This window comes from Staurois parvus, unplaced genomic scaffold, assembly GCF_062004578.1.
Source record: "Staurois parvus isolate SC_StPar_1 unplaced genomic scaffold, SC_StPar_1.0 ptg000432l, whole genome shotgun sequence".
Classification (NCBI taxonomy): domain Eukaryota; kingdom Metazoa; phylum Chordata; class Amphibia; order Anura; family Ranidae; genus Staurois; species Staurois parvus.
In genome coordinates this window covers 14,803,209-14,947,387 of record NW_028318228.1, presented here as the reverse complement: position 1 = coordinate 14,947,387, position 144,179 = coordinate 14,803,209, and the positions used below count along the sequence as shown (strand labels likewise).

At 43.1% G+C, this 144,179-nt stretch overlaps 1 protein-coding gene across 1 annotated transcript; it reads left to right on the top strand.

Moving 5' to 3' along the window:
- The first annotated feature begins 28,011 nt into the window (after positions 1–28,011).
- Positions 28,012–119,804, top strand: RLBP1 (retinaldehyde binding protein 1). Its single transcript, XM_089687675.1, has 8 exons — positions 28,012–28,160; positions 42,611–42,650; positions 47,210–47,338; positions 55,848–56,052; positions 96,543–96,721; positions 103,593–103,751; positions 108,504–108,614; positions 113,389–119,804. Exons 2-8 carry the CDS (start codon positions 42,639–42,641, stop codon positions 113,545–113,547), a joined length of 954 nt encoding a protein of 317 aa, XP_089543801.1. The 5' UTR covers positions 28,012–28,160; positions 42,611–42,638; the 3' UTR covers positions 113,548–119,804.
- The last annotated feature ends 24,375 nt before the right edge of the window (positions 119,805–144,179 follow it).

Sequence of the window (144,179 nt, the reverse complement as noted above, 5' to 3'; positions counted from 1 at the left end):
AATAAGCGGAGATTTCGCTTTTGAGTGGATCTCTGCTTTAAGTAACTCTGCTACGGTTTATGCTGACCTGGACACCAGACTTGTACCCAGTCCTTATTACTAATCACCCTGTATGCTTGATTGTGTTATTACCATTGTTAATCCATTTCCATTCTTACTTTGTTACCAATCATACCAGGTGACAGAAGTAGACCATATGTAGGGGTGCTGGGAATGTCCCTGACCCATGTTTTATGCTAGAGTGTAGATTTTTCCTTCTAATTTGTGTGAGTACACTACATTAGGATCTGCAGTGCTCCCTTTACATCAGGGTCCACAGAGTTCCCCCTTACACTGTAAGGGGGGACCCTGCAGGCTCTAATGTAAAGGGGTCTCTGGACTCTGATGTAGGGGAGAACTTTGTGGACTGGGATGTAAATGAGAACTCTGGAATCTGATGTAAGGGGGAAATCTCTGGACTGTGATGTAAAGTGGAGCTCTGTGGATTCTTGTGTAAGGGGGTACTCTGGTGCTCAGAGACCCCTTTACATCAGAGTTTCCCTTTATATCAGAGTCCACAGAACTCCCCCTTACATCAGACTGTACAGATTTCTTCTTTACATCACAGTCAGGTTCTGCAGAGTTCTCCTTTACATCAGAATCCTCAGTGTTCCCTTTAACATCAGGGTCCACAGAGTTCCCCCTTTCACTGTAAAGGTGAACCCTGCAGACTCTGATGAAAGGGGGATCTTTGTGCTGGGTTATAATAATCAGACCTTTATATAAAAGGAAATTTAAAAATGTTTTTTGCCCTTTGTTATACCTTAATCACACTAGATATGTCTGTAGCTTAAATTGTGATATTTCCACCAAAAACGGCCATTTTGGCTAACTTTTTGCACTGTCAGTAAAATAATTGGCTTGGTCAGTACATGTTTTGTGTTGTGTCAGTAAATGTTTTGTGTCATGTCAGTACATTTCACTTTGAGAGATTGGCAACCCTGAGCAAAGCATTCTCTGATTAGATGAGGTGGAGATTGTGATGTCACCTCTCCACCTCATTGCAAATTACTCACAATGAAGTGGGGCAACTGCTTGGCATGGGACATGGGAGCTAGTGGAGATCCCAGTAGTAGCGGTGGCTACTACAGTGGTTTTCAGCTTCCAGGGAGATTGGCTAGATATGGTATGTGTATATGGTATGGTATGTGTATAAAAATATCTATACCTGGAGTTCATCTTTGAATATGTATATAGTATGTAATACATATATATATATACTGTATGCTGCTTTATCTGGCTAGGAATATAAAAGCTTCTGGTAGTGTTGTAGGCCATTGGATCCTGGTTGGCGGCTTGGGCACATCTTTCTTTACGTGTGAACAATGGTATTTCCTTCCAACAGAAGTCTAAATGAGCCGTAAAGTTCTCTTTATCAGCTCGACCTTTGTTACTTCTCCCTAATATAGCGGTTTCACTGTTGACTCGATATCAACTCCCAAGTGTTAGACAAACTTGTGTGGTTTCTACAATCTCCTCCAGATTCGGGCTGCATCCTGCCTCTGATATCCTCTGTTCCATTTGGAGCTGTTGATCTGTGTCACACCTTAGATGCTAAGCCCATATCCAAGTGGAGTCTGTACAAAAGCAGACAGATCCCAGGAGAACACAGAGAAGAAACAAAGCCACACTGTGCTACTGAATAGTCCATTCTCTTCTAAAATCTCTGTGAAATTATGGAACAGGATTCTTACTCCTGCCCTTTAATTACGAGAGGCTGTCAACTGCTGCTGGAGAATAAGTGGGCCGTTTGTAGGGGTGCTGGAGATGTGCCTGGCCCATGTTTTATGCTAGAGTGAAGCTTTTGCCTTCTAATTTGTGTGAGTACACTAAAACTGTGAGTACTCTCAGACACGGTCAGAGACTTGATTCTCACTGCTGTACATTGCACAGTTATAGGATTGGGTTTCTGAAAGATGGTCAAGCTATAATAATACCACTAACCATAAAAATAACTTTTTTTCCCCTTGTATCATCATGCCTGAATGACCCTTAATTCCTGTTTGCGCATTCAAATCTGTCTTGCATGATGAAGAGAATAAATCTTAACCAAAAACAATTAACGTACCCAGGGTTATTTAGCAGAGAGATTTCAACCGATCGCTACAGCAGCAGCACTGTCTTAAAGTATCCTTCAAGCTCTTCTGCTTTCTTCTACAGCAACTCTCTAAAACTAACATAGTTACATAGTTAGTCTGGCTGAAAAAAGACAAAAGTCCATCCAGTTCAACCATAAAAAAAAAAAAGTTATAATCCTACACCCACAGTTGATCCAGAGGAAGGCAAAAAAACCAGCAAAGCATGATCCAATTTGCTTCCTTCCTGATCTCCGAGAGGCAATTGGATATTTCCTGGATCAACTTTACCTATAAATGTTATATCCAGTTATATTCTGTGTATCTAGGAAAGAATCCAGGACTTTTTTTTAAAGCAATCCACTGAGCTGGCCAGAACCAACTCTTGAGGGAGTCTATTCCACATTTTCACAGATCTCACTGTGAATAAACCTTTCCGTATTTGTAGATTAAATCTCTTTTCCTCCAGACATAAAGAGTGCCCCCTTGTCCTCTGTGATGACCTCAGGGGGAATAGCTCTACACCAAGTTCATTATATGAACCACTGATGTATTTATACATGGAGATCATATCCCCCCTTATGTATTATACATGGAGATCATATCCCCCCTTATGTATTATACATGGAGATCATATCCCCCCTTATGTATTATACATGGAGATCATATCCCCCCTTATGTATTATACATGGAGATCATATCCCCCTTATGTATTATACATGGAGATCATATCCCCCTTATGTATTATACATGGAGATCATACCCCCCCTTATGTATTATACATGGTGATCATATCCCCCCTTATGTATTATACATGGAGATCATATCCCCCCTTATGTATTATACATGGTGATCATATCCCCCTTATGTATTATACATGGAGATCATATCCCCCCCCTTATGTATTATACATGGAGATCATATCCCCCTTATGTATTATACAAGAGATCATATCCCCCCTTATGTATTATACATGGAGATCATATCCCCCCTTATGTATTATACATGGAGATCATATCCCCCCTTATGTATTTATACATGGAGATCATATCCCCCCTTATGTATTATACATGGAGATCATATCCCCCCTTATGTATTTATACATGGAGATCATATCCCCCCTTATGTATTATACATGGAGATCATATCCCCCTTATGTATTATACATGGAGATCATATCCCCCCTTATGTATTATACATGGAGATCATATCCCCCTTATGTATTATACAAGAGATCATATCCCCCCTTATATATTATACATGGAGATCATATCCCCCTTATGTATTATACATGGAGATCATATCCCCCCTTATGTATTATACATGGAGATCATACCCCCCCTTATGTATTATACATGGAGATCATATCCCCCCTTATGTATTATACATGGAGATCATATCCCCCTTATGTATTATACATGGTGATCATATCCCCCCTTATGTATTATACATGGAGATCATATCCCCCTTATGTATTTATACATGGAGATCATATCCCCCCTTATGTATTTATACATGGAGATCATATCCCCCTTATGTATTATACATGGAGATCATATCCCCCTTATGTATTATACATGGAGATCATATCCCCCCTTATGTATTTATACATGGAGATCATATCCCCCTTATGTATTATACATGATGATCATATCCCCCCTTATGTATTATACATGGTGATCATATCCCCCCATATGTATTATACATGGAGATCATATCCCCCCCCTTATGTATTATACATGGAGATCATACCCCCCTTATGTATTATACATGGAGATCATATCCCCCTTATGTATTATACATGGAGATCATATCCCCCCCTTATGTATTATACATGGAGATCATATCCCCCCTTATGTATTATACATGGTGATCATATCCCCCCTTATGTATTATACATGGAGATCATATCCCCCCTTATGTATTATACATGGTGATCGTATCCCCCCTTATGTATTATACATGGAGATCGTATCCCCCTTATGTATTATACATGGAGATCGTATCCCCCCTTATGTATTATACATGGAGATCAAATCCCCCCTTTTGTATTATACATGGAGATCATATCCCCCCCTTATGTATTATACATGGAGATCATATCCCCCCTTATGTATTATACATGGAGATCATATCCCCCCTTAATCTCCTCTTCTCAAGAGAGAATAAATTCAGTTCCTCTAATCTTTCCTCATAGCTGATCTCCTCCATGACTCTTATCAGTTTGGTTCCCCTTCTCTGCACTTTCTCCAGTTCCCCAATGTTCTTTTTGTGAATTGTTAACCAAAACTGAACTGCATTTTCCAGATGAGGTGTTACTAATGATTTGTACCGGGGAAATGATATCTCTCTCTCTGGAGTCTATACCTCTTTTAATACAAGAGAGGATTTTGCTCGCTTTAGCCCACAGCTTGGCATGTGGATGTTGGCTTGAGGATTTTCTTTGCATGGCTTTAATAAAAACCTGGAGCAAAGGTGCAGCAGACAAAGGGCACTGCAAATACCAGTACCGCACTAGAGTGGGAAGTGACGTGAGACTGGGTGTTACAGGCAACAAGAAATTATCTTGTTGGCACACTTTTCATATATATACCATAAAATTAATTTTCTCGAATCCATGTACAGGCAGAGCGGCTCTGTCCTAACTATTTCACATGGTAGGCATGTGAAGAGACACGGAAAAATAGACTATTGGTGATACTGGAGCAGGGCTGCCATTAGAAGTCATGAGGCCCCACACAGCCTACTTAAGAAGCCCCCTTCCCCTTGGGCACCTGTCGGCAAGTGCAGTTTTCTTTTTCTACTGTAGGTGGCGCTCAATTACAGCAGCATTGCAGGAAGAGAGGAAGTCAGGAGGAGCCTGTGTCTCTATGGTTTCCTGGGTCAGCGGGGAAGTGATCTGGTTGGATTCTCCTACTCCATGTGACTCTGGTGGCCATCTTGGGTCAGGCAGAGTCTATTGAAGACCTTGGACTTGGCACACATTTTGTGAGTGGGCATTGCAAGGACAGGTCACCCATCTACCATGGCAAGGGAATAGTGGTAAGGAAAGGTTTCTGACGAGTAGAGACAGGAGAGGGACACACTATCCTCTCAAGGAATCCTCATAATTAGGCACAGACCAGCCAGGCTGCATTCCACCCTCACTGACAGATGCTGTCAGCACATCAGGACCTGCTCCGCTCAGCATTACTGTTCTGAATTGTGCATGTCAAGTGTTTACTGCTGCTGCACCATGCTGCACCACCCACACACCCAGAGGGAAAGAAACTGGCAGCTTGTACTGCACACCACAGCAAACTGCAGATGTGGCAAAAAGTGGAAGGGGCTTAAAGAGTAACTCTACTTTTGTTGAGAAAAAAAACATTCCCATCTAGGTGATCTATGTACATTACAATGATTTTAACAAACTTTGTTACATATTCCTACCTTTTGTTATTCTGAAGAAATAGCTGTAAGTTTGCCTATGTCCATATGCGGAGTGAATCTGTATAGGGGTGACTTTATAATAGTCAATCATCTGCTTTACCTGCAGGGCTCTAATGAGGAAAGTGGCAGGGTCTGCATCCCTTTAGACTTAATTTCCCTTTCAGAGTATCTCACTAAAAATGTATTTTTTTTTTCCAGAGGATGCTCAAAATCTTACTTGTATCTTAGTGCAGACGTCTGGGAAAATCAATGAAGCAATCACACAAGCAGGAAATGACATTTTTTGGTGGGCGTTCAGTACACCTTCTGTGTACAGTCACCTCCAGGTAGCCACATTGCATGGTACAGAAGATTACAGCGGCTGCAGATTGAAAAGAAACGGTCATTTTTAATAACATTCAATTAAAATATGACTTTTATAACAATTGTATACACTATGCTATTTTTTTTCTTTTTTTACTATTTTTTCCTCACGAACATGGAGTTACCCTTTAAAACTTGGGCCTATGTACAAAGTGGTTAATTCACGGAGTGCAGGGGTTGGGTATATGTAATGTACACTGTGCAGAGGTCAGGACTATGTAACATACAGAGAACGCAGATTCAGGTGTGTGTATAATACACAGCAAAATACAGGTGCAGCAAAAATTGGGCCGTGGCAGGGGCTTAAAACTTGAGCACACGCAGGGCACAGGGTTCAGGTGTATGTACAGTACAGAGTGCAGAAACTAGGTGTATGTAATGTACACAGTGCATGGGTCAGGATTATGTAACATATAGAGTGCAGGGGTCAGGAGTATGTAACATGCAGAGTGCAGGTGTCCCGGGTACAGAGAGGGGGCGCCTTAATAACCTTTTGGAAGGTGGAGCAATCCCGCAGATCCCAACAATTATTGAAAAGTTCCCAGGCTCCATCAGTTCAGCAGGTGGTGAAGAAACAGACAGAGAAGGAATTATTTCATGATTTTAGGGCAAAGATGGAGTAATCCTCCGTGCTGCAACTCCCAACAATCAAATTAAGGTTCCTGCCTGCCGTGGCAGATTGATATAGAAGAGGGCGGAATTTTAATTTATTGTCAGCAGCCAGGGCACAAAGAATTACTCTGCCTGCACCCAAAAATAATTAAAGTGTTAGTAAGGACCCTGCATCCACTATATCTGGTCTCCCAGGACTCTGCATTCTCTATATCTGGTCTCCCCTGACCCTGCATCCACTATATCTGGTCTCCCCAGACCCTGCATCCACTATATCTGGTCTCCCCGGACCCTGCATTCACTATATCTGGTCTCCCCAGACCCTGCATTCACTATATCTGGCCTCCCTGGACCCTGCATTCACTATATCTGGTCTCCCCGGACCCTGCATTCACTATATCTGGTCTCCCCGTACCCTGCATTCACTATATCTGGTCTCCCCGGACCCTGCAGTCACTATATCTGGTCTCCCTGGACCCTGCATTCACTATATCCGGTCTCCCAGGACCCTGCATTCACTATATCTGGTCTCCCAGGACCCTGCATTCACTATATCTGGTCTCCCGGGACCCTGCATTCACTATATCTGGTCTCCCCGGACCCTACATTCACTATACCTGCTCTCCCCGGACCCTGCATTCACTATATCTGGTCTCCCCAGACCCTGCATTCACTATATCTGGTCTTCCAGGACCCTGCATTCACTATATCTGCTCTCCCTGGACCCTGCATCCACTATATCTGGTCTCCCCAGACCCTGCATTCACTATATCTGGTCTTCCAGGACCCTGCATTCACTATACCTGCTCTCCCCGGACCCTGCATCCACTATATCTGGTCTCCCCAGACCCTGCATTCACTATATCTGGTCTTCCAGGACCCTGCATTCACTATATCTGGTCTCCCCGGACCCTGCATTCACTATATCTGGTCTCCCAGGACCCTGCATTCACTATATCTGGTCTCCTCGGACCCTGCATTCACTATATCTGCTCTCCCAGGACCCTGCATTCACTATATCTGGTCTCCTCGGACCCTGCATTCACTATATCTGCTCTCCCTGGACCCTGCATTCACTATATCTGCTCTCCCAGGACCCTGCATCCACTATATCTGGTCTCCCCGGACCCTGCATTCACTATATCTGGTCTCCCCGGACCCTGCATTCACTATATCTGGTCTCCCACAGTACACAGAACATGGAAATGCAATTATTTTAGTAAATATAAACTGCTAAATACATTTTCTCATCAGCAATTAGAGCAGTCTTGTGACTTCTAACAGTGTCCAGCAGAGCACTGGTTAAAGCTTGTAGGAGTTTTCTTTCTGCTCTAGGAGGATGCAGAACCCCTGACCTCTGTCTGGACAGTGCTGATTGGCCCTGTGCTGATCACATGCACTCTCCCAAGAAAAAAAAAACCTCTCTAGCAATACACACCAAATTGAGCATGCACAGAGTTACTCCACACTACATGTCTTATCAGGAGATCAGAGGGGGGCACTGGAAGAAGGAGAGAGTCAGAGAAATCAGGATCAAACAGAATGTTTACACAAATGCAGAGGTTCCATTGTGAGCATAGCACACATGCATTATTGCATATACAGACTGATTTTACTGTTGTGGGTTTAGTAATACTTAATCCGCCTTTCCACCACCCTATAGTAGAAGTACTGCCACAGGGCAGCAGGATTGCGCAAAATCACGTATATATGCATTATTATCATTTGCAGGTAGGGGGCGACATGGAGCCGAATACATTTTGGCCTAAATCTATGAAGAAATTAGATTTTTTAAATTTTTTTACTGGACATGTTTTATAGCATGGAAGATGGGTGATGAAATGCAGAAAGTACTACAGGGACAATTTACAAATCTGTGTGATATCGAATCAGGGAATTATGGTGCAAGAATTATATCCAAATTTAAAAATTAATTTTTTGCCTTCCTCTGGATCAACTGTGGGTGTAGGATTATAACTTTTTTTTTGATGGTTGAACTGGATGGACTTTTGTCTTTTTTCAGCCAGACTAACTATGTAACTATGTAACATTAAAATCTACATTTACATTACTTACAGAAGTTCTTACAGAAGTTACACTGTATGTGCTTATTTAAATTATACAGAAAGCACAGTTGCCCTGTCATTGTTTATATAGCCTCGTGGCCAATTGCATTTGTTGAGACTTCATTCTGAAGATTCATCATTCTTCAGTCCCTTTCAGGGGTTAACCATTAGCCGCCCGGCCTATAGCCGTTTGGCGGCCGCAAAAATGGTTTAGCTTTCCGGGGTGTACGCCATTTGGCATCCTCCCGCACATGCGCAGTTTGCGCGGTTGCAGAGCCGCGCAGCGGCGCGATCTGTCACCGGCCGTGTACCTCGGACATGGCCGATGACAGATCTGAGTACCGGCCCCCGTTGCCGGTACCATGTGACCTGCTGTGACCAATCACAGCAGGTCACATGACAGTTGTATAGAATGGATGGCTTCATTCATGCCATCCATTGTATACTAGTACCTAGCTGTGAATGGTCACAGCAGGTCACATGCACATGTCATGTGATTAGCTGTGGCCAAATCACAGCTAAGCACAAAAAAAAAACCCCCAAAAAAACCCCTGAATGAATCGATGTCATTCAGGTAAATGCTTGCTTATAGCAAAGTAATTCTTTGCTATAAGCAAATAGTGTAAAAAAAAAAAAAAAAATACTGATCACTTCCCCAAAGTAGTACAATGTTACTATGGTAACATTGTACTACTTTAGTCATAGTATGAAAAAAAAAAAAAAAACTTAAAAAAAATTAAAAAAAATGTAATAAATTAAAAATAATAAAAAAATAAAAAAAATATAAAAAAAATATATATTTTTTTTCATACCGTCACCAGTCAGTGTCCCTGTTCCTTGCCATGCCAGTTATATGATGACGCTGTACTGCACTGGTGACAGTATGTAAAAAAAAAAAAATAGTGAAAATAATTTTTTAATTTTCCGAAAAATGAAAAAAAAAATAAAAATACAACTTCAAAAAACGTGCTATTCCTCTTATGAAGTACGTCCGACTGTCTACTCTGCAAAAAGGGGTCACTATGGTAACATTGTACTACTTTGGTCATAGTAAAATATGAAAAAAAAATCTTAAAAAAAATAAAAGAAATGTAATAAAAAATTAAAAATAATAAAAAAATTAAAAAAATTTAAAAATTTTTTTTTTTTTTTTTCACACTGTCACCAGTCAGTGCCCCTGTTCACCGCCATGCCAGTTATATGATGATGCTGTACTGCACTGGTGACAGTATGTAAAAAAAAAAAGTGAAAATAATTTTTTTAATTTTACGAAAAATTATGACAAACAAAATACAACTTCAAAAAACTCGCCATTCCTCTTATGAAGTACATTGGACTGTCTACTCTGCAAAAAGGGGTCTTTTGGGGATATCTGTACTATTCTGACATTCTTGGACCTCAAGAAATTAGATTGGCTGTCAGTACTTCAGGATTGATCAATTTTCAGATCTATACCATAGTTTGTGAACTCTATAACTTTCCTACAAACTAAATAATACATCCTAATTTGGGTTATTTTCACCAAAGACATGTAGCAGAATACATCTTGGCCTAAATTTATGAAGAACAATTATTTATTTGCAAACTTTTATAACAGAAACAAAGAAAAACGTGTGTTTTTTAAAAACATTTTTAGTCTTTTTTTGTTAATTTAGCAAAAAATAAAAACCCCAGCAGTGATTAAATACCACCAAAAGAAAGCTCTAGTTGTGTGAAGAAATTATAAAATTTTAGTTTGGGTACAGTGTTGTATGACCGCGCAATTGTCATTCACAGTGTGAGAGCGCTGAAACGTGAAAAATGGCCTGGGCAGGAAGGTGTAAAATTGCCCGGTATTGAAATGGTTAAAGCATGGCGTCCTGGCCAGCCTCTCTGCGCTCTGCCTTCCCTGGTTTTAAAGCTCACATGTTTCTTGGGTAACAGTTTTGCATAAACTTCTTATTCATAAACAAAGGTTAATTCTCATGAACAAGGGGAACCTTTTATTAATAGAGCTGCTTTATGACGAGTGTTTAAGGAGCTTGCATCTGGTGTTAAATATCTCAATGGAAGTGTACAAGCAGCAGCAAGGGTTCGGTGTTAAAATCAGTCTACCTTCTACCATCAGGACAGATTAAACATTTCGGATTGAGAGACTATTATATATCCAGATTCAGATTGTGTGTATGTAAACGCTGCATCATTCCTTATCATTCACAAACGACAGTTTGCTAAAGAAATGAGGTCAAGCAAGATAATCCGCAGATGCAAGATACATTATTGAGCATTCCAGCACCCTTAGTGAGAATTATTGTATAATTAATTTTTTTAAAGACCCCAATACCTAAAATAAACTGATTAAACATTACATTTTGCATACAGTAGTCAACAATAAACAGTTGTAAAGCAACGCAGTTCTCTCTAGTTGTTAATTGATACATCGTTATCCTTAGTAAGGCAGGCCATAGACGGGCCGTTTATCGGCTGAATTTTCAGCCGATAAACGAAAAATCGGTCGGCCCCGTTGCCAATGCTGCCCCCCATGTCCACAAAAAACGGGCATTTTTCGCGGATTTTCCAGCATGACTGATAAAAATAAATGAGGAGATCCGCGAAAAATGGCCGGCGGGCTGGCCCCACTAACGGCATGATTATTGGCCGATTTTTCGTGCGGATGAAAATTCAGCCGATAAACGACCCGTCTATGGCCTGCATATGGCTCAGTTCACACTACAGTGATGTTATTTTGATGCGATTTGCAGTGCGACTATAACTGCATTGTGGATATGGTTTGCACTTCCAAAATCACATTGTAAATAGCACCACAGGACCCTTTTCCAAAATTGCACTGTACAAAAGCACATTGATGTCAGCAGGCGCCATTGAAATTAATGTGATTTCTCTTGTTATGTGGTTCTCTGTGACTCAGGCCACATTTGAATTTGTACTAGTTGAAAAAAAAACCCTAACCAAAAAAAGCTAATGGGGCTTTAAAGGTACCACACCATACCAATAATAGTGAAATTGAAACGTGAGAACAATAGATAAAATGGAACACCTTCCTAGATTGTAAGCTCCAAGGAGCAGGGCCGTCAAACCCCTTGTGTATCGTATTGTTACTGTACTGTCTCGTGTACTGTCTCTCATTATAATGTACAGCGCTGAGCAAACTGTTGGCGCTATATAAATACTGTATAATAATAATAATAATTAGGTTAAAAAAACCACCTATGGGTGGAAAAAATTGATCAAGTATAAACGCAGAAAAACATAAAAATACAATCAATGAAAAACGGCCACAGTAAGTTGTAGCTGATGTCCTAGACGCAGATGGTGTCACGAGTATCAGCTGCAATGAACAGCAGCCATTACCTTGGAGCAAAAGAGGCTAAACTGTACAAGTAGTATATGAAAGTACATGGCTAGCAGTAGAGACAGATAAGTGTGTTAAAAAAGAACACCTAACCAGATAGCGTCATAGCTGTTGATGAACAAACGATTATATAGTATCCATTTGAAACCGTGAAAGGTGCTTTGCTTTTGGATTCCAACGCGTTTCGTGGGATGCAGCCCACTTCTTCAGGGGACAAAACAAAACATAAATCCCAGTTCACATTCTCAGATAGCTCCTGCTAGATATAAATCAATAGTATCTGGATGAACAAGGAGGGGCCTCCAGCAACCATAAGAAATGATCATCGATCAAGAAAGAGTCCAAATACATTTGAAGACTTGTGGAAGAAACAGTCATCATTCATTCAAACAAGAATGCAATGGCCAGGTACTACAAGTCATCAAGTATAGTCAGGCACAGATTGATTTTCAAAAGTGGGTAAAAAATATCTTGTCGAAGAAGGGGGAGGAATAAACCTCAGATGCTTTTCCCCTCTGTGTAGTCCTTGAATTTGTACTAGTGTGACCCAGGTCTAATGCAGGCCATAGATGGGTCGAAAATCGGCCGATTTTTCGGCCGAAAATAAAATCGCTAGTGGGCTAATTGTTTGGCCATTTTTCGGTATTTTGGCAGATTTTTTTTATCGGTAAAGTTGGAAATAAATCGTCCGATTTTGCCGATCGGCCGATTTTTCGCTGCAATTATGGGCAAATCGGCCGATCTTTTTACCGATAAAAAAATCTGCGCATGAGCAGTGACCTGCAAGAGGAAGACAAAAAGAAGAAGAAAAAAGAAGAAGAGGATGAAGAAGAAGAAGAACAAGAAGAAGAGGAAGAAGAAGAGGATGAAGAAGAAGAGGATGAAGAAGAAGAAGAGGATGATGAAGAAGAAGAGGATGATGAAGAAGAAGAGGATGAAGAAGAAGAGGATGAAGAAGAAGAGGAAGAAGAAGAAGAGGATGAAGAAGAAGAGGATGAAGAAGAAGAAGAGGAAGAAGAAGAGGATGAAGAAGAAGATGAAGAGGAAGATGAAGAAGAAGAGAATGAAGAAGAAGAAGAGGATGAAGAAGAAGAGGATGAATAAGAAGAAGAGGAAGTAGAAGAAGAGGATGAAGAAGAAGAGGAATTCCAGTCCGGCAAAAAGTGTCCCTGCAGAGAGCTCCGCTATTTCTTTGACAGTTCCTTGACATTTATAGCGGTTGCAACAATGTATCTATTTGTTTCCGAATAAAAACATCTGTATCCTAAATGGATACAAATAGATACATTGTTGCAACCGCTATAAATGTCAAGGAACTGTCAAAGAAATAGCGGAGCTCTCTGCAGGGACACTTTTTGCCGGCTGTAGACGGGATGAAAATCGGCCGATTTTTTTTTACCTTTGCTGGTAATGTCGGCCACTTGAACGACCGGTTTTTCATTTTTTAAAGAAAAATCGGCCGATTTTCGACCCATCTATGGCCTGCATAAGACACAATGATTAGAACTTAGTGCTGAATACACTGTAACTGGTAAAGAACACAAGGGGTTCACAAGAGGAGTATGAAAAGCCTTCAGCCTTCATGACTCAATAACAATATGAGTAGAGTGAAGCCAAAGATCACACTTTTTTTTCTGAGTTCGAATGTCAGTGTTTATAATTCTGACAGAGGTGGGGAGGTTTGTCACTTCCATGTAAAGAGTATCTTCGTTTTAGCACAAAGGTACAGTATGTGCAAGAAGTACGAGAGTATTTGACATGGGTTGGGGTTTGTAAGTCACCTCAGATGTCAAGGAGACAATTTATCAGGTTGATGGTATTAGGGAGACCTATGAATACTTTAATAATGCTGTTTTTTTACCACAATTGTTGGTTGTATCTACAGTTTCATGAAGCATGTATGAAATCAGCCTCCTCTTCACAGCCCCTAAACACATGGAGGAGGGTTGAAGTCCTAGTTTATGTAGTTAACTGGGGTATAATAGACTTGGTGAAAGATTTTCGGCTGAATCACCCGGTCTTTAGAGGATATTATTGAAGTCATGTGAGCAGATTCACATTCTGCCCACTCGAGGTCAGAGAGGAGAGTCACCTGACTCTTCCATTTCTCTCCGGGTCTGTCTTGTCTAGACATGTTCCATTAAGAATTTGAAAAGAATTTAGAGACTAGAGTTTAGTTTGGTCTGAGAATTTGCTCAAAGAGTAGATGCTTCAAGACTACATTGTGTAAACCAAGTTGTGTGAGAACTGCATGTCTCAGCTTGTGGTATTGAAAACAGGAGAATCAGGGAAGGCCAAAATCCTCTTGGAAGTGTTGGGTTGACCTAAATAACCTGAAGTGAACAGTTGTTAGAGGTATTTACAACAAAGGAAGTCCAATGGGTAATATGTGGTAGACATGTGCATGCTGGAAATTTTCATTTAGCTTCATTGAATGTTGAGCCATTTCATTTTTTGGGAATTGTTACATATCTTTGGCATTTGTTTTGTATATTCGTTGGGCCAGGTGGATTTGGAAAATTTTGTAGTTTTTTCGAAAGATTGCTATGTATTAGATTTTGCTTTCGATATCCATGGCTTGGACCTGCTGATCAGCTGTGTCCAATCACAACCCAGAGCCCTGTGTTGACAAACAACACAGACTCTGTACAGAGGGAACATTCTGTTTCTTCTCCCTGCAAAGCAGATATTTAGTAAAAAGCAGTACGCATTACACATTGTTAGGCACACACTTATCCCCTTGATTACTCTAAGATGTTAACCCCTTCCAAGCCAGTGTAGTTACTACAGTGACGGTGTGACAGGACAGGACTTCTCCAGGGTGTCACCCATCCTCTAGAACTTCCTGCCCCAACCCATCAGATTACTCTCCTCTCCTTTAGGCGCACCCTGAAAACCCATCTCTTCAGGGAAGCCTACCCCACCCCCTGCTAACCTGCCGACCTCCTCCACTCTTCCTACCACTCCATCCCCCAGAGCTATCTCCTCCTGTACCACCATCCCCTCCCTCCTAGATTGTAAGCTCGAAAGAGCAGGGCCCTCGATCCCCTCATGTTTTGCATTGTATTGGTATTGTTCTGTCACATGTTCTGTCCCCCTTTGTAATGTACAGCGCTGAGCGAACCATTGGTGCTTTATAAATACTGTATAATAATAATAAAAATAATAATTAGTGTCACTGGTGATGTCAGTGTCAGTTAGTCAGTTAGTGTAACTCCCAGCCAGCATCAGTTAGTCTGCTGTGCAATCACAGTCCCACTATAAGTCGCTGATCACCGCCATTAGTAGTATAAAAAAAACAGTAAATATACCAGTTTGTAGACACTATAACTGTCATGTAAACCAATCAATATACACTTATTTATTTATTACAGATTTTTTGTACCAAAGACATGCAGTAAAATACATTTTGGCCTTTTTAAAAAAAATTTTGTTGGATATGCTTTAAAGCAGAAAGTAAAACATATTGTTTTTTATCAACTTTTTCGGTAATTTTTCATTTATATAATAAAAAAACCCAATGGTGATCAAATATCACCAAAAAAGCTCTATTTGTGTGAAAAAATTATATGAATTATGTTTGAGTGCAGAGTTGCATTACCGTGCAATTACCAGTTAAAGTAGTGCAGTGCTAAATAGCAAAAAATGGCCTGGTCAGGAAGGGGGTAAAAGCTTCAGGAGCTCACGTGGATCATGTTGGAATCACAACACACAGGATAAGTCTTTGATCTGGTGCCGTTAGTTAATTTGTAGAGTTTCGCTTATGGTTCTAAACATGTAACGGTAATAACACAAAAACACCAGCCATTCCAAAGGCTGCTTCTATTCCGGGGGGCCTGTGGAGAAATGATGCCCCAATTACCTTTTTTTTAGGTGAGATGTGAACTTGTCAATAAGTTTCCATAATTGTGCTGACAAATGAGTAAGAACAATGGATTTCTGATTTCTTGTTTCTAATTGATTCACCCTCTTGATGTCAAAAACAAAAGATCTGGTTAGATCATGTCTAGCCTACTTTTCAGACGTGGCATGAAGTGGGCACAATGCAAGCTTTGTCCGCCACAAGAAGAGTGAAAACAAGGCATGGAATGATGATCAGAGGGGCCATAGTAGACTGAGAAATACAGTGACGGTATTACTAATTGCCAGGTGTATGCAATGCATACCATAAATATATGTAGCTGGAAAGGAAGTGACTGAGGAATACTCTTTTTGCGCTAACCTCAGATCAGGGGCGGACTGACAACTCATGGGGCCCCCGGGCAATAGGGGATCATGGGGCCCCTTTGTCCTTGCCCAAACTCAAAAAAGCCTATGAAAAAGGTACCAGGGGCATCTCATGGGACCCCTTACTGACCCCGGGCCCTCGGGCAGTGCCCGAGTTTCCAAATGGTCAGTCTGCCCCTGCCTCAGATTTATTCATGCAAGCATAGCGCTCGCCCCTGAAGGGGCGTCTGTAAATTTGGTCAGGTTTTAATCCCCAATAGTTGCACTGCAGCCAAACACACAGTTCCAGTCCGTCTTCAGGCTCATTAACCAGTCTAGCGATATGCTTTTTGATGCTTCAATAAAATCTTGAACTTGGATAGGTAAAAGGTGACTGTAGGATACTCCAGTAACTCCTAGCCACAAACTTGAGGACACTAATCTTCCTCTTAGAAATGAGAGCATGAGTCCTTGCTTGTTGCCAGGGGCAGACTGACCATTTGGAAACTTGGGCACTGCCCGAGGGCCCGGGGCCAGTAGGGGGCCCCATGAGATGCCCCTGGTATCTTTTTCATAGGCTTTTTTGAGTTTGGGCAAGGACACAGGGGCCCCATGATCCCCTATTGCCTAGGGGCCCCATGAGTTGTCAGTCCGCCCCTGCTTGCGGCAAATACTGGACTGAGCTTTTTAGGAACAGTGCAATAGTGCATTCCCTAGGTAGGGGTGACACAGACTGACTTTATTGCAAGAGGTAAAGCAGCAACACACAGTCTCAGGGATCTCTCACACATGTCTGCACTCAGTGAAAGTCCTTGGATAAATAGCTGCGTCCTTCTAATATCTTCCAGACTCCTTTTCCAGTGATACCAGACCAGATCCCCAAGGAGAACATTCCTCTTGGTCTGCTTCAGCAAAGTAAATATAGGATGGGTCCCCAGGCCAGCAGGGCTAAGACCATGATGAGCAGCAGAAAGCAGAAGCACATGCTGAATACCCAGGAAGGCAGCATGCCCTCTAGGCTGGACTTCCCCTCTCCAGGACAAAACAAGGCTGCTCCAGGTCTCAGGCTATTTATACCCTTTCATAGCAGACGCCTGTGCAGTGCTTCACCTAGATTGGCTGGGAGGGTATAAATATTCATGCTGCCCATTACCATTACTCCACACCTACTGTATGTACCAGAATTAACCAGAGAGTTCTGACAAGACAGGGAGAGAGCAATCAAACCAGCAGCCTGTCAGACACAGAACACACCTCACCAATCACATACAGGTGCACTGATTACAGTGAGCTAGAACTAAATTTACCTAACCCAGAAGTTGCAGCCACACTGATTACAGTGAGACATACTAAATTTACCTAAAAACACAGCTCCACTGAACACAATGAGCCAGAACTAAATCTACCTAATCCTAGCACCTATCTAGGGGGGCGCTACATCAGTTTTCAGAACACATTAGATTTTATCATATGGATCCAAACAACACAAATACTGTTTATACTGAGCAAAGTGATATGACAAAAAACCAGATGAATAATTCTTTGTTGTTGATGACAGTGATAGATACCTATGCAATGGACACAGCACAAACATGGGTGGATTGGAGAGAGTGATGTGGCTGCCTATCTAAGAATGCCTACTTGTTTCTTTTTTAATTTAATTAGTGGTAGGTTACCTGGTAACTTATGTATATGGCTCTGGGGAAAACTCAACCATCTATCTCTGTTATCTCTGTCAAATTACCATGGACAGCTACATAAGGCTTAGTGTCCCTAGGAAAGCATTTCCATGCATAACCATGATATACTATGGCTGTCATAGTGGGAGACTGGACTTTGGATCTCCTGTTAAATGCTGTGCCTATAGTAAAGAACTCTGGCATCATTCTGATCATTTGAGAAATATTGTAGATGTTATGCAATGGTTTGGAACAGGAGATAACCTAGCAAAGCCCCAATAAAAGGAAAGAAAGGTTATGCCGAAGAATTTCACTATAAAATGCAAACGTATCCTCCTTTTTCAGGGACATTCACTTTGAATCAATTTTTCATTCAGCTTGAGATCTGAGCTGCAGCACCCAGGTCAGGGGCTGGCAGCTGACATGATGGGGAACAGATCTACCTGTCATGTTGTGAGTTGCTCAGGCAGTTGCAGGGCTTTCAAATATACCAGTGTAACATTTACATTAAAACAGTGGCCCTATGCTAAGTGCCTTCCTAAAGAAGCACTTCAAATTGCACTCTACCATCCCTGTCATAAAACCACAGGTGTAGAGGAAGATGAAAGAAAGAGCGCACAAACCTTGCGCATTACCTCAATAAATAGTGACTAATTTTATTAATAAGGAAATATACTCACAAAATGATTGTATAATAGGCATCAGTAACCATAATCCAAACAGGGTTACAGGTAAATCAAAAAGGGGGGGGTATGAAGGCTAACGCGTTTCGAAGGGTGCTCCCTTCTTCATCAGACCTGGGTTTGGCAGATAGAAACTTCAGTATGGCAGAATTCCCATGGCAAGGAGATATTCAGCCACTGAGTGTCAGTATTACAGCAGTTCAGCCTCCTCACTTTTTTGCTTTTGACTGTTTTAGCTAATTTATACCCTTAGTAAGTAATTTATGCATACAGATTCTACTAATGTAGCGCCACCCTATTGAGAGCCGCTGGTTTTGGGTCCCCTTTACTTCCTGCACAGCCAGGCAATTCGCATTTTTACTTGCATCCAGAAACAATAAAGTCCATGGGCATTTTTTTATTATTAGGGAATTTAACTTGGATAGGGCAAAGGGGTTACGGGATGCCAAATTTGATTGCAGAATAACAATTTGAGGACAACTTTGTTCTCTAATAAATGCTACAACAGTGGTCCAGCCGGAACCCTGAAAGTCTCTTTAGCAGATACAGCAACTTGTAGGAGCTCTGAGTCCCCTAAGTGTTCAAAATACCAGCCCACTAAGCTAGGGTATCTGATCCCAGGACAAAAGGAATTGGGTAAGCTGTGAACTGTCGCCTGAAGACTTGCCAGAACATGCATCCAGCAGACTTCTCCCTTCTAGGACCTGGGGGTATAGAGGTACTCACACTGTCTTTGTCCTGTAGCTATGGATAGAACTGCTTTCAGGCCTTTATAGCTGGGCTGATTCCTCTCCAAGCTTGGCAGGTTCCTAGTGGACTGCAGGGCAGTGGAGCTCCCTCTTTCAGTTTCCTCCTCCAGCTGCCACCCTCCAGCCTAGAAGACCACCCTGCTTCAGGGCCCTTCCCAGGCTATACAGCAGCATCTCTAAGCATTCCATTTTCCACCTGACTTCCCAGCTGGCCAGGCTCTGCCATATTTATGGGCTGCACTGCCACATTGCCAGCCCTCCTGCTTGGGACTGGCCAGACTCCCATAAATATGCAGACCAGCTCCTCCTCACCACCGCCTACTGACTTCTAGCAGCTTCTCCAAGTTTCTAGAGCATGGGGGGGGGACCAGAGGACTGACCTGTAGAGCCCTCCAGCCCTGACCTGAAGTAGCCCACTAATTAAAACCCATGTTCCTAGCAAGCCTCTAACTACCCTGTCTAACTACCCTCAACAAATATGTACACCAGAGGACGCTACACTAAAATATGTAAAGTATGTATAAAATGCTTGTTTTTTTAGCTCCCCTGTAATCATTGGAGTGGCGTGTTATTATATTTGACTGTTCTGGGTCTCACTGACTGCAGACTCAGCTGCTTCCCCCTATCTTCTAGTGGATTCTAGAATGTAGTGGGTTGGAAGAGGTGGACCCTGGGCTTGAATATTCATGTGGTTTCAGCCAATCACTGGGGAGAAGATATCCAGTAGGTGACTGAAGAGTGCATAAATAGTCTGGGGTCTGGATCAGTAGGGTTCTTGGACAGGAAAAGATGACCTTGCAGCTCCCGCCTTTTGTCCAGTCTTGCTGTGCCTCCCACACTCAGCCCTGTCTGTGTAAGGTAGGACAGTAAAGGAGGGGTGGATGTGAAGGGGGGCTGAGGACAGTAATTGGGGGGAGACTGGGGACAGTAATGGGGGGGTAAGCTGAGGACAATAATGGGGAAAGAGGGGCTGAGGATAGTAATGGTGGAGCCGAGGACAGTAATGAGGGGCTGAGAACAGTAATGTGAAGGGGAGGGAACTGTGATGTGAAGGAGGAACTGAGGATGCTGATGTAAGTACAGGATTGTGATATTAGGCCCAGTTCAGATCTGTACATGCACATTTGCATGCGCATGTCGTGGGCGGAGCACCCCATTTATTTTAATGGGCAGCCCTACCCAAAACAAACACAGGGAGGGAAGTTCTCTTATTTTTATCATGCTGCACCAAGCTGCATGGTGCTGCAGAACCACGTGGTTTGGCGCATGCAAAAATGTGCCGTAGGTGCTGATGTGTGGGGGTGCCATTAACAATTATTCATACCTCTGCGCATCTAATAAAATGCAGTGCATTTCTCTGCAGGTTGGGAACGCATGTGATTTCATGCATTTTCCTCAGGCAGATATGTGAACCTAGCCTAAGAGGAGAGGGGAGATGTGATGAGAATGATCGGAGTCATAGCACAAACATGTAATTTGGACCTCTGCTAGAAGAATATTTTACTGACCGGATCTCTGTGAATTTTATTTCAACTCCCCTGCGCTATATTATTTGATGGACTAAGAATGGCTGCCAAGATCTCCCAGACCTGTTATCTATTTTTAGATCCTAAATACTGTACACGTTTGAAGCAGTAATTGAATCCAGACTATAAAAATGTTGGGTCTACTATTACTTATAATATAGCAAAAAGATTGAGTGCTGTTTTTTTGTTTTTAATGATTGTATTTTTTTATATCACTTATTGGCTAATGAAGTTATGAATAATGGCAGATGCCAAAATATTCTTCAGTTTAGGTCTGCAAGCAATTAGTTACGTCCTCCCAATCCTGACCATTACCAAGATTGAGTTATCTCAATGAAAGGAATCCTTTGTCTCTTCTGAAAAGACCTAGTAATGCAAACTTATGTATCAAGCGTGAATAAAGAGGTAAAGAAGTCAGCACTGTAAGTAAACAAGAGGAGACAACTTGTCTCAAACCTCATTTTTGGACTGAAAGGAGTTCTTACTGGATCATTGAGTATAACGACTGGTGACATCCCAGCATTTATTTACTGCATTGTTTACGGAACTACCTACACAATGGAATCAGCAAGCATGCAAGAGACCATTATGGGGAGCATCCAACTTTACAATAGCTCATTGCACTGTGATTTCTATGGGAATCAGACTGCTGACACTGTCTATGGGGCATATCCTCTTATTTGTACTAGGTGTCCTGCTCTTCAAGAACATAAAATAAAGTTAATTTTTTCATTGTCTTAAGTTTCTTAATGCATCCATTTGTGGTTGGTCATTCTCTTTCTTTAGCTAAAACCCCATATTGCTTGGTACGTCATATTTTATCATTATTTTTGCATTCTTTTACCATAATTATTTTGGCATTATTTTTTCTTTTTTTTTTACCATCATTATTTTTTGCATTCTTTTGCCATAATTATTTTTGCATAAAAGGAAAAGAAAACTTTCCCACAAAGTTTGCTGTTTGCCCCACCCCCTACAAGCCCTATAGAAGTATATGGGGGCGAACTATGCATGCGCCCTTGTTGGACCAATAATCTGTCCAAAGGAATGTAAACAATGCCATTGGCTTCAAAGCGAGGTCTAGGTAATTATAGCATTTTGGGTGGGTGGTGGGAGTAAACTAGACCTACTTAGGGGGAGGATTCAAATACAGTTTTCTTAGCCTTTAAATTCTGTGAAAACATTTTTTTTTTACTTTGGATAGAAGATAGAATTAGAACCTCTTTCAGGTTTATATTGGAGGACAGAACATCGAATGAGGGGAAATCTTGCAATGGGATCACCTGTGTCCAGTGACAACTGTCCAATAGATTATTTCCCCTTACTTTTGAAAGATTTTCTCTCCTTTCCCATTCTGTTTCTAGGACACACACAGTAAAAAAAAAAATCAGTTGACATAGCTGACATGAAGTTTATAATTTCACTAATCCATCTATTCTCAACCAAGGTTCTGTGGAATCCTAGGGTTCCTCCAGAAGAGACTAGGGGTTCCTTGAGCTGAGGGGCCTTCATTTTTCCAGGTCCAACACCACTTGGCAGAGCTGCATTTTTACCACCACTGTAATCAGGGGGAGAGGCATTCTTCCCATTGACCACCACTAATGCAAGGGGCATTTTTCCAATGCTCCCCCCTCCCAATGGACTAATCCTAGCAGGGGTTCTTTGAAACCTGAAAATTAGTTCAAGGGTTCCTTTGGGATTAAAAGTTTAGAAAGGCTGCTCTACCCATAAAAACTCATAAACAATACATAAAAATACATTTAAAAACTGTTTTTAGGTATACTTAGACTTTGACAAATATCCACAAGAAAAAACTTGTTTTTTAACTTGAAATTAATATTTTAATATATTAATATTTTTGTCCTTTAGTTGACATATGTCTTTTTTAATCTGATTGCCCATGTAACTGTGTTAAGGTTACCATGTAACTATGTGTTAGTCTGCGTTCAGGACATTACATCTGTTCACATGCACCACTTTAAGCAAGTATTCATGCCTTGGGGCACCTGTTCACCTATTCATGTCTGGGGGTGACTGTTCACCTCTTCATGTCTAGGGGCGACTGTTCACCTATTCATGTCTAGGGACGACTGTTCACCTCCTCATGTCTAGGGACGACTGTTCACCTCTTCATGTCTAGGGGCGACTGTTCACCTATTCATGTCTAGGGGCGACTGTTCACCTCTTCATGTCTAGGGGTGACTGTTCACCTCTTCATGTCTAGGGGCGACTGTTCACCTCTTCATGTCTAGGGGCGACTGTTTACCTCTTCATGTCTAGGGGCGACTGTTCACCTCTTCATGTCTAGGGGCGACTGTTCACCTCTTCATGTCTAGGGGCGACTGTTCACCTCTTCATGTCTAGGGGCGACTGTTCACCTCTTCATGTCTAGGGGGACTGTTCACCTCTTCATGTCTAGGGGCGACTGTTCACCTATTCATGCCTTGGGGCACCTGTTCACCTATTCATGTCTAGGGGTGACTGTTCACCTCTTTATGTCTAGGGGCGACTGTTCACCTCTTCATGTCTAGGGGCGACTGTTCACCTCTTCATGTCTAGGGGCGACTGTTCACCTCTTCATGTCTAGGGGCGACTGTTCACCTCTTCATGTCTAGGGGCGACTGTTCACCTCTTCATGTCTAGGGGCGACTGTTCACCTCTTCATGTCCAGGGGCGACTGTTCACCTCTTCATGTCTAGGGACATCTGTACGCTGCAACACCAGTTCCCAGGCACTAAAATACACCAGTTTGTTTACACTGTAAGCCAGTGTGCATAAGCCATTTTTTTGGTTAGGCACAGACCGTCAGGTTTTTGTATTTACAGCGTTGCAAGTGAATTATAGTATGTATGTCTAATGTTGTTAGAGAAAAATAGAAAAAACTTAAAAGAATGCAAAGAAAAGAACATACTCTCAGCCTACTACTGATTAGGCAACAAAGGAACTGCAGCACACTAAGTCATCATTCTTCTCAACCCATTACAATATAACATTGAGTAAACTGTTCCTGAGTTTTCCAGGAAAAAATGGGTGGGAGACAGTACATGCCAGTCAATATAAAACATGAAGTTTTCAATGCATACATGGAACACAGTCTACCCTCTGAAGGCTTTGGTTTTTCACCTAGGCATTGCTGTAGTGCACCCTTCCACCTACACCGTTCTTTTGAGTATCTGTTTATTCAGGGACCCCTTTTGCTTACCTTGCAATGCAGTAGAGGTATTCCTAAACACACCCTTTCTAAGTTCCATGCTGATGTATCAAAAGTGTCACTACTTTTATCTCTCACTTTCACCAATCAGATTCAACCCTGCTTTGTGTTGTTTATTTTGATTGGCCATATGACCAGCAGAGAAAAAGAAAGGAATGCAGCAAACACGTCTGCAAGAGTATTCACCAATTCACATGTGGGGAGCTCCCCGGAATCTGGCCTTTTCTCTGATACCTCTTCTTGTTACATTAAGATTTCACAGGTTAATTTCACGTGTTTCAAGACATTGCTCTTTAACCATTTCAAGTCCAGACACTTTAACCCCCTTACAGTCCATGTCAGCTTTCAGCGCTATTACAATCTGAGTGTCAATTACTCAGTCATGCAACACTGTACCCTTTTGAAAATATAGTTTATGTAAAAGCTAGTCTATAAACTATGGGATATATATTTGAAAATCAGTTGAGACCCTAAAATGCCGGATGCTGGTATGACATATGGCAGTGATCAGAACGCTGGTACGGTGATGATCAGGACAATGGTATGAGGAATGGCGGTGATGAGAACGCTGGAATGGTGATAATAAGGACACTTATATGGGGTATGGTGGTGATAAGGACGCTGGTATGGGGTATGGCGGTGATAAGGATGCTGGTATGGGGTATGGCGGTGATAAGGATGCTGGTATGGGGTATGGCTGTGATCAGGACGTTCGTTTGAGGTATGGCAGTGATCAGGACGCTGGTATGGTGGTGATAAGGACACTAGTATGGGGTATGGTGGTGATCAGGATGCTGGTATGGGGTATGATGGTGATCAGGATGCTGGTATAGGGTATGGCAGTGATCAGAATGATGGTATAAAGTATGGTGGTGATAAAGATGCTGATATGGGGTATGATGGTGATAAAGATGCTGATATGGGGTATGGTGGTGATCAGGACGCTGGTATTGCATATGGGGTGATCTGGATGCTGGTATGGGGCATGGAGGTGGTCTGGATGCTAGTATTGCATACGGGGTGATCAGGATACTGGTATGGGGTATGATGGTGATCAGGATGCTGGTATAAAGTATGGTGGTGATAAAGATGCTGATATGGGGTATGGTGGTGATAAAGACGCTGATATGGGGCATGGAGGTGATCTGGATGCTGGTTTTGCATATGGGGTGATCAGAATGCTGGTACAGTATGGGGCATGAGGATGATCTGGATGCTGGTATGTTGTATGGTGGTAGTCAGGGTATGGTTGTGATCAAGGCATTGGATTGGGGTATGGCAGTGATCAGGATGCTGGTATGGGGGGGATCAGGACATTGGTATGGTGTAGGGGGGTGTTTTTGTGTGCACTTGGACAGGTGACAGGGCTGGCTGCATTATTTATTATGAATATAATGGGGCAGTGATCAGGGACACTGGGTTGGCTGGCACAACAATCTGTGAGTGTAAACGCAGCCTGACAGACTGCTGTACACTCACAGACTTCAGGAGATCGCTTCTCTCTGCCCTCACACTGAGGACAGAGAGAAGAAATTTTACTTTCCAGTGTCTGCTTTGTGATTGCTGTGATTGGACACAGCAATCACATGAGTTTTGTGATCCGCTGTGTCCGGGTGATATACTGATCGCTGGGCTCCTGTGTGTGCACTCTGCGAGCCACCAATGTGGGCTGATGTACATTTACAATAGCCCGCATCAGCAAAGCATCCCGTCCGTTGTCTCTAAACAATAGGTGGACGGGAAGAAGTTAAAAAAGAATTCCATGTAATGTATATTTTTACATAGTTACATTTTTCCAGCTTGGACCAAAATACCTACTTGTATACCATACCGGGCTGACACCCCTGAAAGCTGGAAATCACTGAAGTAGACACCACAACTCTAGTGATCTCTATTGCTTCTGGGTCCTGAGCTGAACAGCCGGCCTGATACATATTTAACACAGGAGGTTGGCAGCTCAGCACAAGAAATTCTGAAGGACCCTCTGCACTCTGGTATATACCCTTTCAAGCAGACTATGCAATAAATAGGGATATTTAGTTCACACATATTGCAATACATGCTTAAGCTGGCCAACTGCAGCTCAGCACAGACACCATTCAGAGAATGCTTTGCATTTTCCTAAATAATGCAAAGCATTCTATTATTGGATGAGGTGGAGAGGTAGGGCAGTGATATCACACTCTCCACCTTATCCAAAGCAGAGAAGGCTTTGCATTCATTCAGAAAATGTAACGCATTCTTGGAATGGCACCGGCTGAGCAGCCGACCTCCTGAAGCAAGTGGAGATTACCGGAGTATTGGTATCTACTATAGTGCTTTCCAGCTTTCAGTGGCATGGGCCAAGTATGGTATATGTATAGATACATTGGTTCAAGCTGGACCAATGGTACTATGTAAAAGTATGCCATACCTGGTGTGACAGATCCAACTGGACCGGGGCTTTTGGAGGGGACTAGGGGCTAGCCTTCTACCCCCATTATAGCCCATGCAGAGAGCTTCTCCAACCCAGTCCACAGGTGGGCCACCATATTTTCTCTGACCATTAAAATGTAGAAGATTAATATTACTCCCTTCCATTCACTCCAGAAGGGAAGCTGTATCGTCTTTACTCAGAGAATTAATTCAAGCCTTGCTGTCAGCGTTCATCATGTTGTTGTCTATCATTAGAGAATGATCTTCTCTCTCCATAGGCCATAATCAGTGGGTAGAAGGCTAGCCCCTAGACCAGCAATGAGCAAACTACGGCCCGCGGGCCGTACACGGCCCAGCGGACCTTTTAATCCGGCCCACGGAGCTAGGCTCCCGCTAGGCTCCTCTCACAGTCCGCCCTGAAGACCGGTGTAGTGTGAAAATCTGTCTCCTATGAGGATCTGTCCCCCTCGACGTATCTGCGCATGTGCCGGAGATCGCCGATCGGCTGCTAATGCCTGAAACTGGCACATGCGCAGATACGTCGAGGGGGACAGATCCTCATAGGAGACAGATTTTCATGCTACACCGGAACGGCGCGGGAACACGGCGAGAGGAACGCGCGGAGCAAAGGTAAGTGAATTGACACAGGGGGGACTTGGGGACTTAATATGGGGGATGAATTAATATGGGGGATGAATTACTATAGGGGGGGTGAATTACTATATGGGGGATGAATTACTATATGGGGGATGAATTACTATGTGGGATGAATTACTATGGGGGATGAATTACTATGGGGGATGAATTACTATGTGGGATGAATTACTATATGGGGGATGAATTACTATGGGGGATGAATTACTATATGGGGGATGAATTACTATATGGGGGATGAATTACTATGGGGGATGAATTACTATATGGGGGATTAATTACTATGCTTACTATGGGGGAATATTACTATACTTACTATGGATGACACATACACATCATTCATCTACTCTTGGTCCGGCCCCCGGGTCCAATATATGAACCCATTGCGGCCCTCAAGTCAAAAAGTTTGCCCACCCCTGCCCTAGACCCTTCCCAAAGCTCCTGTCCTGGTTGGGTCTATCACACCTGGAATAATTCTTTAACCAAACATTTTCCAGATCATATTTGCCACTTGTTACTGGTAAAGTGTAAAAGTTCCTAAAGCTATCAAATAGGAGAAGACTAAACGAGGGAAAAACTTGGTTGACGTGGCTAATTCCCACATAAAGAAATGTTCCCTATTACCTCTAGTAAATATAAACAAACTAAAATATACTAATGACCCCAACTTGATTTTCAAATGAACGTAAGAAAAAGAGGCCTCATAGGATTACCTCTTACTCTTCTCTCTCTGTAGCAGACATAATGGAAAAGCTTCATTTCTTTAATGGGATATAAAAGTATTTCAGGAATCAGGGGCCAGCTAAAGAGTTATTGTTCCAAGCCCCACTCAACCGGCCACTTCTCTCCTCCTTTTCTGTAGCATCTAATGGCATCTCCTGAATGTTTTGTGCTGATTTAATTAATAAGCCTGACTGAGTAATGCCTTGTGACGCCTAATCCGAACCCGATGACTATAGAAGCTTTGGGCTGGCATCCCGTGGACACATCTAGGCTACAGCTCATCCATCTCTGCTAAATTCTCCTATTTATCTGCTTTTTTCAAGTTTAACCTAACCTAACACTGACTATCTTTGACGATTTCATCGGCATTGTTCAACGGTAAGTTAGTCTGATCTATCTTCATTGCTTCAGAAAGTCAGCCTGTGAGACTTCGCTAAGTCTGGTGTGTGCGGTTGTGGTTTGCCATGTGGTTATCATGTTCCTATGTCCTTGTGATCTAATACTGATATATGGCAGCACAGGAAACAGATGCTTTTCTGTTTAAACATACAGTATTTTTATCTACTCGAGCTATACACTGTACCATATGTTCCTTTAAATCTGGTAGACAATTTCTGTTCTGCTTGGGTCTGACAATACTGCTTTTATATTATGTATCAATATTCCTTGTTAAATTGTAATACATAATGGCACAAAGCTGCTTTTTTAATAATAATTATTTTAAAAAATTATTATTTTCTTCCTCTATCACCCTTTGCACCCTCTGTCTTTCACCCTACAGTTCTCTATCCTGAAAAATAGGAAGTGGAATTCTTCTATTGCTCAAATTACTTCTTCCCTAATTATCATTCTAAAGCCTGTATAGCAGTTTTTCTCAAACTTTTTTAACACAGAGGAACCCTTGAAATAATTTTCATGTCTAAGAGAACCCCTACCAATTGTTATTTTATCTGCAGCTCAGAATACATTAGCTTGGTGGTCAGTAGGAAGAATGGTTCTTACATTGATGGTTATTGGGAAGAATGGTCCCTGCATTGGTGGTCAGTGGGGAAAATGGTTCTTAGTTTGGTGGACAATGGAAGATTGGTTCTTGCATTGGTGGTCAGCAGGATGAATGCTGCCCTTACAGATAACTAGAAAAATCATTGGTGTCCGTCGTTACTTATCTAAGAGAAAGAAGCTGTGCATTGATCAAGGTCATTGGGAAGAATGATTCTTACACAGGTATTCATTGGGAAGAATGTCCTTTACATTGGTGGTTAGTGGGAAGAATGGTTCTTACAGTGGTGTTCAGTGGGAAGAATATCCCTTACACTGGTGGTCAGGGTTAAAAATGCACTTTGCATCAGTTGCCAGAGGAAAAGAATGGTTCTTACATGTGTGGTCATTGGGAAAGATGGTTCTTATGTTGGTGGTCAGTGGGAAAATGCTGCCTTTACAGATAGCTAAAAAAAATAATTGGTGTCCGTAATGCATTGATCAAGGTCATTGGGAAGAATGATTCTTACACTGTTATTCATTGGGAAGAATGTCCTTTATATTGGTGGTCAGTGGGAAGAAAGCTCCTTACATAGGTGGCCAGTGGGAAGAATGTCCCTTACATTGGTGTTCCCTGGGAAGAATGTTCCTCACATGGGTGATCAGTTGGAATAATGGTTTTTACATTGCTGTTCAGTGGGAAGAATGTCCCTTTTACTGGTGGTCAGTGGAAAAAATGCTGTTTACATTGGTGGCCAATGGCAAAAAGGGTTCTTATTTGGGTGGTCATTGAAAAGAATAGTTTGTACATTGGTGGTCAGTGGGAAAATGGTTCTTACATTGGTGGTCAGTGGGAAGAATGCTGCCCTTGCAAATAACTAAAAAGGCCATTGGTGTAAGTAGTTACCTATCTAAGTGAAAGAAACTGCCTATCTCTTCAGGGAAGCCTATCCCGCCCTCTGCTAATACTGGAATCCTCTACTCTTCCAACCACTCCATCCCTCACAGTTTTACCTATTGTACCACTCACTCCTCCCTCCTAGATTGTAAGCTCCAAGGAGCAGGGCCCTCAATTCCCTATTGTATTGAACTGTATTGTTACTGTATTGTCTCCCACTATCATGTAAAGCGCTGAGCAAACCGTTGGCGCTATATAAATCCTGTATAATAGTAATAATAATAATCAAGGAACCCTTAGCAACCTCCAGAGGAACCCTAGTTAAGAAAGGCAACTATATAGATTCAAAGTTCTATTTATGAGGATTTTAAATGTACTCAAGAGGCAGATTATAACCCAAATGACAGTGTAGCCCCTATTTTAATTTGTCACTAAAAAGCAATAGTACATTCCATAACATCTACAAATTGAAAGATGACATGTTTATCAAACGAATTTCCCAGTTGATTGCTGCTTCCTTAGGAATGGGTCATATAATACTACTTATTTACAAGTTCTGTTGGTTGATCTGTAATACATACATATGATAAGACATATAGGGGGTGATTTTTAAAAGGCACTTTGACAGGTCATTTTCACCAGAGCTTAGTGAATGAAGTGAAATTCTGCAGTCTTTCATCATCCAATCATTTGCAAGCAAGAATACCATTTTTTTTTGTATTTCGGTACACGGGATTGGGTATTCTTTGCAAAGTGAAATTTCACTAGATTCAAGCTGCCTTGAAAACTGAACAGCCAACCCAAAAACAAGACTGTGATCTATTGTGGGTCACTGTTGGAGAGCAGCATTGTTAGCCTGGGGAGAGGGGAGTGTTAAGTAGCCCAAAGATGAGTCTTTTTTTTTTTTTTTCATTCAACCAGCACGTTGAACGAAAAAAAAAAATGGACCTAATTTCCTTGTCCACACATTCAAGGTGGATGGGGGAATCCTCTCTGCTGAGATATTGTGTTATGATAGCGGGGAGACTTCCCTGCCACCAGAATACATTGATCAGCATTGCAGGCTATAGCCTGCTGCCTGTGGTAGATTGACTTCTGTACAACCACAATGGCCATACATGGGTCAAAAATCACCCGGTCCCTACTTAACCGGACAAATTTTAATTCATGTATGGCCAGGTTTAGATCCACTAGCTAGATTTAGATGGACTTGAATAACCAAATGCAGCCAATGTCCAGCTAACACTTTTGAAGCCATTACAGCAACAGTCTTTTTTCTTTTTGTTATAACATTTTTATATAAATAAATGCTGGTCATCATAAGCACCCCTGTCAAGGGTAAATGGTTTGTCTCAACACTCTAAATGCCACTTTTGTTGGCCTGTTTGGTCTACTAAAAGAAGTTGAAAAATAAAATACTGGCAAGGCCACCAGTTGAAAATAACTAAAAAAAAACTACTGCAGCCACCACCTTTAAATAGGTATTTAATCCAAAAGCAAACATTTATTATATTGCAGTTTACCAATTCTTATGTGTGATGGCTGAATTAGTTTTTTTTAGGTCTTTCTTACCTTTATTTTCACTTGGTGATGCTGCCAGGAAGTCTGTTGTTTTTCAACAGAACAAGCTCTCCAATACATATAGCAATTAGGGTGCTGAGACAAACCATTTACCACTAACCAGGGGGCTTACAATGATCAGCATTTAGTTATATTCATCTATTGTTACAGGTATTTATATACCACCATCAATTTATGCAGTGCTTTACATATATATTGTACATTCACATCAGTCCCTAACCCTCAAGGGGTGTACAATCTAAGGTCCCTAACTTACATTCATACACATACTAGGGACAATTTAGACAGGAGCAAATTAACCTCCCAGCATGTCTTTGGAGTGTGGCAGGAAACCGGATACCCGGAGGAAACCCATGCTGGCACAGGGAAAACATGCAAACTCCAGGCAGGTGGTGCCATGATTGCGATTTGAACCAAAGACCCTTTTACTGCCAGGAAGAAGTGCTAACCATTTAGCCACTGTGCTGCCCTGATCTAAAACCTTAATCCAAAAGAAATAAAAAAACTATTGATGTAACTGCTTGCTTAATGGCAGTGTGAGCTGAAGTTTGGTTTCAGTTTGTTAGTGTATATAAATCTGCTAGTACATCTAACACTCCCATCCCCCCCCCCCAGACTGGCAATGCTGCTGTCCCAAATGTGCCCCCTGTGTTCCTTCATCCAGAGCTCAAGCACTCTAATACAGGAGGTGTGTTACTGGTCAGTCACCAGGTGAAAACAGAGGAGGAAAGCATAAAAAAAGAAAACTAATGCAGCCACCACATCTGATAATTGGTAAGCTGAAATATATTACATTTTTGGTTTAGGGTTCAATACCACTACAGTCACCAAATAAATATAACTTATAGACTCCATCCAAATATAGTTTTCTCTTTACATGGAATGTAAATTCCATATCTCATTATGGGTTTTGTCTACCAAAGTGCAATTCTGATGCATCTGTTTTGGGGTTTAAAGATAGTCTGTTATAAAGGTGAAACTGTGAGGCAGCACAGTGACTAAATGGCTAGCACTTCCGCCTGACAGTACTAGGGTTGTTAGTCCAAATCCTAACCACAGCACCACCTGCCTGGAGTTTGCATGTTCTCCCTGTGCCTGCATGGGTTTCCTCCGGGTACTCTGGTTTCCTCCCACACTCAAAAGACATGCTGGTAAGTTAATTGGCTCCTGTCTAAATTGTCCCTAGTATGTGTATGTATGAATGTGAGTTAGGGACCTTAGATTGTACACCCCTTGAGGGTTAGGGACTGATGTGAATGTACCAGGGGTGGACTGACCATTTGGAAACTCAGGCACTGCCCGAGGGCCCGGGGTCAGTAGGGGGCCCCATGAGATGCCCCTGGTACCTTTTTCATAGGCTTTTTTGAGTTTGGGCAAGGACACAGGGGCCCCATGATCCCCTATTGCCCGGGGGCCCCATGAGTTGTCAGTCCGCCCCTGGAATGTACAATATATATGTAAAGTGCTGCATACCTGTATGAAATAAAACAATAGATTTTAGCAGATTTATAATGATCAGCAATCCCAGTAACACATATTCTAGAAAAATTTGAATGACATTATTTAATATGTATTTATTAAATGTATTATTCTCTGGCTTCACTGGGTGTTAAATTCACTGCTAAACACAATACAGTACATTGAAAAAAAAATTATTAAAAAAGATCTGATTTAAAAAAAAAGATTTTTTCCACAATGTCATTTTTTTATTTTTACAATATATTTGTTTTCCTTCCATTATTCCTCTTAACAGAATGTGTATTATTTATTTTACAAGGTTCTTTGAACATTGCGTACTCTACTTAATTTTAACAAGTGGGCACGTACAGTTAAAAAGTAACCTTGGTGCCAAAATGTCCTTTTTATTCATGTGTTGAACAATGCTTGGTACATTCTGCAGAATACATTGGCATTTCCTAAATAACATGGGATTATACAAAACAGTAAAGAACATTTTTGGGGCTTAACCTATAACCTGTTAAAACCTACAAACAGCCTTCATCAGAAAACATCAGAAACTCCCCACCGGTTGAGTAGGAAGATGGCAAACTACGAAGGACACAGGGGTTGGTTATGGAAACTTTTTCAAGGAGCAGCAAAACTTACAAATGCTGCCAGTCATAGCAAGCAATACATTTCATTTTCCCAGTGCAGTCAGACTGCTATTGCTCCAGTTTCCATAAATTATTATTATTATTATACAGGATTTATATATTATTATTATTATTATTATTATACAGGATTTATATATTATTATTATTATTATACAGGATTTATATATTATTATTATTATTATACAGGATTTATATATTATTATTATTATACAGGATTTATATATTATTATTATACAGTATTTATATATTATTATTATTATACAGGATTTATATATTATTATTATACAGGATTTATATATTATTATTATTATACAGGATTTATATATTATTATTATTATACAGGATTTATGTAGCGCCAACAGTTTGCTCAGCGCTTTACAATATAACGGGAGACAATACAGCAACAATACAGTTCAATACAAGAGGGTTAGGAGGGCCCTGATCCTGGGAGCTTACAATCTAGGAGGGAGGGGCTGGTGGTACAAAAGGTAGTAACTGTGGGGGATGGACTGGTTGGAAGAGTAGAAGATTCCATTATTAGCTGAGGGCAGGATAGGCTTCCCTGATGAGAGAGGTTTTCAGAGATCGTCTGATAAATTGGGGTAGAGAGTTCCAGAGGATGGGGGAAGCTCTGGAGACGTCCTGGAGACGAGCATAAATCAGCACCAAACTAAGAAGTCAAGGATTGTAACAACCCTACAACTTTTTAGATTGGGGAGTTATTAAAAAATGGCCCAATCAGTCATGTTTAAAAAAAAAAAAATCTCCAATTTTCTCTTTTGTCATTTTATTTATTGTAGGAGCTTATGTACCGCAGTCAATCAATGCAACATTTTACATACAGTATAAATCGTACATTCACATCAGTCCCTGCCCCCAAGGAGCTTACAATCTAAGGTCCATAAGTTAAATTCATACATACACATACTAGGGCCAGCTTAGACAGGAGCCAATTAACCACCTCAAGTCCGGACACTTTTACTCCCTTCCTGTCCAGGCCAAGTAATTTTCATCTTTCAGAGTTGTCACACTTTGAATGACAATTGCGCAATGATGCAACACTGTACCCATATGAATTTTTTAGCACTTTTTTGGGACATATAACACTTTATTTTGGTGGTATTTATTCACCACTGGGATTTTTTTTTGTTTGCTATATAAATGAAAAAGTGCAAAAATGTTGAAAAAAACGTGTTTTTCTTAATGCAATTTTGCAAATAAATAATCTTTCTTTATAAATCTTGGCCAAAATGTATTCAGTTATCTTTTTAGTACAAAAAAATAACCCAAATTAGGTTATAACCAACAATTATAATTTTTCAAAAATTTTTTTTAAATTGGTTTTTTTTTTATATTATTATTTGTTTTTTTTTTTGTTTTTTTTAACATACTGTCACCTTAGCAGTACAGTGTCACCATAGTGACAGTGTACTACTTGTGGGGGGTAATGAATATTTATTTTTTTTACACTGATTGCTTTTACACCCATAAAGGCTGTAAAAGCAATAATTTCTCCTTCTCTCTGGCTGCATTCTTGCAGCCATTGAGAAATAGTGTGTGATGTGATTGGTCACAGCTTGTCACATGGTACAAGGCTGTTGTGAATAGCCTTGTACCATGTGATCTCTGTGATCATTCACAGATTTCACTAGTAGTAAGCAATGATGTCAGAAGTGACATCTTGCTTACTCCTATTCATGTGATCACTGATTGGCCAATCAGTGATCACATGATCAGGACCTCACACAGAGGTCTTGTACAGTGACCGGCTTTCTGCTGTGTCCGGAGGACACAGCGGGCACCAGATCGCAGTGTCGCACGCTCCCAGGGAGCGCGCACAGTCCAACATGGCGGGCGCCGTTTATGAACGGGAACCCGCCCCTGCACTGCCACTGGGAAGTGGTTAACCTACCAGCATGTCTTTGGAGTGTGAGAGGAAACCAGAGTACCCGGAGGAAACCCACACAGGCACAGGGAGAACATGCACACTCAAGGCAGGTTGTTCCATGTTTGGGATTTAAACCAGGGACCCTAGTACTGCCAGGCAGAAGAGCAAACCACTTAACGACTGTGCTGCCATTCAATTCTGCCCCTTTATTAGTTGCTATGTTGTAACAGCACAACATACAGTCACAGAAATTACAAAAATTAGACATGTGAGTTTTGTAACTAATTGATTTTCGTCCAAAAATTTGATTTTCAGAGATCCAGATGTATACGAATCTCTGAGTGGACATACTAACAAATCCGGAAAAACGTTATAATTAAATGAATGAATACACTTGTTTAACTAATTTTATTTGAATGACGTCACATGATGCAATAGTAGTTCGGGCCCATGGGGAAACTAATAACATTTTTCAAATTTGTTGAATAATTGAGATTTGAGGAAATTTGTGGTGTAACCACTTGCCTACCCCTAGCCCCTTCCTGCCCAGGCCAATTTTCAGCTTTCAGCGCTGTCGCCCTTTGAATGACAATTGCGCGGTCCTGCAACATTGTACTCCTAAGGAATTGTTATAATTTTTTTCACACAAACAGAGCTTTCTTTTGGTGGTATTTAATCACCACTGGGGGTTTTATTTTTTGCGCTAAAAACAAAAAATAGCAAAAAATCTGAAAAAAAAAGGTTTTCTATGTATCTATTATAAAATTTTGCAAACACATGATTTACATTTACTGATGTGAATTGATGAGGCAGCACTGATAGGCACTGATGAAGTGGCATGGATAGGCAGCACTGATGGGCACTGATGAGGTGGCACGGATAGGCAGCACTGATGGGCACTGATAGACAGCACTGATAGACAGCACTGATGATGCAGCACTGATGGGCACTGATAGGTGGCACTGATGGGCGGCACTGACTGAAGGCACTGACTGGCAGCACTGCTGGGCACTGATGGGCAGCACTGCTGGACAGCACTGATGGGGTGCACTGCAGGGCACTGGTGGGTGGCACTACTAGGCAGTGATGGGCATAGGTGGGTAGCACTGCTGGGCACAACTGGGTGGCACTGCTGGGCACTGGTGGGTGGCACTGCTGGGTGGTATGGCGGGCACTGGTGGGTGGCACAGTTGGGTGGCACTGCTGGGCACTGGTGGGTGGTACTGCTGGGCGGTATGGTGGGCACTGGTGGGTGGCACTACTAGGCACTGCTGGGCACTGGTGGGTGGCACAGCTGAGTGGCACTGCAGGGCACTGGTGGGTGGCACTGCTGGGCGGCACTGCTGGGCACTGAACATCAGGGCACTGATCATCAGTGCCGATCTGTTCTCTGACAATTGCCGGTTATCGGCAGTACTTTCCTCACACTGTGACAGCAGGAGGAAAGTGCAGCAGAAAACCAGCAACTGTATTTACCCGGTGATCTGCTGTGTCATTGGACAACAACTAATCATGTGGTAAAAGGCCACTGTGATTGGCCTTTTACCACATCACGTGATCAGCTGTGTCTGTAGGACACAGTGATTACGGAGATCCCCGGGTGTGCTCTGCTGGGGGCGTGCAGGAGGGCGTGTTCTGGGAAGACGTCATATGATGCCCTCCCAGTACTGGACAACCACACTGTAGCCGTCATTTGGCTATAGCGCGGTTGCCAAGTGGTTAAATTGAATTTGTAATTGTCACAGAGGGGTTAATTTACTAAAACTGGAGAGTGCAAAATCTGGTGAAACCAATCATCTTCCAGGTTTTATTGTCAAAGCTTAATTGGACAAGCTAAAATTAGAAGCTGATTGGCTACCATGCAGAGCTGCATCAGATTGCTGTGCTCTTGAATGCTCCAGTTTTAGTAAATCAACCCCAGTCAGTCAGTTCAGTGCCACAGTCTAGTGCAATTCATAGGTTTGAAAAATTTGGGGCTGCCGAATTTTGCATTATTTATTTTGTAGCGTCTGAAAATATCAAATAATTGAAAAAGTTTCAATTTATGAATAATGAATCCACCCGAAATGGCAAATTTGAAAACTGATATATAGCAATCTTCAAAAAAACTGCAATTTTTTTAATCTACTTGGCCCAACATATATGTGAATCGAATGCCGAATATAACAAAACAAATCCCCCCCCAGAAAATTGGTTTAACATAACGAATATAACTAAACGCAATTCTCCAATGCACGAATGCATCTGAAACAAAAATGTCCATTGTACACATGTCTATCAAAAATAGATCTGCAGTCTGCACATTAGGACCACCCACCATATCCCATTCAGGCATGGACTCCACTAGACCTCTTTAGGTATGCTGTGGTATTGGGCACCAAGCCATCAGTAGCAGGTCCTTTTAAGTCCTGTGAGATGAGAGGTGGGGCCTCCATGGATTGGACTTGTATTTCCAGCACATCCCACAGATTCTTAATTGGATTGAGATCTGGAGAATCTGAAGGCCAAGTCAACACAAGACCTCAAACTCGTTGTGTTCTTCAAACCATTCATGAATTCGTCAGACCAGGCCAACTTATTCCATTGCGCCATGGTTCAAATCTGATGCTCTTGTGCTCATTGTAGGCATTGTTGGCTGTGGACCTGGTCAGCATGGGCAACCCGACTGGTCTGCAGCTATGCAGCTCCATAAGCAATAAAGTGAGATGCAGTATGTGTTCATCAGACCAGGTCACTTTTCTCAGACCAAGCCACCTATTTTTTAGTCCAAGCCACCTCCATCAGACCAACAAACTGCGATGCACAGTGTGTTCCGACACCTTTCTATCAGAACCAGCATTAACTTTTTCAGCAATTTGAGATACAGTACCGGTTCTAGTAGATCAGACTACACAGGCCAGTCTTTGCTTCCCACAATCATCAATGAGCCTTGGCCACCCATAATTCTGTTGCCAGTTTGCTTTCCTTGGACCATTTGTTAGATCCTGACCACTGCAGACCAGGAACATCCCACAAGAGCTGCAGTTTTGGAGATGCTCTGAACCAGTCATCTACCCTCTACAATTTAGACCGAAGTCACTCAAATCCTTACACTTGCCCATTTTTTCTGCCTTCAACACATCAACTTCAGATATAACAAGATAATCAATATTTAGAGCAGTCAAATTGACTTTCATTTTTGTCTGTAGTAAGAAGAAAATTTTGAAGGCTCAGGATGTAAAATACTTCTTGATTAAACTAAACTCTAATTCTGAATGTGGTTATCATTGGGGAACATTGTACATATTGTAGTAAAACCTGTTTAATACATCTGGCATTCCATTCAAATAGCACGTCTGGCTAAAATGTAAGTGTTTTTGACTCAGTGATGGTAAGAAAGAATATTCTGACAAACAATTTTTCTACAAATGTTCAAATAAAAATCTAACCTTGTATGTTGAGAATCTTCAGAATCTAACACTTCCGAGTGTGTCCAATGCCAGCAGGTGATTCTTTCCTCCCTTTCCTATGTTTCCCTGACAGTTCCTTACCTGGACTCTAAATTCTCCCCAGTCCTATTGCTATATTGAATATTCCTTTACTGTTCCTAAAAATAGAAAATATTCCTTGCACTGAATCTTTTATTTCACATAGATATGTCCGGTTAGTATGTGGTCCCAGTCTCGGATAGCACAATGACCTAGACCGGGGTGGGCAACTGTTGTGGAACTACAAGTCCCATGAGGCATTGCAAAACTGACAGTTACAAGCATGACTCCCAAAGGCAGAGGCATGATGGGACATGTAGTTCACCAACAGCTGGAGGGCTGCAGTTGCCCACCCCTGACCTAGGTAGTAATTCCGGTTAGGAAGGTGCCCAAGTGCACAGCTGTGGAAATTGGTCACTTTGCCATTAAATAACAATAAAAAAGTGAATTGAAGGTCTGCATCCATTGGTTCTAATGGCACGCTGCCCGCACTGGAAAACGCGACCTACTGGGAACCGAGGTTCCCATGTGGGCTGCGTTTTCAGAAGAAGTGCAGGGACTTCTTCTTTGCATGTCATGGGGCATGGGAGTCCATGCAAATGAATGGGCTCTTGTGCCCATGCAAAAAGCATCCTGCACAGCCGCATATATGTGAACCGGGGCTAAAACTATACAGGTGGATAAACCGCTCATAATCATAATGTGAATAAATGGCCAAGAACATAGACCATAAATATAAATTAATGAATAATGTGAATAAAGATACTAAAGTGCTTTCAATAAATACTTCATATGATTTCAAATATCACATGATCCGACACCGTAACTACAAATCCATGGTGAATGTGAATTTTCATGCTAATAACAGTGCCACTCCATGCTCACAGGACTCTCACCTCCAATGCATGTAAAAACTACGTGTTAATAATATGACATCTCCACACATCCAGACCTCACGATATCTCCTTTATCCGTTCCTCCTCCCATATAATGGATACTTTTAATATGGTATTATAAATCCTCCGTCTCAGCGGATATCAGTCAGCTCCAACGCATGTAACACTTGCATGTATTTAATCAATTCAATACCGGGCAATTTTACACCTTCCTGCCCAGGCCATTTTTCAGGTTTCAGCGCTCTCACACTTTGAATGACAATTGCGCGGTCATACAACATTGTACCCAAACTAAAATTTTTATCATTTTCTTCACACAACTAGAGCTTTCTTTTGGTGGTATTTAATCATCGCTGGGGTTTTTATTTTTTGCTAAATTAACAAAAAAGTCCCAAAATTTTGAAAAAAAAACACGTTTTTCTTTGTTGCTGTTATAAAAGTTTGCAAATAAATAATTGTTCTTCATAAATTTAGGCCGAGATGTATTCTGCTACATGTCTTTGGTGAAAATAAACCAAATTAGGATGTATTTTTTAGTTTGTAGGAAGGTTATAGAGTTCACAAACTATGGTATATATCTGAATATTGATCAATCCTGAAGTACTGACAGCCAATCTAATTTCTTGAGGTCCAAGAAAAAAACAATATTTATTAAAATCACACTTACATCACAAGACATGATATCTGATCCCTACTAGCCCCTGATGAAGTCACGTGACAGTGATGTAACACGCAGGGCGTGGGCTGAGGCAGTCTTTTCATTTGGGTGAGGTACTGGCATCTGGTGGAACAGAGGATTTTCATTTATTTTATTTTATTATTTATTCTATTATGTAGAATGTCAACTTCTTAACCTGTTGTTGCTGTACCGTGTTATTGACTGACTTGTTTGTATTGGTGGAATTATTAAAGTTATAGTTGCTCAAAAAAATACTTATATAGTATATGAAATTGCCGCACAAGTAATTTTGTAATTTAAAATGATTTTAAAATTTATTTTAAAAAAATGACAAACATGTTATACTTATCTGCTCTGTGCAATGATTTTCCATAGAGCATCCCCGATCCTCCTCTTCTGGGGTCCTCCGCCAGCACTCCTGACTTCTCCCCTGATGAGTACCCCCCTAGCAAGCCACTTGCTAAGGGGAGTACTTGAGCAAGCTAGAGCCCGAGCCCCATTGTCTGCGCCCATAGACACAGAAAGCCAGGACTTTGCCATGCCCCTGCTTCCTCATCATAGGATTTGATTGACAGCAGCAGGAGCCAATGGGATCCACTGCTATCAATCTGCCCTGTGAGAAGGGGGGCTTGGGGGGGTTTCATTTAAATGCAATATGGCAACCACACCCCCCAGAAATGCCATTTCCTGCTTGAGCGATTGGGTCACTGATTTTCTCAGATGCCTTTGCTAAGATAGTTAGATAGATAAAAAGAAGATACGAAGAAGATTAGTTATAAATATTTATCGTGCCTCAGTCAATCCCTTGGAAGGGGTGCCCAGAAGGCGGATGGGGAGAAAATAAATGCTTGGGAGGGCTGTTCAGCAGTATATTTCCCCTGAGGCTACTGCCCCTGGGAGGCAGCCAATGTATATTACTGAGAAGAGTTTCTTTTGGCCCTCAGTATGTGCTTGATTGAAGTGTACACAGGTACAGTCTATGTAGTCATTATGGATGGTGCTCGGCCGAGTCAGTACTGCAACTGGAGAGGAAGTAAAAAAAAAATAGCTTCTCTATGGTTTCCTGAGTTGCCTTGGCAGTGTTCCAGTTGGGAATGAGTAGGGACATGCCATCCTGTATCAGAATCCTCCCTATTGGGCTCAGACTGGCCAGGCGCATTCCGTCCTTGGAGACAGAAGCTGTTGGTGCATCAGAACCTTGTCCACTCTACCCAGCTGGGTGCCTTCCCGCTGAGCTGTTTGTATCTTTGGGATTTTCCTTCAATACAAGTTTTGTTAATTGCAATCGGACTCGAATATTTACTGCTGCTGCACCCATCCACAGAGGATCCAAATGGAGTTTCCCTAAAGGTGGAGGGTATCACCTGTAGAGGCTGGCATGGAGAAGGATTTTTTCCCCCTCAATGGAAAGTAATATGGAGGCTGGGTGGCAGACAGCTGTCCGTGGACATTGTGAGTAGGACCTGATCTTGCATCCCAGGTATGCTTGTGCTTTGAGGAAGTGAATGCCAGAGGTTGCTACATAGACTAGGACTGCTCATATACAGCCCTAGTTTAGGTGGCTAACCCCTTCACCTTCAACAAAGGTCAAAAGATTTCTGCTCAAGAATGCGTCCTTCTGTATCTGTCTTGCATTTTGGGACATCCTGCACCCTCATCCCTCTCTCCTGTTTGAAGAACTACAATAAATCAGCTTGACTAAAGCCTGCTATAGATGGATTGGATCTCAGCCGGTTCAGCAAAGCCTGCCTGAGATTCAATCCATCTATGGGAAGGATGTTTGTACTGAACTCGATCCATCGATCAACTTCAGTACAACCAGCCTGTCAGATTTTTTGCATTTGGTCACTGGATTGACTTCAGTACAACCAGCCTGCCCATAGATGGATCGATTCTCATCTGGTGCCTCTTGAATCGTTCAACCCATCTATGGCTTAAGGGAGACCTGGGACATGTCCAGTGGCCCCTCCGGGGGTAAGCACTACGTGAACAAGCCCTAAATTGGATCGGATGCTATTTTTTATTAAATAATAAGAAGTTACCCAGTTTTTCTTGAAAAAAAGGGGCTTGTAGAAATATTTATACTGCACATATTATAACAAAGGAGGAAAGATTGTAAGCTCCAAGGAGCAGGGCCCTCGAACCCCTCGTGCATCGCATTGTATTGTTATTGTACTGTCTCATGTATTGTCTCTCATTGTAATGTACAGCACTGAGCGAACTGTTGGCGCTTTATAAATACTGTATAATAATAAAACAGTTATATAATGAGCTGCTTAGATTTTACAAGTGATATTTTCTTTCCTTCTCTTTAATTGTTTCTCCAGCTTCTTGCGTGGACATCGAAGAAGTGAGATGTCAGACATTGTAAGTATCAAACCTTTACTGGAATCTGTAAATTCTCACTCCCTCGTGTGTTTTTTTCCCATTTCTGACTTTTTATTTGTTTTCTAAACGAATACCTTTTGGTTGGTATGAATGCTTTTCCATGTCTTGTAGGATCAGCTCTTCGTGTGTGTTGGGTCATGTGACCAATGGATTTTCCTGATGGGTGCAGGAACTAATAGCCACACTGAGCTTTTAGTTACACAAGGAGAAAAAATCTATTTTGTGTTAAAATAAGTGGAGAGCTTCATCATGAGTCTCTTAAAACTCAGAGGTTTATTTTTAACCCCTTGCCCTCCTGAGGATTTACCCCCCTTCCTGACCCGGCCATTTTTTGTGTTATGGCGCTGCATTACTTTAACTGACAATTCAACGCTGACAAGTCATGCAACGCTACACCCAAATTAAATTTACATCCTTTTTTCCCACGAATAGAGCTTTTTTTCGGGGGTATTTGATCACCTGTGCATTTTTAATTTTTTGCGCTATAAAAAAAAAGCGACAATTTTGAGAAAAAAACAATATTTTTGACTTTTTGCTATTAAGCATGTCCATTAAAAAGTTTTAAAAATCACATTTCGTCATAAATTTAGGCCAAAATGTATTCTGCTCCATGTCTTTGCTAAAAAAATCCCAATACATGTAAATTAATTGGTTTACGTGAAAGTTATAGTGCCTACAAATGGCGGTATATATACTGGAGTTTTTTTTTTCTTTTTTTACTAGTAATGGCGGCGATCAGCGACTTATAGTGGGACTGTGGGACTGCAGCGGGCATTATGACACTGAGGGGAACTGACTTGGTGTCACTGACATCCCCAGTGACACCAATAAAGTGATCAGTGCTAAAAAAAACACTGACACTGTACTAATGGCACTGGGCAAGAAGGGGTGATCAAATGGTTAACTGTGTGCTGAGTGTGCTTTACTATGGGGTCCTGTGTTTGTGCTTCACTGTTGTGCTTCACTGTGCACAGCCATGCAAAGCAGTGTGCACTAGCTGACAGGGAGGAGAACTGTTTTGTTTACAATGAGTTCTCCTCCCCGTCGGAGATCCTCGGCAATCACCGGGCGCCGGCGAGTAATCACCGTCTGGGACCCGGTGATTGACGGCCACGAATGGCGGCGTGGGTAGGGCGTGCATGCACCCAGCATGTGCCCCCTACCCACAAATGCAGAATCACGTATATATACATAATTTTGCGCACCCGTGCTGCCCTGTAGCGGTATTTCTGCTACAGGGCAGACGGGAAGAGGTTAAAAACATGAGCAGAGGAATCTTTAAGTTTGAGCTGTTGCCTGTAACAGCCAATAATTTTTCTCCTGTCAATATAAGAACCAGTACTGGAAATAGCTCCACTTAACATCTGTGCCTACCAGGCCATTAAGGGGTTTCTTATGCTGGGAGGCAGGGTTTATGATCACGTGACTGCCATGATTGGTTGTCAAAGCAGTCACATGATCGGAAAGCTACTTGTGATCAGGAGCTTTCGATTAGGGGAGGGATCTCCAGAAGATTGACATCCTCAGCTCTGTTCCTGTGAGCTGTAATTGGGGGTGTCTTTTCCCTCCAATCAGCTCTCAGAACTCTGTCCCCTTTTTTTAACTCTCGGACAAGTTTTATAGATTCAGCACTTTGAATGGCTGTAAAGAAGAGAAGACTGCAGATAAACAGGTACAACTTATGTAGGAGGATTTGTTTCATCTCTGTGTATCACCTGAGGCCAGTCACTCCACTGGAAGGATTTACAACCACTTTAAAGCTGAACTCTGGAGGGAAAAAAAGCATTTTTGTAATTTGCCATGTATAAATAAATAACCTCTAATGATGGGTGTGACATTCCTGACTTCTGCTGCATTTAGAACATTTCTTTCTTTCATTCAGCCCAAACACCAATGTAGCTGCCAAGCTTCCAATACAGAATCTTACAGTCCTGGATCTTCTGAAGTGATCATTGGGGTTCACTCACTGCACACCCCCTCCATTCACAAAATCGTCCTGTTTTCCCTTCACAGAATACAAGGTGAATGAAGGGAGTGCGGATGGATGTCAAAAACTCCTCTTTCTCATGCACAAAACATCTAGCATTGTTTACAAAGAATAAAAACCGCTTTGTGAATGCAGTTGGTGTGGATGATCATCATGCCCCATCCTCCATTCACAAAACATCTTAAATCCTTTGTATCCTGTGAACAGAGCAGATGTGGATGAACATCACACCCATCTCCTTCATTCACAAAACATTTTGCATTCTTTTCACAGAATGCAGGATGTTCTGTGAATGGAGGCAGTGTAGATGAACACCACAATCTCCATTCCTTAAATAATAGAATGCATTGCATTTTGTGCAGATAATGCAAAAAGTTTTGTGAATGGAGGAGCAGGGGCAGACTGACAACTCATGGGGCCCCCCGGGCAATAGGGGATCATGGGGCCCCTGTGTCCTTGCCCAAACTCAAAAAAGCCTATTAAAAAGGTATCAGGGGCATCTCATGGGGCCCCCTACTGACCCCGGGCCCTCAGGCAGTGCCCGAGTTTCCAAATGGTCAGTCCGCCCCTGTGGAGGAGGTGTACAGTGAGGGATGCACTATAATTAGTGTAGTAAAGCCTGGACTGTAAGATTCTGTGCTGGAAGTTTGGAGGTTACATTTGTGTCCTGGCTGGACGAAAGTAAGGCCGGCCATAGATTATGCAATTTTCTTTCCTTCAACTACAGGTTGCTTGTTTCCCCCATCAACAAACGCTGTGTTGATGAGGGAATCCCTCCTGCTGCTCTATTGTATTTTCACAGCGGAAAGTTTCTTTGCCATCAGAATACAATGATCACTGCTGACAGTGATAAAAAACAAACAAAAAAACAGATTTATCAACTTCAGTACAACCAGCCTGCACATACATGGATCAAAATTCAGCAGGTTCAGCAGGACTTTCAATCCATATTGAAAGGGAAGATGGACGGGCAATGTACCATCAAATCTTGGGTGAGAACCTTCTTCCCTCAGCCAGGGCATTGAAAATGGGTCGTGGATGGGTGTTCCAGTATAAAAATGACTCAAAACACACGGCCAAGGCAACAAAGGAGTGGCTCAAGAAGAAGCACATTAAGGTCCTGGAGTGGCCTAGCCAGTCTCCAGACCGTAATCCGATTGAAAATCTATGGAGGGAGCTGAAAGTTCGAGTTGCCAAATGTCAGCCACCAAACCTTAATGACTTGGAGAGGATCTGCCAAGAGGAGTGGGCCAAAATCCCTCCTGAGATGTGTGCAAACCTGGTGGCCAACTACAGGAAACGTCTGACCTCTGTGATTGCCAACAAGGGATTTGCCACCAAGTACTAAGTCATGTTTTGTGAAGGGGATCAAATACTTATTTCCCTCATGAACATGCAAATCAGTCATCATTTGTTAGACATGCATTTCTGCTGAATTTGTTTTGTTGCTATTCTGTCTCTCAGTGTTACAATACACTTACCATTCGATTTTTAGACCGATCATTTCTTTGTGAGTGTGCAAACATTCAAAATCAGCAGGGGATCAAATATTTATTCCCTTCACTGTATGATGATATGGTCCATTGTTCTAAACTACAAGCACTTGTATTATACAGAGATGGATTCACTGCACAAACTATTTATGCAGTTGAATTATACCAGAAAAAAGGCATTCTAGTAAAAGTCAGAAGGTGGTTTTCATCTCAATTTTGGCCAGATTTGGATGCAATGTAAGGAATCCAAGAGATACTTAAAAAAAATGCTACTAGTCCATCAGCCAGTTTGGATAGGATAAGGTTGGTATTGGGCAGGGGTGGACTGACGATTTGGAAACTCGGGCACTGCCCGAGGGCCCAGGGTCAGTAGAGGGCCCCATGAGATGCCCCTGGTACCTTTTTCATAGGCTTTTTTGAGTTTGGGAAAGGACACAGGGGCCCCATGATCCCCTAATGCCCGGGGGCCCCATGGGTTGTCAGTCCGCCCCTGGCATTGTGGTTATATGCTTGCCTTCTATCTTTCTATAAACATGCACTTTATGCAATATGAATATAAATGTATCTGCAGCTATAATTTGATTAAAAAAAACAATAAAGTAGCAGTTGACTGGAATAATGTCTTATTTCCCACCACCCTACAATGTCTGTAAGTAAGGCATTAAAAAAAAAGAATAGATCAAGTCTCCATTGTGACCTCTATGATCCCCATTGCTTTGATTTGAATACTTCTGTGTAATGTCCCCATTGGGGTCCCTGAAGTTCGGAAGCTTATCACTGCTGAAATAGCTTCTTCTTTAGGGTTTATAGCCTAAAACAATGCAAGCCATGAATCAGTTCACGATGGTACATGTCCCTCAACAATGTGATAATGTAAATTGGAAATGCCAAGGCATTAATATGCTAGCCCTATGATGCGAGGGAAATGTTTCGTATTATGTGCTCCAAAAAGGCCTCCATCTTGGGTTCTGAACTCCACTATAACCTCATCCAGTACTCCATTTTCCTAATAAAATGTTTATTGCCTTGCACTGATGATGTGTGTTCTCTATCTCCAGACAGGAACATACCGTATAGTAACTGAGGAGGAACAGTCCCTCCGTGCCAAGTTGGAACGCCTGACAACCAAAGACCATGGTCCAGTGTTTGGCAAATGTGAGAAGCTTCCAGAACACACAGTGCAGAAGGTAAGCAGGCTATAGGTGAAAAATAATAATAAAACATGAACCATTAGAGTCGACTTATAAACAAAACACAAGAAATTGGACTGTGAAAAAATTGTGAAGCTGCCCATGGTGACCAGTCAGATTAAATATCTAACCAATCACCTGGAGTAACTTCTTCCTTATTCACAATCTCTTGTATTATTTTTTATTTATAAAGACCCCCTAATAGTAGATCATTGCATATCTAATACCTGATCTGCTCTAATATAAGATTTAAAGGATTGTACGCTCCTTGAGGGTTAGGGACTGATGTGAATGTACAATATATATGTAAAGCGCTGCGTAAATTGACGGCACTATATAAGTACCTATAATAAATAAATAAAGGATATGTTCACCTTTTAACAAAAAGTAATAAATGCACTTTTTTTGCAGGTAAAAAAATGTGCATTTACTATTTTTTGTTTTGAGAGCCTGGAAATCATTGCACCAGCGATCAGCAGATGGTAGGTGTCATGCAGGTCTCCTGCAGACTGTCTGTGTAATCTGTCTGCTCATACCTCATACAGGCAAGCAGATGCACTCTTACAGGAGGAATCAATCAACTACCAGAGTGCTCAACAGCATCATGGTAGGTAGCCGCAAAAGCTGTTGGAACTTGTAGTTTTTCCCATTCACAGAAGTTCCCCCACCAGCTGTCACAATGGGGAAGCAGGGGCTGGTACTTTTGTAACATGTTGCACCCTATGGGTGTAACACGTAACATGTTGCGAAAGTTGAACTTGTCCTTTGAAGCCCCATTCCAGACCAGGGGCGGACTGACCATTTGGAAACTTGGGCACTGCCCGAGGGCCCAGGGTCAGTAGGGGGCCCCATGAGATGCCCCTGGTACCTTTTTCATAGGCTTTTTTGAGTTTGGGCAAGGACACAGGGGCCCCATGAACCCCTATTGCCCGGGGGCCCCATGAGTTGTCAGTCCGCCCCTGCTCCAGACAGAAAACATACATTTGTCCCGCCGCACTGCAAGGGTTACATTTTTGCCTAATCATAGATGAATAAGGTGTAATACTTCCCTCTGGCAGGATTCCTCCATCCTGTATGGCCGGCTAACAAAGCCTCTTCTCTTCAGCACTGCAGCCTGAGGTCCCATGCTAACATGGTCTTGCATTGTATGTGCGGATGGCGAGGACTCTCACACAAACCCCAAGGATCAGGGAGAAGAGCTGAGAGCCAAAGCAAAGAGTAAGATTAGTATCACACCCTATTCCTCTATGCCTAGACTAATGCAGGCCATAGATGGGGTTGAAATCTGAAGATTTTTCGGCCGACATTAAAATCGTCAGATATTCGTGCCGTGTACGGGTCATTTCGTCGTCCGTTTTTCGTGTTTTTTGCTCTTTTGGATTATCGGTCATGCTGGAAAATTTTTGTTAAACGACCGATTTTCATCTCATTGATGGTCAAACCGAACGATTTTCCAAACGATAAATATATGCGCATGTGCGGTGACCTGGAAAGAAAAGAAGTTTCTCACGAATGAAATTTATTTTTTTAAGGTCAAACGTTCTAGCATACTTCTTCATTAGCTTTGTGTGTGATGTACAGAAGAACATGGATCCTCTATGTTTATTGCACTGTGCTGTAGTACCCCACAAATTAATGAATTTATGTTCATTATCAACATCTATTAAACTTTATATATATACACAAAAAATAACAGTCATATACTTTTAAAGCAGCATAGCTTTATTGACACATTTTGTCATTATCCAAAGCAGTTGTTTTTTAACCTCCTTAGCGGTATTCCCTAGTGTTGCTCGGGGTAAAATTTCAATACCAAGAGCGGTAACCCCGAGCTACACTCAGGCTTACCATGCGGCGTTGCTCAGGGGGTCCCTGCAGCACTTACCTTGTCCTTCGCTCCCGTGATGTGTCCCCTGCAGCGTCCCCGGCCATCTCCTCCGGCCGATGCCGGCATCCGGCTTCTGTGTTCCGGTCCCTGTGACGTCAGAACGTACGGGCGCCGGAACCGGCAGGAAATTTGAAATTTTTAAAAATGTCATTTTTGCTGTCATTGCTTGATTCAATGCATTTCACATACATTTTGTCTCTACTGCTTTGTCCTGCGCCCTGCCTGCATTTTGACTGTTCTTTCTGCCTGGAAACTTAGAAAAGTCCATGGCGTACAAAGAGCGTCCCTTTACGTCAAAAGCGGTTTTAGAACAGCGATAGTAAATCAGAACCACTTGCAGAATTGAGTGATTGAAATGATTTGTGGGGAAATTCGTCATCAGACACTGAAAACAATTTTGCGACTTTGCTCAGCGATGTGCGAATTTGCCTCTGTATTTCAAATTTCATTGTTTTTGGTTTGATTATATTATTGAATTAAATGTATTATTATTATATTATTATTTTTTATGATTATTTATTAAATTAGAATTTATGATTTTGTGTTTCAAATTTTATCCTACCCGGGATGTTTACTAGACTCTTGTTCGTACAGATTTCAGTGAGTTATTCCTAAAAATTACAGCCTACAATAAAAACTACATATTTCCATGCAAAAAAATGGTACCGCTTTCAGCACAAAAAATCGGAAAGAATCATACCGCCGAGGAGGTTAATCATCTATTATGTTAATAAAAATATTACTGTTTTTTTTACAATATAAAATGTGAAGTGTACATTGTATAAATATATTTATAGACAAATATTGTTTAATGGTACAGATCTTCAATAAAGAAGACATAATAAACAGCATCCACAATGTGTGCAATCACATTGTAGTCGTCACATACATTATACAATACCCTCAAGTACGAACGACACGTTGCTGATGTCTACTTCCGTCAGGTAACGTAGAGAGGGAGGGCCGCAAAGGTCACAAAATCACATCATTTCCAGTTAGAGGTTACAATTTTCGAGACTTTATCCGCCGATTTTCGTAATAATTGGTGGTCACTTTGGCTTTCAGATCTACTGATATTTCGTTTATCGGAAGAAAAATCGGGAGATTTTAAACACATCTATGGCCTGCATTAAAATGATTCTAAAGGTTCATTTAAAAAAAAAAAATAACAAACATTAAATTTACCTTCTCTGTGCAAAGGCTTTGCACAGAGCATCCCCAATCTTCTTCTCCTTAGGTCATCCCTCTTGACCAGTGCCCTCCATAACAAGCCGCTTGCTATGGGGACACTCATGCTTGCTCGTTCCCAAGCTCTGCTCTATGCATCCATAAGACACATGGAGCTGGGGTCAGCCCTGCCCCCAACTTTCTCCACCAACTGGCTGTGATTGACAGCTTTGAGCTTTGGGAGCCAATGGCTCCTGATGCTGTGTCTCAGCCAATGAGGAGCAAGAGACCTAGGACTAGCGAGGCTCCTGTGCACATTGCTGGATCAAGATGGGGCTCAGGTAAGTATTGGGGGGGGGGGCTGTGAGGGGAGCAGCACACAGAAGATTTTTTAGCTTCATGCACAGAATGAAGATAAAAAACCTTCAGCCTTCACCACCACTTTAATGAGTATTTAACCCTTGCAGTGTGGCAGGGCCCAACTGCATAGGTAGTTTTTTTTTTTGTTACAAATTTCGGAGTTTGGATTTAACCACTTGCAGTCCGCCTGCTGTTCATAAACGGCAGGGCAGTGGCACTCTAGGGGCGGGTTGCCATTCATAAACGGCACCCGCCTTTTCTAGCTGTGCGCGCTCCCTGGGAGTGCGCAGCACCGCAATCCGGTGCCCGCTGTGTCCTGCGGACACAGTGAAACACCGATCGTCGGACGGGACCTCGGTCCCGATCATGTGATCACTGATTGGCCAATCAGTGATCACATGCAAAGTAGTAAGCAAGATGTCACTTGTGACATCATTGCTTACTACGTGTGAAATCTGTGAATGATCACAGAGGTCACATGGTACAAGGCTATTCACAACAGCCATGTATCATGTGACAAGGTGTGACCAATCACAGCTCACTCAGTATTTCTCAATGGCTGTAAGAATGCAGACAGAGAGAAAGAGAAATGATTGCTTTTACATCCTATATGGGTGTAAAAGCAATCACTGTACAAAAAAAAAAAAAAAAAATCTTCATCACCCCCCACAAGTAGTACAGTGTCACCATGGTGACACTGTACTGCTAGTTTGACAGTATGTAAAAAAAAAAAAAAAAAACCCACAATAATAATATAAAAAAATAAAATGAAAATGTAAAAAAAATGTTTAAAAATTATAATTTTTGGTTATGAACTAATTTGGCTTATTTATTTTTTTCTAAAAATATAACGGAATACATTTTGGTCAAGATTTATGATGAAAGATTATTTATTTGCAAAATTTTATAAGAAAAACACTTTTTTTCAAAATTTTTGGACATTTTCATTTACATAGCAAAAAAAATAAAAATCCCAGCGGTGAATAAATACCACCAAAATAATGCTTTATCTGTCTCAAAAAAATGGTAAAAAATTCATATGGGTACAGTATTGCATGACCGTGCAATTGTCATTCAAAGTGTGATAGTGCTGAAAGCTGAAAATTGCCCTGGACAGGAAGGGGGTAAAAGTGTCCGGACAGGAAGTGGTTAAGGTGACAGGACGGTGATGTCACTCTTTCCACCTCGTTCAATCAGAGAATGCTATACATTCATTCAGGAAATGCAAAGCATTCTCTAAATCAGCGGTTCTCAACCTGGGGGTCGCGACCCCTTTGGGGGTCGAACGACCATTTCCCAGGGGTCGCCTAAGACCATCGGAAAACACATATTTCCGATGGTCTTAGGAACCGAGACACCGCTCCTCTGACTCAGTCGATGTGTGGGCGGGATGACACGCTGCCCTGTCACCTGGCCACACCTCCGGGATCCCTCAACAACTCCGCCTCCTCGCCCCTGATTGGCCACCGGAACTGTAGCTCAGGAGAGGCACACAGGCGGCCAATCACCGGCGAGGAGGTGGAGCTTGGAGAGGAGGAGCCGAGCGGCAGCGCGCGTAGATCTAAGAAGATCGAGGGAACTGCCGGAGTAAGTGAAGAGGAGAGCGGCCAGAGAAGGAAGACAGCTGACAGGTAAGTGAGAGAGCGAGCCCAGGCTGGAGCAGGGGTCAGCAAGGTAAGTATCATTGGTGTCAGTGGGAGGAATAGTGCCCCATCATTTGTGTGACTAATACCAACAATGGGGCACTATTTCTCCCACTGACACCAATGATGGGGCACTATTTCCTCCCCCCCCGCACTGACACCAATGATGGGGCACTATTCCTCCCCCCCACTGACACCAACGATGGGGCACTATTCCTCCCCCCCACAGACACCAACGATGGGGCACTATTCCTCCCCCCACTGACACCAAGAATGGGGCACTATTCCCCCCCCTGACCCCAAAGATGGGGCACTATTTCCCCCTCCACCACACTGACATCAATGATGGGGCACTATTCCTCCCACTGACACCAATGATGGGGCACTATTCCTCCCACTGACACCAATGATGGGGCACTATTCCCCCCACTGACACCAATGATGGGGCACTATTCCCCCCACTGACACCAATGATGGGGCACTATTCCCCCCACTGACACCAATGATGGGGCACTATTCCCCCCCACTGACACCAATGATGGGGCACTATTCCCCCCCACTGACACCAATGATGGGGCACTATTCCCCCCCACTGACACCAATGATGGGGCACTATTCCCCCCCACTGACACCAATGATGGGGCACTATTCCCCCCACTGACACCAATGATGGGGCACTATTCCCCCCACTGACACCAATGATGGGGCACTATTCCCCCCACTGACACCAATGATGGGGCACTATTCCCCCCACTGACACCAATGATGGGGCTCTATTCCCCCCACTGACACCAATGATGGGGCACTATTCCCCCCACTGACACCAATGATGGGGCACTATTCCCCCCACTGACACCAATGATGGGGCACTATTCCCCCCACTGACATTAATGATGGGGCACTATTCCCCCCACTGACACCAATGATGGGGCACTATTCCCCCCACTGACACCAATGATGGGGCACTATTCCTCCCACTGACACCAATGATGGGGCACTATTCCCCCCACTGACACCAATGATGGGGCACTATTCCTCCCACTGACATTAATGATGGGGCACTATTCCCCCCACTGACACCAATGATGGGGCACTATTCCTCCCACTGACACCAATGATGGGGCACTATTCCTCCCACTGACACCAATGATGGGGCACTATTCCTCCCACTGACACCAATGATGGGGCACTATTCCTCCCACTGACACCAATGATGGGGCACTATTCCTCCCACTGACACCAATGATGGGGCACTATTCCTCCCACTGACACCAATGATGGGGCACTATTCCTCCCACTGACACCAACGATGGGGCACTATTCCCCCCACTGACACCAACGATGGGGCACTATTCCTCCCACTGACACCAATGATGGGGCACTATTCCCCCCACTGACACCAATGTTGGGGCACTATTCCCCCCACTGACACCAATGTTGGGGCACTATTCCCCCCACTGACACCAACGTTGGGGCTCTATTCCTCCCACTGACACCAACGATGGGGCACTATTCCCCCCACTGACACCAACGATGGGGCACTATTCCCCCCACTGACACCAACGATGGGGCACTATTCCCCCCACTGACACCAACGATGGGGCACTATTCCCCCCACTGACACCAACGATGGGGCACTATTCCCCCCACTGACACCAACGATGGGGCACTATTCCCCCCACTGACACCAACGATGGGGCACTATTCCCCCCACTGACACCAACGATGGGGCACTATTCCCCCCACTGACACCAACGATGGGGCACTATTCCCCCCACTGACACCAACGATGGGGCACTATTCCCCCCACTGACACCAACGATGGGGCACTATTCCCCCCACTGACACCAACGATGGGGCACTATTCCCCCACTGACACCAACGATGGGGCACTATTCCCCCCACTGACACCAACGATGGGGCACTATTCCTCCCACTGACACCAACGATGGGGCACTATTCCCCCCACTGACACCAACGATGGGGCACTATTCCCCCCACTGACACCAACGATGGGGCACTATTCCCCCCACTGACACTAACGATGAGGCACTATTCCCCCCACTGACACCAACGATGGGGCACTATTCATCCCACTGACACCAACGATGGGGCACTATTCATCCCACTGACATCAGTGATGGGGCACTACTCCTTCCACTGACACCAATGATGTGGCACTATTCCTCCTACTGCAAAATTACAGTTATGAAGTAGCAACGAAAATAATTTTATGGTTGGGGGTCACCACAACATGAGGAACTGTATTAAGGGGTTGCGGCATTAGAAAGGTTGAGAACCACTGCTCTAAATGGAGCCTGTGTTGAGCTATCAACCTCCTGTGGTCAGAATGTAGCATGGCAGCCACTTCCCATGGGATCCAGAAGCAAGTGGCGATCACTGGAGTAGAGGTGTCTACTTCGGTGATTTTCAGCTTCAGGGCCATCGGCCAGGTATGGAATATACATAGTTACATTGGTCCAAGCTGGACAAGTGTAACTTTGTATCAAATATCCATATCTGGAATTCATCTTTAATCCATAGCTTATCACTAGACAAGTGCAAATCATTTTGCTTTGGTTCATTTTTCGGTTGAAAATTTCATCTTCATCCGAATTTCCAAATGGACACAGAAACACGTCAACAAATCCGAAAAAAGTCATAAGGAAATTAACAAATGCATTTGTTTAATTTGTTTCATTCAGATGCTGTCACATGATGTGATAATAGTTCAGGCCCATGAGGAAATGAATTCAATTTTCAAATTCATGCGATAATTCGGATTCAGATAACAAATGGATCCAAATTTCGTTCCATTTGTTCATTTGGATGCACATGACACCAGTCGATATTGTCCAATCAGCTCATGCCATTTCTCTTGGTCGGTTGGACTAACGTCTGATAATATCAAATCCTTCCAATTAAAATCCATCCAATTTGATAATATGTAGAATATATAGCAATCTCCTGGAAAAACTGCAAAATTTTTTTAATCCACCCAGACCAGCAAATATATGTAGCAAATGCTTAAGATACGAAATGAATTCCGGTTCAACATAATGAATATGATTGCACACAATTCTTCAATGAACGAACGCATCCAAAATGAAATGAAAATGTCCGGCGTGCCAATGTCTAGTAATCACTGATATGAACAAATTTTATCAAAACCTCCAGATTGTTGCCAATATTGTGGCTAAATTAAAAAACTCTTTATTTTTAATCTGCCCTGATCATGAACAATATAACTGCTGAAAGAATTGTGTAAAATGTTTACATGGAGCATCCTTTGACAATTCTATAACTTTTATCACAAATAACCAAAAACAATAGTAACAGTTTTGTTTGCAAAGCTATACATGTCTATAGATCCCATCTGTAGCAGTATGGAGCAGAATGATTTTATTATGTATGGTTCATGTTTTTTTAAATGTATTCTTTATGTAAGGCTAAAGATGAATTAAATGAGACAGATGAAAAGAAAGAATCAGCAGTGAAAGAGCTGCAGTCAATAGTAAAGGAGAAAGCCAACTCTGGAGATGACCTCTGTAAAGCTGTAGCAGAGAAGGTGGCCGGGAAAGGAGAAACTTTCTTTCTGCGATTTATACGGGCAAGAAAATATGATATCAGCCGAGCTTATGACCTTCTGAAAGGTAAGGATAATATTCGTCTGAGAAGCTGAATTGTGATCACTAAACTCAGGGTCGTGGATAAGGGGGGTGCCACAAGTCCTCCTTTAGGTGGTCCAGACCAGCAGGGGGGCCCAGGAAGTTGGGTGCAGGGGCAGACTGACAACTCATGGGGCCCCGGGCAATAGGGGATCATGGGGCCCCTGTGTCCTTGCCCAAACTCAAAAAAGCCTATGAAAAAGGTACCAAGGGCATCTCATGGGGCCCCCTACTGACCCCGGGCCCTCAATAGGGGATCATGGGGCCCCTGTGTCCTTGCCCAAACTCTACAAAACCTATGAAAAAGGTACAAGGGGCATCTCATGGGGCCCCCTACTGACCCCAGGCTCTCGGGCAGTACCCGAGTTTCCAAATGGTTAGTCCGCCCCTGCTTGGGTGACTAAGATGTAGGCAGGGAGGGTGATAGGAACAGCGAAGGGGCGATTACTGGAACCGATCCCCTCTACAGCTCTTTCTGCAGCAGCTGAAAGCTGACTTCTTCTCCTCTCCCTCCCGTTGGCTTTCAGCTGCAGCAGAGAGAGCCATACAGGGGATCGTTGTTATATGAATGTGTAAAGGATAATGAGTCAAACAATACTACAATATAAGTATAATATTATTAAGGTGCAAACGGTGGTATTCTACCACAGGTAAGTGGTTAGAAGGTAAGTCAGTGAGAATAAATCCAAAATGTAGACTTGTAGATCATATCAGATCTTAATTCTAGGAGTTCAGTTCCTTATAATCGGTGATGTGATGAAAACATAAGAAATAAGTGAATTGCGCACTCACCAGAAGTGCGCTATCAAAACGCATTTGAGATCATAATCGTCTCATCAGGTCAGCCAGGACAATTGCTTCCAGGTATGGTCAGGTTCCTGCGCCTGTGCCTTTAAGGACCCCTCAAATGGTATCACAGTTTCAGGACACTTCTAACTTTTCATTTTGCGCTCTCCTTGCCCTATTACTCCACCAGAGAGAAGAAGAGAGGGAGGGTGGTGGCCAAGGAGTGTTGATTGTGTGGTGAGAAGAGGGCTATTAAGATTCTTGTGACTCTATCCCACAATGGACAAAGATATAGAGTTTCTTTAAGTCGTTCTCTGCATGTTACCTAAAAACAAACTTCATTCCCTCCTAAACTCCCAGGTTTTAACTCTAAGTCATAATCAATGTTATTCTGTAAATTGTTTCCATTCAAATAATGGCTTCTCTGTTAGGGATCCGGGTATGACCAGAAATGTGTGGACTGACACAGGGAAGTAGCAGGCTTCAGGAACACAGGCGTAGTCAAGGCTGGAGAGGTGGAATGGTCAGGCGGGCCGTAAGGTACTGTCAGGCACCGCCCGGCAGGATCTCTAGTGACCCACAGACCAGGATTCCCCAGGGCGCGGAGTCTAAGCCCCAGTCTGCCTTTTCACCAAAGCCCCTGATGGTGGGGATGGACTTGGCGCAGGACTGAGACCAGGTCGCGGCCCCTGAGTGCACCCAACTGTGGTAGAGGGGTCCGCCGAGGGTATGTACTGGGGGAAAGCCTGATGTAAAGGGGCTGGCAGGTTTGGACAGTAGTGACTGGATCCGTGCGGGATAGATGGATCGTCTGGGTAGCGTCAGGCGTAGTCAGGCAGGCCAGGTCAGCAACGTGCGGGCAGTGAGGTACCGAAGGAGCAGTCAGAGAATAGTCAGGGTCACAAGCCGGGTTCAGTAACTCACGGGCAGCGCGGTACAGAGGATCAGGCAGAAGGATGGTCAGGCAAGCCAGGGGTTCAACAATAGACGGTCAGCAGAGGTCCGGATCAAAGCAGGGTCAGCAACTAGGCAGATAGGCAGGAACACAGGATACCAGGTACAGGGGCTCATGGGAAACATACACCAAGGCACTGATCACAGCCCTGGTCATTCCTTAAATACACCTCCTGCAATCAGCCCCAGGTGTTGGCTGACTGCAGGAGTGAGCTTCTAGCTGCTGAGAGCACCTGCTGGTCAGCCCTGGTACTGCAGCCCACACGGTAGGTGAGTCCCACCACCAGTGCTGAGTCCATTCCTGACATTCTCTGTAAGAACACAGCTTAATATAGAAGTTCACCTTTCTGACCATGCATCGTGTTACAACCACATGGTCTGAATCTTTAGCCACCTAAACTATCTCCAATTTCAGAGTCCTGGGGGTTCTTGTCCCCATCGCCTCCTGTCATTATTCAAATTTCGGATGACTGTGTGTGGCTCCGTCCATACAGCTGTGTGATTTATGTACAGAGATCTACAAATAGAGGGACTACAAGACCCAACTGTCACTGTGGCAGATGGACTCTATGATCTCAATGGAACATGAGTGTGGTGATGTCACTACACTTCTAGTCTATTGATACTCCCTCTAGCCCTGTAACTGAAGGTCCATACCTTGGTACAGACCTGTGGCTGGATGAAGAGTCTCCAGGAACCAGAACATTGTCTGCGATCCACTAATCAATTCTATGCAGGTTTCAATGCAAAGGAAAAATTCTAAATGTAATTTTTTTTTTATTAATCAGTATGGTTGCATTTATTATTTTTTTGCAAAAGGTGGACTTGGCCTTTAAAATAATTAAATATATGACCATTAGATGGCACTAATGTACCAGCATAAAACTACAACATCTGGTAGCGGCTTAATGCTGCAGTTCTCCAAAATGACATTTTAGAGAACATACTGAGTCTAGAAGGTTTATAATGATCTGTTTTATTCTACGCGTTGTCATTTTTGTTTTTTTTGTGTGGAGAAAGTCAGAATGCTCGGCAATATTGGATTTGTAGACAATGACACAAGCACTGCCCGTGTATATCCTATGTAGTGGAAAACAAACCATTTTGTGTACGTGAAATTGTTAACCTTACTGGCCCATAGGAAAGGTTTGGTTGGGCCTCAGTTACACATTTTCAGGAATAATGCAAAGGTCGTCTGTCTGCAATGGTCTGGGGAGATAATCCATGTGTATCCTGGAAAAAAAAACACCAAGCACACCACATGTGATGCGGAACGTGTAAAATCCAAGTGTATTGTAACACTGTAAATGATAAACTCCCCTTCCTGTTGTGATGAAGTCATGCCATGTGCATGTGATCGCGGCACAGATAGGCTAAGGCTTAGCTAATGAAACAGATTAACTGCCTTGTGATCTTTTCATCCATTAGCAATGCTTGTGGTTTTTCTGGTGCATAACACAGGCAGAATTAATATCACTTGTACAGAAATTGATAGACTGGGTCCCTGGTGCCCGACCTGTAGCCTGGAGGCTGGAGGAGCATTGTGCATACCTTGGGGCCTCTGTTGACAGCAGTTTTTAATGTATAGAGAAGGGATAATGAATTAAAATTCAAGGAGGTCTGGTTGCTAAAATGTTCTTCCAGCTGAGGTCCAAATCTCTCTTTTCAAGTGAAAGAAAATAGAACCACCTTACATCAGAGTACCTCTTAGTTTAATTACTCAGAGTACCCCCTCCCCTTTATCAGGTGTCCCTATCATAGTACTCCCTTAAATCAGGTGTCCCCATCAGAATGCCCCCATACATCAGGTGTCCCCATCAGAATGACCCCATACATCAGGTGTCCCTATCAGTGTCCCCCTTTACATCAGGTGTCCCCATCAGAATGCTCCCTTACATCAGGTGTACCCATCAGAGTGCCCCTTTACATCAGGTGTCCCCATCAGAATGACCCCATACATCAGGTGTCCATATCAGTGTGCACCCTTACATCAGGTGTCCCCATCAGAGTGCCCCTTTACATCAGGTGTCCCCATCAGAGTGCCCCTTTACATCAGGTGTCCCCATCAGAGTGCACCCTTACATCAGGTGTCCCCATCAGAGTGCACCCTTACATCAGGTGGCCCCATCAGAGTGCACCCTTACATCAGGTGTCCCCATCAGAGTGCCCCTTTACATCAGGTGTCCCCATCAGAGTACTCCCCTATATCAGGTGTCCCCATCAGAGTGTTCCCTTACATAAGGTGTGCCCATCAGAATGACCCCATACATCAGGTGTCCCTATCAGAGTGCACCCTTATATCAGGTGTGCCCATCAGAGTGCCCCTTTACATCAGCTGTCCCCATCAGAGTGCACCCTTACATCAGGTGTCCCTATCAGTGTGCCCCCTTACATCAGGTGTCCCCATCAGAGTGCTCCCTTACGACAGGTGTGCCCATCAGAATGACCCCATACATCAGGTGTCCCTATCAGTGTGCCCCTTACATCAGGTGTCCCAATCAGAGTGCTCCCTTACATCAGGTGTCCATATCAGAATGACCCCATATATCAGGTGTCCATATCAGTGAGCACCCTTACATCAGGTGTCCCCATCAGAGTGCCCCTTTACATCAGGTGTCCCCATCAGAGTGCTCCCTTACATCAGGTGTCCCCATCAGAGTGCCCCTTTACATCAGGTGTCCCCATCAGAGTGCTCCCTTACATCAGGTGTCCCCATCAGAGTGCACTCTTACATCAGGTGTACCCATCAGAGTGCCCCTTTGCATCAGGTGTCCCCATCAGAGTGCCCCCATACATCAGGTGTCCCCATCAGAGTGCCCCCATACATCAGGTGTCCCCATCAGAGTGCTCTCTTACATCAGGTGTCCCCATCAGAGTGCCCCCATACATCAGGTGTCCCCATCAGAGTGCACCCTTACATCAGGTGTCCCCATCAGAGTGCCGCCTTACATCAGGTGTCCCCATCAGAGTGCACCCTTACATCAGGTGTCCCCATCAGAGTGCACCCTTACATCAGGTGTCCCCATCAGAGTGCACCCTTACATCAGGTGTCCCCATCAGAGTGCACCCTTACATCAGGTGTCCCCATCAGAGTGCTCCCTTACATCAGGTGTCCCCATCAGAGTGCCCCCATACATCAGGTGTCCCCATCAAAGTGCTCCCATACATCAGGTGTCACCATACATGAGGTCCACCCATCAGTGTGCCCTCATATCAGGTGTCCCCATCAAGGTGCCCCCTTACATCAGGTGTCCCCATCAGGATGCATCAGATTTCCCCCATTAGAGTGTCCTCATACATCAGATTCCCCCATCAGAGTCTCACTACAGATCAGTATAGTCCATAAAAGCCAGCCGGGGGCAGGAGCTGGGAGAAGAAGCATGTTGCAGGGGGCCGGGAACACACGTGACGTCATTGGTTCCTATCAATCCTAACAACCAATGACTGAAGCTTAATGAAGATCCATCACAGAAGAAAAGTGGGTTGATGGTCTGGACTGGGCTGTCAGTAGGTCCAGATCCGGACCACGGTCCGCCATTTAGTGAAGGCTAATACAGAGTAAGCACAGCACATAGCAAAACTGCTATAGCAATACGTTTGTATTAGGCATATGCAGTACATACAATCACCTAGCAGGTACAGATGACCAAGTATGCGAACAACAAAGATGTACATTCCATTGTTGAATAACAGCAAAGAACATGCATGCATATAGTGCAACAAGCTACACTTAATGCATATAAGAGCTGATTTTCAGAAATACATAAAGGAATACAATATCCAGAATAGAGTAAAAAACGAAAGCTGAGCCAGACCCTGGTGAAAAGAGAGAGGAGGAGGAGGAAAAAAACAACATTTAGGGGATCAAAAAACCCCTTTCTCAAGAACCTCCTACCTAACTTCCCACTGATGCACGACTTTTATTTAAAATGGTTGCCATTGTTAGCTTCTTCCCCCAGCCAGCTGAATGTGACATCACTTCCAAGTCCTGTTTTTGGGAGTGACATCACTAGAGTGGGAGCCAAGAGCGGGAACGCCACCGGGATGGAACACAGGAGGAGTCAGATGTGTGTGAAGATGGGAATAGGATGAAAACAGAGTTGCCAAGCTGGCCGTCTGACAGAGCCTACCCTGCCCAGTGCAGCTGAGAGGTGGTCAGTGACCGCTCCTCCAGATGGGCCACAGTCTGAGGGGGAAATCACTAATGTAAGAGGAAGTGAATACAGTATGGAAAGGGGGGAGTAAGAGGCAGAAATTGTTTATTGATCAAGGAACCCTTGGCAACATATCCAATAAAAAATATTGAAACATTTAATTTCCTCATAAATTTAGGCCAAATGTATTCTGCTACATGTGTTTGGTAAATAAAAATCCCAATAAGTGTATATTGATTGGTTTGTGTGAAAGTTATAGCGTCTACATATATACTGGGATTATTATTATTTTTTTATACTATATGTGTAATGGTGGTGATCAAAGACTTATAGTGGGACAGTGCGGTGGGCAATCTGACACTAACTGACTCTGCATTGGAGGTACACTGACTGTCAGGGACCCCACTGCGGTAGCCTCTAGCACTCCACAGACTGGATTCCCCCAAGGCGCGGAATCTAAGCTCCGACCTGCTTGTTCACCAGGGCCCCTGATGGTGGGGATGGACTTGGAGCAGGCCGAGACCAGGTCGCGGCCCCTGGGTTCACCCAGCTGTGGTAGAAGCACCGTTGGAGGTGAATAGCAGGTGAGAGTCTGATGTGAGGAGGTAACAGGAGCAGCGTCAGGCAAGCCGGGTCGGTAACAGTGGTGGCGGCGTAGTACAAAATCAGCAGGCAGAGGGATAAACAGGTCACAAGCCGGGTTCGTTAGCAGGAGGTCAGAACGTACAGGGTTAAGCAGGAGAATGGTCAGACAAAGCCAGGGATCAGAGCAGGAGACGGACAGCAAATCAGGGTCAGGCAGGTTCGGCAACAAACAATCTACTCACAGGAACTCAGGAACACAGATAAGACTATAGGCACTTGAGCATTGCAAGAGCCGGGTTTAAATAGTCCACCCGACTCCTGACAGGCACTCCTGGGTCCTTGTGCTTGCCTAGCCCGTCATTTGTGACAGGCACGCCTGGGTCCTAGTGCCTGCCTGCCTGTACGTTTTGTCAGGATTCTACGCATGTGCAGATTCGATCGCAGCGGCGATCTTCCCATTCCCTGACATTGCCCCCCCCTTACGGGCAGCCTCCGGATGCCCACCCGATTCCTCCTTTGAGGCTGGTTACGTAGGAATTCCCGCATCAATCTGGGGGCATGGACGTTCTGGGCAGGTTCCCACGAGTTTTCCTCCGGCCCATAGCCTTTCCACTTAATTAAATATTGTACCTGACCACCCCTCCTCCTACAATCCAAAATTGCTTCCACCTCAAATTCCTCCTCCCCGTTGATGTCTATGGCTTCTGGAGGTCTAGACCTGCGGTCTAAAAAGGGGTCTGCAACCACAGGCTTCAACAACGATACATGGAAGACTGGGTGTATCTTGAGGGATTCAGGGAGAGTCAATTTAAACGCTACTTCGTTAACCTTACGTTCTACCTGGAAGGGCCCCACAAACTTGGGTGCCAATTTTCTGGACGGGCAAGTCAGTTTCAGGTTGACCGTTGATAACCAAACCCGATCCCCAGGATGTATAGCCAATTCTCCCTTTCTCCTCCTGTCACAGAACCTTTTACTGTCCTCTTGGGCCTTAGCCATTGTCTCTTGTAGTAGCTTGTTATTGGCAGTGAAGAATTCTAAGGTGTCCTGGGCCGCTGGGACTGAGTTCTCAGGAACCAGGTCTGGCAGGAAGGTAGGGTGAAACCCATAATTAGCGAAAAACGGGGATTGGTTGGTGGCAGAATGATTCGCATTGTTATATGCAAATTCTGCCATTGGTAGAAGTGTCAGCCAGTCATCCTGCAGGAAAGATGTATAGCATCTCAGGTATTGCTCAAGCGTTTGATTAGTTCGTTCTGTCTGCCCGTTTGTCTGGGGGTGATATGCTGACGAGAAAGATAACTTAATCGCCAGCCCCTCACATAATGCTTTCCAGAATCTGGAAGTAAACTGTACTCCACGGTCCGAGACAATCTCTTTTGGCACTCCGTGCAGCCTCACAATCTCTTTGATAAATACTTGGGCTGTTTCGGAAGCTGATGGTGTCTTGGCTAGTGGCAGAAAATGGGCCATTTTAGACAGGCGGTCCACAACCACAAAGATCACAGTGTGGTCTCGTGAGGGTGGCAAGTCAACAATAAAATCTAACGAGATCATACTCCAAGGTCGGTCAGGTATTGGCAGTGGTTTCAATAGGCCCCAGGCCTTGTCTCTGGTGGGTTTGTTTCGGTTACAGACGGGGCAAGATTTCACATATGCTTCACAGTCCTTGGCCATGTTTGGCCACCAAAATGTGCGTCGTGTCAGCTCTAACGTCTTATGTATCCCGAAGTGTCCTGCTAGGGGATGGTCATGACAAAACCCCAACACCAGGGATTGAACCTCCTTGGGTACCACGACCTGTTCCCCTCTCCAAAAGAGACCCTCCTTGTTCAGCAGGGAGACCCCAGGCAGGTCAGGAACCCGGTTGGAGGCCGCCTGCAATTTAGACAGTAGTTCTGACTGTAGCAATAGAAAGCTACCTGCCGGCAGGATGGTGTCTGGCTGGGGCGTCTCCCTAGGATCCTCGAACATCCGAGAAAGGGCATCAGGCTTAGTGTTCTTTGACCCAGGACGATACGTTATGTGAAGACTAAATCTCGCGAAAAACAGTGCCCATCTGGCCTGGCGTGGACGGAGGCGTTTGGCTGTTTTTAAATACTCCAGGTTTTTGTGGTCAGTATAGACCAGAATGGGGTGTAGGGCCCCCTCTAGCAGATAACGCCATTCCTCCAGAGCTGTCTTAATGGCTAATAACTCCCTATCCCCAATATCGTAGTTCCTTTCAGAAGGGGATAGCTTCCTGGAGAAAAAAGCCACTGGATGCATTAGCTCCTTGGTCCCTACCCTCTGTGACAATACTGCTCCAACAGCCACTTCTGATGCGTCTACCTCTAGTATGTAGGGTAGGGATGCGTCAGGGTGGCTCAGAATGGGAGCAGTTGTAAATAGTTTTTTCAATGCGTCAAAAGCTACCTTTGCAGCTGGAGTCCATTGGAAACGAACTCCTACCTTGGTGAGCTGGGTAATGGGCGCTACCAGGCCTGAGAAGTTCTTTATGAGCTTTCTATAAAAATTGGCGAATCCAATAAATCTCTGAACTCCCTTCTTATCCGTGGGGGCAGGCCATTCCAGGATAGCTGAGATTTTTTGTGGGTCCATAGCGATCCCTGTAGTGGAGATTATTAAACCAAGAAATGAAATGCTTTCCTGTTCAAAGCAGCATTTCTCGGCTTTCGCATAAAGGCCATGCTGACGGAGACGTTCCAGCACACTCTTAACATGTCCCCGATGTGCTTCCAGGGAAGAGGAAAATATCAGGATATCGTCCAAATAGACAATGACAAAGATATCCAGAAAGTCCCTGAAAATGTCATTGACAAAGTGCTGGAAGGTGGCCGGTGCATTACATAGTCCAAAAGGCATGACAAGACATTCAAAATGTCCGAACCGAGTGCGAAACGCTGTTTTCCACTCGTCTCCCTCACGTATCCGAACCAAGTTATAGGCACCCCTGAGGTCCAACTTGGAGAAGATGGATGCCGTCCTTAATCTCTGAAATAATTCTGGGACCAAAGGAAGGGGGTAGCGGTTTTTGACAGTAATCTTATTGAGGTCTCTGTAATCAACACACGGTCTTAGGGATCTGTCCTTCTTTTCAACAAAGAAAATCCCTGCCCCGGCCGGGGATGTGGAAGGGCGGATAAATCCCTTCCGGAGGCTCTCATGAATATATTCTCTTAAAGCCCCTAGTTCCCGCTCAGATAAGGGAAAAATGCGGCCAAAAGGAATCTCGGAGCCCGGGAGCAGATCGATGGGGCAATCATAGGCCCGATGTGGGGGAAGAACCTCTGCCCCCCGTGGACTAAACACGTCTAGGAATTTGTGGTAAGCTGCAGGTACCATCTGAGTTAACTTGGCCTCGGAGCTTACAGTTAATAAGGCCGGGGTATCTAGTGATGCCCTAGGTAGACAATGTTCCTGACAGTATCGTGAGTGGAACTGGATTGACCCGGTCTTCCAGTCAATTTGGGGGTCGTGAGCTCGTAGCCAAGGGAGCCCCAGAATAACTGGAAATAGGGGGGACGCGATGGCGTCCAAGCGGAGAAACTCCTGGTGACAACCCGCCACTGTGGTATGTATAGGAGGGGTTTCCCGGTCTACCGTCCCCGATTTTATCCGAGACCCATCCGCCAGAAAAATATTCACCCTGTGTTCTTTGGCGAGCAACGGTATTTGGTGCTGGGTAGCGAAACCGAGATCGACAAAGCAACTACAGGCCCCAGAATCAATGATAGCCATCACCTGTGTGCTTCCTCCGGGAAGCTGAAAGGACACAGGTACAGCCAAGTGAGTGGGGTTGCCTTCACATACAGCAGATATATTAAAAGGAATAGAAGAGAACTTACAGTCTTTCTTCGGACAGGAACGCACCATATGACCCGCTGCTCCGCAGTAAAGACACAGGTTATTGGCTTGACGCCTCTGTCGTTCCTCAGTAGAAAGAGTAGGCCGCATCAGGCCGAGTTGCATAGGCTCGGCCCCCTCGGACGGTTCGGAGCTCCGACTGCCGACACTGACCCTTGGCATGACTGGTACTCTGGGCATCATCCATGAAGTTCTCTGCCCCTGGCTGGACCTCTCCTGTCTCCTTTCCCGCAGTCGGCGATCGATCTGTATGGCCCGATCGATTAAACCTTCCAAGGAGTCTGGAATTTCTGTTCTCGCTAACTCGTCCTTCAATGGTTCTGACAGTCCCAACCGGAACTGGTGGCGTAAAGCTGCATCATTCCACTGTGTGTCTCCACTCCATTGCCTGAACTCAGCGGCATAGTCCTCCGCTGCCCGGCGTCCCTGTTGTAATGAATAGAGAGCTGCTTCGGCCGAGGCGGCTCAATGCGGGTCATCGTACAGTTGTGCCATCGCCTTAAAGAATGTGGTGACAGTATTTAAATGTGGGTGGTGGGCCTCCATCAGGCGATGAGCCCATCCCTGGGGCTCCCCCTGCAGCAAGGATATGACAAATCCTACCTTCACCGATTCAGAAGAGAAGGTCCGGGGTTGCAGGTCAAAGTACAGCTGGCAGGAATTTTGGAAGGCCCTGAACTTCCCTCGGTCCCCACTGAACCGCTCAGGGGTCGGCACTCTTGGCTCTGGCGGGGGGATGGTAAATGCTGCTCCAACTGCAGACCCCGCTGCACCCATGGTCGGAGGCGCACCCACTGGGCCTGGAGTTGTGGGTGTTGGTGCGGCCAGGCTCTGGACCTGTCCCTCCAGGTGCTTGTATCCCTCTTCCAGGGTCTTCACTGCCTGTGTGAGTGCCGCCAGATGTTGGCACATCTCTTCCCAGGGTGAAGGTCCTCCTCCAGACTCTGACATGGCCGTATGGTTCTGTCAGGGACCCCACTGCGGTAGCCTCTAGCACTCCACAGACTGGATTCCCCCAAGGCGCGGAATCTAAGCTCCGACCTGCTTGTTCACCAGGGCCCCTGATGGTGGGGATGGACTTGGAGCAGGCCGAGACCAGGTCGCGGCCCCTGGGTTCACCCAGCTGTGGTAGAAGCACCGTTGGAGGTGTATAGCAGGTGAGAGTCTGATGTGAGGAGGTAACAGGAGCAGCGTCAGGCAAGCCGGGTCGGTAACAGTGGTGGCGGCGTAGTACAAAATCAGCAGGCAAAGGGATAAACAGGTCACAAGCCGGGTTCGTTAGCAGGAGGTCAGAACGTACAGGGTTAAGCAGGAGAATGGTCAGACAAAGCCAGGGATCAGAGCAGGAGACGGACAGCAAATCAGGGTCAGGCAGGTTCGGCAACAAACAATCTACTCACAGGAACTCAGGAACACAGATAAGACCATACGGCACTTGAGCATTGCAAGAGCCGGGTTTAAATAGTCCACCCGACTCCTGACAGGCACTCCTGGGTTCTTGTGCTTGCCTAGCCCGTCATTTGTGACAGGCACGCCTGGGTCCTAGTGCCTGCCTGCCTGTACGTTTTGTCAGGATTCTACGCATGTGCAGATTCGATCGCAGCGGCGATCTTCCCATTCCCTGACACTGACACTAACATAACCAGTGACTCTAATACAGTGATAATGTAATCCCTCGGCCTCAGAGATTCTGCTCTCTCCTGGCTCTCATCCTACCTGTCACAACGCTCTTTCAGCGTTACCTATAATGCTACCACCTCCCCCTCACTCCCCCTCTCTGTTGGGGTCCCTCAAGGCTCTGTCCTCGGGCCCCTTCTCTTCTCCATCTACACCTCCTGCCTTGGCCAACTCATACACTCTCACGGCTTCAACTACCACCTCTATGCCGACGACACACAAATCTCTCTCTCAACCCCCCACCTCACCCCCTCGGTCTCCGCCCGAATCACACACCTACTGAGCGATATATCAGACTGGATGTCGCTCCACTTCCTTAAACTGAACCTCTCCAAAACCGAGTTTCTTGTCTTCCCCCCAGCCCGGACACCACCCCCCATTGACTTCTCCGTCACATCCAACAACGCCACCATCAAATCTGCCCCGCAGGCCAGAGTACTTGGTGTCATTCTGGACTCCAACCTATCCTTCCAGCCCCAAGTCCAATCTTTAACAAACTCATGCAGACTCCACCTCCGCAACATCGCCAAAATATGTACGTTCCTAACCCCAGAAACCACTAAACAGCTCATCCACTCCCTCATCATATCACGACTCGACTACTGCAACTCCCTCCTCACTGGCCTGCCTCGCCGCTGGCTATCCCCGCTTCAGTCGATCCTGAATACGGCTGCCAGACTCATTCACCTTTCCAACTGCTCCATCTCCGCCACCCCCCTCTGCCAATCCCTCCACTGGCTTCCGATTGTGCAACGGATCAAATTCAAAATCCTAACACTGACGTACAAAGCAGTCCACCATACTGCCCCGAACTACATCACTGACCTAATATCCAAGTACTACCCATAACGCACTCTCCGCTCCTCACAAGACCTCCTTCTCTCTAGTTCCCTGGTCTCCTCCTCCCATGCCCTCCTCCAGGACTTCTCCAGGGTGTCACCCATCCTCTGGAACTCCCTGCCCCAACCCATCAGATTATCACCTACTCTCCTCTCCTTTAGGCGCACCCTGAAAACCCATCTCTTCAGGGAAGCCTACCCCACCCCCTGCTAACCTGCCGACCTCCTCCACTCTTCCTACCACTCCATCCCCCACAGCTATCTCCTCCTGTACCACTATCCCCTCCCTCCTAGATTGTAAGCTTGAAAGAGCAGGGCCCTCAATCCCCTCATGTTTTGCATTGTATTGGTATTGTTCTGTCACATGTTCTGTCCCCCTTTGTAATGTACAGCGCTGAGCGAACCATTGGCGCTTTATAAATACTGTATAATAATAATAATACTATACACTGCCACTGTACTAATGACACTGGCTGGGAATGGGTCAACATCTAGGGGTGATCAAAGGGTTTACTGTGTGCCTAACAATGTGTAATGTGTGTTGCTTTTTACTAAATACCTGTTTGTTCCTTCTCCCTGCTTTGCAGGGAGAAGAAACAAACAGGGTCATTCCCTTTGTACATAGCCCTGTAAAACTAAGCCAGGCACTGTACAAAGCTCTGAAGGAAAGGCACAGGTATGCCATTCTTGCAGAGGGCATGTGCCGGTGAGGTCACCAGCTGGTGCGCGCTGGAATATCTCCTAAACGGCGCACGTTTATCAGATATTCATTTTACCTACAGGTAAGCCTTATTATAAGATTACCAGCAAATAAAAATAGCAGAAACGAATTTCCTACCACTTTAAAGAAGCCATTATCAGGCCATTGATAGAAAATATAGACCAATGTCAAACCTCTGCTTTTAAAGTAGGGTGATTGAAAAGGTCTGGCTGTCAAATAAAAAAATCTTTGGTGGATTTCAGTCTGGTTTAACAAAAAAATAGTATGGAAAGAACACTGGTCCAACAATTGAAAGGTCTATTGATGGCTAGAAACAAGGGAGAATGCTCCATCCTTACCCTCCTTGATCTTTCTGTCGCATTTGGTACAGTGCAGGTGTGAACATAACATCTTACTGAATCACTTAAAGCTGATCGGTGGTCTAGAGCATGGGTTTGCAAAGTCTATAAAGAAAGGGCCAGTTTACTGTCCTTCAGACTCTTTTGAGGCCAGAATGTGGCCAGTGTGAGTGGAAAATGCTTTGGCTTCAATGGAAGTGTATACAATACTTCATCATTGGTTTTACAGGGAGGAATAGTGCCAATTGTTGGTATCAGGGGAAGGATTAGTGCCCTATCATTGGTGTCAATGGGAAGAATGGTGTTCCATTGTTGGTGTCAGTCTGAGGAATAGTCCCTTAGCAGAAGGAGGAATAGTGCCAATTATCAATATCAGGGAAAAGTATACTGCCTCATTATTGGTGTCAGTAGAAGGAATGGTGTACAATTGTTGCTGTTCAAGGACCAGATAAAAGCAAGCAAAGGGCCACAGTTTGGAGAACACTGGTGTAGAGGGTACAGCACTCAGCTGGTTTAAACTCTTCTCGTCAGAGAGATGACAGAGGGTCACAGGAGGAGTACCCTCATTCGCTTCACTTTCACTTCATTTGGGGGTACCACAGGATTCTATTGTGTCTCCATTCTGTCTTGGAAATTCGTTTTCAACAAATTTCTCCTTACCGTGAGTACTCGCAGTTGGATGCGCAGAAATCCCCCATAAAGCTGTGTGAATCTCGCTGCAGCCGTATTACGCCCTCCACTTACCGCCACTGCAGCTAAACTCCATGATTCCTGCGCCTCCAACTGGTTTAGCTCTCTTGAGATGTGGGGAAAATGGAGCTCCCGTTACCCAGGAATGATCACACGACACTCTCAAGCTGCAGTTGGAATTCACTCTGTGTGATACAGTTCAGGTCGGTAGTGGCTTGTAAGATATACATGAGCCTACACGCGGAGTTCGCACTGCCCGGCGCCTGGCCATACGAAGTCCATGTGGTACTATGCTGCTGATATGTGGATACAGGCCCGCGGCCTACCGCCGGCGGCATTCGCATGGAATGCCATGGTGGCATACATGCCAGTCTATAAGCGCAGATCTGCCATCTCATCCATTACTGAGTTGAGTACTGTAATATATACATTGTAAATGCGCATGGCCCAATTGCAGCCTTCAGAGCTTTAATTAAGCCACACGAGAGACATATGAATAACACTAATATATGACACATTTAAAGTTCAACCTGTAAATAGAAAGTTTCCATGACAATTCTTATTTGCCATATACATGATTCCACTAGAAAATATCACCCAACACCATAGCCTTAGCTACCATGGCCATACAGGTGACACACAACTCTGCCTGTCCTTCAGACTAGACTCTTGTGACTTTGTTACCAAGACAAACAGGTGTATTCATGACATACAAGTGCTGATGAACTGTAATTGGCAGAAACCGAACCTAGGCAAGACAGAAGTGCCTGAAATTGAAGGATGGAAGCTAACAACAAAGTGGCAGCAAACACTTCCAGCTGATTTAAACTTTGGGAATACAAACCTTATGTTATCAGACCATGTGCACAGCCTGGGCGTGATCCTGGACACTGACCGATGGATTAAGCAATGGTTATCATCTGCAATTACATCCTCCGTCCACCATCTCAGGAATATTACAAGAATCAAAAATCTGATTCCAGCAATGGATATACCAACAATAACCCATGTTTTTGTATCATCCAGATGGGAACACTGAAACTTCCTATACTATGGTCCCACTGAGAAAGAACGTCATTGTTAGCAGTTGATACAGAAGGCAGCAGCCACTCTACACGGCCACCAACCCAATGGATAATATTCTATACAACTGACCTACTTATAAAGGCCTAAAACACTTGGAGAGCCTGTGGTGACCCATGCTGCTACATTCACCCGGTGCTCCTCAAAGAATGGAAAATTACATCCATCCAGTTCCAGAGTCATTTTCAAGTTTTTTGGATCTCATGCATTCTTTCATGCAGACCCCACAATATGGAACTCACTCCCATCCATTGTCTGGTAAGCATCCTTCCTGGAGGTTTTTAAAAGCAGGCTCAAGACATCACATAATGTATGTAATTCATATTACGGGCCATCGTTGCAGGGTCGGACTGACAACTCATGGGGCCCCCGAGCAATAGGGGATAGTGGGGCCCCTGTGTCCATGCCCAAACTCAAAAAAGCCTATGAAAAAGGTACCAGGGGCATCTAATGGGGCCCCCTACTGACCCCGGCCCTCGGGCAGTGCCTGAGTTTCCAAATGGTCAGTCCGCCCCTGCATCGTTGTACCTCTGTGAAACACTAGGTTGATGGATACTTGATTCATTATCCTCGATATGTCCAATAAAAATGATTGAAACGGAAAAGCAGACACATCTGTTCACTCAGGGTTGTAGTAAGAAATGGACAAATCCTTCTCTTCAAAGACCCCAACACTGATCTGATAAGCGATTTGAGCCCCCCACGGGAGAAAAGTGTTGGACAAATAATTTATATATATACAGTCATGGCCGAAATTGTTGGCACCCTTGATATTTTTCCTGAAAATCAAGTATTTCACACAAAAAAGGTATTGCATTAACACATGTTTTGCTATACACATGTTTATTCCCTTTGTATGTATTGGAACAAATATAAAACAGAGGCAGAAAAGCAAATATGACATAATGTCACACAAAACCCCAAAAATGGGCTGGACAAAAGTATTGGCACCCTTAACTTAATATTTGGTTGCACACCCTTTGGAAAACATAACTGAAATCAGTCGCTTCCTATAACCATCAATAAGCTTCTGACACCTCTCACCCGGAATTTTGGACCACTCTTCCTTTGCAAACAGCTCCAGGTCTCTCTTATTGGAAGGACACCTTTTCCCAACAGCAATTTTAAGATCTCTCCACAGGTGTTCAATGGGATTTAGATCTGGGCTCATTGCTGGCCACTTCAGAACTCTCCAGCGCTTCTTTGCCATCCATTTCTGAGTGCTTTTTGACGTATGTTTGGGGTCATTGTCCTGCTGGAAGACCCAGGATCTTGGACGCAAACCCAGCTTTCTGACACTGGGCCCTACAGTGCGACCCAAAATCCTTTGGTAATCCTCAGATTTCATGATGCCTTGCACACAGTCAAGGCACCCAGTGCCAGAGGCAGCAAAACAACCCCAAAACATCATTGAACCTCCACCATATTTTACCGTAGGTACTGTGTTTTGTTCTTTGTAGGCCTCATTCCGTTTTCGGTAAACAGTAGAATGATGTGCTTTACCGAAAAGCTCTATCTTGGTCTCATCTGTCCACAAGACGTTTTCCCAGAAGGCTTTTGGCTTACTCAAGTACATTTTGGCAAACTGTAGTCTTGCTTTTTTATGTCTCTGTGTCAGCAGTGGGGTCCTCCTGGGTCTCCTGCCATAGCGTTTCATTTCATTTAAATGTCGACGGATAGTTCGCGCTGACACTGATGCTCCCTGAGCCTGCAGGACAGCTTGAATGTCTTTGGAACATGTTTGGGGCTGCTTATCCACCATCCGGACTATTCTGCGTTGCAATCTTTCATCAATTTTCCTCATCCGTCCACGACCAGGGAGATTAGCTACAGTGCCATGGGTTGCAAACTTCTTGATAATGTTGCGCACTGTGGACAAAGGCAAATCTAGTTCTCTGGAGATGGACTTGTAACCTTGAGATTGTTGATATTTTGCCACAATTTTGGTTCTCAGGTCCTCAGACAGTTCTCGTCTCCTCTTTCTGTTGTCCATGCTTAGTGTGGCACAGACAGACACACAATGCAAAGGTTAAGTGAACGTCTCTCCTTTTTATCTGCTTTCAGGTGTGATTTCTATATTGCCCACACCTGTTACTTGCCCCAGGTGAGTTTACAGGAGCATCACATGCTTGTAACATTCTTATTTATCCGCAGTTGTGAAAGGGTGCCAATACTTTTGTCCAGCCCATTTTTGGAGGTTTGTGTGACATTATGTCGAATTTGCTTTCTTTCCTCCCTTTTTTTGTTTTGTCCCAATACACACAAAGGGAATAAACATGTGTATAGCAAAACATGTGTTAATGCAATACGTTTCGTGAGAAATACATGATTTCCTGGAGAAATATCAAGGGTGCCAACAATTTCGGCCATGACTGTATGTAGTGCTACTCATGGCAGCTGCAGGAATACTGTACAGGTCTTCCCCAAAAGCTGATTACAGTGTGCAGGTTATGCTTTTGCCTAACAACAATTACATCCACACTGTCTACAGGGTGACAACTAAATTTACCTATCAAAGCACACACTACATTGTATCTATCTAAACCTAGCACCTATCTGGGAGGGTGCAACATCTCCAAGATATGTACATTCCTCACCCCAGACACTAATAAACAACTAGTACACTCCCTCATCATCTCACGCCTGGACTATTACAACTCCCTCCTCACTGGCCTACCCAAACAAATGCTATCCCCACTCCAGTCGATCCTAAACTCAGCAGCTAGACCAGGGGTGGGCAAACTTTTTGACTTGAGGGCCGCAATGGGTTCATATATTGGACCCGGGGGCCGGACCAAGAGTAGATGAATGATGTGTATGTGTCATCCATAGTAAGTATAGTAATATTCCCCCATAGTAAGCATAGTAATTAATCCCCCATATAGTAATTCATCCCCCATAGTAATTCATCCCCCATATAGTAATTCATCCCCCATATAGCAATTCGTCCCCCATATAGCAATTCGTCCCCCATATAGCAATTCATCCCCCATATAGTAATTCATCCCCCATATAGTAATTCATCCCCCATAGTAATTCATCCCCCACATAGTAATTCATCCCCCATATAGTAATTCATCCCCCATATAGTAATTCATCCCCCATAGTAATTCATCCCCCACATAGTAATTCATCCCCCACATAGTAATTCATCCCCCATATTAATTCATCCCCCATATAGTAATTCATCCCCCATATAGTAAGTCCCCCATATAGTAAGTCCCCCATATAGTAATTCATTCCCCATATAGTAAGTCCCCCGTATAGTAATTCATTCCCCATATAGTAAGTCCCCCATATAGTAATTCATTCCCCATAAAGTAAGTCCCCCATATAGTAATTCATTCCCCATAAAGTAAGTCCCCCATATAGTAATTCATTCCCCATAAAGTAAGTCCCCCATATAGTAATTCATTCCCCATATATTAAGTCCCCCATATAGTAATTCATTCCCCATATAGTAAGTCCCCCATATAGTAATTCATTCCCCATATAGTAAGTCCCCCATATAGTAATTCATTCCCCATATAGTAAGTCCTCCATATAGTAATTCATTCCCCATATAGTAAGTCCCCCATATAGTAATTCATTCCCCATATAGTAAGACCCCCATATAGTAATTCATCCCCCATATAGTAAGTCCCCCATATAGTAATTCATTCCCCATATAGTAAGTCCTCCATATAGTAATTCATTCCCCATATAGTAAGTCCCCCATATAGTAATTCATTCCCCATATAGTAAGTCCCCCATATAGTAAGTCCCCCCTGTGTCAATTCACTTACCTTTGCTCCTCCGCGCGTTCCTCTCGTATTCCCGCGCCGTTCTGGTCTTCAGGGAGGACTGTGAGAGAAGAGTTCGTCACGCTGCCCCGCCTACATCCTGGCTGCCCCGCCTACATCCTGACAGCTGCAGAGTCCTGACGCCCGAGAGGAGGGAGGGGGCGGCCATCCTAGAGGGGGGGCGGCCATCCGAGAGGAGGGGAGGGGAGAGGAGGAGAGGAGGTCGCCCGCCCGCCCGAGAGGAGGGAGGGGAGCGGGCGCCCGGCACACAGGAGAGCCGCATCTATTGTAAAGAGCCGCGGCTTGCCGACCACTGGCCTTGCGGGAGCCTAGCTCCGCGGGCCGGATTAAAAGGTCCGCCGGGCCGTATACGGCCCGCGGGCCGTAGTTTGCCCATTGCTGAGCTAGACTCATCCACCTCACCAAGCGCTCCACATCTGCCTCCCCCCTCTGCCAATCCCTTCATTGCCTCCCAATTGTCCAACGCATCAAGTTCAAACTGCTAACTCTGACCTACAAAGCCATTCACAACGCCTCCCCAAACTACATAACTGACCTGATACCCAAATACTACCCTACCCGTGCCCTCCGCTCCTCACAGGACCTCCTACTCTCTAGCTCCCTGGTCTCCTCCTCCCACGCCCGATTGCAGGACTTCTCCAGGACTTCCCCCATCCTCTGGAACTCCCTACCCCAAACCATCAGACTGTCACCTACCCTCCTCACCTTCAGGCGCACCCTGAAAACCCTCCTCTTCAGGGAAGCCTACCCGAACCTCACCTAACACCCGACCTCACCTAACAACTAACCTCCTCCACTCCTCCCACCACCCACCACCCCCACAGCCATCTCCTCCTGTACCACCTTCCCCTCCCTCCTAGATTGTAAGCTCGAAAGAGCAGGGCCCTCGAACCCCTCGTGTATTGTATTGTTACTGTCTTGTCTCATGTACTGTCCCCCTTGCTACTGTACAGCGCTGAGCATACCCTTTGGCGCTATATAAATACTGTATAATAATAATATATATACCCATTAGCCATAAATTTATGTCCACCCTCCAAATAATGAATAGGTCCTCCTTTTGCTGCCAAAGCAGGCCTGACCCATCGAAGCATGGAAGCCACTAGACCTCTGAAGATATGATGTGGTATCAGGCACCAAGCTGTTAGTAGCAGATCCTTTAAGCCTGTAAGTTGTGAGGTGGGGCCTTCATTACATGGATCAAAATTGTTTTTCCAGCACATCCAACAGATGCTCGACTGGGTTAGGAGCTGGAGAATATGGAGGCCAAGTCAACACCTCAAACGTGTTGTTGTGTTCCTCAAACCATTCTTCAACCATATTTTGCATTGTGGCAGGGCGCATTATCTTGCTGAAAGAGGCTACAGCCATCAGGAATACTGTTTCCATGAAAGGTGTACTTCATCAGCAACAATATTTAGATAGATGGTACATGTCAAGTCACATCTAGAGATGTGCATGACTGAAAAATTTGTATAGTTTCGGATTCATTCGTTAAGTTAATCATATTGTTTCATCATATTTGCTATGTTAGAATGACTTAGTTTCGGAATTCGTTTTGTATATTCGGTTTTATCAAATCATTTCAAAATTTGAATTTCGGTAGACGACTATATTAATTCCATTTTATTCTTTTCTATGCTATTCTCATCTAATCTAGTTTTTTTTTCTATTCTTTTCCTTTCTGTTCTATTCTTTTATATTCTATTCTTTTATATTATTTTGTTTTTTATCCTATTCTATTTTGTTATTTTCTATTCCTTTCTATGCGCTTCTGTTTTATTCTATGCTATTCCTTTATTATCTATTCTATTCTTTAATTTTTCTATTCTATTCCTTTATTATCTATTCTATTCTGCTCTGTTCTATTCGATTTGGTTCTCTTGTTTTATATTCTATTCTGTTTATTTCTATTTATATCCTATTCTGTTTTGTTATATTCTGTTCTATTTTATTTTATTCTATTCTATTCTATTCCAGCACATCCAACAAATGATATATGATGGCACCATTGCTCCAGCTTGCATGATGTGATGATAAGGAAAGTGCTGCTCTAAGTCAATGGTGGTACCTAAAGTTCCCCTATGATCTACCTCTGTGGAAATACAGAGCATACAATGTTTGGAGATGCAGCAGGATAAGGGACAGTTTGTTCATGCATTGGGCAGAGGCCAGCTATCGCTGTACAGCAGGGCTTGAAATTTCCTCTTGCCTGCTTGCCAATGGCGAGTGGAAATTATGGTGGGGGAGAGTGTGTGTCCCAGGGCCGTCTTGCTGAGCAGGCTCAGAGCTCAGGCCGGATCTGTCATTGGCACTGGGAGCCGTCACACTGCTCAATAGCTGAGTGCAGTGAAAGCAAAGCAAGGAGTGTGTGTTGTGCTCTCTGCCTCCCCCTAGAGTGCAGTACCCAGATCTGTGAGTGAACAACGATGTACTGCAACTTTTTATGGGGGGGAGGGTGGTGTGTGTGTGTGGTCATCCATCATGACCACATTTATTTAGGGGAAAGTTATTGTGGTAATTCTCATAGTGTCATTTTATTTTAGAATATCTCAAGAGGTGTGATGAGTAAACAGTGACCCAAAACATAACCTAATGGTGGGACAACAGCTGTCATTTTAGATCAACTAAAGCCCCATACACACGATGAGAACATCAGATGAATGATCCTTTTTTTTTTTTGCTTGTCTCATATAGAAAATGAAGAGGTTACTAAAGCTGTGAAAATTCTTGTACGACAGAATAAAAATTTGTAAATGATGTAATATTGTATTTGTATTGTATTTTCGGACAAAAATCGTACCATCTGGTATCGTACAAGAAATATGTTCGTGCTTGTCCCTTTCGAATCATTTTGGATGAAAGCTGTGTACTAACAATCAGATTATCATATGATCGCTTTGAAAACAATATTTGTTGCATGTTTTTCTAATCATGTGTACTAGGCTTTAGTCTGTATTTTAGGATTCAGGATGTAAAGCAAATCTTGAGTCATTTTATAAACTTGGTTCTGTTTGCATGGTCTACCCTTCTTTTACTGCAAATGGAACATAAAAGTGAATTTTTCTGTGTCTAAATACCTCTTTTAATGCTTTTTCATGCTTCCTCTCCTCCCCAGTGACATTCCCCTAGGCGAATGATATAACATCCTGTAGTACTGTTGACTTCTGGGATATTTTTATCACAGATCCCGGGAGTCTTCGGGCTTTTATTTATTTTTTACTCTTGTTGTGAGATTTGCTGTGAGTGCAGAGCTGGACTTGAGGGTGGAGATGCAGGTCTGCATGGGAGGAAGAGAGATCTGCCATTGTGCCAGAAGGACAGTGCTTAGTGCGAATGCGCGACCCAGTCATACACTTAGAGGACATGCGCAAGCTTACAGGGACTTCCGGGGCAGAGCAGCAAAAGGAATGTACCGTAACAGAACAGCCAGGGCTTCATTTGCCCACAGTTGAAATGGCCACATACAAGACTTTAGTAAGTAACTCCAGTAGGTAAGAACACAGGCACATTTTTTACATGGAAAGAGCAACATTAGCAAAAAACGTCCTTAAAGCGGAGTTCCAGTCGCACCGTGAAAAATTAAAAGTCAGCAGCTACAAAAACTCACCTGTCCCTTGATCCTGCGGTGTCATTCCCACAGCCCGTTGCACCGGCCGTCTGGTGTTCTGGGCGCCGGCATCTTCAGTGTGGGCACCCGGCTGTGACAGCTTGCAGCTTCAGAGCTGGGTGCCTACTGCGCATGCGCGAGTAGCGTTGTACTTCCTGAATGGTCCCGTATTCTTCTGGGACCTGTCACGTATCCCAGAAGACTACGGGGAGGACAACTTCCGCTTCCGATCACCTAGGCAATCGCAGTGGAAGTAGGAGCGGGGACCCGTCAATTTCGGGTACCTGCTCCTCCCCCGCTCTCCAAAGGTGCCAATCCTTAACGGGGAGTGGGGGACCAGTCTTTAAAGCACAAATTCCCCTTTTGGGTGGAGCTCTGCTTTAACCTCCTTGGCGGTATTCCCGAGTGTAGCTCGGGGTAACATTTCAGTACCAAAAGCGGTAACCCCGAGCTACACTCGGGAATACCCTGCGGCACTGCTCCGGCATGTGTTCTTCACTTACCTTACCCTGCGCTCCCACGATGTGTCCCCTGCAGTGTCCCCGGCCATCTCCTCCGGCCGATGCCGGCATCCGGCTTCTGTGTCCTGTCCCTGTGACGTCGGGACGTACGGGCGCCGCCGCCGCCGGCGGCGGGAAATTTAAAAATTTTAAAAAATGTCATTTTTTTTTTTTTTCATTTTACATAGTAAAACATTGCTGTTTCAACCTATTTCACATACATATTGTCCCTAGTGCTTTGTCCTGCGCCCTGCCTGCATTTTGTCTGTTCTTTCTGCCTGGAAACTGAGAAATGTCCATGGCGTCCAAAAAGTGTCCCTTTAGGTCAAAAGCGGTTTAGATCAGCTAGAGAACAGCGATAGTAAATCAGAACCACTTGCAGAATTGAGTGATAATGATACGTGGGGGAAATTCGTCATCAGACACTGAAAACGATTTTGCGACTGAGCTCAGCAATGTGCGAACTTGGCGCTCTATTTCACATTTCAGTGTTTTTGGTTTGATTATATTATTGAATTAAATTTTTTATTATTTTTATATTATTTTTATGATTATTTATTAAATTATAATTTATGATTTTTATGTGTAAGTGTGAGATACACACACCTCTACTAGTCAGTAACCTCAATTTTTTACCTCTTAGGTCAGCTTTACTGCTCCCTAGGCCAGCTCATGCTCACTAGATGATGCCGATTCACTGCCCGCTGAGGTGACAACGAAAGCTGTATTGCTGGCTGTGCAGATTGCAGCTGAGTGTCAATCACAGTACTGGCTGCACAGAATTCTAATGGCCCTGAAAATGAAAGATGGTTCTCAGATGTCTAACACAATGGAGTTGACTTATTTACCTCTTGGCTCCGCCTCCCAGTGCCCCATTAAGTGGATGTTAACGTCGGGAGGCAGCTTCCTGATTACGTTATTGCTCTGATTGGTTGTCCTAGTGGTTGCATGTGCAGGAGCTCTCGCCAATCATAAACCGTAACTCAGAGCTGGAATGGGAGTGTGCAGTCAGTGTGCCCTCAGGACAGATCCATGGAGCCCCAAGGACACATATGTGCGATGGCTGGGCATTAAGGCCAACTCGTCCTGCAGCCACATAGATGTATTATTGGGTTGACAACAGGTTAAAGGAGTGAATAGTTCTCACTTAGAAAAAGTGAAAGTTCAATTTGCAAAGAGAATATTGGTAATTAGTTGGTTCTTTTTTTCATGTGCTAGAGGAAATTCCTTTTTTTTTTTAGCACAGTGGCTAAGTGGTTAGCATGTCCACCTGGCAGTACTAGGGTTGTTGGTTCACATCCCAACCGTGGCACTCCCTGCATGGAGTTTGCATGTTCTCCCTGTGCCTGTGTGGGTTTCCCCTGGGTACTCCCATTTCCTCCCACACTCCAAAGCAGGGGCGGACTTACAACTCATGGGGCCCCTGGGCAATAGGGGATCATGGGGCCCCTGTGTCCTTGCCCAAACTCAAAAAAGCCTATGAAAAAGGTACCAGGGGCATCTCATGGGGCCCCCTATTGACCCCGGGCCCTCGGGCAGTGCCCGAGTTTCCAAATGGTCAGTCCGCCCCTGCTCCAAAAGCATGCTGGTAGCTTAATTGGCTCCTTTCTAAATTGGTCCTAACGTGTCAGTGTATGAATGTGAGTTAGGGACATTAGATTGTACGCCCCTTGAGGGCAGGACTGCTGTGAATATACAATACATATATAAAGCACTACATAAACTGATGGCGCTATATAAGTATCTGTAATAAATAAATAAATAATTTCCCTAGCACAGGGTTAGGTATTCAAGTGAATAGAGCTTCACCTTCTTCCCCAACATTCATTCGCAGAGATGAATAGTACACACTCATCAGCTACTTTATTAGGTACACCTGTTAATTTGCTTGGTAATACAAATTGCTAATCAGCCAATCACATGGCAGCAACTCGATGCATTTAGGCATCTAGACATGGTAAAGACAACTTGCTGAAGCTGAGCATCAGAATGGGGAAGAAACGGGATTTAAGTGACTTTGAACATGGCACTGTTGTTGGTGCCAGATGGGCTGGTCTGAGTATTTCAAAAACTGCTGATCTACTGGGATTTTCACACACAACTATTTCTATGGTTTACAGAGAGTGGTCCAAAAAAGAGAAAATGTCCAGTTAGTGGCAGTTGTGTGGACTAAAATGCCTTGCTGATGTCAGAGGTCAGAGGAGAATGGGCAGACTGGTTCAAGATGATAGAAAAGTTACAGTAACTCATGTCAATATGGACCAAAATGTGTGAGGAACGTTTTCAACACCTTGTTGAAACTATGCCACGAAGAATTATGGGAGTTCTGAAGGCAAAAGGGGGTCCAACCCGGTACTAGCACAGTGACTGGTGAGTGTATATTAATTTAGTAAATCAACCCCATTATGTCATATTTGTGACAGTAGTGTATAGTGCAGGAAAATGAGACATTGGGGCCACCATCAGTTAACATTTCTGACCTTGGAGTTCCAGTTTGAAAAAATTGGAGAAAACAAGTTGCATTGTTCATAATAGGGCATTTTATCTATATTTCTTACTTGATACTGCACATATTTTCATTGGCTTTACAAGACATTGGTAATAGAAAATGTAAATGAGTTGTACACTTGGCCTGGTTTTCTTATTTCTTTGGCCTCCATTGGTTATTGATGGGTTTATCTTCATCAGATCGTGATGTGCTGTGTAGGATCTGATGTTGATTTGTTAGTCAATGACATTACAAATATAACTAGTGGGATTGCACAAGTGACCTGACCTTGTCCAGCATATTGATTATTGCTTTCTGGTCTCCGATAGTGTTCTCAACGGTGTGCACAGACTGGTATGCCATTGAGGTGTTGCAAATCAGCTTAGAGCTCAGTAAAACTGCTAATGTGATCCTTGGCTGCTCTTTATGTTTTCCAAGAAGCAGCAAATAGAGATTTACAGCCATCACTTAGATTGCATAACCAACACTTTACAGATGATCTAATTGTATAGAAAATGCTAATGAGTTGTCCAGTTGCCTTGGTTTTCTTAATTCTTTGGCCTCTAGTGAGTTCTACAGTTGCTTTGGTTTCCTTACTTCTTTGGCCTCCAGTGAGTTGCACACTTGCCTTGGTTTCCTTACTTCTTTTGCCTCCAGTGAGTTGCACACTTGCCTTGGTTTCCTTACTTCTTTTGCCTCCAGTGAGTTGCACACTTGCCTTGGTTTCCTTACTTCTTTAGCATCCATTGAGTTGCACACTTGCCTTGGTTTCCTTACTTCTTTGGCATCCATTGAGTTGCACACTTGCCTTGGTTTCCTTACTTCTTTAGCATCCATTGAGTTGCACACTTGCCTTGGTTTCCTTACTTCTTTGGCCTCCAGTGAGTTGTAAACTAGCCTTGGTTTTCTTATATCTTTGGCCTTCATTGGTTATCGATGGGTTTATCTTCATCAGGCCGTGATGTGCTGTGTAGCATCTGATGTTTATTTGTCAGTCAATGACATAACAAATATACCTACTGAGATTGCACAAGTGACCTGACCTTGTCCAGCATACTGGTTACTGCTCTCCGGTCTCCTATAGTGTTCTCAGCAGTGTGCAGAGACTGGTATGCCATTGAGGTGTTGCAGACCAGCTTGAAGCTCAGTAAAATTGCTAATTTGATCCCTGGCTGCTCTTTAAGTTGTGCAAGAAGCAGCACATAGGGATTTACAATCATCAATTAGATTGCATAACTAACACTTTGCAGCTGATCTAATTGTACAGGGCAGAAAAGATTTGGTTTGGAATTTAGGTGATACCATTTATTGGCTAACTTGAATTATTAAAGATGCAAGCTTTCTGGATAACTCAGATTGTCAAGTTAATATACATGTATGTATGCAATGCATGAAACCTGAAGAAGGGATCTGAGTTTTCCCCTAAACTTGCAATTGAATAACTTAAAGGGGAAATTAAACGTCAGCAGCTACAAATACTGTAGCTCTTGACTCTTGAGAAACAGACAGTTCAGGGATCCAGCAATGTCCTCATCTGGGCCAACTTTTCGCCAGTGTTTGGGTGTCTGGCAGCACCATGTTGACAGTAGACAGCCAGCTGTGACTCCCTGCAGCTTCATAAAACTTACCTTGTGAAGATCCCCACACATCCACTTCCTTGAATTCTGTGACATGTAGTCACTATATCCTGTGAGTAGGCACTGCTGTGTCACACATTTCACAGAGCCTGCCTTCTGAACTACAGAGCAGCTGAGAGGAGTTTCTGGAAGAAGAGTCAGTACAGGAATCACTGCTTACAGTCAGCAAGGTACCATGGGAAAAAATAACTATTGTTTGTATTCTTTTTAGAAAGTATTTATGCTGTAACCCTAGGTTTCCATTAATTCCTTTTAATTACTAAATCTTGGCCTAGGCCAGAATGATACGATGGTCCACCTGCATTTTTAGGCAGTTTCTACTGGTACTCTGGCAGATACCCCCATGGCATGTCTGAAAGTACAAGACATCTCCCAAACTTACTCCTGGGATGTGTGGCATAGAATCCAAGAAGCCATTTGCCGAATGTTACCCGTGTACAGTCACTTTGCGGTATCTTTGCCAGGTTCCTGTAGCATGTCTGCACATGTCCATGCCTTGATCTCCAGTGGCGATGGCTGTGCTGAAGAATTGGGGCAAAGGGAAAGCCAAAGGAAAGCAGGACTTTATTGTCTAGTAAGTATTTTTTTTTGTTTTGAGAGAAGTGTAAGCAGGTTGTAACACTACTCTAGTACATTAGCAACTGGCCCAGGCTAAGGGGAGAAGAGGTTAAACATTTATTCTGCGTTCCTGGGCTTTTGGATCTCAGTCAGCCCACCTGTGCTATAAAAAGGGGGAAAGCTGAGGTCCTGAGAGTTCCATATCCCATGCTTGATTCAACTTGGAGAGTGGCTGCTCCACTTTGCAGTCAGCTGAAGCTGGAGGTGTACCATCAATGGACTTTACCTACATGGACTACCACCTCAATTAGGTATGCCTGAGCAACCGAACAGATGCAGTTAGCACTAGGGTTTTCAGGTTGTTCACACTTAAGTGTAATGCCGAAGTTCCGTCAGTAAAGTTAATTGTTCTGAGCTTGGTCTGCAGTCATTCACAGGGGTGCAAGTTGGTTCTGGCTTATCCAAATGAACCAGGTTCTGTAAAGCACAATGGGACATGAAGTCACACTACATGGGGTTACACTACACAACCAGAGGTCTTCTCAGTAAGTCAATAAAGAGTAAAGCTTTTGTCAGGAGTAACCAAACACAAGTTCAAGACATGGAGCAACCAGTCGCAGGTTTGGTACCTGGAAAGGTGGCAGGTTCTTTAATAGTGAGGGAGTTGCTGTTTGGCTCCCTCCTGAGTGGTCCATCTCCCACAGAGAGCAGACCCGCTTTACAAAGATCCATGACCTGGTCACAGGGTATGGGAAGCGAAGGTTTTAACAGTGAACACGCATGAGGTCTGCACTATATGCTCAGCTGGATTCCATTCTGTTACTCGAAGAGAGGTACAGTGGGGATCGAAAGTTTGGGCACCCCAGCTAAAATTTTTTATTAATGTGCATAAAAAAGCCAAGGAAAGATGGAAAAATCTCCAAAAGGCATCAAATTACAGATTAGACATTCTTATAATATGTCAACAAAAGTTAGATTTTATTTCCATCATTTACACTTTCAAAATAACAGAAAACAAAAAAATGGCGTCTGCAAAGGTTGGGCACACTGCAGAATTTATAGCATGCACTGCCCCCTTTGCAAAGCTGAGACCTGCCAGTGTCATGGATTGTTCTCAATCATCATCTGGGAAGACCAGGTGATGTCAATCTCAAAGGTTTTAAATGCCCAGACTCATCTGACCTTGCCCCAACAATCAGCACCATTGGTTCTTCTAAGCAGTTGTCTAGAAAACTGAAACTGAAAATAGTTGACGCTCACAAAGCTGAAGAAGGCTATAAGAAGATAGCAAAGCGTTTTCAGATGTCAATATCCTCTGTTCGGAATGTAATTAAGAAATGGCAGTCATCAGGAACAGTGGAAGTTAAAGCAAGATCTGGAATACCAAGAAAAATATCAGACAGAACAGCTCGCAGGATTGTGAGAAAAACAATTCAAAACCCACGTTTGACTGCACGATCCCTCCAGAAAGATCTGGCAGACACTGGAGTTGTGGTACACTATTCCACTATAAAGAGATACTTGTACAAATATGGTCTTCATGGAAGAGTCATCAGAAGAAAACCTCTTCTATGTCCTCACCACAAAAATCATCGTTTGAACTTTGCAAATGAACATATAGACAAGCCTGATGCATTTTGGAAACAAGTTCTGTGGACTGATGAGGTTAAAATTGAACTTTTTGGCCGGAATGAGCAAAGGTACGTTTGGAGAAGAAGGGGCACAGAATTTAATGAAAAGAACCTCTGTCCAACTGTTAAGCATGGGGTTGGATCAATCATGCTTTGGGGTTGTGTTGCAGCCAGTGGCACAGGGAACATCTCACGAGTTGAAGGAAAAATGGATTCAATAAAATTTCAGCAAATTTTGGTTGGTAACTTGATGCCATCTGTGAAAAAGCTGAAGTTAAAGAGAGGATGGCTTCTACAAATGGATAATGATCCTAAACACACCTCGAAATCCACGAGGGATTACATCAAGAGGCGTAAACTGAAGGTTTTGCCATGGCCTTCACAATCTCCTGACCTCAACATAATTGAAAATCTATGGATAGATCTTAAAAGAGCAGTGCGTGACAGACAGCCCAGAAATCTCAAAGAACTGGAAGACTTTTGTAAGGAAGAATGGGCAAAGATACCTCAAACAAGAATTGAAAGACTCTTGGCTGGCTACAAAAAGCGTTTACAAGCTGTGATACTTGCCAAAGGGGGCAGTACAAGATATTAACTCTGCAGGGTGCCCAAACTTTTGCAGACGCCATTTTTTTGTTTTCTGTTATTTTGAAAGTGTAAATGATGGAAATAAAATCTAACTTTTGTTGACATATTATAAGAATGTCTAATCTGTAATTTGATGCCTTTTGGAGATTTTTCCATCTTTCCTTGGCTTCTTTTTGCACATTAATACACATTTTTTAGCTGGGGTGCCCAAACTTTCGATCCCCACTGTAACAGAGGTACGCCAGAATGGTGAAGTGGGCGCAGGTTCAGAATGTCCCTCCTAATGCAACTACTGAAGACACAGTGTGTATGACATGGGACACCACGTTTTCAGAGGAACTCTTTATTTTTACCATACACAGTGTTAGCTCATCGAGGAACTGCCTTAATGTCAGATGTTTCACATAACTCATTGACGGATGAGCTCAAGGATAAGTGAGAGGGCTTTGGGGGGGGGCAGAGTGAAATTTCTCTTTTTCCAAGTACGTAAAATTCCTCTATAAGAGCTCATTCTCCTAAGTGCAGAGCCCCACTCCCACTGGCCACAGTCCAGCTCCCCATAAAGTCTGAAGGACAGTAATCTGGCACTTTGCTTAAAAAGTTTGGAGAGCCCTGTTTTGGAAGCAAGCAAAGTAGCAAATGATGTAAATCTGGAACTCTGCAGAAAAAAGTAGAGTTTAATATCCCTTCAATTTTTTTATTCTTTTATCAAAAATTATATTTGCAAGAATAGTAAGAAGACACAGGTGGATTGCTGATTGCTATGAACTTTACATACTTATGACCAATGTTATTTTTTACTGTGCCTGCAATTCTCTTGCAAACAAGATTGTAACAATAAAATAGAAAATTAGTTATGACTGTGTTTCCGAAATGCACCAAACTATCCTATTCAATTTTCTACACAGAAATTCCATCTTGGAAATCTGCCATCTTAATAAAAGTAAAAGAAACCACCTGTTTTATTTACATGTAATTTCCATATATCGTGACTTCATTAGGCAGAACACACGGCACTCTATGGAAGTAATAACTGTGACATAATTCTGCTGGCTAGATCATTTAATAAAGCTCTTCTCTACCAGCTGGAAAATGTCATAAAAGTAAAAATTAAATTTTATGAACTTAAGCAGCCTTCACGTCAGCTTTCATACCCATGGCAGGTCAGGAATGAGAAGAATATCTAAACACCTAAAAAATTAAATTCTTTATAAAAGTACTCCAGTCATCAAAGCATTTGAAGTTTAACGGTTCCATTAAAATAACGACATTCTGAATGGCTTCCCTTCAAATGTTGGAACTTTCCAAAAACTAGGTCTTAACGTTGAAAACCCTGAGGAATCGTTATTACGTGCAGATCTTGTGAATTAGACATAATAAAACAGAAGCTGGTTCAATGAATATAAAGAGCTTACTATATAAGTGGCAATAGCAGGACCAGTCAATCCATACAGACTGTGAGCTGTTTGCTTGTTGGAGCTACACATCCCCCTTCTGAGACCAGAGACCAAAGGTTCCCCTTACTAACCAAACACAAGGCAAAAAAAAACGAGACATTTACCATCTTGTAACCAACTTCACAAGGATTTCCTCATTCAGAAATCATTTCCGTTACTTCCATTTTATTATTAGTCTACCACACGAGTAGCAGGACTCTCAGGAAGCAGAGCGTTGGGGTAAGCATGGGGGAGTAGACAGTTACTATTAACTTTACTTCCATGAAATTATCATTGACACATTAATGACCCTTGTTAGAAATATTAACATGCCTGAAAGCCGGTGGGCTGTCGGAGAATATTGTGTTAAAATTAGAAGAACATAATGTATGGACTCAGTAGAAAAATCTGTCTGAAGGTTCTAACATTTTAGTGTAATATATGAAAGAAAATAGCAAATAATGAGATTTTGGGGTCATAGAACTTTTTTAAAGTCAATATTTATATTTTTATAAAGTTAGTCCGGCTAAAAAAAAAAGACACAAGCCCATGTAGTTAAAGCAGTAGAAAAAGAAATAAATAAACAAATAGAAAACCTCCATATAAAGAGCCCTATACCCACAGATGATCCAGAGGAAGGAAAACTATTTTATTTTTTGTGTTAAAAAAACTTTATGTACAAAAAAAAAGTCATAAACACAGTGGGCAATAGTTTTTCCCTTTTAAGATACATATATCACTCATTTATTTTGATCAGTCACAACCAAGAAATGTATGCTACCACGTGATCCAGGTACCTCTCCCTCTATATATAAATATACTGTATACACAGTATATATATTACTTTTTATGATCTCTATATAATGGAGTATATGTATTATTATTATTATTATACAGGATTTATATAGCGCCAACAGTTTGCTCAGCACTTTACAATGTAACGGGAGACAATACAGCAACAATACAGTTCAATACAAGAGGGATAGGAGCAGGGGCAGACTGACAACTCATGGGGCCCCTGGGCAATAGGGATAGTGGGGCCCCTGTGTCCTTGCCCAAACTCAAAAAAGCCTATGAAAAAGGTGCCAGGGGCATCTTATGGGGCCCCCTACTGACCCTGTGCCCTCGGGCAGTGCCCGAGTTTCCATATGGTCAGTCTGCCCCTGGATAGGAGGGCCCTGCTCCTTGGAGCTTACAATCTAGGAGGGAGGGGCTAGTGGTACAAAAGGTAGTAACTGTGGGGGATGGACTGGTTGGAAGAGTAGAAGATTCCAGTATTAGCTGAGGGCAGGATATGTATTGCTTTATACATATTTTTGCTGACATTTTATATATTAAAGCTTGTCTTTTATGCTTGATCTCATTTTTATAATTTATGTGGAGGCTCAGAGAGCTACTTGTATAATGTATACTATTATTATTATTATTGTTATGTTACCTTTTTTCTTACATATTGAAGATAGGCTGTTCTTCTGACTATCAAGTGAACTTGTATATTATTTATGATTGATTACATGAATTGCATAATCACTACAAGACATATCATGTAGACAAACACACATACATATTTTATACTGTATATAATTGTTATACATATTTTTTGTTTCTCAGCATTTTATGCACCATCCTGAGGAAGTGGCCAGTGCCACGAAACGTGTTGATGGTGTTTTGTACTATTCTATGAGCAATAGATATTGAATGTATGAAGAATCTACTTCTCAGCTTCTCCATCACATTTGGGCACATCTGCTGAAACCACTTTCCCATTTTGGGGCTCAAAGACCTCTTAATGTATATATTATTATTGTTTTTTATTATTATTATTATTATTATACAGGATTTATATAGCACCAACAGTCTGACAACATGAGGGCAGACAGTACAGTTACAATACAATTAAATACAGGTGGAATCAGATGGCCCTGCTCCTCAGAGCTTACAATCTCAAAGACATCAGTCAGCCAAAACATTATGACCACCCACCATAACCTGTCAAGGCTTGGACTTCACTAGGCCTCCGAGGATATGATCTAGTATCTTACACTAAGCCATCAGTAGCAGATCCTTTAAGTCTTGTAAGTTGCAAGGTACGGCCTCCAGGGGTGTATTTACCACAAGACAACCAAGGCATTTGCCTAGGGTGGCATTTTTTAGGGGGGCAGCACTGCTCCCCAGAAGAAGAGACATATGTGGCATGGGGACCAGGAGGGTTCTGAGAAAGGCTACGGGCTGCTTGATGGTGGATGCAGAAGCCCGACTGTCATTCCTGGGGATGCCCAGAGCTGTGAAGGTTAGCGTCTTTGTCCCTGTCGCTGGCGGGGGGTGGGTATTAGTGGAAGGCTCTCTCAGATAGGGGTGTTTTTGGTCACTGTCAGGCTCACATATGGGGGGGGGGGTCTGGTGTTGGTCGGTGTCAGGCTCTCTCCGCAGTGGAGGGGGGGCATCCGATTTTTGTGTTGCCTAGGGAAGCACAAAATCTAAATACACCACTGAGGGCCTTGATGGATCTGACTTGTTTTTCTAGTACAATCCACTCAGCTCTACGCGTTTCTGGGATGAACTACTTCCTTCGTCAAGAGAAAAGGATCGAGGAATATTTTCTTTAGATAATAAAAATGAATCAGTATACAATAACAATACCACAATATACATCCATACCAATCATCAGTGTTTGGTTCTGGAAATCTTACTTAACTATATCACCTTAGAACAGGGGTCCTCAAACTTTTTAAACAGGGGGAGAGTTCACTGTCCCTTAGACCGTGTGAGGGCCAGACTATAGTTTAAAAAAAAAACTATGAACAAATGCGGACACAGTACAGGAGATGACCAGAGACTGGGACATAGTACAGGAGATGACCAGAGACTGCGGACACAGTACAGGAGATGACCAGAGACTGGGACATAGTACAGGAGATGACCAGAGACTGTGGACATACTACAGGAGATGACCAGAGACTGCGGCCATACTACAGGAGATGACCAGAGACTGCGGACACAGTACAGGAGATGACCAGAGACTGCGGACACGGTACAGGAGATGACCAGAGACTGCGGACACGGTACAGGAGATGACCAGAGACTGCGGACACGGTACAGCAGATGACCAGAGACTGCGGACACAGTACTGGGGATGACCAGAGACTGCGGACACAGTACAGGGGATGACCAGAGACTGCGGACACAGTACAGGAGATGACCAGAGACTGCGGACACAGTACAGGAGATGACCAGAGACTGCGGACACAGTACAGGAGATGACCAGAGACTGCGGATATAGTACAGGAGATGACCAGAGACTGCGGACACAGTACAGGAGATGACCAGAGACTGCAGACACAGTACAGGAGATGACCAGAGACTGCGGACACAGTACAGGAGATGACCAGAGACTGCGGACACAGTACAGGAGATGACCAGAGACTGCGGACACAGTACAGGAGATGACCAGAGACTGCGGACTTAGTACAGGAGATGACCAGAGACTGCGGACTTAGTACAGGAGATGACCAGAGACTGTGGACTTAGTACAGGAGATGACCAGAGACTGCGGACTTAGTACATGAGATGACCAGAGACTGCAGACATACAATGGCGGCAGGAATACTGGGCCGGCCGCTCCATAAGATGCACAGACATTTATCCCAAGTGTTTCTTATGGAGCGAAATATACGGTAAATGCAGGACACCTTGTTGGGTCAGATCTGTGTACAATGTAAAGAGAGAGAGGGGGGGAGAGAGGAAGGGGAGAGAGAGAGGAGAGAGGGGGGAAAGAGAGAGGGAGGAGATCGATCATCTATTGCACTTATCTAGGGTCCGTGGCCATGATACCCGACATGCAGCGATGGAGTCTCCTCTCTTGCTCCCCCTCTTCATGGTCAGCTCTAGGCTCCACCCTCCGGCCGTGACGGTTGCATGCACTGATCAGAATAGATGGCTGGCTGGCTGCAGAGAGGCCAGGTGAGTGGTGCGGGTTCATAAGCCGAACCCACCTTCCCCTGTTCTAGAATTTCTGATCCCGCCCTCCTGCCTCCCGCCCGAGCCCTGCCGAGCTCTCCCGACCTGCCAAACCCTAGTCCCTTGCCTCGCGGCACATACGCCCCTGCCCGCCGGGCCGGATAAATGTCCTCGGCGGGCCGCATGTGGCCCACGGGCCGTAGTTTGAGAACCTCTGCCTTACAATATAAATGCACTGACATCACATCGACAGGGAGAGGGGCTGGACTGCAGGGAAAACCTGGGGGTGCTGTTTATAACAACCTATATTTTATTTTCTATTTTCTTTCATGTGCTAAAGTAATTTTGGTTAATTCCAAAATCTGTTTTTCTGAGAGAGAAGGACAGTTGATAATAAACTCTAACTAGTAGTGTAGAAATGTTTGTGTTATGCTTGCATAGGCTTTTGAAGCACCCATTGTCCTGAGATGGGTTTAATTGAGGTTCACTCTTTTTCTTGCAGTCAAGGGGTGTCTGCAAGGGGTGTCTGCACGATGGCTGTTTTCCAGGAAAGATGACTTCATCCCATTGCACTGCATATCTTGTTATCTTCTTATTATATGAACTGCACTTATTACTTATGTTATTCCTGGGGTCTTTATAATGAGTAAGGTATCGGTAGGAAGAGGCCGCAGTGTCTGTACAATACCCAAAGAACAAACATATATTGGACTGTTTGGGGTCAATTCACTAAGAGTTAAACGACTGAAAAAATGCAGCAAAATAATGCATGCGCTAAATATTTTGCAAATGTGCAATTTACTATTTTGTGGTAAATAACTCTAGCGATAAAATATTGTTTTTGCGGTAATTACCACAAATTGTCATGTGGTAATTTATCGCACGGTAGCTGGTTGTTAAGGAAACCGGCCGCCGCAACCTTAGCGACAGATGACTCATCAGCTGTCAGTGGGGTTCCCGCTGACAGCTGAATGTAAACAAAACATGCTAGCAATTAATAATTATGAAAAAAAACAGCGTTGGGGTCCCCCCCCATCCTTACCAGGCCCTTCAGGTCTGGTATGTATTTCAAGGAAAACCCCATGCCAAAATTAAAAAAAAAATGGTCCTTAGGTCTGGTATTGATTTTAGGGGACCGCATGCCCTTTTTTTGAAAACATTTTGGCATGGGGTCCATCTAAAAATCTATACCAGATCGAAAGAGCATGGTAAGGATTGGGGGGGGGGGGGATCCCCATGCTGCATCTGGAAAAATACTGACACATATTTAATTCTGCATTAAGTACTGCATAATCTTTATTTTTTATTTATTTTTTGTGAATTGGACATTTTTTTACCGCAGTGACCTTTGTCATATAATAAAATTACAACCAAATTATATCTGGAAATGAGTAACTAGAACAAGGGAAAACAACTTTCAAGACATAAAATGTGAACTTACAGTAACACTTTTCAGCATTAGTTTAGAGAATTAACCCTTTTATGACAATTACACATATATTCATTGCTGTCTTGTTATGGGGTGCACTCTATCAGCACCCACAGAACTGTCACTGAGTTGTCGCAGACAGCTCATGGTCCGTTGACAAAGATTGGAAGTCAGTAGGGCAGGTTCCCAATGATGTCGGCACTGTGCAACCAATCACAGTGCTACATAATAAGGAGCCCCTCCTACCAGCCTTGGGCATCACAGCCTATTTAAAGCACTGGCTCCCACCGGCATACATGGTTAAAATGTATTTAATGCCCAAACTATTTTATTTGTATCAGATAGAATAGAAAATGGTTAGAATACCTGTAAAGTTTTTTTTTGCTGTCCCTGGAAGTCACCCTTTGTTTGTCCTAGTGACCATTGTCATGGAGACTGAAAGTGTTCAATCAGCAACAGCTTAAGAGGGGATCCTCTCAATTTCTGTTGTGTCTTTGGGACAGGAATTCAGGGTAATTCCCCCAATGGAATACAGATAGCAAAAAAACTGACATAGTTTTTAACCATACCCCATTCTACAAAAAAAAGGTCTTTAATTACAATTTAAATTAATATAGTGTTGCTGATCAGTTATGACAACACAACCATGATTTAACCATTTGACGAATGCCCAATAGCAAATATACTGCTACAGGGTGGCTGCGCTATGCAGAATCACGTATATAAACATGATTCTGTACTTCCTGGTCACGGGTGCTTATGTATGCAGCCACATGGTGGAGGTTCACTGATGTTTTGGGGTTGCTTTGCTGCTTCAGGCACTGGATGTCTTGAAGGTGTGCATGAAATTCTGAAATCTGAAGACCACCAAAGAATTCTGGGGTGCAATGTGGGGCCCAGTGTCAGAAAGTTGGGTCTCCGTCAGAGGTCATGGGTCTTACTGCAGGACAATGACCGAAAGCAAGCATCAAAAAGCCCCCAGAAATGGTTTCAAACAAAGTGCTGGAGAGGACTGAACTGGCCAGCAACGAGTCCAGATCTCAATCCCATTGAGATCCTGTGAAGAGATCTCAAAACAGCAGTTGAGAAAAGGATACCTTACAATCTGGGAGACCTGGAACAGTTGGCAAAAAAAGAGTGGTCCAAAATTCCAAGAGAGGTGGAAGAAACACGTTGATTTCAGTTATTTTTTCCAAGGGTTGTGTTACCAAATATTACATTAAGGGTTCCAATAATTTTGTCCAGTCTATATCTGGGGTTTTGCATGGAATGTGTTAGATTTGTGTTTTTGTTTCTCAACAAACAAAAGCAATAAACACGAGAATGCCTAAACATTTGTAATTGCAACAGTTTTCTGGACAAAGTGGTGCATTATCTGACAGAAATGCAGGGGTGCCAATATTTTTGGCCATGACTGTATATACCATAGTTTGTAGATGCTATAACTTCTGCACAAACCAAGCAGTATACCGTTTGTTTTTTTTACCAAAAATATGTAGCAGAATATATATTGACCTAAATTTGTGAAGCAATTTGGTTTTCTAAATGTTTTATTGGATATGTTTTATAGCAGTAAGTAAAAAAATATAGTTTTTTTTTTTTCAAAGTTTTCATTCTTTTTTTGTTTTTAGCGCAAAAAATAAAAACCCAGAGGTGATCAAATACCATCAAAAGAAAGCTCTATTTGTGGGAGAAAATTCATACATTTTATTTATGTACAGCATTTCATGATAGCTCAATTGTCATTTAAAATAATGCAATGCTGTATCACAAAATACGGCCTGGTCAGGAAGGTAGAATAAACTTTCTGGAGGTCAAGAGGTTAAAAAATAAACAGATTTGTTTGTATGTAAGCACAATTGTTACCATCTAGAACAGCCATTCTCAACCTTTTCAACACAGAGGAACCCTTGAAATAATTTTCCGGTCTCAGGGAACCCCTGCTAAAATTTATATTTACAACTCATGATATATTAGTGTGATGGTCAGTGGGAAGAATGCTCCTTACATCTGTGGTCATTGGAAAGAATTACCCCCTTATAGATAGCTAAAAAGATCAATGGTGTCAGTGGGAACTTATCTGAGAGCCAGAAATTGTTAATTGCTCAAGGAACCCCTGGCAACCTCTGGAGGAACCCTAGGGTTCCATGGAATCCTGGTTGAGAAACCCTGATCTAGAGGTTAAAATAATATTAACCAGTCATCATTTAAAATATAACTAAAGGCAAAACTGTATTTTTTTCCTTACATAGTGGAGATGGAATAGAACCCCTGTCATGTTGTTATTGCTGGGTGAGCCCCCAGTAGGGAGATTCATCCTCTCTATTTGTCCTGTTTACCATTATCATCAAAAGTGGAAGTAAAACAAACCCTACATTTTGGGTTGTCTCCAGAAAAGTAATAGAGGGGAAATTGTCCAATGGAGACACTAGTTCTGGTGACCTGGGGGTCCCTCTTAATTAGCAGAGATTTTCTCACTTCCTGTTTGGCTATGGGACAGGAAGTAAAGGTAACCTTTCCACAACAGGACACAGATGGCAAAAAATAAACTGACAGGTTTTGACTCTCCCTCACGCTATCCAGACCTGCGACTTGAGTTGGAATCTCATATTAAACAGGTTTCTTTTTTTGCCTAGAACATGTGCATTACAATTTTTCCCCAATGAAAACCTCATTCACAGTAGTTTCATTTGTTTGAAAAATTTAACTTTTTGATCCTTCCAATTTTCTCATCACCACAGTTGAAAATGATCATTAGTTTGACCCCACTAACCATTAGACATTTGAAAAAAAAAAAACAAAATGTTGAATTAAGTTCTACTGGTGTAGGGCCAGCTTTAGAATGGCCAAAGAAAGGCAGATGTCTACGTACTCTTGAGATTAAGCATATCCTCTTCAAGTCTATCTAGAAGTTCAGTAAGCAATGTGTAATAATGACAACCCCCCAGGATAGCCCTACATGGCCCAAAGTACCTGGAAGTTTCTGTGCTCTCAGTTTGAATTATATATCATATAAAGGATATTCTAGTCAGCAGGCACCATTATGATGTTTTGTCCCTTGTTAGATTGACTGGCCAGCCCTCAGTAACCACACCTGGCCACCAAGAGACTATACTGACTACTAATTAATAATCTTTCATGCAGGTTACGTCAGCTTCCGCCAACAATACCCAGAGCTGTTTGAAAACCTGACCCCAGAGGCAGTACGAAGCACAATAGAAGCTGGATATCCAGGAATTCTGACCAGTAGAGACAAGAATGGAAGAGTCATTCTCCTTTTTAACATTGAGAACTGGGACTATGAGGAGATCACCTTCGATGAGGTATGGCTTAGCCTGGTCCTGCATGATTATAAATGATAGCAAAAAAGGGAAAATTAATTACTAATTTTAGAAACCTAAAGCTAAACTCTGGGATAAGGAAATACTGTCTAAATATAAGAGACATGTGTATGAATAACGTAATCTTGGAGTACTTTGTGTATTTCTACAAGATCTGTGCAGAAATCCAGTGAGAAACTTTACCTCTGTGCTGGAGCTTCCTGTAATGAAGACCAATAACTGCTGCTCCCTCTTCTTGTACAGGGTGGCTGGTCTAGTCTCCCCCACTGTAGTTTTCTGCAGGGTGGCTGGTCTAGTCTCCCCCGCTGTAGTTTTCTGCAGGGTGGCTGGTCTAGTCTCCCCCGCTGTAGTTTTCTGCAGGGTGGCTGGTCTAGTCTCCCCCGCTGTAGTTTTCTGCAGGGTGGCTGGTCTAGTCTCCCCCGCTGTAGTTTTCTGCAGGGTGGCTGGTCTAGTTTCCCCCGCTGTAGTTTTCTGCAGGGTGGCTGGTCTAGTCTCCCCCGCTGTAGTTTTCTGCAGGGTGGCTGGTCTAGTTTCCCCCGCTGTAGTTTTCTGCAGGGTGGCTGGTCTAGTCTCCCCCGCTGTAGTTTTCTGCAGGGTGGCTGGTCTAGTCTCCCCCGCTGTAGTTTTCTGCAGGCAGTCTTTAGTGGGTGGAGCCTGCTGGGTCTCCCCCCTAGCCCTGCTCTCAGCACAGGCTATGATGTCACTACTACTTTATAGGGTAATCTCTGGGTTTACAAGAGTATTTGGTGCAAACAAAGTGGATTTACATCCTATTGTCTATTGTAAAATATATTTAACCCCTTCACGCCTAAGGGTAAAACAAATCTTAATGCCTAAGGAAAATTTTACAACTTTGACATGTGTTAGTAAAACCGTACATATCATCACAACTACTTTGTACATCCAGGTGACTTATACCGCGTTTTTTTTCTTCAGGCCAATTTGGGCTTTAATTTGCTGGCAAATGGTAATGGATATCTCCTGATTTTTTTCTTATTATCAGAGAAAAACAGGCCCAAAATAGTAAAAAAAAAAAAAAATTTTTTAAATGTAGCTGTGTGTTTCTTGTTACTACCATAACCTTCCAGCAAAGAAAAACCCCAAATAAATTCTACAGCTCTTGACGATCGCAGTGATACCACATATGTGTATGTTATGTGTTGTTTGTACCTGTAGTACAGCCCAGAAACAATAGTGTGCATTTTGCTTTTGTTTTGTCCTACCTAAATACACTGACACTGATACCAATTAAAAAGAGAAAAAAATCCTGACCTTTGACCCTGACCATGACCCAAACACTAACCCCGGCACTGAACTAGATCAAACCTTGATCTAGGTATTTTTGTTTGTTTATTTATTTATTTTTTAATATTCTTTTATTTATGTACACACAGTTGTTTTTTTCTTTTCTGCAAGGAGAGAGAGAGAGGGAGATACAATGTATCTCTCTCCTCCATTCAGAGAGAACAAAAAAGCAAGAGGCGGGCTTCACAGTGACTGATCACTGTGATAGCCAATCAGAGGCTATCACAGCAATCATGTGACCCGGAATCGGGAGTTCTGGGTCCCAGTTGTTAGAACGGGACCTGGGACTCACATTGACACCCTGGTCTTTGTGCTGGAAGCACTCCATGCGGCGCTCTCCAAGCACAAAGACAGGTATGCAAATATGTGGCCCCACGGAAAAAAGCCCAGTTCTGTGAGGCCACATATTTGTGTGACGTTGATGCCAAGGGGTTAAGTATACATTTTTTGAAAAAGGAGTTCACCTTTAAAGTAGAACTAAAAGCATTTATTTATTTATTTATTTTGGATAGAATAAGAAAGGGTTTTAACCCCTGACTTTTGTTGTCAGCTGTGTCCCATAGAGAAGATTTCCCTTCACTTTCCATAGTCAAAACAGGAAGCCAGAGTAAATCTCTCCAAAATGAGAGAATCCTGGGGTGTCACCAGGACTAGTGTCTCCATTGGAAGATTTCCCCCATTGCTGTTCTGGTGTCAGCCCAAAATTTGAGATTTTCTTTTAACTTCACTGATAATAGTAATCACAAATAAACAAAGGATTTCCCAGCACCCCTACCAGTCAGCCTGCAAAACAACCAAATTGACCCTGTCTAACAATTCACATTAAAACAGAGGGCTTTGTTTGCACACATTTGCAAGTGTATGTGTAAGCAGCAGTGCCAAAATCAAGGCTCCTCTGTGTACTGCGGTCTTAACTCTATAATTTTTAGAGTCTCTCAAGCTGGAGCACATATAGCAGTGGATAGAATAAGGACAGGTGTGTCTGGAGGGAGCCCAATCCTCCTTAACCTCCCTAACGGTATTCCCGAGTGTAGCTCGGGGTAAAATTTCTATACCAAAAGCGGTAACCCCGAGCTACACTCGGGCTTACCATGCAGCGCTGTATAGGGAGTCCCTGCAGCACTTACCTTGTCCTTGGCTCCCGCGATGTGTCCCCTGCAGCGTCCCCGGCCATCTCCTCCGTCTGATGCCGGCATCCGCCTCCTGTGTTCCAGTCCCCGTGACGTCGGGACGTACGGGCGCCGGTGGCGGCGGGAAATTTGAAAATTTGAAAAAAATGTCATTTTTTGCAAAACGATTTTACATAGTAAAACATTGCTGTTTCAACCCATTTCACATACATTTTGTCCCTAGTGCTCTGTCCTGTCCCCTGTCTGCATTTTGAATGTTCTTTCTGCCTGGAAACTTAGAAAAGTCCATGGCGTCCAAAAAGCGTCCCTTTACGTCAAAAGCGGGTTTAGACCATCTAGAGAACAGCGATAGTAAATCAGAACCACTTGCAGAATTGAGTGATAATGATTCGTGGAGAAATTCGTCATCAGACACTGAAAACAATTTTGCGACTTTGCTCAGTGATGTGCGAACTTGGCGCTCTATTTCAAATTTCAGTGTTTTTGGTTTGATTATATTATTGAATTAAATATATGATTTAGAATCTTGTTCAGACAGATTTCAGTGAGTTATTCCTAAAACTTACAGCCTACAATAAAAAAACTACATATTTCCATGCAAAATAATGGTACCGCTTTCAGCACCAAAAATATGAAATAATCATACCGCCAGGGAGGTTAAAGGCACAGAGATGCACGTGACACCCAGCATGTGCACAATGGCAGCTGAAGGCATCCAGTGTGTCCCTGTGCCTGATTCAACCAACTGTACCAAAAACTGCCAATCACCCCAACCTTTACCTAGCTTTTGTTGAAAGGTGCACATGAAAGGACAACGCACATCAAAAGCAAACAAAAGATTTCCCAGCACACTTACCAGCCAGCCTGCAAGACAACCATATTGACCCTGTCTAGCAATTCACATTAAAAACAGAGGATTTTGTTTGCACACATTTGCAAATATATGTATAAGCCACAGTGCCTACGTCAAGGCTCCTCTGTACTGCAGTCCTAACTACAATTTTCAGAGTCTCCCAAGTAGGAGCACATAAAGCAGTGGATAGGTTAAGGGCAGGTGTCCTGGAAGGGACCCTATCCCTCCTTAAAGGCACAGGGACGCATGTGATGCCCAGCAAGAGCACAATGGCAGCTGAAGGCATCCAGTGCGTCCCGGCACCAAAGTCAACCAACTGTACAAAAAATGGCAACCATCCCAATCTATGTATAAGAAATTGCATCTAGTTGATTAAAGCCAGTCTGTAGCCACTCCAATAAAGTTATATTATTTTCTTTTGTGAAATGTACTTATGATCTGCATATTCCAAAGCTGTATTTAAAATTGCATTTTGGAGGTTGATGTTGTCATATATTCCTATACCAATCAGATGTCTCCCTGAGCAGGTCCTATTCCCTTAGTGGTTTTTAAAGAAATTTTATACATTTGGGTAGAGTGAGGAAAAGTAGAATAGAACTCCTACTTTTTTCATCCCTGTCTGTATCTCCATTGAAGAGATTCCCTCACCAAACACTTTTTGTAATGTCCAAGCAAGAAATTAGGGAATACAAGTTTTGATGGACAAGATGACACAGGCTAGGGTTACCAGATTTTAACAATAAAATCCAGTGATCCCCTTCTGAGAGGCAGAGGGGGACATGAACTCAGGGTCGCCAGGGGTATCAGTCACAGGCGACTAACATTAGCCAGGGAAAGTGTAGGGGGTGTAGGGAAGTGTAGGGAGGGATTGTATCCCCCTGATGAAGCCACATGACCCGGTGGCATAAAGCATAGGGGAAGGGCTCTGACGTCACAACGCATTCAGGATCTAACGGCGAATACAGGCAGTGTGCAGAGTACACATAGAGGATTGTTAAAGAGTTGAAAAAGGATAAGGCACTATGTTCTTCTTCTTTTTTTTTGCAATATTAATATGGAGAATTAAAGAGTGGAGGAAAAGGAAATGGTAGACCCCTGGAGGAGAGAGGGAGAAATCCATCCATCCTAATCCAGCACAGGGATCAGCTAACCTGAGAGACCCCAGGTGGAAAAATAGAAATATTATAATTTAGAATTTAGTAATCCTGGAAGGATATCTACCACTGGAAAAGATCTTATCTGTCCATTAAAGGACAAAAAGCTGTTTCAGCCTAATTTTCAGTTAGGCTTAAAGTGAGGTGAGCGCGTAAGAAAATCATATCCAGTCCATTCGATTTTGTTGATTTTTTTTTAGTTTTTCATGAAGCAGACACAGTTTTGGATTTATTATTTTCACTTTAATATTTTTTGTGAATTCTGGACAATTTTGGTTGATTTTATTTATATATATATATATATATATATATATATATATATTAATATTTATTTTCACAAGCTGATATATATTTCACTTTTATATATTAGTTTGGTTTTTGGATCACATGTTTTTATTTAACAACTGGCATATTATCATATTGATTAATTTAGTGGAGCGCGGAACATATTAATTATTTTAAATTAGTTATATGCACTATTATATGAGTAAGTGTTCAGTGTCAGTGAACCACGTATGTGTTAATTTAACTTAATTGAATAATTATTGAGGCACTTTAATATTCACCATAGTAGATCGCAAGCACCATTAAAAATTTTAGATGATTTGCATGGCTGTGCCCTCTATCTAAAATTGAGAAATAACCACCTTGTTTTCCAGATATGTGATAGAAGTGAAACATGGATGTAGGTAGGTGCAGTCTCTTTTCTCAGCAGGTGGCGCTCAACTGCACAGACACTGCAGCGTAAGATGAAGTCAAGAGGTTTTTTTTTTTGCCTTGTTCTAGATCAGCTGTGGGTATAGTGTACAGAATATAGGGGTTTTCTATTTGTGTCTGTCTTTTTTTTTTTATCTCTGTTGGTTGAAGGCAGCACAGTGGCTAAATGGTTAGCACTTCCGCCTGGCAGTACTAGGGTCATTGGTTTGAATCCCAACCACGACACCACCTGCCTGGAGTTTGCATGTTCTCCCTGTGCCTGCATGGGTTTCCTCCAGTTTCCTCCAACACTCCAAAGACATGCTGGTAGGTTAATTGGCTCCTGTCTAAATTGGCCCTAGTATGTATGAATGTGAGTTAGGGACCTTAGATTGTACACCCCTTGAGGGTTAGGGACTGATGTGAATGTACAATATATAAGTAAAGTGCTGCGTAAATTGACAGCGCTATGTAAGTACCTGAAATAAATAAATAAAATAATAAATAAGTGTTACTAAACCCAGGACCCTTCATTTACTCTATCTGGTCTACCTCAGTACACAGAACATGGAAATATATAATTATTTCAGTAAATATAAACTGCTAAATACCTTTTCTTATCAGCAGTTAGAGCAGTCTTGTGACTTCTATCAGTGTCCAGCATAGCACATGTTAAAGCGTGTAGGAGGAGTTTTCTTTCTGCTCTAGGAGGATGCAAAACTCCTGACCCCATCTGGACAGTGCTGTGCAGATCACATGCACTCTCCCAAGAAAAAAAAACCTTCTCTAGCAATACACACAAAACTGAGCATGTGCAGAGTGTCTCCACAGGATATGTCTTATCAGGAGATAAGAGGGAGATACTGGAAGAAGGGGAGGATCAGAGAAGTCAGGCTCAAACAGTATTTTTAAACAATGCAGAGGATTAACCCACAGTGAGTATAACAAGCATGCTTTACTGCATATACAGACTGATTTTACTGTTTTGGGTTTAGTAACACTAAGTATTCAACATATTAATCTATGGTTTCCTGGGTCAATGGGGAAGTGATCTGGTTGAATGCTGCCACCCCATGTGACTCTGGCAGCCATCTTGGGTCAGGCATAGTCTTTTTAGGACCCTGCCTCTCGGGCTTGGCGCACATTTTGCAAGTGGACAGGGTAGGTACAGGTTGTCTGTCAGGGAAAGTGAATAGTGGTAGGGAAAGGTTCCAGCTGAGTAGAGACAGAAGAGGGACACGCTATCCTTCTTAGGAATCTCTCTCCATTAGCCAGGCTGCATTCCACCCTTGGAGACAGATGTTTTCAATGCATCAGAACCTGCTCCACACTAAATTTTTGACACAGGACTATGAGTGTTCCCATCTGGGAGCCTTCCCACTGGAATGTTTGTACCTTTGAGCCATTCCTTCAATACAAGCTTGTTAATTGCAACTGGACTCGCTGCCACCATACTATGCTGCACCCACCCACACTCAGATATCTTCTGTTCTGAGAGGGCTCCACTATGCTTCAAATTGGTTCAATGGAGAGCTTCCTGGTTCCATATGGCCCACATCTCAATAACCTTTTTGCATATACTGTACTTTCTAGATATAGTTATGGCGTTCAAAGACAATTAATTTGTATGTATTTAGTTGGCTACTATGCAGAGACAAGTACTTTGTTTCAAATGTTCTACTGGATATTTTATACTCTGTTTGGATCTGTTTCAGATCTTACGCGCATACTGTATTATTCTGGAGCACCTACTGGAAAACGAAGAAACACAGATCAATGGCTTCTGTATCATAGAGAACTTCAAAGGATTCACAATGCAACAGGCTTCTGGCATTAAACCATATGAACTGAAAAAGATGGTGGACATGCTGCAGGTAAATTCACAATGAATACTATATTATTCGGTAGTGTGAAGTGTTTAAACAAAGCAGATAATGGCAACCAGCAACACCTTCAAATAAATCACATACAGCAACATTAAAGTAAACCTAGCACAAACTTTGGCAATTCAGACAGAGCATGTTATAAATAATGCACAAGGAAACGTTGTACTTGGTAAAAACTACTTTTAAAAAAAACAAATCAGAATATTCAGAAATACAGAAAGTTGAAATAATATGTAAAGGCTTTTAAAAATGTGCTAGACTCTGCCCTCCCCCTTAAACCTTCATATTGACCCTTTTATGAAATAGGTGCTTCACATTTAGGAGTGCTTGGGTCTGATTGAAACAGATTTACATTTAAAGAGAAACTTCAGCCTTATTTAAAAAACAATAAGGTCACCAGCTCTAAATACTGTAGCTGCTGAATTAGAAAAAATCAGGTACCAGTCCCCAGGACCGCCATCTTGGATTTGGGAATGGGCTGTAAATTCCTGAAGAATTGTAGCTAGCCTGACAATGTGGGAATGGACATGTAGCCTCTTGAACATGTGCTGAGTCCCAGGAGGCTGTGGGCAGGGGATGGGCCCAAGTGGACATCATTCTTACCTAGGTGAGAATTGAAGACGTAGGAGTGGATAACTAGCAATAAAAAGGTACCCACTCGCTGTAAAAAAAAAAAATCAAAAGTGTTGTGTTATGGGTGGTGGTGGAGAAGAGGACTAGCAACACTTTTGAACAAACGTCTGCTTCTAGTTCACCTGCTTGTAACCAGATTGTAGGGTTTGAAGTCAACACATATTTGTAATGCTATGGAAAGCTGACCATTCATGGGGAGAAGTATTAAATGGTCAAACTATACAGGATATTTTATGCCAGTCTCACTGTGTTTATACCACAAAGGGTCACATTAGGAGACATAAGGTTACTGGCAGTAGTATTAGAAATCAGAATATTTTGATTGGCTGTCTATTGTTCTCCACTGTTTCCTCAGAGATACGCTGAAACCAGAGAGAGCAATAGAGTCTACCTGCCATAATGTCACGTATCTAGGTCGAGTTGACTAGAGGGTTTCCCTTACACCTTCTGTCCCATTTCCCCAGGAGTTGATGACAGGATATAACAGGGTACACAGTGGCATGGGTGCCTGTAGAAGATCCAGACCAGAAGATGCTCCGGGTATTGCAGGAGATACAGCAACTGCAGGACTGGTATCTATGCAGAAGGCAACTTAGGAGCTTGCAGATGCAGAATCTTGGAGCATAGTAAGGTAGGCAGGGTTGAGCAACAACTGAGAAGCAGAAGTGCAGAATCAGGAAACAGAAGCAGAGTCAAGGCCAAGCCAAGGTCAGTATCAGATGAGTGGAGAATGTACTGAATCAGCAGACAGAGGATAAGCTTGGGTCACAATCAGGGGCAGACAACTCATGGGGCCCCCGGGCAATAGGAGATCATGGGGCCCCTGTGTCCTTGCCCAAACTCAAAAAAGCCTATGAAAAAGGTACCAGGGGGATCTCATGGGGCCCCCTACTGACCCCGGGCCCTCGGGCAGTGCCCGAGTTTCCAAATGGTCAGTCCGCCCCTGGTCACAATAGAATATCAGGATCAAGCAGAATCAAGACGAAGCATGAACTACTTGGTCACTGGTCACAGAAGCTGACACCCACTCAGCGATCTTCTGAACTTCTGTACAGCTTTAAATAGTCCATTAGGCACCAAAACGTCAGTGTCCAACGTGTACGTTTGTCCATGCTCACACATCTATGGCTCTCACTCTGTGTGCGGGTGTAAGCTCATATGTTCGCTCATTGCTGTGAATACAATTCCCCTAACACGTAATCTGGGGCCATGACATGGTCTTTAGAAAGCACATGCTCTGACATGTACTAAAAAAAAAATGTGTGTGTGCTGGATCAAAGTGGGGTCACCTGAGTGTATAATTATTCAGGGATTAAACAAGTTTATGGCTCCTTTCACACTAATGGTAGTGTTTATTGCTCCACCCCCCAAAAGTGATCAAATGTGCATCACTTTTTAGAAGGTGGTGAAAGAAGGTTTGTTCAGGAAGCAATACTACCACCTCCTGATGCCTGTTTGTGTTTTTTTTTAATTGCTGAACAGCAATTTTACATTGTGAGACTGCATCTTAACTGCAAATCAAGAATTTGGCTTGCGGTTGCGGCGTGACGTGGCCCCATTCATTTACATGGAAGAGTCTGACAGGCAGTGCGCCTGTCAAATCTGCATGTAGCATTAAAACTGCAACATCAAGATGCAAAGCATTGTGGTCGTGGTAGTGTGTACTCCTCTGAGCAGCACAATATCTGCTTGTAGGTGGGCGGTTGGGGTGGTAAGAAAAAAGTAGATCAACTGCTTGCTTTTCCCACCCCCTGGCGCCTGTGTATAAGGAGCCTATAGATCACATTTCATTCTGACATTCTGTTAAAATACTGACTGAGGCAGAGAGGCCCCCTTGAAATATCACCAAATACTCACATATAGCAGCACTTTTGCCAGATAAGTAGAGGTCTGTCCTGATTCTTTTATTTATTTTTTTATTAAAGGTATTTATATAGTGTCAACAGTTTACAATGCACTTTACATATTGTACATTCACATCATTCCCTGTCTTACAATCTAAGGTTTCTATCTCACACGCATACGAGGTTTGACAATTTATTCCCCGGTTTGGTGGTGGCGTACCACTATGGTGGTGAGTCACACAGCAATTCGCACTTGAGCATGTTATAACGTGTTCTAACGTGTTCTAACTTGCAGTCTTCTGCATTGAAGACCAGTTGACTCCGTCTATACGGAGTAGAAGAAGAAAAAACACATGTGTGCATTGCACTGTTGGCAGAAAATGAGTGACAGGAATCTGGAACAGTGGATTAACATCAAATTTTGCTTGAAAATTGGCAGAAGTGCAAGTGAAACTTTGATTCTGTTACGGCGGGCTTATGGTGAATATTCCATGAAGAAATCAAGTGTTTTTGAAAGGCATAGGTGGTTTAAGGAGAGACAGGGAGATGTCCACGATGTGGTCACAAAGTGGTCAGCCAGAAACGTGAAGGATGGATACAAATGTGGACAGAGTGAGGACCCTTGTAGGTTGAGAGTGAGGACCCTTGTAGGTTGAGAGTAAGGACCCTTGTATGTTGAGAGAGAGGACCCTTGTATGTTCAGAGTGAGGACCCTTGTATGTTCAGAGTGAGGACCCTTGTATGTTCAGAGTGAGGACCCTTGTATGTTCAGAGTGAGGACCCTTGTATGTTAAGAGTGAGGATCCTTGTATGTTCAGAGTGAGGACCCTTGTATGTTCACAGTGAGGACCCTTGTATGTTCAGAGTGAGGATCCTTGTATGTTGAGAGTGAGGACCCTTGTATGTTGAGAGTGAGGATCCTTGTATGTTGAGAGTGAGGACCCTCGTATGTTCAAAGTGAGGACCCTTGTATGTTCAAAGTGAGGACCCTTGTATGTTCAAAGTGAGGACTCTTGTATGTTCAGAGTGAGGATCCTTGTATGTTGAGAGTGAGGACCCTTGTATGTTCAGAGTGAGGACCCTTGTATGTTCACAGTGAGGACCCTTGTATGTTCACAGTGAGGACCCTTGTATGTTCAGAGTGAGGATCCTTGTATGTTCAGAGTGAGGACCGTTGTATGTTGAGAGTGAGGACCCTTGTATGTTAAGAGTGAGGATCCTTGTATGTTCAGAGTGAGGACCCTCGTATGTTGAGAGTGAGGACTCTGGTATGTTCAGAGTGAGGACCCTTGTATGTTCAGAGTGAGGACCCTTGTATGTTCAAAGTGAGGACTCTTGTATGTTCAGAGTGGGGATCCTTGTATGTTGAGAGTGAGGACCCTTGTATGTTCAGAGTGAGGATCCTTGTATGTTGAGAGTGAGGACCCTTGTATGTTCAGAGTGAGGACCCTTGTATGTTCAGAGTGAGGACCCTTGTATGTTCAGAGTGAGGACCCTTGTATGTTCAGATTGAAGTTTGAGTATCAGAATGATGGCAGAAGAATTGAACATGAACAAGGAAACAGTTAGGCAGACAGAGGATTTGGGAATGAGAAAGATATTAGCAAAGATGCTGCTTTTAATCTTGACAGATCAGAAAGAATGTCCTCTTCAAGTTTTATCCAGTCTTTTGAAGAATGAAGAATACAGAGGTGTTTGATAGGGTTATCACCAGGGGCGGACTGACAACTCATGGGGCCCCCGGGCAATAGGGGATCATGGGGCCCCTGTGTCCTTGCCCAAACTCAAAAAAGCCTATGAAAAAGGTACCAGGGGCATCTCATGGGGCCCCCTACTGACCCCGGGCCCTCGGGCAGTGCCCGAGTTTCCAAATGGTCAGTCCGTCCCTGGTTATCACTGGTCCAGTCCAGGAATTAAATGTTTCACATCTCATACTAGGGCCAGTTTAGACAGGAGCAAATTAACCTTCCAGCCTGTCACAGAAATGTAGGAAAAAACTGGAGAAACCAAAGAAAATCCATGCATGTACAATGTACACAGAGAATATCAAACTCCATGCAGGTAGTGGGCTGGTTGGAATTTAAACTGAGGACCCCAGTGCTGCATAGCACAAGTGCAAACCACTAAGCCATTGTGCACCACTGCTTTTTAATTATGAACACCTGTCACTATAGCCATGTTTCTTTCATACAAGTATGGCTTTGTTTCTAAGATCGGTATGCATTGTGGAACTTTATATTTTGTTCACATTTGTTACCAACAGGACTCCTTTCCTGCCAGGTTTAAAGCTGTTCATTTCATACACCAGCCCTGGTACTTCACTACCACCTACAATGTCGTCAAACCATTTCTGAAGAGTAAACTCCTTGAGAGGGTGAGTCAGTAAATAAGCAACTAAAAGTTTTCTTAGGATGGATGGCCGCTTCTGCATTATGTTACTACTGTACAGTGACTCAGTGACTGCATACATGGCTATTGTCAACATAATTTAAGATGAACAACACTAAGGTCATTAGGTTGACAGTATGTTCATGATTTCTTAGAAATTACAGAAGGCTTCTAGTGAAGGACCACTGATATTATATTCCCAAGATAATTCTGCTTTTATATGCATATACAAACCTTGAGAGATTAGAATTTCTGCTGAAGCTTCGCGGAAATGATTAATGTTATTTAGTCTAAAATTGGAAATAGCCAAAGGCAAGGCATGTTTGGTAGATTGAATTAAAATAGCAGTTCAGGAAAACTTTTTTTTTTTAGTTTGAACCCCTATCAGGTCCTATTAACTGATACCTGCCGGGTTAGAAGTGTGGGGAAAGGAATACAGACAGCAATAACTAATAAAAAAACATATCTAGAATAGTGTGGAAGGGTTGGAACGTATAAAGCCAATGTTGTAGATTGTGGCCCCTTTTGTGGGCATCTGTTGGCACTTGGGATAGAAAGCGCATTTAATTTTTTCCAATTGGAGACACAGACAGCAAGCCTTGGACTTTTTTTTATCACTGATGTTTCCACATGCTACCTAGACTGACCTCTGTTTGCTATATAAGACAGTAAATCTAGCAAAATATTCCTATCGCACACGTTCTTGGAAATGGCTTATGACAGATGGCTGTCGTATCAAATGTTGGCTGGGAACCAGTATCAACATAATATATTGCCAGCACACCATGGGTCTTCAAAATTGCGTCCAAAAACTTAATTAAAACGCTCACATTACGATAACAAATTGTGATGTTTCGGGGTCACACAGGACCCCCTCATCAGACATGTAATCATCATTACATGCCTGATGAAGGTGTCCTGCATGGCCCAGAGACGTCAGAATATTTTGTTGTGATGTGACCTCTTTATTAAAATTTTGGACACAATTTTGAAAATCCACGGAGTACTAGCAAAATATGCTTTATCTGATATCAGATAGGGGGTAATGGGATTTTGATAACTGAGCGGAAATTATTTCTGATTTTACCATGCACACAAAATAGCAGCTATAGCAGAAGTGCATGCGGCTCTGAAGGTTTTTACAAAATGATCATAAGAATAAGCTGATGTCAGCAAGACCATCAAGAATATGCCAAGTCTTTGTGAATACTATCTCAAACCATAAATTATAGCTCACATACCCTACTTATTACTAATTTGTTGGTCTTAGCTTGTTAGCTTATTTTATCTAAACTTCAGCTGTTGAGAAAAAATAATAAATGCACATTTCATTGCAGCTAAAAAAAAATGTGCATTTACTATTTTTTTGTAGGAGCCTTGAAAGCATTGCACCTGCAATCAGTAGATCGCAGGTGCAATGCAGAGCTCCTGCAGGCTGTCAGTGTAAGCTGTCTGCTCGTACCTTGTACGGGCCGGCAGTTACACAATGACAGGAATATTCAATAAAATACCTAGCGTTCAACAGAGCCCTTGTAGTTTACTGAGAACTACAAGTCGACAGCCGCAAAGGCTGTCAGTACTTGTACTTCATTCATTCACAGAACTCTGTGAGTGAATGACAAAGCCATGTGGGTGGAGACCTGCAAGGCCACGCTCTATTCAAATAGTGACAGCAGGCGTGGGGAGAAGATACCTGCACCTGCTGTCATGGGGGGGGGGGGGAATCCTGAAAACATTGTTATTGTTGTATTCATATATTGTCTTACTCATTATTGTGTCATTATTATATTTTGCTTTCCTTTTATCATAGAGATATATCATAAAATATGAATGGTTTTGATGGGCTCTTGTAACACTCTCATTCTTTATGAGATACACACTAAACATTGGTAGATCCTTTGGAACATTACAGGCAGTTTCCCCATATCCATTGCTAGTTGTTTAGACAAAAACTGTTGTAGCTCATAAACTCCAAACAGGGCCACAGGACGTGTTGGTTTAAAAAAAAATTCAGTAATACCATATAGTTATATTAAAGCCCAACTCTAGAAAACCTAAAAGTTATTCCTTGTAGTGTGGCTGTGACCACAATGCAAGAGTTAAGTGCTCGTTTAGGTCTAGGGGACATAGTAAGGAAGATCTACTTACCTGATCCTCCATGTTGCTAGACCTGTTCTTGCTTTGTTTTCCCCCACATGCTCCAGCAGTCTATGGTCCTGATGTTATCAAGACCAATGCAGGGTTCACAGCACTGGATGTGATGACACCAAAGGGCAGGCCATCATTGGAGTGCGGGGCAGTACCATCTGCTGCAAAGAATCAGGTAACTTAAAATGTGCTTCTTCTGTCCCCTAGACTTAATGAGCAACTAACATCAGCAGTGCAGGGAAAATTTTAACTTTCCCAGAGTTGAGCTTTAAAGACAACACAAGTCAGAGGTAGTCCAACACCCTCCCAGAGTATAATGTGAACAGTACCAGCACTGGAAGGGCAGGGAAGTGTTTACTGGAAATAGATGGGGCTTCATGGCTGATGGCCATAATGTATAGATCTGACAAGTGTCAGCCTGCTGACGTATATAGGAGCTCTGAGGTGTGTAGGAGATGTGATGGGTTTGTATGCTGCGCTTAGAAGAAGTAAATGGTTGTAGACATGTGCGTCTCGTTTCTTTATGATTTGTTTTTTTGGATTAAAATTACATATTCGGAGATTAGGATGTATATGACTCTCCAAATGGACATATTAGCAAATGTCAACGAATCAAAAAAAAGTTATAATGAAATTAATGAATACATTTGTTTCATTCACATGATGGCACATGATGCAATAGTAGTCCCCATGGGCCCGTGGGGAAATTAATTCAATTTTCAAATTCATTCGATAATTTGGATAACAAATGGTTCTGAATTTCGTTCCATTCATTATTTTGGATGCACACAATGCCAATCAATATTGTCTAATCAGCTCATGCCATTTTTCTTGGTTGGTTGGACTAGTGTCCGTAAATAATACATCAAATATATAGCAATCTTACAGAAAAACTGCAAACTTTTATTGAATCTACCCTAACCAAGGAATATACAAAATGAATCCCGAAAACGAATTAGTTCAACTTAACGAATATGATGAAACAAAATTGTTCAATGAACGAATGCATCCAAAACGAAATGAAAATGATTGACCTACACATGTCTAAATTGTTGGGAGTCCTCTTCATACACTGCTGTGTGTTACATATTCCAGAATTCCTCCTAGATTGTAAGCTCGAAAGAGCAGGGCCCTCGATCCCCTCATGTTTTGCATTGTATTGGTATTGTTCTGTCACATGTTCTGTCCCCCTTTGTAATGTACAGCGCTGAGCGAACTATTGGCGCTTTATAAATACTGTATAATAATAATAATGTTTCATTCTGTCCCAGTTCAGTGCATTACATACTCTACATTGCTCCACTCTGCAGGCTGTGCTCTGTATTATATCATTCATACCACTAAATATTACAATATTAAAGCATAACTAAAGGTAAAACTTTTTTTTAGTTTTGGATAGAGAGGAGAGAGTTTAGAACCCCGGTAAGGTTTTATTACTGTGTGTGCCCCCATTAGGGAGATTCACCCTCTCTATTTGTCCTGTTTACCATTATCACTGAAAATGAAAGTGAACGAAGCCCCATACTTTGGGTTGTCCCCAGAAAAGTAATATGGGGAAGATTTTCCAATGGGGACATTAGTTCTGGTGACCTGGGGGTGCCCAAGGAATTCACTTAATTTAAGAAAGTTCCTGTTTTGGCTATGGGACAGGAAGTGAAAGAAAATTTCCCCAATGGGACACAGATGGCAAAAAATAAACTGGCCATGGTTATAACCTTCCTTTACTCTATCCAAAATGAAAAAAAAAGTTTTGCCTATAATCCTACTTTGACATTAAATTTATTTATATCACTGAGGCTATCAAACACCTCCTGATTCAGCAAGTGGGCAAATTTTTGTTAACAATAATAATAAGTCAAGTAGTGACCACTGTCCGACTCTTCCGACTGAAGGTTAGCCAATGTGTCCAAAACTTGTTTTCAGAAGGAATGATTCAATGAACTAGTGTCCGCAATATTAGTGTGCTTTGAAATCTGTCATTAGAAATGAAACCTAGTAACTATCACAAGTGGAATGAGTGTCTCAATATGAAGTCTTTATGAAGTTTAATCTTGGGTGAGGAAATTTTCTGTTTCAATATTTTTTATTGAAAATTTAACTTTATACAACCAAAAGAAATGGTACAGTGATGCATATACCTTTCCAGATGTCATTGTAAAAATCTGATATAGCATTGTAATTCAATAATGAAAACATCAGTAAAGAAAACATCTAATCTAGGACCTTTCGGATTAGGCATGACAGATTGTTGGGTATATGTAAAGAGTCAATACCTAAATTGGTGAAGGAAGGTTATGGAGGAAGGGAGAGGAGGGAAAAATAAATATTTTGGTGAGGGAATTAAAAAAAAAAACCTGTGCTGAGGAAACCACATGGGCTGCCATTGCTGATCTGTTAAACTCTTGCTGACTTCATTCTTCAAACCATTCTGAAACACTGGCCTAAAACAAGTATGTAGACAAGAAGTTCTCACTTCACCAACTGCCTACTTTTTTTTCAGAAAACACTGAAGCCAGAGACAGCCAGTAAACAGCATTTTTGGAACAAGTTCAGCAGTGGCAGCCAATGCTCACAACAATGAGCTAAATAAAATTTTAATATTTTTTCCCTAGGTGTTTGTACATGGGGATGACCTGGAGACTTTCTACAAAGAAATTGGTGCCGACATACTACCGGCTGATTTTGGAGGAAATTTGCCAAAATACGATGGACGAACAGTGTCTGAGAAGCTCTTTGGACCAAGAAATGATTCTGAAGATACAGCTCTTTGAAGAACAAAATATATGTTATATGCCTTAAGTATGTCAATACAAACATGTTGAGTGTTTCCTAGTTCTACCAGTAGTAATTAGGTCTACTATAAGCACTATGACATTGACAAATAATCAGGATCTATCTAAACTGTCTTATATATCTACTGTATATACTTAAAGGTTATATGTGGATATATATAGATCTGTAGTAGTGGAAACAATATAAATTTTCAGGATATTGAGGAAAAAAGCATCATGTTTATTCATTTCATGCTTTTTACACATGTTCACCACCCCACCCTCACCCTCGCCTTCCCTCCTCTTATGCCTCTATCCAGTCTAGGAATCAGGAAGAACTGATGAGCAGTAATTGGTCATGTTGCCACCAAACTTCAGTACTTGCTAAGGTTATGGGAAAGTCTCACTAAGCTCTTTGTATGAACAAAATTGCAGGAAGTGAGGATGACTACTTCGTTCCTGTCTCCTGTAATTTATCTGTTTTGGGTGGAAAATGTGGGATGGGTGAGGTATGGTAATCAATCCAAAAAAATTATGGTAATGCAATGTCATCCATATGGGATGTCTTGCCTAGAGGACTTGGCAAGGGTGGCCATATATGACCGCATGATCTGGAAGGAAATGAGCCCTTGACATCAGAACATGGTGGAAGAGTTCTGTAACTGAAAGAGGACATTCATTTTATCTAATTTTTACTGGCGTCAATCAAGTGGTTACTGCAAGTCTTGGCATTGTGGCAATTTGGATGACCACAGATGCATTTTTAAGAGATTTGCCAATGTCAGATCACCCTATCGTCTTCTGAGGCTATGTATAGCTTGAGCAAGCAAGTCAGGATGCTCAAAAAACAACTGCCATGGTCACAAGGGGTTCTGCACCAAAACCCCAGTGCAGTTTTTGCACTACTGAGAGAAAGATACGGCCTGCACACTTTTATCATGCTTGTGGAAGGAACCCCCATCATGGGACTGTACAACCCCACAAACAACCACCTTGATTCCACCCCACCATGACCATCTGATCAATTATGATAACAAAGAAAACGAAGTGTGGAAAATTTTGGTCGCAGTCCCTTTATTTGCATTTTAAAACAAATATGATAACCTTTGTTGTACCATACCTTTAAACATTAAACACACAGGCCAATACCACCATTAAAACTTTAAACAAACCACCTGCTCAGTCTTTCAGGACTTGAGCACCCAGTAACTGCTCCAACCACCAGGTACCACCATAAACAATGTCCACTTACACCTGTGGGGCAACATTACCTAGCTCAGTCTTTTAGGACTCAAGCACCAACCACCACCACCAACCACCAGGTACCACCTTAAACAGTGTCTGTCCACACAGCTGCGAGAAGGGGAGGGGAGTTGACAGCTTGATTGAAGATTTAGACTGTTGTACCAGATTGCAGATGTTGGCACTTATAAACTAAAACAATTCATCCCCATTGGCTGCTTGATTTACTTTCAAATTTTGTTTCTAAGCATTTTTTTTAACTAAAGGATAAGTTCACCTTTGGGAACACATTACATGTTCCACTTGTTTTTAGGATGGAACATGTAACATGTTCCTAATGCTGCAGCCACGTCCTGCTGCATCCCCTTCCCTCCCCCTCGTGACAGAAGTACGGGGAGAAGTTCCCCGTACTAGCTGTCATTTTTTTAAAAACAGTGCGGCCATGCAGGGCTCCACCGATATGGTCGCATCATTCATTCACAGTATTCTGTGAATGAACCACAAGTCCCAACATCCTTAGTGGATGTCAGCTTGTAGTTCCCAATTAACTACCATGGTGCTGTGAAGCGTTGTGGTAGTTCATTGATTCTTCCTGTCAGTATACTGTATCTGCTTGTCCGTACATCCCGTATAGGCAAGCAGATATACTGACAGGCCTACAGGAGATCTGCATGGCACCAGTGATCTGCTAGTGTATGGTGCAATGCCTTACAGGCACTGTAAGGAGATATGTCTTATTAACTGTCATCCATTTTGTATAATGCCTCCATTTCTAGATGTGAGAACAGTTAGTTTCGCTTGTAACTTCACTCTTGTTTTCTGAGACTAGTTTAATTTCTGATGAAGCAGCACTACATTATATGGTATCCCTCAGTTTCTGTTCTTCACGTAACTATATTGATAAGAATGACATGTTTTATTGGTCAGCCTAAGATTAAGCAACACCCACTGAGATCTGTAAAACAGTTCTTGAGTTCTTGTTTTGCATTAAACTTTCAGAGATTTAGCTTGCACACTTCGGAGTCTGGAGCTTTATTTCTCCCAGGCCTGGTGGTGAAAATAACGAGGACAGGGGCTACAGACATAGGCTATTGCCCTTGTCCTTGTTATTTTCACCACCAGGCCATGGAGAAATAAAGCTCCAGACTCCGAAGTGTGCAAGCTAAATCTCTGATTAGGAATTAGTCATTAGTAATCTCTGATTACCTGATAGGAATCATCCTCCTGCAAGAAAAAAATAAATAGATGCACATTTTTTTACCTGCAAAAAAATTGTGCATTATTTTTGGTCAAAAGGTGAGCTTATCCTTTAAAGCTATGAATGATTGAAGACCAGGGGCGGACTGACCATTTGGAAACTCAGACACTGCCCGAGGGCCCGGGGTCAGTAGGGGGCCCTATGAGATGCCCCTGGTACCTTTTTCATAGGCTTTTTTGAGTTTGGGCAAGGACACAGGGGCCCCATGATCCCCTATTGCCCGGGGGCCCCATGAGTTGTCAGTCTGCCCCTGTTGAAGACCATACAGGAAGGAAAGGAGGAGTTGGTTGTAGGGGGTGACAAGTCCCATGGTGACATTTGGTTAGCCCCGTGTCCCTAGCATGAGCTTGGGAATCTCTTCAAAGCGCTTTCATTCAGGAAAACAATATGAATTACCATTTGCATCTGCACAGAAAATAATATGATTGCAAATGAAAAGAAATACTTAGAAGTTTACTCCTGGTGAAGTCCCCAACTTTCCATTATCGATGGAAAACCAAGCACTATGCTAGGTAAAGAAAATGGCGCTTTGGTTCATTGTACGGTGTGGAACTTCAAATTCTTTCTTCTTTAATAAATGAGCACTAATTTCAGTAATGTTCAGTCTTTTACTTTACAAAACCCTGATGATGTGTTATTGTATAACTGTAACCATAGATAAACCATAAACATTAATCTGTTTTACATAAAATAATCTAGAAAGGAGTAATTGGCTCCAGGCATCCTACTTTACGGCCTGCTTTCCTAATGGCTTCTACATGCAGGCAGTTATTAGGATCTGTTTTATGTTAGTAGTACAGTGTAATTAACAGTGATCTACATTTACAGGACTAAGTACTGATTACTTTATAAGATGGATGACAGCATTTTTATGAAGAGATCTGGCCATCTAAAATATACTGTTACACGGCATAACCATTTGCCATCAGCCTATAATAATAAACATACTATTTTATAGATTTAACTTAATTCGACAATAACATTTAAGGAATCATTACCTAAATTTACGTACCCTTATATACAATTGAAAGCCATTTTATACACTTATCCAATTTTAAGTCTATTAACACATCAGGAAATGAGTTGTTTGACCGATCAGCTATAGTTTCTAAAATATATATCTAGCAAATAAAATAACTTCCATCATAAAGGGGGCTGTGGCACCTCAGACTCTACAAGATTAGCGTTCAGTTAAATAACTTTTACATATGTGCCTATTTTTCTTTTAAATCCAACATTTGCTTCATTTTTTTCCTCCTCCTGAAAGTTTCCTATATGAAGAAATTTTAAGTTGAAGCACCGGATATATTTTAGGGCTGGGGCGAGAGTGGAAATGTAATTAAAGTGACACTAAACTCAAGTTTTACAAAGAAAAAGTATGCTGAAACTTTGTATTTTTAACTCAAAAATTACCTTCTATTGCTCTCATTTTCCTCCAAGTCTCCAAAATTGTTTTTTTTTTTGTTGCTGTGATCGGAGAGTGGCTCCATGATCACACTGTACAGGCGTACCTCGGTTTACGAACGCCTCAGTTAATGTAATTTCGGTTTACGAATGAAAATCCATTGAAAATAATGCCTCGGTTTACAAATTTTTTTTCGCAATATGAAGCAAGTTTTCCCAGGATGCATTACACCTGGGAGGTTTATAGCACCGGCCCCGTACCTTTAAAGTGCACTTTATAAAAAGTTTTGAACAGATAAGACTTTTTTTTTACTTTTTTCTGACCTCCGGAACGGATTAATTGGTTTTCAATGCATTTACAAATTTTTTTTCGCAATACGAAGCAAGTTTCCCCAGGATGAATTCCGCCTGCGAGGTTTATAGCGCTGGCTTCTTGAATGCTGGAGTCTGTGGGTAGCACGTGGCGTTGAGTGTGGAGGTGTTGGAGCGGTTTTTGCATCGAGTTTTGGAGCCATTCTGGAAATTTTTAATCATGTCCTTGTACAGTATTTATGCCTTTAAAGTGCAGTTCATAGAGTTTTGAACAGATAAAATACTTTTTACTTTTTTCTGACCTCCGGAACAGATTAATTGGTTTTCAATTCATTCCTATGGGAAACTATGTTTTAGTTTACTAATTTTTCGCTATACGAAACGTCCCGCAGAACACATTACATTCATAAACAGAGGTACGCCTGTATATAGGAAAGTGGCCGTCCCCTCTTGCTCACTCCCAAGATAGACTTTGGGATTTGTAGTGTACATAGAATAGTGCACGTGACCACGACTAACATGCACTGTTCATTCTAAACAAATGGAAGTGAATGGGAAAAAGGAGAGGTTTGGGAGGAGGCAGGAAGAACAATTTCATGAAAAATAGATTACAGGGCCATCAAGTAGTGGATGTGTGTGAATTATATTTGGAAAATGAGGATTTTGTTTGATACCACTTTAAAGTGCAGTTGAACCCCTTTAATTCACTATGGTTTTGCAGTGGGACTACATATACTGTAATGAATATGCCTCATTTAACTTTTTTATTAACCAAGTGCTGGAGCAAGAGTTAGAAATCCTGTGTAGGCAGCACTAGAAGAGTCGGACTGCCATGCTTATCTTCAAGCATAAGCCCAGCTCTCTAATGAGCCCTCCTGATTTAATATAGAGCCAGGGGTGGACTGACAACTCATGGGGCCCCCGGGCAATAAGGGATCATGGGGCCCCTGTGTCCTTGCCCAAACTCAAAAAAGCCTATGAAAAAGGTACCAGGGGCATCTCATGGGGTCCCTACTGACCCCGGGCCCTCGGGCAGTGCCCGAGTTTCCAAATGGTCAGTCCGCCCCTGTATAGAGCTCAGTTGAGGGAGCAAGAGTAATGTTGATTAGAGCCGTGATCAGTAGGATGTGTCAATGTGCAAGAGAGATTGTGTGTAAGCCTCAGTCCGACTCTTCTATGTGCTGGCAGAATGGGGTTCTTTAACCCTTGCTGCAGCACTTAGCTGATTAAAAGCGCAAAATGTAAAAAGAAATATCCATTACCGTATATACAGTCTGACTGCATTACACTAGTACATTAAAATGTATGTATAGCCAAAACTTTTTTTTTTCATCTTGAATAGACTAGGGAATGGTGAAAACTCCCGTCAGTTAATTTTTTGCTTTCTATGTACCATATGGAAAATGTCTCAGAGATGCAAAAGGAAGTTAGAGGAAATCTCCCAGAGTGAAGGGAATTCCCCTGTTAGAGAGTTGTACCCTGAAAAGGTGATCCCATTGGCAGATTTCTCTAATAAAAAAATGCCTGATGCCCCTAAAAGTGGCTGTAAAAATTCCGTGTCAGCATAAGGTGAACTAACACTTTCAAATCAATGCCATTACTTGTTGGACCTCCTGCAAATGCATCTAACCTCACAAATATGTCTACTTTTTTGCGTTAGATAAATAATCTTTACAATATTCTTGATATACTATTGGGGGTTATCCATAGCAAACTATTCCCAATTTTTAAATATAGCCCATAATAGGCCTATGTTGAAAAGCATAATCAGAAACTGACCTTCAGTGGCTTAGCACACATAACTTGCAAGATCCTCTACTTGCAGATCCAGAATGATGCACATCATTGACGAGCAAGTGTAGAAATCTAAACATTGTAAAACACAGGTCATTGAGTTTCCTTCGAAGGGAATCTAACCAAACTCAGCAGAAACATCATACATAAGAGTTTTAGCATTGTTCTTTGTTTCATATGGATGAATATCTCTATAGAATACTTGTTTTTGTTGTTTTATCCTTGAAATAAACTCTGTTACATACTATACAGTTGCCTTCTCCTTTAGGAATGTGTGTTTTTTGTGGTTTGAAAAGTGTGTAGTCGATTTGTAAATCAAGTGCAGGGGTGGACTGACCATTCGAACACTCTGGCACTGCCCGAGAGCCCAGGGTCAGTAGGGGGCCCCATGAGATGCCCCTGGTACCTTTCATTGGCTTTTTCATAGGCTTTTTTGGGTGTTGGTGAGGACACAGGGGCCCCATGACCCCTATTGCCCGGGGGTCCCATGAGTTGTCAGTCCACCCCTGCACCAGTGTGAACCAGGGCTTAAGATGTTACTATGAACATACAGTCATGGCCGAAATTGTTGGCACCCTTGATATTTCTCCAGGAAATCATGTATTTCTCACGAAACGTATTGCATTAACACATGTTTTGCTATACACATGTTTATTCCCTTTGTGTGTATTGGGACAAAACAAAAAAAGGGAGGAAAGAAAGCAAATTCGACATAATGTCACACAAACCTCCAAAAATGGGCTGGACAAAAGTATTGGCACCCTTTCACAACTGCGGATAAATAAGAATGTTACAAGCATGTGATGCTCCTGTAAACTCACCTGGGGCAAGTAACAGGTGTGGGCAATATAGAAATCACACCTGAAAGCAGATAAAAAGGAGAGACGTTCACTTAACCTTTGCATTGTGTGTCTGTCTGTGCCACACTAAGCATGGACAACAGAAAGAGGAGACGAGAACTGTCTGAGGACCTGAGAACCAAAATTGTGGCAAAATATCAACAATCTCAAGGTTACAAGTCCATCTCCAGAGAACTAGATTTGCCTTTGTCCACAGTGCGCAACATTATCAAGAAGTTTGCAACCCATGGCACTGTAGCTAATCTCCCTGGTCGTGGACGGATGAGGAAAATTGATGAAAGATTGCAACGCAGAATAGTCCGGATGGTGGATAAGCAGCCCCAAACATGTTCCAAAGACATTCAAGCTGTCCTGCAGGCTCAGGGAGCATCAGTGTCAGCGCGAACTATCCGTCGACATTTAAATGAAATGAAACGCTATGGCAGGAGACCCAGGAGGACCCCACTGCTGACACAGAGACATAAAAAAGCAAGACTACAGTTTGCCAAAATGTACTTGAGTAAGCCAAAAGCCTTCTGGGAAAACGTCTTGTGGACAGATGAGACCAAGATAGAGCTTTTCGGTAAAGCACATCATTCTACTGTTTACCGAAAACGGAATGAGGCCTACAAAGAACAAAACACAGTACCTACGGTAAAATATGGTGGAGGTTCAATGATGTTTTGGGGTTGTTTTGCTGCCTCTGGCACTGGGTGCCTTGACTGTGTGCAAGGCATCATGAAATCTGAGGATTACCAAAGGATTTTGGGTCGCACTGTAGGGCCCAGTGTCAGAAAGCTGGGTTTGCGTCCAAGATCCTGGGTCTTCCAGCAGGACAATGACCCCAAACATACGTCAAAAAGCACTCAGAAATGGATGGCAAAGAAGCGCTGGAGAGTTCTGAAGTGGCCAGCAATGAGCCCAGATCTAAATCCCATTGAACACCTGTGGAGAGATCTTAAAATTGCTGTTGGGAAAAGGTGTCCTTCCAATAAGAGAGACCTGGAGCTGTTTGCAAAGGAAGAGTGGTCCAAAATTCCGGGTGAGAGGTGTCAGAAGCTTATTGATGGTTATAGGAAGCGACTGATTTCAGTTATGTTTTCCAAAGGGTGTGCAACCAAATATTAAGTTAAGGGTGCCAATACTTTTGTCCAGCCCATTTTTGGGGTTTTGTGTGACATTATGTCATATTTGCTTTTCTGCCTCTGTTTTATATTTGTTCCAATACATACAAAGGGAATAAACATGTGTATAGCAAAACATGTGTTAATGCAATACCTTTTTTGTGTGAAATACTTGATTTTCAGGAAAAATATCAAGGGTGCCAACAATTTCGGCCATGACTGTATTTACCTTTCCATTCTTGCTCCTGCCAGTAACAGTGCAATGATAGAGTGTGACCAAACCCAAAGACCAAAATTTTATATATTTCACCTTAAAAGTCCTTAGATGTGGTTGGCGTTGTTTTCTTTATTCCTTTATTTTTACCTGGTGATCCCACCAGTAACACACTTCCTGTCCTAGGGTGACAGCGTTCACTCACTGTGCTATATCTATGGAGCAGTATTGTAATCTTTGAACAGAATTTTTGTTAAGACTACAGAACACATTCTCACCTGCATAACATAAGGGATAGGTGTTCTGTAGTTCACAGAGGTGAACTGGGCAGGGCTTATAAGATTCCTTGGGATTTCAGTGCAGCACAGGCAGTGTGTTGACAGTTCACTACAGGGAGCCAGAAGTAAGGATGAACATGTGTTTGGCCGGAACCCAAGCTAATCCATAGTTACCTATAATTACATACAACAGTTTCTTGGATTACTGGTAGGATCAGTGTGTACGTATATATATATATATATATATATATATATATATATATACACACACACACATACACCGTTGTGCTCAAAAGTTTGCATACCCTGGCAGAAATTGTGAAATTTTGGCATTGATATTGAAAATATGACTGATCATGCCACAAAATGCTCTTTTATTGAAGGATGATGATCATATGAAGCCATTTATTATCAAATAGTTGTTTGACTCCTTTCTAAATCATGATAACAGAAATCACCCAAATGGCCCGGATCAAAAGTTTCCCTCCCCTGGAATGTTGGCCTTGGTACAGACACACAAGGTGACACACATGGGTTAAAATGACAATTAGAGGTTAATGTCCCACATCTGTGGATTTTTAAATTGCAATTAGTGTCAATGTATAAATAGTCAATGAGTTTGTTAGCTCTTACGTGGAAGCACTAACTAGGCTAGATACTGAGCCATGGGGATCAGAAAAGAACTGTCAAAAGTCCTGCGTACCAAGGTATTGGAACTTTATAAAGATGGAAAAGGACAAAGGAAGATGTGCAAAGCCTTGAATATGCCAATCAGTACAGTTAAATCACTTATTAAGAAGTGGAAAGTTCGGGGATCTCTTGATACCAAGCCAAGGTCAGGTAGACCAAGAAAGATTGCAAATTTTTTTCGCAATATGAAGTGTTTGTCGGTGCCGATTTGTAAATGCAATTGCCGGCTTTTATTTTTCTTCACTATAGCTCACAGAATTAGCTGTCACTTTCCCCGGAGCTAAGGGATACTTTGTGGGGACAAGGGCCTCTTCCCCACAACCCTGGCTGGTGGTTGTGGGGGTCTGCGGGCAGGGGGCTTATCGGAATCTGGAAGCCCTCTTTAACAAGGGGGCCCCCAGATCCCGCCTCCCTGTGCTCTGATAAGGGTCTGGTATGGGTTTTGGGGGGACCTCCACGCCATTTTTTTTTAAAATTTTGGCATGGGAGTTCCCCTCAAAATCCATAACAGACCCAAAGGACTTGGTATGGATGGAGGGGGACCCCACGCCGTTTTTAAAACAATTTTTTAATTGCCGTCAATTCTTTCATTTACATTCAGCTGTCATTGGGGAACCCCGCTGACAGCTGAAACATTAACACATGGTTGTCACTACCAAAATACCGCATGGCTTGATAAATTAGCTCATGCTGTATTTTAGTAGCGTTTACTTTTTCTGACCTCCAGAATGGATTAATTGGTTTTCAATACATTCCTACGGGAAACGACGTTTTGGTTTTTACATTTTTTGCTATACGAAAAGTCCCGCAGAACAGCTTAAATTCATAAACCGAGGTATGCCTGTATACACACACAGGTGCAGTCTCCTTTCTCCACTGCAGGTGGTGCTCAAACTGCAAGGGCATTGCAGAGGGAGAGGAAGTCAGGAGGAACTCCATGGTTTCCAGGGTCACTGGGAAGCAATCTTAAAGGGATGTTGCTGTCCTATGTGACTCTGCTGGCCATCTTGACCCTGATTCCCAGGCTTGGCGCACATTTTGTGAGTGGACAGGGCATGGACAGGCAGGGGTGGACTGACAACTCATGGGGCCCCCGGGCAATAGGGGATCATGGGGCCCCTGTGTCCTTGCCCAAACTCAAAAAAGCCTATGAAAAAGGTACCAGGGGCATCTCATGGGGCCCCTTACTGACCCCGGGCCCTCGGGCACTGCCCGAGTTTCCAAATGGTCAGTCCACCCCTGTGGACAGGTTACGTGTCTGTTAAGGAAAGTGAAGAGCGGCAGGGAAAGGTTCCAGACAAGTAGGACAGGATAGGGGCACGCTATCCTCAGAAGGAATCTTCCCCATTGGGCTCGGACTGGCCAGGTTGCATTCCACCCTCTGAGACAGATTTTTTGTCAGTGCATCAGAACTCACTTCACTCTTCATTATTGCACAGAACTGTGTGTGTTCCCAGCTGGGTGCCTTCTCACTAGGCTGCTTGTATAGGTGTGCCTATATATATATATATATATATATATATATATATATATATATATATTGAGCAGGCAAAACCAAATGCTTTCAGTGTTACTACAGGTCAAACAGGAGCATATAAGAGAAGCTCATTGTTGGGGTTCACATACCCTTGAGGCTGCTGAAAAAGCCAGCTTGGAATTGGGAAAAAGACTTTAAAAGCATTTCAACGGGATGAAAATCATCCCTGCCATCAGCAAGGTGTTAAAATCCATTTCCATACAAACACTGAACTCCCCGCACACCCCATCTCACAACACACTGCACATTTTTTCCTTTCCTACCTATTAATGAAAGATATACTCACCCAAGTCCACTGTTTGGGTCCCCCGCCTGCACCACTTCCTGGGTGTGTGGGGAACTGTTAATCCAGCGCTGCAGTTGTACTTACACCAAGCCAATCCCCAACAGTCCTTTTGTGCTGCTTGGTACATCTGCAGACATTTCTTTTGGATACTGGGAGGATCCTGCCGCTGGACAGCCAAAAACAAATGTCTATGACACCCAAAGAAGGACCTCGCCTATTTTAAACAGAGGAAGAGAAAAGACATAGGACTGAAGCAGACTGAAGCATCACATGAGCGTGGTTTTAAGGGACTAAAAGGGCATTTGATGCCATCAATAAGTTAAAGGGATTGGGAGGTAAGGGGTAGATATTTGCTTGGAGATGGGCTTTAAGGTCCAAAATGGTAGTGGTAAAATAAAAGTTTTAATAGTAAAGACCGGTCGGTTAATGTGAGCCCAGATCTGCTGTTATATGGCCAGTTTTACTAAAAGACCACTTTTTTCTATTTAAAGGAAACTTTCACTGTGACTGAGATATGGGATTGCCGACGACCTTCTATGAATAATAATTCCATAGATTTACTTTCTCAGTGTCCGACCTGAGAGGTTAACACTTTGGCCTGGCAGAACTTGGGTCATCAGTCACCTGCATGTTCTCCCTGTGTTTACATGAGATCTCTCTGGGCACTCCAATTTCATCTCACACTGCCAAGACCTGTAGGTTAGCTAACTTACAGGTATCCATAAATATAAATAAATAATCCACGTTGGGGAAAATTCAAACACAAAGAATGACGCTACCACTGAGCAGTATGGGATAACAAATGTGTAAAAATGCTATAAAGCTATCAAAGTAGCACTAAATTATTATCTAAATTCATTTGCAAAAATAAAAACGAAATTAAACTTAATCAAACCATACATACACTGTGAGCACAACTATTAGACAAGTGAGTAATTTGACCAAATCATAATTTCTATGCATATTATCCAACTCCAAGCTGTATAAACTTGAATGCTTATTGGATGTAAGCATATCAGGTGATGTGTATTTCTGTAATGAGGGTGGGAGTGGCCTAAGAAGATCAACACCCTATATCAAGGTGTGCATAATTATTAGGCAGCTTCTTTTGCTCAGGCCAAAAAAGAGATTTAACTGACTGATGAGTCAAAAATTGTAAAAAGTCTTTCAGAGGGATTCAGAACTCTTGAAATTGCTAAGAAATTGGGGCGTGATCACAGAACCATCAAACGTTTTGTTGCAATTAGTCAACAGGGTCGCAAGAAATGTGTTGAGAAAAAAAGACGCTAATTAACTGCCAAAGATTTGAGAAGAATCAAATGTGAAGCTACCAGGAACCCATTATCCTCCAGTGCTGTCATTTTCCAGAACTGCAACCTACCTGGAGTGCCCAGAAGTACGAGGTGTTCAGTGCTCAGAGGGATGGCCAAGGTCAGGAAGGCTGAAACCCGACCACCACTGAACAAGACACAAGTTTAAATGTCAACACTGGGCCAAAAAATATCTGAAGACAGATTTTTTTTTAAAGGTTTTATTATTATTATACAGGATTTATATAGAGCCAACAGTTTGCTCAACACTTTACAATATAAAGGGAGACAATACAACAATGATACAGTTCAATACAAGAGGGTTAGGAGGGCCCTGCTCCTTGGAGCTTACAATCTAAGAGTGTTTTATGGACTGATGAGATGAGAGTGACTCATGACGGACCAGATGGATGGGCCTATGGCTGGATAAGCACAGAGCTCCACTTCGACTCAGATGACAGTAAGGTGGAGGAGGGGTAGAGGTATGGGCTTGTATCATTAAAGATGAGCTAGTTGGTCCTTTTTGGGTTGAAGATGGACTCAAAATCAACTCCCAAACCTACTGCCAGTTTTTAGAAGACACTTTCTTCAAGCAGTGGTGCAGGAAAAAAGTCTGCATCTTGCAAGTAGACCATGATATTTATGCAGGACAATGCTCCATCACATGCATCAAAGTACTGTGTGGCTAGGTAGTAAAGGCCTTAAACATGAAAGAATAATGATATGGCCCCCTTCCTCACCTGACCTAAACACTATTGAAAACGTGTGGGCCCTTCTTAAATGGAAGATTTATGGTGAAGAAAAACAGTACATTTCTCTGAACAGTGTCTGGGAGGCTGTGGTTGCTGCTGCACAAAAAGTTGATCATCAACAGATCAAGAAACTGACAAACTCCATGAATGGAAGGCTTATGACTGGTATTGAAAAGAAGGGTGGCTATATTGGTCACTGTGTTTTTTCTTTTTATGTCAGAAATGTTTGTTTACAAATTTTGAGTTTTTTGTTTATTATTCTCACTTTAACAGATGAAAATAAATAGATGTGATGGGAAAATGTTTGTTTTTCATTTAGTTGCATAATAATTGTGCACACTAATAGTTGCCCAATAATTGTGCACAAATACATATTCTCCTAAGAAAACCAAAACCTCACTTTTACTTTCTTAAAACAACAAAACAATCATAAATCAAGTCCATAAAGAGACCACCAAGTGAATATGGCCAATGATTTAAAGAAAGAACAATTCATGTGTTGACTCAATGTAAATCCACACTTTATTCCCAAACGGTAAATCGGTGCCTCCACCACAGTGCACCACAATTAAAAAGGCATCTTACCAAACAATGTGGACCATTAAATTATAAATGGTCAGAAATTCTCAAACTCAATGACCTCCTAATGTCCTCCTAATGTCCTCCAAGGGCACAAGCTCCTTCTCGGATTGGACCGTCATTACCATCAAGATGTTACCATCAAAGAGATAAGGTGCACTGCATAGTGAAGTATGTAAAAGCTATGCCTTTAAAAAAAAAAAAAAAAAAAAACCAAGATGCACTTACACTGGCTAACATCAAAAAGCACATGAATACAATCACATAGTCCAGTAGAGCAGGCTGATCCTCAATGCGAGCCTCCGGCTGGCTCACGTGCTTGATGACATCACATCATTGCCATGACCTACGCGTTTTATCAGGAAATTATGTCGTCAGGGGACTGGCTGTTCAGGTAAGGCATGGTACTACTGAGATCATCTTAAAATAGAAGTCAAGTTAAACGTTTTTTTCAGCTGCCGTCAGAGACACTGACTTACACTTAAAGTGTGGATTTACATCGAACCAACAAATGAACTGTTCTTTTTTTAAATCATTGGCCATAATATTTAATTGGTGGTCTCTTTATGGACTTGATTTCTCATTGTTTTGTTGCACTTTAAAGTATATGTATTGTTCATAATTAAAAGCACTTTGCACTTAAGGCCCCTTTCAGATGGGGCAGATCTGTCAGTTGATCCGCTTGCTCAGCGGGGGATCTCTCCACTGATCCCCCCTCAGCAAGGGGATGACAGCTCTGTGTGCGCTCTTGCTGTTGCAGAGCAGACACAGACACTGCCCACTGATTTTAATGGGATGGTTGGATGGAAATGGACCACCTGTCCAATTCCACTTAATTGTCATCCGATCCACTGGATGGATGGGGAACGGATCCCCATCTGTCTGTTTTTGGCGTACAGGATGCCGCCAGGTCCATAGACCTGCTGGTCCATAAAGGTCTATGGATTGACCGATCAGGTGTGCCTGAAAAACAGACAGGTGGACCCCGTCAGTACGCTCATGTGAAAGGGGCCTTATCATATATAAATTATAGTTTCTATGTATGGTTTGATTAAGTTTAATTTCCTTTTAGATTGTAAGTCCTAACAAGCAGGGCCCTCTGATTCCTACTGTATGAAATTGTATTGTTACTGTACTGTTTGCCCTCATGTTGTAAAGCGCTGCGAAAACAGTTAACACTGTATAAATCCTGTAAAATAATTTAAGTTTTATTCTTGCAAATAAGTTTTTATAGCACTTTGGGGGAATTTAGCGCTACGTTGATGGTTTTATAACTTACATGTGTGTACCTTAAATTGTAAGTTCCTTGAGGGCAGGGACTGATGTGAATGTGCAATTCATCCGTAAACCAATGCGTAAATTGTAGGCGCTTTATAAATACTTGTAATAAATAATGTTTCATACTTGCTCCACAAAGTACTGAGGCCAATGGAAAACAATAGCAGCCAGTGAACTTGCCTCTTGCTTTTGTCTTCAGCACAGGTTCCCTTTACCTATTCCTTGAATGAGACAAAAGTTGGGTTATGGGAAGGCAAGGATTGAAAAAGAGAACCTCAACAGATTGCCTCTTTTGTCGCTAGCTAAAAGCTAAATAAAAGGTGGTCAGCAAGGTTGCAACTGCCTTAACCCTTTGAGGACCATAAGATTACGGAATGCCAAAAGAATCAATTTTTTGTTTTTAAAGTTCGTACACTTCAGTTGCTGTAACTAAGCCATTTCATGAAATAATTGGCGAAAAGCTAGATCCATTTGTTGATAAGAACTAATATTTTGACTCAAACCAAACAAAAAAAAGTATTTTAAGTTCTTAATCAGGTGATACAGGCAATTAAAAACATGGGACAAATACGTCCCTTGGTCCTCAAAGGGTTAAACAGAAATAAATGCAAGTAATTCATAAGAAGAGAGAGTTCCAAGATGACTTCATCGGTGGAGGCTGAAAAAAATAAAAAGCTGAATAAATATTATAAAACCAGAAATATACACGGGTACAATGTTTACAGTGCATTTACACTTCTCCTTCAACAGACCACAAAACTGGAAATACTGTCTATGTTTTATGCAGAATTCCAGCACTGAGGTTGTAAATCCAAACAGTCTTTTTCTGGGAGAACTTTTGACTCTTGAACCTTAAACCAATACTAGCCAACCTGGTACAGATTTCCAGGTGTTCCCAAACCTTTTTATGAATCCTCTCCTGATCCTTTACAGACACATCAGACAGCTTTGTTCTATTATACACATGGGCTCTGAAATTTCAAGGTTAAACAAGAGCATGTGCTGGGGGAAGGCAGGGCGACGTTTTATCATGTCTGACATAAAGAATGTTTCATGTATGTTTCCAAATGTAATAGTTTGTGTTTTATGTGTGCCAGCATGAAAGAGTAACATGAAAGACCCCCGCTGCCTCCTAAATGTTGCTTGCCTAAAGTGAAAAGGTGACTTATTAGCGGATTTATTCTGTATACATTACCAACAAATTAAAATAATGTGCAGCCAAAGACAATACTTCACAGTGGCTGCTTGTTAAATCATTAAAGAATGATTTCTTGACTGACCATTTGGAAACCAAATGTACCATGACTGACCATTTGGAAACTCGGGCACTGCCTGAGGGCCCGGGATCAGTAGGGGGCCCCATGAGATGCCCCTTTGAGTTTGGGCAAGGACACAGGGGCTCCATGATCTCCTGTTGCCTGGAGGCCCCATGAGTTGTCAGTCCGCCCCTGGTTCCGGCTTCTCATAGCAAATACTCTGAAGTTTGTTATCACATACAGTATATGAAAGTATACATAAAGCAGCATTAAACTCAAGAACAAAAATGTACAGTACATCAATGCTTTACAATCCTGAAATGTGGTGGCTGCATTAGTTTTCTTTTTTATGCTTTTTCCCTTTTTTTTTGCCTAGTTATTCAGCCAGTAATTCTGTTATTTTCAGGCTTCCTTTAACAAACCAAGTGGTCCTGCAAAAATGGCAGTTAGAGGGTTTAGACACCTGGTGATAAGGCCAGTGAGCATTATTTTTCAGCTTCCTTTAACAGATCAAACGGTCCTGTAAACACAGCAGTTAGGGGGTTGAGACACCAGTGATCCAGCCAGTAACACACCCCCTGTCTTAGGGTGTCTACACTCTGAATGGAGGAGCAATGGAGATACTCCCTGGGCAGCAGCATTGCCAATTTGGAGAGAGGGTAGTGTTAGATGTACTATCTGATTTGGATGGGCTTTACTGACAAACTAAAGCCATATGCCAGCTTTTTAAGTAGTAATCAGGGGTGGACTGACCATTTGGGAACTCGGGCACTGCCCGAGGGCCCAGGGTCAGTAGGGGGCCCCATGAGATTCGCCTGGTACCTTTTTCATAGGCTTTTTTGGGTGTGGTTTGAGTTTGGGCGAGGACACAGGGGCCACATGATCCCCTATTGCCCGGGGGCCCCATGAGCTGTCAGTCTGCCCCTGGTAGTAATTTAAATTTTAATTTAAGCAGTGTTAAATGATTACTCTCAACCCTCTAACTGCCACATTTGCTGGACAGCTTGGTTGAAAAATAACACTTGGTGGCTGGTTCACCAATAAAGGAAACAAAAGCCTAAACTAGAAAACTAATGCAGCCACCTCATCTGATTTGAGCACAGGCTCTCTATGGTGGGATGGTATGATGCCTATCTACAACTAGTGAACTGGTAAGTGGTCCCATTTCCTTCGCAGTTAAAAGGATATGTTCACCTTTACAAAAAAAATAAATAAATGCACATATTTTTGCAGAACAAAATGTGCATTTATTATTTTTTCTTGATTTAAATTGCATGTATAGTATTTGGCATGTAGACAGCGGGGCTGCAGCTCCCATGTCATTTCTAGTCTACGTGAGCTACATCACCCTGCTCTGCCCTATGAGTATCCTCACAATACCAAATGACTTCCTAAGGAACCATGACAAAGTCACTTGGTATTGTGACAATACACATAGGGTGAAGCCGGGTGACGTAGTTTGCCGAGACCAAATGTGATGTGGGAGCCGTGGCTCTGCTGTCTATATGCCATCACTGTACATGTGATTTTAACCCACAACTCTGTAAGTGCAATATTTTTAGGGAATATATTTTGCTTTTACTTACTATACTTTCTTGATGATTTCTCCGCCTGGCTACCCTACTTTCTCTCCTCTGAACTACCCACTGTCATTCTTGGAGATTTTACCATCCCCATTAATGTGAACAACCCGGCTACATCCCAACTCTTCAACCTAACCTCATCTTTTGCATTAGCACAATGGACACAGTCCCCCACTCACTCTGATGGGAATACATTAGACCTTGTTTTCTCCCATCTTTGCACTTCCTACAACCTCACCAACACCCCCTTTCCTCTCTCTGATCACAATCTCATCACCTTCACAGTCTCCTCGTCTTCAAACACCTAACCCTCCAAGCGGCAAACAATTACAAGCAGAAACCTTCACAACTTGAACCCTGCTCCTTTCCACTCTGCAACTGACCAACTCTAGGACAGAATCTCTCCCCTGTCCTGCCCTGACCTGGCCACTGCTGTCTACAACAGTTCGCTTTCATCCACACTAGACTCACTTGCTCCCCTAACTACACGAAGCATCAGGCCCCGACCATTACAACAACCTTGGCAGACTGACCACACCAGAAATCTTAAACAACATAGTCGTGCGCTGGAGCGATTGTGGCGTAAAACCAAATCACACCAAGCTTTCACCCTATTAAATCTGCTTTTTTAACATACAAGTCCTCCCTCCATGCTGCCAAACAAGCTTACTTTGTCACTCTCATCAATAGCTTATCATCCAGTCCTTGCCGTCTCTTCTCCACTTTTAACTCTCTACTTTATCCACCTCCACCCAGCACCTCACTCACTGCTTACGAGATTGCAAATCATTTCAAAAACAAGATTGATGCAATTCGTAGGGGCATCTCTACTGCACAGACATCCATCCTACTTAGCATACCTTATACTAAACCTCCCTCAACACTTTCCTCTTTTGACCTCGCTACTACCGGAAGAGGTCACTAAGGTTTTCTCAGAAGCCCATCTCACTACCTGCCCCCTGGATCCTGTCCCCTCAAAACTACTACGGTTACCCTCTTCTTCCATCCTATGCTCCCTCCCTCACATCTTCAATCTCTCGCTCTCTAACGGTGCCTTCCCCTCCTCTCTATGGCATGCGCACATCACTCCCATACCTAAAAAGCCCTCCCTGGACCCCACCAACCTGAACAACTTAAGACCCATCTCCCTGCTCCTGTTTACCTCTAAACTCTCAGAACGCTTAGTCTACAATCACCTGACCTCCCACCTCACCAACAACAACCTTCTTGACCCTTTACAGTCTGGCGTTCGCTCACTACACTCCACTGAAACTGCCCTACTAAAACTCACTAATGATCTACTAACTGTTAAAACCAATGGCCACTACTCCATACTCATCCCAACCAATGGCCACTACTCCGTACTCTTCCTACTCGACCTCTCTGCGGCTTTTGATACGGTGACCATCCCCTCCTCCTCAAAAACTCCACTCTCTTGCCCTCCGAGACTCTGCTCTCTCCTGGTTCTCCTCCTACCTATCGCAGCACTCCTTCAGCGTTACCTATAACTCTGGCTCCTCCTCTCCACTCCCTCTTTCTGCAGGGGTCCCTCAAGGTTCTGTCCTTGGACCCCTTCTCTTCTCCATCTACACCTCCTCCCTTGGTCACTTGATAAACTCTCATGGCTTTAAGTACCATCTCTATGCTGATGACACACAAATCTATCTTTCTACTCCTCACTTCACCCCTTCAGTCTCCTCTCGCATTACTAACCTACTAAGTGACATATCGGCATGGATGTCACTCCACTTCCTCAAACTCAATCTTTCCAAAACTGAGCTCTTACTATTCCCCCCTTCCCGTGCCCCCTCCCCTGACTTCTCCATCAAGATCAATAATACAACCATCAGTCCCTCCCCTCATGCCAGGGTACTAGGTGTAATCCTAGACTCCCATCTGTCCTTTCAGCCCCAAATCCAATCGCTGTCCAATTCTTGTAGACTTCACCTCCACAACATCTCCAAGATACGCCCGTTCCTAACCTCGGAAACCACTAAGCAACTTATTCCCTCCCTTGTTATATTTCGCCTTGACTATTGTAACTCCCTCCTCATTGGCCGACCTCATCACAGGCTATCCCCTCTTCAGTCTATCATGAATGCTGCTGCCAGACTCATCCACCTTTTTAACCATTCTGTATCTGCCATCCCTCTCTGCCAATCCCTCCTCTGGCTTCCCATTGCCCAACGGATAAAATTCAAAACATTAACAATATCATATAAAGCCATTTATAATTCTGCCCCAAATTACATCACTGATCTTGTCTCTAAATATACCCAAACCGTACTCTCCGCTCCTCGCACGACCTCCTGCTCTCTAGCTCCCTTGTCTCCTCCTCCCATGCTCATCTCCAGGACTTCTCCAGAGCTTCCCCCATCCTCTGGAACTCTCTACCCCAATTTATCAGACTATCGCCTACTCTGCTCACTTCCCTGAAAACCTATCTCTTCAGGGAAGCCTATCCTGCCCTCAGCTAATAATGGAATCTTCTACTCCTCCTACCAGTCCATCCCCCACAGTTACTACCTTTTGTACCACTAGCCCCTCCCTCCTAGATTGTAAGCTCCAAGGAGCAGGGCCCTCCTAGACCCTCTTGTATTGAACTGTATTGTTGCTGTATTGTCTCCAGTTATATTGTAAAGCACTGAGCACTGTTGGCGCTATATAAATCCTGTATAATAATAATAATGTTTTGCGCTTTTTACTTTTCCCGGCAACAAGTTGGTCAAAAAATAAATTACAAAACCACATCAAAAAAGGAGTCAAAAACGCAAAATGCACTGTAAAAAGTATTATAATAATAATAATAATGAGTTCCCTTGCCATTTGAGCTTACTTGCAGAAGAGAGCAGGGGGAGACCTGATCCTTCAAAGGCCCACACACAGTGCAATGATAATACCATGGATGCAATTGTATTGGATTATCCATATGGAACAACACCTGTTGCACCATCGCTCTGGAGACCTAGTGCTGACCCCTTTAAGGGAAAGTGCATATACTGTAGATCTGATGCTTGCACAGGTCCATGTTAGAAGGTGAGCACATGGTATGAGGGGTGATGAAAGTCGTTTTATCATGTCTGCGAAAAACAATATTTCATGTATGTTTCCAAATGTAATAGTTTGTGTTTTGGTGGAACAATTGTGATACTGAAATGGTGGAACAATTGTGATACTGAAATGGTGGAACAATTGTGATACTGAAATGGTGGAACAATTGTGATACTGAAATGGTGAAACAATTGTGATACTGAAATTGAAATAGTTGAATTAACCAGGAAGTATATCATCACGTTGTGAACTGATGTATGAAAAAAGAAGAGATTGGGACACACAAAAAAAAAAAAAAAAGAGACTAAGTTTTTGTTTCATTTGCAAATATATCTGGTCAAATATTTTGCTGATTGCATGAGATATACATGTTTGCTACTTCACCAAGATATTTCTTGATCTCAATATAGCTGATAACATAACAGCGTGGAGCAGCATCACATTCGCTTCATTATTATTTTTTCCTGCAGGAGTCTAGAAGGCATTGTGTTCATGATCAGTAGCTCAAAGAAGCAATGTGGACTACTGCAGAAGTCCTCCAGCTTTTAGCCCATACCCCCATACAAGCTTTCTGCTTGAAAGCCGGGGGGTATCTCAGTGGACTACAAGAGCGCTGATCAACACCCCGAAAAGCCCATTGAAACTACAAGTCTGTCTTCCACGGTGGAAGTCAGCACTTGTACTTTATTCATTTACAAGAATCTGTGAATGAATGACATGGCTGTATGGGTAGAGCCCTGCACAGCTACATTGTTTTCAAACAGTGAAAGGGAGTATGGGGAGAAGATCCCCTGCTTGCTGTCACAGGGAGAGGGGAGAGGCAGGAGCTGGAACATGTTATATGTTCCACCCTAAATATGGGTGAAACATGTACCATGTTCCAAAGGTGAACTTATTCTTTATTTAATACTGCAGGCAACCTGAATATCTTCTTGGCGGAGGATTTAATAGGCTTCGCTCCTTCGAATTGCTGCTCGAGTGGACTTTCAATTACTCTCATCCATAAGACCTTTCAACTGGCACTACAATGGTTTTGATCAATATTCATAGTCAGTTTTGAAGTGTAAAGGTTCGCAATACAAAATTGTTGATCAAAATTCAACAGCTTGACATTCTAAGGACAAAATCCTTCAGGAATGAGACTCTCTTTGTTACGAGTCTCATTTCCTAGAACGGTCATAGTATATATGTTTTTTCTTGCTGGAAGTATTCTGTGAATCAGCCATGTAGATGGCAGTCTATGCATTCAGTTTAACAGGTCTCCACACAAGTAACGCATTATTCACCCATCACCTGGCCTCACATCAAATCAAACAGGATGTCTGACATGTGGTCACGGAGATATGAGGCAGAATGCTCGACGTTTAAGGGTTTGCAGAGCCTATGAATTGCTCACAAGTGGGTTATTTAATCAATTCTCAGAGGAATGCAGCCTACGCAAGAGTTATAGCCCAGAGACTAATTTAACTACATAATCTATACCTTTGAAAAGAACTACACTACTGTATCCAGTCCTACTACTCATAAAACAGATCAACCATTTTTCAAAATGCATTCATATGAAAAGTAATATCAGATAGATAGACAGACAGACAGACAGACAGACAGATAGATAGATAGTGTATGTGAAGGCAGTAGAGAGCTGTGTGACCTGATGAGCCAGACTAGAGGAGCCTTTCTCAACCAGGGTTCTGTGGAATTCTAGTGAACAAGGAGCTATTTCTGCCACTTAGATAAATTGCCACTGAAATCAATTATCTTTTTAGCTCTCTGTAAGCTGCGTGAGTAGTAAGCGGGTGAAACTTCTTCCATGTTCCCCTCCTTGTTGGGTGTCAAGTATGGGTCACATCAGTTGTGTATTTAGATTTTGTGCTGCCCTAGGCAACACAAAAATGTTGTGCCCCCCCACTCCAATGATTGATCGAGAGAGTTCAATAAGTGTGTGCATGTATATATGATTCTCGCTCTCTCTCTATCTTCCCCCTCCCCCCCCCCTCTTTCTCCCTCCCCCCCCTCTCTCTTTTTCCCTCTTCTCTCTCTTTCTCCCCCCTCTTTCTCTCCCTCTCTTCCCCACTCTCTTCTCTCTCCCCCCTCTCTCTTCTCTCTCCCCCCTCTCTCTCTCCCGCTCTCTCTTCTCCACTCTCCTCTCCCCCCCCTCTTCCCTCCCTCTCTCTCTCTTCCCTCCCTCTTCCTCAGCGTATCTCTGCTACCTCACTCCCAGTAACAGAGTGGAGCCCCGCCATACACCTAGCAAGGACTCTATGCATGCACTCACTTAATTCCTTCTCTGCCATACACAGTGCACAGGAAAGTGAGATCTGAGATCTGATCTGCACCTAATGCTATGAAAGAGGGACCGCCAGGGGAGATATGCCAACAACACTCCCTCACTACAAAAGGAAGTCCCACCTGTCACAGGTACATGCTTAACAGCAGGCTGCTTAACTGACTGATGGCTTCTGTTACCCTTGGTAACCACTTGCTGTCTTTATACCTCATTGTATCTACTGACGCAGGTTATAGAGTGTCAGTTACTTGCATACACACCTTTAGTTACTTCAGACCAGGCAAAAGGCAAGGTTTAAATTCTTTACTGAAAAGTTCTGAACATAAGAGTTCAATGTACAGTGCAGTTCTTTCTCTATGTTCCTAGTCCCTATCTCCGGCTTATATGCTGCCCCAGCGTACCTGCATAGGTAGAGTCCATTCGTGGAATAGTCCATGGTTGAGAGAATTTAGCAGCTGGTACCTTCAGGGTGGACTAGCAGCCCCCCTACAAAGAGGGAGGCTTCAGATGGTAAGCATCCTCAGACTCCGACATCATTGGTGACATCCAGCTCATGGGCCAGAAACTCCTGAATCCAGAACTCTCACAGCATAGGACTCAGATACCTCAAGGGTTCTTCTGGCCTTGGCTCCAGACCACTGTTTTTTTTTTTATAGGCACAGAACCAGTGGGTTGGACCAAGAAAGTCCGCCAAAGAAAACCCAGGAAATAACATTAACCCCAACCCTCCCATCTGAGGAAGCAACTCTAGGCTACCCTAAGCAACCTGCTTACATGTAAGAGGGGGATTATTCCCACTGACCACAAATGTAAGGAGCATTCTTCTCTTAGACCATCACACTAGTGTACCATAAGCTGTAGATGAAGTAATTTTAGCAAGGGTTCCCTGAGACCAGAACATTTTATCAAGGGCTCCTCAGTATAAAAACAATAGAGAAAAGTTGAACTAGAGTAATCAGTGGCAATTATATCACTATCTGCCTTCAGAGGCATTTCGGATGAAAACTTACAAATATTAGAGAAGCCTTATAAATTTTAGCAGCAGCTTTGAGCTACAGTTTTCAGGATATGGGCACAAGATCAATTTCACTGCTAGAAATGAAATTTGATGCTATACTTAAAACTTCACCCAATAAAATTATTTTTTCGCACCTGACGTCAGCCCCCCCCCAAAAAAAATAAAGAAATTGGAGAATGTTTTCCTTTTTAAAAAAAAAAAGAAAAGTTATACCTATTCTGTGCTGCAGACGGGGACTTCCTACTTTTTTGCCCAATGAAGACTGGTATAGGGTTCCCCCCACTGCCTCCTGGGATGCCCATGTCACGGATCCCAGGAGATGGATATACTAATGGGTGCACGTATGCTATATGGCATCCAGCGCATGAGCAGATGTGTTGCAGGTCTCTGGGATCTGACAGCACCTGGCAGACCTACAGGACATTTGTACAGGTGCAGATATGTTAAGATGGCACTCAAAGCGCACGGTAGCAGACGTGTTTTGCCATGAATAAATGTGCTACAAACACACAGTGAAAAAACGCACCAGTCTCCACTCCAGAAAAAGGTTCTGGAGTTTCTTTGGCATGTAGGTCACCTGTAGGGTAGCCCATATTCGTGACGAGTGGAAATACTCGAAAACGTGCAAGACAAATTGCAAACGGGAACGCAAATTCCCACTATGCAAAGGTGTGAATCCAGTCTAATACTGGACATGATAGAATTTGTCTTTGCCACAGACTATTTATGATGTATCTGATATTGAATATGCAATAAACTGAAGACCGCTACAATATGTGGACGTGGACTCTCACTACTTGCACATTAAAAAAAAATTCCACTTTAGGCTGTCTACCTCAAGACACAGCAAAAGCAAGTCACTTTGTAGACCATATCATTATACTGCATAGAGTGTTTATAGAAAATCTTGTCAAATATTGATCTATTAAAAGATAATGCCAGATATAAGAATGTGGCTCATTTTTAAAAATCGCTAAGGAAAAAAAACAAGTTACCGTATATACTCGAGTATAAGCCGACCCGAATATAAGCCGAGGTACCTAATTTTACCACAAAAAACTGGGAAAAACTATTGACTCGAGTATAAGCCGGTGGTGTCAGTGGGGGGAGGAATAGTGCCCCATTGTTGGTGTCAGTGGGGGGAGGAATAGTGCCCCATCGTTGGTGTCAGTGGGGGGAGGAATAGTGCCCCATCGTTGGTGTCAGTGGGGGGAGGAATAGTGCCCCATCGTTGGTGTCAGTGGGGGGAGGAATAGTGCCCCATCGTTGGTGTCAGTGGGGGGAGGAATAGTGCCCCATCGTTGGTGTCAGTGGGGGGAGGAATAGTGCCCCATCGTTGGTGTCAGTGGGGGGAGGAATAGTGCCCCATCGTTGGTGTCAGTGGGGGGAGGAATAGTGCCCCATCGTTGGTGACCCCTGCTCCAGCCTGGGCTCGCTCGCTCCCTCCCTCTCCCATGGTACACACTTACCGGTCAGATGTCTTCCTTCTCCGGCCGCTCTCCTCCTCTTCACTCGCTCGATCTTCGCGGTGCCGCTCGGCTCCTCCTCTCCAAGCTCCACCTCCTCGCCGGTGATTGGGCGCATGTGTGCCTCTCCTGAGCTACAGTTCCGGCGGCCAATCACCGGCGAGGATTGATCCCGGGGGTGTGTCCAGATGACAGGGACGGCATGTCATCCCGCCCACACCTGGAGACGTTGACTCGAGTATAAGCCGAGGGGGGCGTTTTTCAGCACAAAAAATGTGCTGAAAAACTCGGCTTATACCTGAGTATATACGGTAGATTCTGTAATTTTCAGGGTTTGTGGATAAGGCTGAAATGGCTTATATTGCCAACTACAATGTAATTATCCTCTACCTTTATTTACCAGTAATGCAAGGTCCAAATTTTTATATTTTATACTCCATACAGCAAATGAGCTGAACATTTGCCCATCTACACACTGGGTAATTAAATTGAGGGTTTTAAAAAGGTCCAACCCTACAAGAAAGGAAACTTATTAGGAAGGCAATTACCAATAAGCATTTGCAAAATTCCATTTCATATTTTTTACAACCTCATCCTGGAAACCTAAAAAAGTACAGAGGGATGCACAATAAACAAAGTCTATAATTGCAAGCCCATAAGTAGTTGCAATTACTGGAAAGTGTAGAAAAGATGAGCAAGGAGATAACTTGCATTTTGGAGGCATTTTTGTATGTCTGAACACTTTGGAAGAAAAATGCTCCAATGCTGATGCAATGGAAACACACATCTTGCAGTTCCCACCAACTTGGTGCAATATAAAAGTCTTTATTACAACCCCTTTATCATTAACTGATGGCAAAGGGTATGCTCCAAAACAAATTACCACAGGGAGAGTTTGTTGATCTAGAAGTAGAATTTCATTGCCCCCCTCAGCAGTATGGACACTGCACATCTACAGATTTTTGGCAATCCTTGCTCTTTGGCCGATCCCAGTCCTTCCAAACTTTCAGATCACGGACTAGTGAGTGGGCCTTCCATGTGCAGAAGGTTTCTATAGGGCCACTGATATGCATTGCTAACTTCCTACACTTCTGAATTGTAGTAAATTGTATTTTTTTTATATCAAGAAAGTATTTTATTTCAAGAAAAAAATGTGTAAACATGTCCAGCATACAATGTACAAATCCAAGTCATGGCCAATACATCACTCAGTAATAGGCAAATACAATAAAGAAAAGAGCCCCAGAGTGTCCAGCAAGGACAATAATCAACTATAGATTGTCAAGGTCCTACCTTTTCCCAGAGGTTATGCTGCTCCATGTGCTGGCATCCATCTTGGGTTTCTGCAGAGCATGGTGGGAGTCTTTTATGCCTTCAGACCTCTGCGGTCCATCCCCCAGAGGGGTGTGGTTGATCACATATAAGCCTGTTGTCTGCACGTGCTCTTTGCATTCGTGTCTTGTGTGTAAGTGTTGCAACAGCTCTGTTTATACTCTCGTGACTCTCCTGGAATCTGACTCGGCTTTTGACTAGACCATTCTCTGCAGTTTCCTTTAAACTGACCTCCCGTTGCTGAACCCAGCCTGTGACCTGTTATTCTTGTCTACTGTTCTGTACCGTTTTTCCCGTTGTTGTCGACCCGGCCTGCCTGACTACGCTATTGTCTGATCTGGTTCCTACCAGCTACACGCTATCGGCGGCGGCCATTACTGCAGCTGGGGTGTCTCGGGGGCAGTGACCTGGTTCCTGGCTGCGTCAAGTCCATCCCCACCGTCAGGGGCCCTGGTGAAGGGCAGCCTGGGAATTAGACTCCGCGCCCTGAGGGACTCCGGTCTGTGGGTGGTGGTTGTCGTCAGTCAGTGCGTGACCCTGCCACCAGGCCTGCCTGTCCGTTCCACAGCTCCTGCCCTGACAGATACATAGTTCACACACCACAAAATTTCAGAAATAATAAGCCATACTTAAATGTTACAAAAAGAGAAATGGGAAAATACACTGCATATCATCCAGGGATACCCAGCCTACCGTCACTAAATCCAGCGGGTTTAAGCCAGGTGTGCCCAGCCACCATGACCAAAGTTCTCAAATGTATTGGGGCAACACCTATGTTGGTAAATAGGGCTTTTAAACCAAAGCATCTCTCACACATTTTTAATCAACTCATCTATCGTAGGCGGGGTATCAGATTTCCAGTGAATCAAAATGGCTCTATGAGCCTGGAATATGGTTCGAGAGATTGCATCTTTATTCAGAGAGTCCAAAATACCCAGGAACCAGGGTTTTGGGTTGATTGGTATAGTAACCCTAAATACACAGTTCAAAATGTTGACAACTTCTGCCCAACAAAGATGTAATCTGGGGCCACGCCACAAGAAGCGTATAAGATCCCCATGACACCTACTGCATTTGTGGTCCTGTAGAATCCTCAAATTAAATAGCTTTGAGGGGGTGTAGTGAGCACAAAGCAGAATATACAGTTGGGATAGTCTCTTTGGGGGTGGTTGAGCAAGCACAATTGGAGGGAATAAATTGTACTTAACCACTTGCAGACCGCCTGCCCTCTATGTACTGCTGATGGGTGCCTGTACGTCGCTGGCCTCTTCTGGGTACAGGGCTCGCACCTGTGATCGTAAAAAGTGGGAGTTTGTCAGCAGGTCGCAGACAATGATTCATGGCCAGGACCTGCTGTGTCCAATCACAGTCCAGAGCAGGGGCAGACTGACAACTCACAGGGCCCCCGGGCAATAGGGGATCATGGGGCCCCTGTGTCCTCACCCACACTCAAACCACCCTCAAAAAAGCCTATGAAAGGTACCAGGGGCATCTCATGGGGCCCCCTACTGACCCCAGGCCCTCGGGCAGTGCCGAGTTCCCAAATGGTCAGTCCGCCCCTGTTCCAGAGCCCTGTGTTGACAATCAACTCGGGACCCTGTACAGAGGGGATGATCTCTCCCTTTCGTATTCCTGCAAAGCAGAAATAAGAAACAAAGAAATCTGTCAGTAAAAGCAGCAAACAATACACACATTACACATTGTTAGGCACATATTTAACCCCTTGATCGCCCTAGATCAGGGGTGGGCAAACTTTTTGACTTGAGGGCCGCAATGGGTTCATATATTGGACCCGGGGGCCAGACCAAGAGTAGATGAATGATGTGTATGTGTCATCCATAGTAAGTATAGTAATATTCCCCCATAGTAAGCCTAGTAATTAATCCCCCATATAGTAATTCATCCCCCATAGTAATTCATCGCCATAGTAATTCATCCCCCATATAGTAATTCATCCCCCATATAATAATTCATCCCCCATAGTAATTCATCCCCCATATAGTAATTAATCCCCCATAGTAATTCATCCCCCATATAGTAATTAATCCCCCATAGTAATTCATCCCCAATATAGTAATTCATCCCCCATATAGTAATTCATCCCCCCTATAGTAATTCATCCCCCATAGTAATTCATCCCCCATATAGTAATTCATCCCCCATAGTAATTCATCCCCCATATAGTAATTCATCCCCCATATAGTAATTCATCCCCCCTATAGTAATTCATCCCCCATATAGTAATTCAGTCCCCAAGTCCCCCCTGTGTCAATTCACTTACCTTTGCTCCACGCGTTCCTCTCGCCGTGTTCCCGCGCCGTTCCGGTGTAGCATGAAAATCTGTCTCCTATGAGGATCTGTCCCCCTCGACGTATCTGCGCATGTGCCAGCTTCAGGCATTAGCAGCCGATCGGCGATCTCCGGCACATGCGCAGATACGTCGAGAGGGACAGATCCTCATGGGAGACAGATTTTCATGGTACACCGGTCTTCAGGGCGGACTGTGAGAGGAGCCTAGCTCCCCTCACGTTCGTCACGCTGCCCCGCCTACACACATCCTGACAGCCATCCTGACAGTATCAGGCTCCGCGGGCCGGATTAAAAGGTCCACCGGGCCGTATACGGCCTGCGGGCCGTAGTTTGCCCATTGCTGCCCTAGATGTTAACCTCTTTCCAGCCAGTGTCATTAGTACAGTGACAGTGTATAGTATTAGCACTGATCACTGTATTAGTGTCACTTAGTTCCCACCCAGTGTCAGATTGCCCACCACACTATCACAGTCCTAGTACAAGTCGATGATCACCGCCATTAGTAGTATAAAAAAATAATCCCAGTATATATACCATAGTTTGAAGAAGCTTTAAACCAATCAATAATCACTTATTTGAATTCTTTTTTTTTTTTACCAAAGACATATAGCAGAATACATTTTTTTTATTGGATATGTTTATTAACTGAAAGTAAAAAAAATTTCTTTTTCTGAATTATCGGTCTTTTTTCATTTTTATAATAAAAAATACATAGTCCAGTGGTGATCAAATACCATCAAAAGAAAGCTCTATTTGTGTGAAAAATTTATATAAATTTCATTTGGGTACAGTGTTGCGTGACCGAGCAATTATTGGTTAAAGGAGCGCAGGGCTGAAAAGCAAAAAATGGCCTGGTCATAAAGGGGATAAATTCTTTAAGAGCTGAAGTGGTTAATAAACCCATTTAATACTACACCAGGACAGTGCACTTCTCTTCCTTTTACGTTTAGAGAAAATATCTACTTAAAAGTATGCAGACTGTCATTTCTCATCTCTAATCCTGAAAAACTTGTTTGGCTACAATGCTGATCCAATGATTTCTATATTCCTGAGTTGAAGACTTACACAAATATTATACTGGTTTACTTTGTTTCTTTTTGTGTTTTTTATTCCTGACAGTAGTTATCTAGTAAAATGAAAAACCAGTAATCAGCAATAATCCTTCAAACCTTTTGCACAGTATTTGTGAAATAAAAAAGTTGGTTGCATAAGGAGGCATTATCTAAAATTTTGTGGTTAGTTAAGTGAACACGAAGACTCGACAGCCTTTATTAACGTGTCATTTTCATGTGCTCCTTAACATTCTGACCACTTAAAGGCACTTAATGCTGAGGCATTTTAGGAATTTCTCATTATCTGCTTAATTATGGAGACCAAATAACTTGCCGTGATCAGCTGAGCTTACATCCGAAAACAGAAACAGCTGCTGGAA

What these genes read in the sequence shown, in the direction of transcription:
- RLBP1 (XM_089687675.1), top strand. An exon ending in AGGAGATCACCTTCGATGAG is followed by an intron (nt 96,722 to 103,592) that starts GTATGGCTTAGC and finishes GATCTGTTTCAG; the next exon opens with ATCTTACGCGCATACTGTAT. An exon ending in AGATGGTGGACATGCTGCAG is followed by an intron (nt 103,752 to 108,503) that starts GTAAATTCACAA and finishes TGTTACCAACAG; the next exon opens with GACTCCTTTCCTGCCAGGTT.